At 41.6% G+C, this 143,415-nt stretch overlaps 8 protein-coding genes across 9 annotated transcripts; 3 read left to right on the plus strand and 5 right to left on the minus strand.

The window, feature by feature from the left end:
- Positions 1 to 2,967: 2,967 nt before the first annotated feature.
- Positions 2,968 to 15,331, minus strand: mettl25 (methyltransferase like 25). The gene is made up of 12 exons (XM_073480406.1): positions 15,115 to 15,331; positions 13,917 to 14,078; positions 13,732 to 13,838; positions 13,082 to 13,651; positions 12,652 to 12,799; positions 10,762 to 10,859; positions 10,588 to 10,617; positions 9,985 to 10,058; positions 8,212 to 8,305; positions 7,817 to 7,891; positions 7,072 to 7,143; positions 2,968 to 3,302 (listed from the first exon to the last, which is right to left on the minus strand). Exons 1-12 carry the CDS (start codon positions 15,329 to 15,331, stop codon positions 3,201 to 3,203), a joined length of 1,749 nt encoding a protein of 582 aa, XP_073336507.1. The 3' UTR covers positions 2,968 to 3,200.
- A 481-nt stretch (positions 15,332 to 15,812) lies between these two features.
- ccdc59 (coiled-coil domain containing 59) lies at positions 15,813 to 17,686 on the plus strand. Its single transcript, XM_073480841.1, has 4 exons — positions 15,813 to 16,045; positions 16,384 to 16,744; positions 17,064 to 17,172; positions 17,267 to 17,686. Exons 1-4 carry the CDS (start codon positions 15,898 to 15,900, stop codon positions 17,429 to 17,431), a joined length of 783 nt encoding a protein of 260 aa, XP_073336942.1. The 5' UTR covers positions 15,813 to 15,897; the 3' UTR covers positions 17,432 to 17,686.
- A 1,434-nt stretch (positions 17,687 to 19,120) lies between these two features.
- On the plus strand, positions 19,121 to 30,066 carry cracr2ab (calcium release activated channel regulator 2Ab). The gene is made up of 17 exons (XM_073480407.1): positions 19,121 to 19,273; positions 22,061 to 22,172; positions 22,626 to 22,815; positions 22,947 to 23,093; positions 24,122 to 24,212; positions 25,012 to 25,107; positions 25,223 to 25,410; positions 25,483 to 25,554; positions 25,749 to 25,797; positions 25,894 to 25,976; positions 26,343 to 26,910; positions 27,529 to 27,667; positions 28,131 to 28,212; positions 28,903 to 29,017; positions 29,202 to 29,303; positions 29,664 to 29,740; positions 29,910 to 30,066. Exons 1-17 carry the CDS (start codon positions 19,121 to 19,123, stop codon positions 29,995 to 29,997), a joined length of 2,352 nt encoding a protein of 783 aa, XP_073336508.1. The 3' UTR covers positions 29,998 to 30,066.
- A 357-nt stretch (positions 30,067 to 30,423) lies between these two features.
- Positions 30,424 to 43,245, minus strand: prmt8b (protein arginine methyltransferase 8b). Its single transcript, XM_073480260.1, has 10 exons — positions 42,306 to 43,245; positions 41,409 to 41,633; positions 39,306 to 39,461; positions 38,585 to 38,648; positions 37,054 to 37,196; positions 36,661 to 36,748; positions 35,213 to 35,328; positions 33,498 to 33,648; positions 32,500 to 32,621; positions 30,424 to 31,242 (listed from the first exon to the last, which is right to left on the minus strand). The coding sequence occupies exons 1-10, from the start codon at positions 42,372 to 42,374 to the stop codon at positions 31,159 to 31,161; spliced, it is 1,218 nt and encodes a 405-aa protein (XP_073336361.1). The 5' UTR covers positions 42,375 to 43,245; the 3' UTR covers positions 30,424 to 31,158.
- A 3,096-nt stretch (positions 43,246 to 46,341) lies between these two features.
- LOC141008227 (zinc finger protein RFP-like) lies at positions 46,342 to 48,674 on the minus strand. Its single transcript, XM_073480487.1, has 2 exons — positions 48,586 to 48,674; positions 46,342 to 48,455 (listed from the first exon to the last, which is right to left on the minus strand). The coding sequence occupies exon 2, from the start codon at positions 48,451 to 48,453 to the stop codon at positions 46,846 to 46,848; it is 1,608 nt and encodes a 535-aa protein (XP_073336588.1). The 5' UTR covers positions 48,454 to 48,455; positions 48,586 to 48,674; the 3' UTR covers positions 46,342 to 46,845.
- Positions 48,675 to 49,485: 811 nt separating this feature from the next.
- Positions 49,486 to 51,913, minus strand: LOC141008226 (zinc finger protein RFP-like). The gene is made up of 2 exons (XM_073480486.1): positions 51,808 to 51,913; positions 49,486 to 51,679 (listed from the first exon to the last, which is right to left on the minus strand). Exon 2 carries the CDS (start codon positions 51,675 to 51,677, stop codon positions 50,058 to 50,060), a length of 1,620 nt encoding a protein of 539 aa, XP_073336587.1. The 5' UTR covers positions 51,678 to 51,679; positions 51,808 to 51,913; the 3' UTR covers positions 49,486 to 50,057.
- Positions 51,914 to 52,636: 723 nt separating this feature from the next.
- Positions 52,637 to 55,062, minus strand: LOC141008225 (E3 ubiquitin-protein ligase TRIM39-like). The gene is made up of 2 exons (XM_073480485.1): positions 54,973 to 55,062; positions 52,637 to 54,842 (listed from the first exon to the last, which is right to left on the minus strand). Exon 2 carries the CDS (start codon positions 54,838 to 54,840, stop codon positions 53,218 to 53,220), a length of 1,623 nt encoding a protein of 540 aa, XP_073336586.1. The 5' UTR covers positions 54,841 to 54,842; positions 54,973 to 55,062; the 3' UTR covers positions 52,637 to 53,217.
- A 4,345-nt stretch (positions 55,063 to 59,407) lies between these two features.
- tspan11 (tetraspanin 11) lies at positions 59,408 to 79,252 on the plus strand. 2 transcript variants are annotated; one of them, XM_073480610.1, is made up of 9 exons: positions 59,408 to 59,538; positions 65,564 to 65,671; positions 67,503 to 67,694; positions 70,565 to 70,639; positions 72,662 to 72,766; positions 73,239 to 73,397; positions 74,062 to 74,148; positions 75,148 to 75,271; positions 77,802 to 79,252. In XM_073480610.1, exons 2-8 carry the CDS (start codon positions 65,585 to 65,587, stop codon positions 75,223 to 75,225), a joined length of 783 nt encoding a protein of 260 aa, XP_073336711.1. In that variant the 5' UTR covers positions 59,408 to 59,538; positions 65,564 to 65,584; the 3' UTR covers positions 75,226 to 75,271; positions 77,802 to 79,252. The 2 variants fall into 2 exon arrangements, with proteins under 2 accessions (XP_073336711.1, XP_073336712.1); XM_073480611.1 differs by lacking the exon at positions 75,148 to 75,271.
- Positions 79,253 to 143,415: the final 64,163 nt, after the last annotated feature.

Below are 143,415 nucleotides of genomic sequence, written 5' to 3' on the forward strand. Positions count from 1 at the left end.
GGCTCGACGTCCAGCCAAATCCCCTCTTTCTCACAAGCAGGGCATCTGGCAGGGAAATGTACAACGCTCCTCACTGGAGGGGCACGATGATGCCAGCCAGGACCTCTTCCTGGCACCCTTCTCTCTGATGGCGGTCTGCCCAGGCCAGAAAATGAAAAAAAAAAAAAACCCAGTTTGAGCTCGGGACAGTCAAAACAGGACAACATGATGATTATGCTCAGATGGAAGACATTATCATTGGGTGTGTTCTCACTCCCTTTCCTCGTTCTTAAGTTGTGTGGAGGCTTGATAAAAGCCTGCCGCTTCCCTTCCAACTTTCGCCCATTGGTGCGCGAGGGTTCATTAATTAAAAGCCAGTCTCCCCATTCACAAAAACACAACATTCACCAGCTGCGAACTAATTACGTAGAAGTTATTGGATGAAGTGTACAATCTGGAAATGTCCCTTTCCTGTCCGTGGAGCCGGAGGAGCCATGAGATGATTTTTCACATCAAGGAGCAGGAAATTGATTCATATCCCAGCACCACCGTGAGAAACTGCGATCACAGCCGAAGGGTTTAAGTGTTTGACGCACTCCCCTCTCTTCCTCATCACTTCCTCGCATTCCTACCTTGCAATGAAAAGTCAGCTCAAGGTGGAATTGCATGAAACTATTTCTGCCCCCTCGGCCTTCATCACATCCTTTTCCTCGCGTGTTTGTTTGTGTGCGCATCGCTGGAAGGAGACAAGTCTTTTATCATGTCATTTTCCTTGTCTTCCATGTGGGCACATGAAAGAAACTGTGCCAGGGTGTGTTTGTATATACATAGATGCGCGCAAAACATGCGTGCGAGCATCAAGGACGGGACAGGTCGACAGGACGTGACTCACGCGGACCACAACAAAAACCCATATCCCAAAACAAGCCTCGTTCACATCTTGAATTGCTTGCATTCGTGTCAGTCCGGTTTGGCCAGAGCGGGCTCGTTGGTGCTGGATCCAAACACGGTGCAGACGCAGCAGAGAGCCTCCCCCAGCTGTCTTTACCAAGGTTAAAAATAAAGGTTTCGACAGACATGAGGATGGACCGCAGATGTGCAGGGCCACTGCAGCTACAGTGACAAATAACTGAATCGGAGGAAGATAGATAGGAAGAGTACTGCGCAGTGGGAGACTACATCATACTGCCTTCATTTCATTTTTTATTTTATTATAGATATTCTCCATGATTTTGTAAAAGAGATGTTCTAACTCCCACAGGGTTTTAATCAACTCTGCTCACATGCACAGCTGCCGGGACTATTTCTGACTCAGTGGTGGGTATTGTGAGACAGAATCACATGAATATGATTGGATTAATGTTCATCATGAGATAGATAACTCAGGCCAGTGGCTTCCAGACTATTTTTGTCACTACTTGTCATGTTGTAGTCAAACTGATATTTTAATTGATTTCAAACTGGGTGTTTAACAATGGACGTTTCAACCTTCATCCACTACTTTTGGCCAACTATTTCAACCGCTTAGCTTATTTCATTACTTTTAGCTGACGATCTGGACAATTTTAAGCCATAGCTTTAAAGGTGCAATATTTAAGAATCGAAATTTAAAAACAAAAACAAAAATTAACTAAAATAAACAACAGAAGAAATAACAGTTTTTACATGCCAACATCCCTCGCTAGTCTGAAAACCTCCTTCTAGCAGTCCAAAGCTCCTACGCAACACTCGGACACTCTCCCTGTGCTAGACAAAGCTCCCTGTCCTTACCACTAGCTGCACCGCTAACTGAGCTAAGTAGCTAACTGCAGCTACAGGTAGCTAACTCTAAAGCTATTTGTTTGGAGTATGATTTCAAAAGGTTGTCAATTCTTATATATCGCACCTTTTAGCTAACAATTTAATCTGTTTATCCTAAACGTTTAGCTATCTAGCCTATTTCAACAATTTATCCATAGCTTTTAGCTAACTATTTAGCACTGAATTGTTTATCCATTGCTTTAGCTACCTATCTCATGTAGATGCTGGCTGATGCCGGACATTTCAACCATTTATTCATTGCTTTTAGCTAACTTTTTCAACCACTGATCCTTTAGCTAACCATTTCCCCAATTTACACATTAGCCATCATTAGCCATCCATTTATCCATTACTTTTCGCTAACTATATCTACTGTTAACGCTTTACTTTAAGCTAACTTTATAACTTGTTTATTGCTTCTAGCTAACTACTTTAACCATTTATCTGTTACTTTTTAGCTATTTCAACCATGGATCAGTTCACAATGGGTCAACTGCTGACTTAATATGTGGATATATTTTCTTAATCGAATCATAATTAAAATTTTTCCAACTTTGTTGATCTGGTTGGAAGTCACATCTCCTTATAGAAGACAACGACGAAAGAGTGACAAGAGTGAATTTCTAGTTTAAAAATGTGTCAAAGCATCTGAAAGTTAATTATAAAAACATGTCACATTTCAAATACAATATTTTAGGTTGTAAATTAAGTTAATAACAATCCCACTGTAAAATACTTTGTTGTTTTTGTTCCCCTTAGCTCTTGTGTCTGCTTTCTATCAACTTTAGTTCCCACAACCATAATTCATGTTTGTACTCAAGACTTTAACATTTGTTAGCAAACATGTAAGAAGAGCATGATTTATTAAATGACCAAGGACAGAGCAAAACAAAAGTAAAGATTAAAACAGTGTCAAGGGCGCCTCTTGCCCCTCTGTCTATTCCCTTACTTCCTGTGGTTTGGGAGCCTAGAAATGGGGTTTCCAGACCTGTCAACAGAGGAGATCCAAGCCTCTCGAAATCCCACAATGCCCCTGGCTCCCTGAACGGCCCTTAAAAACAAGTGTTTTCTCAAGAGTCGCTAAGCATAAAGACAAAAGGCCGAGACGGACACAATCTGGATCGATCAAACAGGCCTGACAGTTTTTCCAGGCGTTTTGAGCGTGAGTTTGTCAAGCCGAGCACAAGGTGGAGGCAAAAAATATTTATTTTCCATAAAAAAAAACAGTAAAATACATAAAACAAAACAAGATGTTACTTAAAGCGACTCAGAGGCTGCGAGAATAAATTACAAAATTTAGATTAAATCATACATATAATGAAAGCAAGCAGGAGAGAATACATACATAATACAATCACTCCTCTAGTATGATTGCTGCTATAATCACGACCGGCGTATTATAATCATGTGCATATGTATGATCATGTCCCGTCTTCATTACTCTTCAGTCCCACGACAGCGTAACATCTTGGTGACAGCAGGGGATCAAAGAGTTGCACGAGTGCTGAGAATGATAAATTTTCCTGCAGGACACACAAGACACACACCCAGAAAACAATAAGACACAAAAGAACTGAACAAAAAACACATGGACACAAAAAAATCTGAATTCTCCTCCCAGTTCGGCTGCGTGACCCCCTGGCATCTTCTGCCGTATGATGTAGATTTCTCTATTGAATCCCCAGGAGAAGAAACATCTGTATAAATATTGTGTCAGGTGGACTCTTCTTCATGTCTACAACAAGTTTGTCTTCTTTGACGGCTCGCTGTTTTGTTACAGGTCATTTTGAAAGATTGAGTCTTCAGCCACGCTAGCGGCTTTATAAGGCTGTACTTTTGCTGCGTCCAGACCACGTCGGCAGAACGGGAAGAACAGGAAACCCTCCCATAATTCTGACTTTGGACTGTTCAGAAATTAATCCATTATCTAACTGGAATAGCCTGTGAGCTACTTTTGCTGCATTACGTATTTGGACGAGTTCATTTACAAGTGAAACCAGATACAAACAGTGTGTAGCTGCTTGTGAATTAGCCGGATTGATTACATTTGAGTTAAATTTCAATTATTTTCAGATCTAACTGCATCTTTGCAGCCATATTGTCACCAGTTTGTGGGCACCTCTGTAGTTTCTTTCCACTCGACTCGAAAATACAATGCACAGGCTGCTGTGAGCGGTTTCTCCACCTCGTTTTCTCATAAATACCATCTGATCAACGTATTGCGAACGCGGCATTAGGACCCAGACACACCAAACCCGACATCAAGACATGGCTGTGACAAAGGCCGAATGCTGCGTCGCCACACCTCGTTTGTGTCCCCAAAGCCAAAAAACAGCACTTGAACACACCGCAGAGACTTTGGCCAATAGCCAACTAGCTTGTACATTATAACTCTCCTTACCATGAGGTAGTGGTGATCTGTATTTGTCATTCAAAAGTTATGATTAAGCAGAGTCGGTTTTCCCACCACTTTGGTAAACGTTGCCGCTTTTAATCAAGAAAAGGAAACTGTGCTAAATGGGTAAAATCAAGAGAGACTCAAGAGGCTCTCCCTTTCTTTTGTCTGTTTTTCTTCCCATGTACTGATTTGCTTCGCTGAACAGCCAATCAAAGTGATTTCTCTTATCAATGGGCTCCATCGCAGGCTCAACATGCTCAGTTGACTGAAAAGCCGCCAAGGCTTTTCAGTCAACTGAGCATGTTGAGCCGGCGACTGAAAAGTAGTTGACTGAAAAGCCGCCAACAAGGGCCGAGCACTGCCAACAAAAACTACACCCACGGACTTTCACCGACGGACATTCACTGTGTCAGGGCCCTTAGGGTGATGCTGGCATGCTAACATGCTAATGCTTACTGGCGATATAATATTTACCACGTATTATTTTGTTCAACAGGTTAGTTTAGCGTGTTAGCGCGCAATCATTTGCTAATCAGCACTGAAGTACGGCTGATGCTGACGGGAATGTTGTGAATTAGCATGCAGTCGGCCATGAACCAAACTAAACTTTCGACTTGATGATGGCGCTTAATGACGAGATGTTCCTCTGGGAACCATGAATGTCTGTACAAAATTTCATGATAAAGCTGACAGGAGTTCAAAAACAGAAATGTCAACCTCACGGTGGCACTAGACACAAAGTCAGGTGACCACAAAAGTCAGTTGGATTCATCCTCTGGGGACCGTGATCACTGTCAAAAATATCATAAGGCCTTTCAGGAGTTGTTGAGACATTATACTTGAAACCACAAATGTCCTCCTCTCGGTAGTTCTGGATGAAAAGTCACAAATGTCAACCGTATAGTGGCGCTAGATGAAAAGTCAGGGGATCGCAAGAGTCAGGAGGGTTCTTCCTCTGGGGACCATGCATGTCCGTGCAAAATTTCACTGCAATGCATCTAATAGTCGTCGAGATATTTCAGTATGCACATTGTGTTTCTTTGACCCTCCAGCTGACCTCACGTCCACACAGAGACATGGTGAATGTACACATTGCTTGATAAGTGCATCACTGTTTTGGCGATCAACCCTGACTCGAGGACCTGAAGTAAATCAACAGTATGTTCCCCGTAATCACAGCTCGTGCTCAGAATGAAACGACCTGATCTGGCGTGTTTAAATCGTCTTTAAGGGCTGAACTTCAGCACACTTATCATCATGTGGATCATATTCACATCCATCCATCACCTCCTCCTTCTCCTCCGCCGCTCCTCCTCCAGGGAGATCTCTCAGAGCTCACCAGCGCTCTCGACGTTACGTGGTTTGATTACACGACCCTATTAAGGAAGTCCATCTGACACATGCGATCAGGACTTCAAAGCTTTTCGTCTTGTACATATGTCATCGCTGTGACTCAGGCTACAGATTAGCATGTTGTGTTTGGCCGCAGAAGCATTACACGTTAAATTGCAGGGCTGGCTTTAATTTAGCCGACACCTATATTATTGTCAGTGGTCTGAATCCAAAGGTTTCCAGATTGTGCTTTCATCGTGTGGGGAAGCAAATTTCAAATCCCAATCAACGAGCTGTAGGAGCAAATTATGAGGACGAGTGGAGCTGAAGGAGGAGGAGAAGCGAAGCCTGTGTGTCGCACGGCTGCTGGTTTAAATCACTGCGAGTTAGGACGGCACTCGCTTCAACGTCAGGACAGTTTTCATGATTTACTTGTGTGTTTTTTATTTTCTAGTTTGTTAAATTTCGATTTATTTTTAGAGTTTGAGAGAATAAAACTTATAAAGTACAATACAAATCTTACATTTCTTTGATGTATTGCTACTGTTGGATTTTTTACTTAAATTAACTACAAGATGTTTTAAAATAAATAAACAACAAACAATTCTGAAAGTTTTTTTCAGCTTCAGAAATGTAAATATTTGCTGGTTTGCTGCAGTGATGTGTTTTTTTGGTTTGTTTTTAAGGTTTCAACCATTTGCAGACATTTTATAGACCAATTTAAATTTTAAAATTAACTGTAGATTAATTGACACTTATGACTAATCATTAGTTGCAGCTCCAAAATAGATTAACATCCACCAAATACACATAATACACAACATTTTTTATCAAATCAACAAATGTATTTTTATTAAGTTGTGGACAAGAAAATGTCATTTTCATTCAAGTTTTTAACAAAGTCCAGATTTAGACATTTTTCAAGCCAATTTAGGATCTCTTTTTTAAAGTCAGGGCTGGTTTGTTTTGGTTTAGGTCAAGGGTTCTCAAAGTGCGGTCCAAAGAGCAATGGCGCCCCTCAGAAACCTTTTGTCCGGCCCCTGAGTGTGAACAAACTTGAACAACAAGAGATTATAGGTCAAAGTTGCCCCATCAACTACAGTCAAGGACAACAAGGAGATGAAGAGGGAGAAAAAATTCCCAGACTCCCTTATAAAATCTCTCAATTTTGAAGGCTGTTAAGTTCAGAGAGACTTAATAAAGTTTGTGAAGCGCCGTTTCTGACAAATTCTTAATTATTTGGGCCTTCCTGTGAATTCGGCACACATTATAGCCTTGTTTCAGGGGGTGCTTCAGCCCCGTCAGCACCCCTAGTTCCTGCATCCATGCATCCATCCTACAAAACTGTGGAGCCCTGCAGAAGGTCTTGCTGGCGTAGATGTTGTTTTGAAGTCCATATGCTTTTCATCATATACAATCAAAACCTAACAACTACAGTGGGTGGTCAGCCTCTTCTCGGCTTTATGTCTATTTTGTATTATTACACTTACAAGAGCCACACCTCCAAGACGAATTCCCTTTACTTTTGCAATCATGATTGATGAGCGTGAAATGATTTTTACCTGTTCTTTCAGGTAGCAGAGGCGATCGAGGAGGATCAGACCTTCGATGCACGGAGCCAGGGCCACCTTCAACTACGCAAAGAAGACGACATGAGAGAGGAAACATCTATTTGAGATTATTGAGACTTCACTGCTGCACTAAAAAAACCCACTATGATGAGTGTATTCCCAGTAGCTGGTGGTCGATCCCCAAAAACCCATTTTACTGCTTTATGTCACGAAGCAAAACTTGTATGTCGGTTGACACATCGATTAGTGGCCTCAGCTGAAACCAGAGGCTGGTTTTCCTTCTCATTCCTGTCTTACTTCCCCGCAGAATACAATGATCTCACTTAATGGTCTGCAATTTATTGGCATTAGACGTCTCGTTTTACTGGAATGAAAATGTTTTGTACAAAGTTGAGTTTTAACAGGTTTGAAGTGGCTGGAAGTAGAGGATTAGGATTTATGGTTTCTTTTTCGATTGCGGACAAATCTACAAGTAAAAGTAAAATATATACATATTTACATGTAAGCACATACTGTATACTGTTGTACGAGTTGATATTCAGTATTTTTCTGCAATCAGAATCATTGTTTTTGTTATCCGACTGCAAATTTGTTCATTTAAAAAGAGCTTCTTTGGCTCTGTGGAGTAAAAAGTACAATATTTGCCTCCAAAATGTAGTACAGGAAGTATAAAGTAGCAGGAAATACTCAAGTAGCAGTACACCGGATGCTGTACAGGCTCGGAAGATGGACTCACCATATTAAAAGCATGCATCTCGTCCATTCGCAGCCTGTATGTGTCGTGGTAATCCTGGATGTCGCTGTCAGAAAGCTGAGGAGGAAGAGAGGAAGCTGTCATGTATGAAGGATCTGAATATGATTACAAGCGGCGAAAAGTAAGCGACATACATCATCTTTACATACACAGAGCTCAACATCCCGGTGCCTGGCAACATCCTAAACTAACGTGAGCGGCTATCTCAAGCACCTGTATGGTTTACTAGCCTGACACGGGGTGGAATATTTCAATAAACACCAACGAGGACACATTTTCCCTCCGGTCCTGCCAAAACATGAGCGTTTCTCCTACGCTGCTGTAAACTTTCCACAGTTTGTCCCTGGAAGGTGTTCTGCATTATTCTGGTTCCCGACCTGCGATTCATCCAGTTCCAGTCTGCGCAGGGCTCGGCGAACGTAGTCCACGAATGATTTAGCCTTGGAGTAGACGTTCCCAACTCGCTTTTCACTGCGGAGCAAACACACACACACACAGAACATCCATCATGTCTCTCTGCTCGACTGGAATATACGACGTTCACTCCTTCGGTCTCGTGTCGTGTCTCCCGATTTTTTTTGTTTTTGTTTCAAATCTCGCCTTAGCAACCAGAAGCAAACACTTCTAAAAAGGACTAAACGGTGATGAATAGGTGCTGCTGAGAGAGAAGTAATGGATGTTCGATCCTGATCTGATGTTAGTGATTACAACTGAAGGTCACGGAGCAGGAGGGGGACCAGGCAGTGATCAGTGACTTTGATCGTGTCTGCACCGAGCACATCTGATAAGGGCTGATTAAGACCTGCAGTGTTTCCCTTCTTATAAATCAGCTTATTCAGATAGAAACGAGTAAAAACCGTCGTCCTGTAAAGATCTGGAAATGCCTGAAAATTCCCAGTCATCAGGAATGCAAAATAACAGCCGCAAATGACCCCGCGAACCACCTACATTTTATGGGTGTAAACCAGCAGGTTTTGACTTTTAGCAGCCAGCGGTTACTCATGTTTGGAAAGTCAAGCACAACAAACTGAACCGAGGCCAAACTGAAGTCTGTTCTGCCTTTTCCTCATGTTCTGCACAGTGCTGTACGAGCAGACAAGGATCAAGTCCAGTATCGGCAGGAATCATGTCACATTTCTGCATTAAAATGTAGAAAGGAGTAGATCTGCGGCTGATATGTTGTTGGGTTGTGCACTCACATTATCCCAAATCTTTAGATGGATGTTCCCGGAGAAATCTGAAATTGTATTCATGTTAACATTGCGGCAATAATGGTTGTTTAACAATGAAGACGACAGCTCCCACGATCCCACTATTGTTTTGATTGTGAGACCCCTAGTGGCAGACGTTAGATACTGTGCATTTACTAACATTCTTGTTCATTATTTTTGGTTTATTTTAAGTGCCTATCTCTGTACATATTTATCATGCAAATGTCTTCACTTTTCATGCAACAGGTCCTGTTTTTTCATTGTATTATTATTATTATTATTATTATTATTATTATTATTATTAATATTCCTGGTCTACTGATTGCTTGTTTTGACTGGCTTAAAACCCCAAAGATCTCCTATTTAGAACCACATAAACACATTTTAGAAGCGAGAAACCAGCTAATTTTACAAAATATAACAAAAAAACAGCTCAATTATCAATATCGTTCCAGATCAACATTTTCTTTCGATCGACTATGGCTAAGCGATACAACAATCTTGATACAGGATTGTGGAAAAATGTATGGCTATAGACCAGTGTGCCCTAAAAGTGGGCCACGGCGTACTGTAGGTGGGCTGTGAGAGGTCATTTACAATAAACACATAATAAAAAAACAAGTTTTAATGTTTAATTCAGCAATCAATCACTATCAGGATGATCAAATTAGTGTACATACTGATAAATATTGATAATGAGTAATCGTCTTCAGTTCATGTGACGTTTGTTTGCCAGATTTGGTTCAGTCGTAACTGTAAGGAACCAGAAACAAAAACGCTTTCTGGTTCAGAGAAAATCGAACAGTGAGTGAGTTACTTTCTGTGGACGCAGTGAGACAACGCACAATCATAGGAACAAAACAACAGAAAATATTTAACCTGCCACACACATAACTTCTCACATCAAAGTGAAGCCAGATGTAAACTGCTGCGTGTTACCTTTTAAAGCAGCTGTAGTGATCCCTCAGAATAACGTGCAGGACCGCCCGGTAAAACAGAGACTCCATCTGAATCTGCAAGAGAAAAAGGTCAAACAGAACTTGATTCAACACGATGCAAAAAAACACTGTAAACGCAACATAAAAACTTTTGTTATTCCCTTGTGACTGCGAGCGGTCGAAGAATATTTCCGACACTTTCCAAGCACTGATGCAACACTAGCGAGCAATCAAGCCGGCCCCGGTTCCAACGAGCAATCAATCGTACCGTGATTGCATTAATATTTATAAACATTCCGTATTAATGGCTGCTGGTATTGTGTGTCAGCGTTGGCCCGGAGCCCGCCAGCTCTACATTTCGAATAAATACGCTGCAGTCAATCAGGGACTTACAACAATAGCAGAATTAATGGGCTGATTGTTTGAAGGCATGAGGAGAGATCTATGGAGAAGATAAAACAGACCTGAGTGATTGTGATTACGAATATTTGTGGAAATGTTTTGATAAAGGCTGTTTGGAGAAGACATTTAAATCCCATTCTCGTGCGATGACGACCGTACATTCACGGTATTGATTTACCATTAGTATGCATGCTTTACTCACCCCTTGGCCGAGCGAGACTCTCTCGAGTGCCTGCGTCATTCGAGAAGATAAAATTAAAGTTAATAGAAAATACAGTCGGTTCGTCACAGATGCTGCGAAGACGTCTGGTGACAACATGTTTGCGTAGGAAAGTGGCTGCTGTGCACATTTTTTCGTGGCCTCGTTCAGACTCACCAAGCACGCAGACATCCTGGCGTTTCTGCCACAGACCCAGGACTGGTCGCGGAGGTACTGACTCAGAGGGAAACCACACACGCCGCGCCGCACACACTCTGCGAGGGGAACACACAGGGATCATATGGGTAAGCTCGACAACTGCAATCAGTGGGTATGAATTTTAAAGCATTTGCCGGGGAGACTTCAAGGTAGCAGGAGTGGGAAAGATTTTAATTTTGATTTATGAAGACAGAGAGTCGTCTTCTTTTCTGTGTGACTGTCTTAGATCGTCTAAACTGGATTTAAATCAGTTACTAGCTTTTATGAGTGTTCAATATCTGCTTGAATGTTTGACATTTTGGGAAAAACACTTGCAATAAGCAGAGATTCACGCACACACACACACACACACACACACACACACACACACACACACACAGACTCCCAGTGGGAGGGCACTGAGTGTGACTACTTGACAGCCTGCCATCCTTTTCATGTCATTTCTACAAAGGGTCAGTGACTGAGGCCAAAGGCGCGGTGAATCCAGAGGGGATACGGTCGAAAGCAGCCGTAACAACATGCGCAGCTGCCGCCTCAAACGCTAACATGTTAGCAGTCGGGTTAGCTCTGTTCTGCCTGGCGCCCGGCCTGCTGACAGAGGTCCCTCGGAGGTTACTGACGCGGACAAGAGAGTTGTTTAGAGCCTCGTGACGGCCACAGAGTTCACATCTGAAGTGGCCACATACATTCAGGAAGACAAATATTTCTGATGGTACACTTGTTAATACTTGGTGAGGAGACGTGCTGTACAGAGCTGAGAGCAGATGTTGTTGTTGAAAGTAAACAACATGAGATGGGAGCCCTCGTTCCACACGAGGTACTAAAACGTGGATTTAAATGAGCAGATTACATAAATGCATAGCTGCCTTCTACAGTATAATAACGCTTTTCAGCTCTTCAGCTCCTTTTTGGGGTGAGGTAGGCCACCACAGGAGCTGGCCTGCATCCCAGACTGCACTGTAAGGCCAACAGAGGATGGAGAGTGTGTGTGTGTGTGTGTGTGTGTGTGTGTGCCTTTGTTCACTTCTTTAAAAGATCAAGTTGGAGAAACAAGGAGTGTTTTCAATCAGCTGTCGTGATATCATTTTCCGCTCTTGGCCGAAGCTCCGACTGGGCCCCGATGACGCAGGGGGGTCGAAGGTCGCGCTGTTAACAAGAGATGACGCGATTCTGTATCGACTGCAGCGAGGGCCCTCGACTTACGGATGCGCAGACAGCACAGGGACACATGTAGACGATTTCATACCTCGTAAAGCCGAGCAGTGAAAGGAGCATGAAACGAGGATGATATCAGCGTCTTCACCAGGGTTTTAGCACCTGAAGTAACCTCCATCGACGGCACAGAGATCTCTCACTTAATAACTAAATAACAGTCCGTTAACCAAGATTAAATACTGCACACTGGTTGCAAAATCAATCACTTCTAAATTGATTCCCGACTAAATTAAAAGGTCAGAAAAAAATCTCATTTTCAGCAGCCTTAAACAGCCATCCTAAATCCATAAATCCACTCTAATGGCTCCAGCAGCGGATTTCTGGGCTCAACTCAATCTCCAGAAGGGTGACTTGGCAGAGTTTTTCCAGACTCTCAGCGGAACATTTGACTTGTTTACTATAAAATCTGAATAAAAGTGTTTATGTGGGAAGACGGTGATGTGGGTTCAGAGTGATGGAGCGAGCCCTGCAGGTGTTTGAGGTGGGATTATGGGATGTGAGGGAAGGAAAGAGGCAGAAGTAGAGATAAAGAGTGAGACAGGAAACCATATGTTCCCAAAAAACGGGTGGCGTGTGTGTGTGTGTGTGTGTGTGTGTGTGTGTGTGTGTGTGTGTGTGTGTGTGTGAGGTTACCCTGTCCGGCAGGGTCAAACTCCTCAGACAGCAGGTGATAGCAGCAGCCCACGCTGCAGACAGCCGCCAGCTCCGCTTTAGCCACAAACATCCTCAGGGTGCTGGGAGCCAAGTCGCCACACGTGTGCAGGCCGACCACGATGGCGTCCTGGAATTTGGGAGAAAGCACGCAAGAGAAAGGAGAGAACAGAAGAAAAAGGACGGGAGGGGAAGAGGAGAGGGTGGAGATCGATGGTAAAATTTATTGATGATGACGCGCTGGCACCGCAGCAACATGCCGCGCTTGATGCAAACTCCAGCTGCTGTGACGGACTTGTAATTTTAGGAGCTGCTGTGGGAATTCGCTACTATGCTGTGGCGGCCTCCTATCAGCGCCGCCGAGCTCACAGTAAATCTATTTTCAACATTTTTCGACTTCAGGTTCTCTCACCTCCAGCTCGTTGATGAGCTCTCGCAGCTCCGTTTCCGCAGTAACGTAAGAGGTGAGGGGTGAGAACACGGCGCTGGCGCCTTCGGTTCTGTTCTGAGCTTTCCTCTCCAGGTTCTCCCTCTTCCTCCTCTCCCTCTCCTCGGCAGTCAGTTGGCTCGGGGGAACTCTGGGGGATGTAGTCTGTATCACATCCACAGAGAGGGCACTGAGGAAGAGTTCGTCTGTTTCTGGCTCCGAGTCTTTTTCCGCTGCGAGGTTGACATCTGACAAGCCGATTAACGCCTCCTCCTGCGACACACCCGCCCTACCACTGTATAAAACATCATCGTCTCCATTAATTCCGGGCTTTATTTCAGCTAACTCCTCCTGAGGTGAATGCATGGACTCCCCCTGTGCTCTCACTGCCTTGCTGTGTTTCTGGTACACCCTGGAGAACTTCTTCAGCTTCCTGTTTCTCTCCAGGGCGCCAAGGGTGTTGGTGCTGGACGAGTCTATGCCGTAGACCCGGAGGCCGTACTGCAGAGACAGGAAGGAGCTCAGGTAGCCCTTCCCTGAGCCCACATCGATCACCTGAGTGAGATAAGATTGTGGTAAAAATCTAATCCAAAATTAAGATAAAATTTAAGGTATTGACTGCAGCTTTACTCTACCTGCTTGACTCCACAGCCCTCGGCCAGACAGGCCACCACCACAGACATGGACTGGACCTCGTGAGATTTCTTAGAGTTCATAAACTCATCTGGCTCCAGCTCAGCATCTGTGTTAGAATAAAAAGAAATGAAAAGCTGGAGAATTCTTGACCGGTCTCAGCATGAAACCATCTATTCTTCCCTACCTGTGTCGTCCTTGTTCTCCCTGAGAGCCTGCAGTAGCTCCTCCCTGCTCATACAGACTCCAAGGCCAGGCAGAGAGTGGGCCTTGGCTGCCTGCAGCAGTTCACGGGTGTCGACCAGCCGGTTTGTGTCATTGCGAAACCCAAATGTGGTCTCGGATGGCCCTATTAGGGGAGACAGAGGCAGAAATAATAGTAGAGTTGCACAAAACACACTAAATTTCAGCCGATTTTAGAGATAGGAATGAAGAAACACACAAACAAATATCCAGATAGTTTGGTTTCCCGCTGCCAAACTGCCACGAAGGAGGGGAATGCAGTATTTTTTGTGGCGCATTCATTGAAAAATTTGATTTTAAAAATTCAACAGCGAGATGGATAACCCTTTTCATCGAGGCTACTTTCTATTAAAGGAATAGTCCTCGTGAAATCTGCGTGCTTCAGGTTCTTAAAAAACATATGAAAACAACTTATCTAACATGGCAAGTTTGCAAGATTTTGGTCTCTGTGTCCATTCAGTGACAAGTTTTTGAGCCATGCAGTTAAAAACAATGTCTGACTATGATAATAATGATAAAAACAATAATAATAACTTAAAATCAGTGTTTGCAAAGTGCTTTGACGGACAAGAAAAGGAAGAAAAGGAAGGCGGGAAACCCCGGACGACAATATTACAGAATGAACACTCAACAGTCAAGCCAAATAAGTGAGCCTAGTCTAAGGAGAAGTTAAAACAAGAAGGCAAAACACAAAATGTCACTATGAGTAAATACAAGTAAAATAAAAGAACACAATAAATAATAAGATGACATCATATCAGAGGAATTAAAAACAGATAAATAAGAAAATAAGAAAACTATGACAATAAGAAAATTAATTTGGTCTTTAATCTTCTGGCAGGTGTTTATGCTTTACATTTGGTTATAATGCAGTAATAAATGTTGGTAATGCATTTATAAATGCTTGTTAATATCTTGATCTAGATGCTCTGCAGCTTCTTTCCTGGAAGGCAAGTGCTCATGCCAACCTGGCAACCCAAAAGCTGTTCTAACTAACAGCTTTAACACATCTTCAAAAGCATTAGTGAGTTATTTATTAGCCAGGATAAAGCTGGCTGTTACAACTTCTCATGTCAATCCAGGATGCAATAGCAGAAAGTGGCACAAACACAAACTCTCATGTTTATCTCATGTGTGTTTACCTCTCTCTTTGTGTTCTGGCGCCCTCTGCTGGTCGCTGCAGGAGCTCACCGTTGACAGGACCTCCTGAGGCGACACGGCCATGAACCGCTTCCACACGTCGTGGGTGTAAAACTCCACCGTGTGAGCATTGGCGATGCTGAGAGTTACAGACAGAAACCGCTTGACTTCATCTATCCGTCGTTGTATTTCTGTGAGGCTGTATGAAGAGGACATCATGTTTAAAAGCTGTCTAAAGAGGACCTGAGTGAAGCATGTAAGAAGACGTACACTTGCTGCTGTACGCTTAAGGCATTAGCAATCGAGCAAACTGCTCGATGAGTTCACGATATATTCTGACTTTTTTAAAGATAAAATACACGTCAGCATATGATGAGTTGAAGGCATTTAGGGTGTACCAAAATAATACTTATTTGAACAAGCTGTGGGCCCATTATGAAGATTAATAAAACCGATATCCCTCCCTTGTTTGTCATTAACACGATTCCCCTCATAAAAACTATGTAAATGTATTTAATTCAAGTCGTTTGTTCAGTTATTAAGAGCCATGTTGGTGTGTACAGTTGTCCACAAAGGCATGACTGAAAAAAATGCCTACGTATCCAATGAACCGCCTCAGAAATTAAAATTAAATGTATATTTTCCGCGTTTGAATGCTCTGTGATCGATTGACATGGCTTGTATACGTCATCACGCCGCGTCCGTAAGGAGATGGCACGCAGGCTGGAGTGAATCCCACATGACTGTTGTAAACATTCCGCTTTTACCGATAAGATTTCGCACAAATGGCACCGACAGATCAAAAAATGAAGAATAAGAAGTTTACGGCGAAAGAAGGCAACTGGAAAAAATCTAAAAGTAACGTTCAGGGTGTCAATAAGAAGAGGAAATGGGTCCCCGAGCACAAAGTATTCGAAGGAAATCTTAAAGAAGGTAAGTTTTTGCTAAACACAACTCATAGCTTGGCTGTTCAAGTAGTAAAGGAGCCGTAGATAGGTACTTGATGCGATTTTGGTTAGTTCGTTCAGCTGTATTGAAATATAATGTTAATGTAGTAATATCATTTTCTCTCTAGATAAACATGCCAAACTCAATTAAGAAATCTTTCAATTTAAGATGTTATTTCTACGTGACGCCAATTGATTAAAGAGAAAAAAAGATTTCATGGATTTTACTAAATATCTGAGTCTTCTAATGAATTCGGCATACAGGTCCACCAAGTAGATGCCAACTATTTAATTTCATGCCATGTCTTTGTTTTCTCTCTTAAGGCCAAGGATTTGCTTTTAAGAGGAAGGAAAAAGTCAAACATGAGTACAACAAGCTGCTGCGGAAGGAGAGGAAGAAGAACCCAGTGTCCAAATCGCTCTACAAGGAGGAGTACCCAGAACACCTCAAGCATCTGTACATGGCCGAGGCAGAGAAGCTGAAGAACGAGGCCTGGACCCACAGAATGAACAGGAGTAAGCTGAGAATGAAAGGGAAGGAGAGGGGAGAAGAAGGAGGGGAAGATGATGCCGGTGCACACCAGAGTGAAGCTGCTGATCCAGAACCAGAGGTGACTGGTGGATCTGAGCTGACAGATTCTGTCACGGAGAACCCTGAAGTAACATCAGCCACAGAGAAAGAAAGGTGAGAAAAAGACTGGACTTCGGCAGCTTTAAAACACGATTCTCAAAACAAACACACAAAAAACTGTCCATCATGAGTCTGACAACAATAACTGATTAATTCATTTCTTTATTATACTATAGTTGTTTATTATTATGATATTTAAACTCATTCAGAAACCACTGATAAAGCATTTTAAGCTTGACTGAGTTTTTAAGGTTTCACTCTAAATGTCAGCAGCATAAAGATTGACTAAACTAGAGTGTGGTTAGGGTATCGAGTTTTTAAAGTTTGGGAAACACGTAATATGTAATAATGCCTTTATAATCGTCTCTTCCAGTCTTCCAATGAGCAACCGGATGAGGAAGAAACTGCTGAAGAAAACGTCATATCAGAGGACAAAAGAGGAATTTGAGACAATCAAAGAGAAACGGAGAAAAAAGAAAGAGGTGACTGTTTTTTATCTGTATTAACAGTTACACACGAGAAATTAAAAAAACATTGTGTTTATTTTAACTTCTTCTTTTTCGTGTTTAATCCCAGGAGTTCCTGAAGAGCAAGCAGCAGAGAGAAGAAGCCATTGAGAAGTACAAACAGAAAAAGGTGGAGACGTTTCAGATGCTCAGCAAAAAGACGAAGAAAGGACAGCCCAACCTGAACCTCCAGATGGAGTATTTGCTTCAGAAGATCCAAGGAACCGGGAAATGACACCCGAGTCAGAAAAGAGTGGACTTACTTGACTGTTTTTTAAAAAACACAGAGGACGATCAGGACTACAAAAGATACTCTTTTCTGTGGTGTCTTATATTTTATTCTTTTCCCCAGTATTTTGTCCATGAAAATCTAAAACTGCGCCCCATTTTAATCTCACACCACAAGATGGCATTGTAAGATACGAAGAGACTGAAAAACATGCTCATGTAAGACATTTTCTGATCAATAAATGTAAGAGTTTCCTTCAAAGTGCTGTTTCTTTCAAAGACCCAGTTACGACAGTTGCAGCCTAATTGCCCTGTAACAAGAGAGTCATTCATTAATCGCTAATTTGTCACTGGTGAAGTAGTTATGGTTTCATTAACCCTTCAGATAACCCAATATTTGTTTCAACTATCATAATACAGAGCAGCCATTTTAAAACCCCTGTCAGCAACAGATTAACATTCAAGATGTTAAGTGGTGGTCTTGTGGCCGCTGTCGTCACAGTAACAGGCAATGTAAACCTGTCGTATACATGTAGCCCGCATAAAGAGAGTTCACCCTGCCACCCTCTCTCTCTGTGTGTGTGTGTGAGCAGCGTGCTTGCAAAGCCTCAGGCCGCTTCCTCATGACATCACATGGTTGCAGAATGACTTCTCCAGCATTTCATCTGAGCGAGGCGAGACTTCCTAAACAGAGAGCGCGGTCACTGCTCTGTTGATACTTGGAGCGGAAAAAGGCTTCATTCAGTGTGTTGAGCCTGTCACTTGTGAGAAAGGTAAGAGAGTTCCTTCTGCTTCTTGTTTATGTAAAGGAGTGATTTGTAGTTCAACGCAAAGTACGTTAAAGCTGTGTTTTGCTTTAAAGAAAGGCCCAAAGCTTTTTTTACACTTTGGTATTTAGAAGTGTAACAGTTTTTGACAGTTATTTTAAACTGCTTGTGAGAGGCCTGTGGATAGAGGGAGTGTATTTAAGGATACTAAAAGCAGTGTCATGTATTTAATGTCCAGTTTTCAGTTTATTTAACATCTTTCTTAAAAAATAAAACAACTTCCCCATCCCACGAAGAGGCTACTCGCTGTATCTTGGCTTCAAAATCAAACCTCTTCCTCTCATGTTCCTTTTTTTTATCTACTTTCTGTCAAGACAAACGTCAGCCCAGCTCTTACAACGGAAAACAAAACGGTATTTCAAATCTTTATTTGGGTCATGAAGTTTTTCCTGAAAGCAAGAAAGGGGCTGCTGGAGCACAGAGGGGGACAGGTTACAAGCCCTGCAGTCTTGCAGGCATTACGCCGTCATGTGTTCTGTATGGCTGGGTATTAAGATAATCCTTTACAGTGTGTTTACATACCTTTGTGAGTTGGCTTAATAGGAAAGGGAAGTACTGTAACGTTGTAACAAGTGTGGCGCTGTTGCAATAAGCGCTGGTGAAACATTTTCTTAAAAAATAAAAATAAAAATCACACCCTATCGATGCTTTTTCACAGGAGCTTGCACTTAGTTTTGAGTGAAGTCAAGCCACAAAGTTATCAGCCATCTCATCATCTGATGCTGCTTCCTGTCTATGTCGTCATGGCGACTGCAAGTGCCCCAGAGCACTGGATACAAGGCCAGTGAGGAGGCCTGATGTCTGATTCCACCCCTGACTGCCGTTGAAGTACATGCTACAGACTGTGCTGCTTGAGAAGAGTCCTAGACATGGAGGAGCAGGGCAGGGTGAATGGCCTCCGACAGAGTGCAGGGCAGAGGGGCTCGGACTGGGGACGGATCACCCTGTTGGACAAGACCAAGGAGTTCTTCAGGACCTGCGACGTGGAGGGCAAAGGCTTCATCACCCGCACAGATATGAGGGTTAGAGAAGAAGGCTGTGTGTGTGTGTGTTGTTAAAATGTGTGTATTAGATTGAGGTGGGATGGAGTGGCTACGTCTAAGAGCACATTTGTACAGTCTGCACTCTATCAGAGCTGTAAACTGTCCAGTTTATCAGGAGAGATATTGATGCCGTGATTTAAAGCTGCAACTCAGGATTATTTTCTTAAAGAATAATCTATAAAATATTAAAAGATTTGTGGTAAATACCAATCACGAGCTCAAAGTAGTGTTTTAAAAATGCTTTTAATGTCGGAACAACAGTTCTAAACGCAAAGATATTCAGTTAACTATCATATAAGACCAGACAAAGTAGAAATATTCACCTTTAAGAGTCTGAAACCTACAATTTTTTCCCTAATTAGTTATCAAAATTGTTCCCAATTATTGGGAATGATCCTTTTTGCGTCACAATTTTCATTTTTGCAGAAAAAAACTATTGAAAATTTGTGATGATGTGACTTTTGTTGGTATATGTACAAAAACAAACATCTGGAGAACAACATTTGTAGGCCAGGGCGTCTCTGCAGACCTACAGTACTTCACTATAATGCTGTTTTGTCACACGTTTTACCTTTATCAAAAAATTGCAGCTTCTTTGCAGCTTCCACTTCCATACTGTTTGCTGGCTGATAAAGTCTCAATCCCCAAATTGATCTGAAAACATGTTATTTGCAGCCTATTGCAATCTTCATTGTAGCTGCTAAGCTAAAAGCATTAGGAGGATTGTGTTGCAGGGATATCTAGTTAGCATGCTAACCAGCTAGCCCTCTCCTGGTGGTCCAAAGCTCCTGTCCTCGCTGTGTAAACAACCACAGCACCTCCCTGGTGTTCCGAGCTCACAGTCCAGATTGCTAGCTGCATTGCTAAATGAGCTAACTTACTGACGTCAGCTACAGTTAGCTGCAGTAAATGGTTACCATGGTGATATACTACCCCCATTTGTTTGCAGGATGAATTTGACCGATTCTCACATATTGCACCTTTAACCATTTTAGAACAAGTCCCCATCTGCTTCAGTTGTTTAGGAGAACGCTGCAACACTGTTTAGCTGCGAAGCTCCAGAAATGTTTCGTGGACTACAAAACCTCACCCCTCTCTTCATCAGTACGGGGCTGGCTATATAATGACTGAATTTTTATTTTTAGCTGAACTTTTCCGTTAATGATTTTAAGAGAGGTTTGTTTGTCCTCCACAGTCTCATTATTCAGTGTTTCAGTCTGTCCTTTTAAATGCATGCACGCTCTGTGAATGCATTAAGCCTCCACTAGGAAGAAGAATGGGTGAAGAGGATACGCTTTTACCTGCGGTGTGATTCAGCATCATGCGGGGCTGCAACGGCAGTGAATGGCGAGCAGGAAATGCTTGCTTCTGATATATGTATTTATATATTTTTCCCGTGTGTTATATCACTGTTAAAGAAGCACTTCACCCACTCAACACGCTCAAACAGCCAGTGAAGTGGCAGAGTGGCACCATTGATGGAAATGCTAGAGTGTAATGCAGGTTCAGCTCACACACAAACACACACACACACACACACAAACACTCATTATTTCACTTGCTTTAATGAAGGACGAGGGCAGGAACAAAACACACGAGCCTCTTCAAAGCGCTAACATTGTCCGAGCTGTGTTGTCAGTTAATTAGGACAGGGCCCTTGTGAGCGCTGGGCCTTTTGTTGCTGTTGTTTGTGTTGAGGGTTTCCAAGAAAAGCTTTGTACAGTGACACATGGAGCAGCATCATTGTTCCAGTGTTTGCTCTGCACTTTAGGTACAACAACACAGAGCCTGATATGAAAGATTTAACAGAAATATATTTACATTTATTTAGAGCTTATGTGTTAATATTCTAGTTTATTATTCATGTCAAACGGTATTGCAGTGTGACAGTATTTTCAGCTTGTAATTACATATAACAGCGACATGAAGAAGCTTATGTTTGAAATTAGTTAGTATTGAAATATATATTTAATAATGTACTTTTAATGTACTGTTGTATATGTCAAATAATATATTCTGTATATGTTGACAAATGAATATACCAATTATTACCGTTTTAAAGAAAATATATTTTGTGGAAAAATACCATCGATTTTCTATAAATAGACATATTATCTAGTAACATATGCTCAATATATCCTTTATTAAATAATATATTATATAAAATAATATATTCTGTATATGTTGACTAATAACTATACCAATTTTTGCCAATTTTTTATATATTTTATTAAAAAAAACATTTTCTAAAAAATATACATATTATCGAATAATACATACAAAATATGTTATCAAACAATATATCATAAATAATAAAATAATATATTCTTCATATATTGACGAACCAATTATTGCTGTTTAAATACCATACATTTTCTGAAAATATACATATTATCTAGTAAATTATGCGACATATGTTTAAAATAATAGATTTGTAAATAATATCAGTATTTCATGTATTTAGCAAATATTATCTTGAAGCAAAATTACAATATCCAGTATGTTGTCATGTATCGTTAAATATATGTGAAATCTTTCCATATATTAAAATGTATTTTTAACTACATAACATTTTTCAGTATATGTTAATAAATGCTTGCTCTGTAAGGCTCCATGTGTTTAGTTGTAGCGTCACTAAATTGCTTGTAATCTAACTCTAACCACATCCATAGTAAAATGTGTACTATGTGTCTAATTGATGGTAATTCTTGTTCGGTTCAGTATAACCGCATTGAAATGTCCTGTGTGTTTATGTTTTCATGGCAGAGGCTCCACAGAGAGCTGCCTCTGTCTGCGGAGGAGCTGGAGGACGTGTTTGACTCTCTGGATACAGCCGGCAGTGGTTACCTCACACTGGAGGCATTCTCCTCTGGATTCAGTAGGTGTCCTGCTGTTAGTTTGGTTCATAAAGCCGCGTTTGATTTGTGTTTGAACATCTTTCTGTCAATCAAACGTCGAGTAAATGACGACAACGACAAGTAACGGTTGACTTGAACTCAGATAATCACTTACATGGATGCCATTTGTTTTGTGTTGTAGGCTTAAAGAGTAATTCTGGTATTTTTTACTTCTGACCCTCTTTTCACATATTTTGGGGTCTTTTTGCTTGATTTTGTCACTGACAGGCTCCGATTGGTTTTCAACATTATGGTATTTTATTTTGGCGAGTTAGTTCAGATCCACACCAACCCTTTAAAACACCAAAGTCACACAATAATACAGAAAAACTAATTGATCAAGGCAGCGGTACACTGGCATCTCCCAATTGAACACCAAGCTAAACTAACGATGCTTCTGAGGATCTCAAACATGCTATGTGGTTTCATCTCAGGTCAGTTCCTGCATGGCCGGAGGATCTCTGTGGTTGATGACCAAAATCAGGCTCCCGGTCCTGTGTTTAGAGCCAAGGAAGCTCTTTATCAGAGCCAATGGGAGGCCAAGCTGTCAGGAGTTGATGAGGAGGAGGAGAAGCACTTCTGTATGCTGCTGGACAGCCTGGGGGCCAGTAATGTGTTTGAGGAGTGAGTGTAATCACTGCAAATCCTTGTGTTTTATGTATTATTTGTGCTTTCTGCACATGAGAATCTGTTGTTTGACTGCCATAATCCATACTTGACATGTGGTTTAATGTTACTCATCTTCCTCTCTCCAGTGCAGGCGAGGTGCGCAGTCTCTGGGCCCAGCTCAGGCGAGATGAGCCTCACCTCTTGTCCAATTTTGAGGAGTTCCTGGCCAGGGTCACCTCCCAGATCAAGGAGGCCCACCAGGAGAAGAAGGAGATGGAGAGCGCCCTCCAGAGGTAGTGCACATACTCTCCTGGCTAAGGCTGTTTTCCCTCCAGTTGTGGGATTTTGTATTATTACATGCAAGAAACACCTTGTATTCACTGCTTTATGACGTATTTTAGTGGCATTTTATCCAGTGAAGCTCTTCTTTGCCTTGGCGGGCGATGAAATGAAAATAAAAACAAAGGGACAAGACGAAGCTGGAAGCGAGGGAATGAAGAGAGGAGGAATACATTAACATATGGTACGCAGGCTGGAGAATCAAACTGAAAGCGCAGGGATTAAAAGAAACGTGGTGCTGCAGCCGTGAGAGTGGATCCTGGGTTAAAAAGGCCACAATTCTCAATTGGTTCCCACACTTAAAGCGTTTAAGTACTTTCTGTACCACATGAAGCAAATGTTCTGCTGTCTAATTGGCTGCCTAAAGGGTTTATGTGCGTGTGTTTACATTACTGCGCCACGCCAGGCCCGCAGCCCGAGAGTGTTTGCATGGATTTACCTGTAAGTCTCTATAGAACAACCCCTTTATCCGTGTCAAATGACCACTAATCTGAAGTCTGCTGTTGTGAAAATCCATTAATATTCTGCATGATGGGGACATGAAAAGCAGTAAGTAATATATAGTATAATATGTGTTGGTTGGTATAGATTTACTCCCATGATACGCAGAGAAACATGTTTGAAGATGACGGCAAATTGCAGCTGAAATCAGTGTGATTTAGTGGGTATGGTAGTTTTCTCATGGCACTGCATGGTACTGTGCAACAGCTTGTTATTCCTCTAGACCTTACTAATTGGCTGTTGGGGTCTTAACAATTGTCAGAGGGAATGTAAATACCACTCAGTATTCTTTTGAAAGTGAAGTCAGCTGCTGTGTGTGTGTGTGTTTTGAGTATTTACATGTTATTGCAGATACAGAGGGAGCAATGCAATCTTAAGCTCAACCTAGACAACAATGCTGCTCTGTTCCTGGATCATCGATTCACCACGAGCCCTGAAAACTGTCGTATGTCTGATATCTAGTAACGTCCCTCTTTTGCAGGAAAGCTGCGACACACGACAGCGAGATCCGTAATTTATACGAAGAGATGGAGGCGCAGATCAATAACGAGAAAGACAGGCTGCTGCTGAAGGTACGGGAGCTCGACATGAACAAAGCCAAACAAAGCGGCACCTCTTTGAGCGACAGAATAACGTCAGAGAAGTCATTTCCTGTTCTTTACAAAATGTTGTCTGTGTTTTCTCCCCCTCCACTCAAAAACCTGCTTATTGTCACTTCAGTTGGATGTTTGAATTTCACTCTGCAGTGTAAAAGTAAATATATTGTGTTGAGATGTGACTATGGTAGAAGTGAAAGTCTTTAAGGAGACATGTTGTGCTCATTTTTAGGGTCATAATTCTATTTTAGGTTACTACTAGAATAGGTTTACATGCTTTAGTTCTCAAAAACACATCGGTTTTCTCGTACTGTCCAGTGCTGCAGCTCTGTATTCCCCCTCTGTTTTAGCTCCTGTCTCTTTAAGCCCCCCCCCCCCATACCCAGTCTCCTCTGATTGGTCAGCTCACACACGCCTGACCCGGCACCGCTAACAACAACAGAGCAGTCGTGCTAAATTGATTCTCACGTGCCAAACGAGCCGCGAGTGCCATTACGCAAATGTGTGACATGGTGATGTAGCATGGAGTCACAGAATTAAAGGCGGGACTACTGACGAGGCGTTTCATGAGCAGTGTTTTCTGTGGGAGAGAGGAGTTTCTGTTGGCGCAGACTTTTAACCTAAATAAAACGCTTAAGGAAAGGAAAAAACGAAAAAGCATAATAGGTCTCCTTTAAATTGTCTCATATTAAATGTACTTACATATCTTAAAACATGTGCGGAGGGGATCTTTGTTTCTGCTCGTCAACCCTCTGACCTTTAACCTTTTCCTCAGGACTCTGAGCGTCTTCAGCTGCGCAGCCATGACTTGGAGCACCAGCTGTCTTCGAAGGAGAAAGAGCTGGACCATCTTTTCCAGAAGCAGAAAAGAGTGAGTATAATGATGTAACACATCGACGTGAACCGAGATGGATAACATGCAGTTCATGCTGAGCCTTGTTTCCTCTATAAGTACACTCACCCAGCATCAGTGCATTTCTCTCCAGTTAGAGCTCCAGTGCCGCGAGCTGAACAGCGAGAAGCAGGAGAGCTACGTGGAGAACGTCAAGCTGAAGATGACCAACGACGAGCTGGCCCGGGCGCTGGAGAGCACCAGCCAGGAGCTGTCGCTGGCCCAGGACCAGCTGGCCATGCTGCAGGAGCAGGCCGCCCGGCTGCACCAGGAGAAAGAGATGTAGGCACCAATGAAGCAAGGAAGTTTTATACGACTACAAACGCACACGCTCACTTTGTTTTCTTGTTCTAGGGAAATGTACAGAGTGACTGAGGGACTGCAGAGAGAGAAGCAGAGTCTCATGAAGCAGCTTGATCTCCTCAGGTACGATAAGAACATCCCCTGAGAACAAATCAAACCAGGGTAGGAATGATTTTTTTTGGCTTCTGGTTCAGTCCTAATTGGCAAACCTCACAAATCTGGTTGCAGACTACGTGAGAGAGTCGGTGCTTCTCATGCTTCAGTGCCTCCTTTTCACCCATCTTTTTTTCGTTAATTCCCCTTTTCGATCTTTCCAGAGAGATGAACAAACATTTAAAAGACGAGCGCGACATATGCTGCGGTGTAGTGAGTATACGTTTGATCTAACTGCACTGCAGCTGCATCTGTCATTGATAAAATACCTCTCTAACACAAACATACATCCCCTTTTGTTTAAATAAGCCACGGACCTCGCTCAGGAAGAAGCAGAAGCAGAGAGCGGGCCTCGCCAACTTATTCGATGACACCAGCCAGCCGGCGAAAAGGTGATTCATTTATCTTCTCAGCTCTCTTTAACACAAATCATCTCTGTCAGAGTGTGACAAGGAATTTCAGCCTCGGCGTGATGTGAAAATCATGTTTCAGAGGAGGAAAAACAGAGGATATCTGATTCTATTCACTTACAAAAATCAACTGAATTAACACTTTAGTTTTTAGACCAAACTCAGAAACATTTGAGCGCTTTTGGCCTCCAGATTTTCATCTCAGTCAAGTGGATTGATCCAGTATATCCTCTGTTTCTCCTCTGTTTTTCAAAGAGCCCCACTGTTGGTGGACGGGTCCTACCAGTCTTTGGAGGCTTTGCCTATAGAGCACCTTCAAATCGTGTTTGTTGCTTCCTCCTCCTGCAGTGAGGATGACACCCCAACCGCCCCGTCCTCCTCAGCCACCACCGTCAGCGCCCCTGCATGTCAGCAACGCCCTGCAGCAAAGTATAACTTAGTAAACGGTTATGCAAGTCCTGCTCCACCCAAAGTTTACGATGTGAGAGCAAAGGCTAAAAGATCGCCCACCAAGACATCCGCCGCGAAAAGGGTGATGGGGAAAGACAGAGTGAGAGCGGAGAAAGCAGAGAAAGCGGAAATCGAGAAGAAGACGGGGGTGGAAGAGGAGGTCCTGGACGGCCCTCCAGACGGGTGGCCCCTCCGCCGAGTCATCTCCATCGAGGAGGACCACCTGCCCCACCTGCTCCTAGGAGGGCCGCAACTTCTGCTGCATCAGCTCAGCGAGGAGGAGGACGAGGTGGAAGAAGAGGAGGAAGAGGAAGTTCAGAGTGACAGCGAAACAAGTGTTGTCATGGCTGCCACGCCACCTTCTAGTCGGGCTGTAGTCCCTGTGTTGGGAGAAGCTTATATGGCGAGGAAATCCCGCTTTAGGATGTCTCCAAGAAGGCAGCCTGTCGGGAAGGAGACCCAGCAAGTATGTCCACAATACCTTTCGATCTTAAAGGGTAGCCACCAGTTTCACATATTAAAGGGGCACTATGTAGTTTTGAAGAAGTATAGTATTTACAATATTAATGAGATAATAAAACAAACTCAGAAATATTCATTTTTTCCATAACTGAATAAACAAGATGTTCTCAGAGGAAATAAGGTCCTCAGAACACTGGCTTTTGTTGCTCCAGAGGAAGCTGCATGTAATCTGATAGATTGACTGAAGTGATGTCATTCAGTTGCATCGTGGGTAATGTAGGCACCAGGTTTTGAGAAAAAACCCACAAATTATCAAAATCGATACAGCAAAACCGGAGCTACCGCCTTTTTATTCCAGGCATTCTTCTCCCTTTTCAAAACCTGTTGCCTACATTACCCACAGTGCAACAGAGTGACATCACTGGAGGAAATTTATCAGATTACATGCAGCTTCCTCTGGAGCCACAAAAAGGCTTTATACTACTTTTTCCATATATTCAATAGTACTCCCCAAGACCTGTAAACACACTCAAAGCTGTATAACTGGTGAAGTTATCCTTTAATAAAAACATGTTATAAAATGAGCCAGATAAATTAACTTTTTCCTGTTTTATCGTCTCAGGAGCCAAACGAAGGCGCACTGTTTGCCCCGGACCGTCTGTTTAAAGTGGTCCTGGTCGGCAACTCGAGCGTAGGCAAAACGTCCCTGCTCCGCTCCTTCTGTGAGGGCCGTTTCCACCCTTCCACAATCGCTACTGTGGGTGAGAAGAAAAACACTGTCATGATGTTATATTGTAATGTACAAAAGCCGATCCGAACCCGAGTGGCACGTGTGTGTGCATATGTGTGTTTGTGGATGCTAACACAGAAGATCGGCGGGGCGACTTAGCATCACATGAAAGGGCTTGTGAAGTCACACTGCCTGTCTGAGAGCCCTGGCACACATTGTACTGCAGATTATGTCACTTCTGATGAATTTTTCTCCTCGCTTTCATCTTTCCCCAACCCCTCACCAAAGCCTTGTTATCTCCACTTTGTTCCCCCCTTTTTACTCTTAAATGAGTTTGTATCACAACTCACTAGTGGTGCCCCCGACTGGCCATGTTTGGCTTTGTTGCTCTGTGAAAACACAGTGGATTTAAGCTTAATATGAGCAGTGCAGCCACATTCTCCTACTATGAAATTATTAATACGCCCTGATTATACTGTGTTGATTATGTTCAGGTATTGACTACAGTGTGAAGACACTAACCCTGGACAATATGCAGGTCGCAATGCAGCTCTGGGACACGGCAGGTCAAGAGAGGTGAGTTCTATTTATTTTATAGACAGAAAAAAACACACAAAAAAGGATATTCAACCTAAAACATAACTTGGATTTGCAAGTTTGCTGAGATAATAAAGTCATAATACACTTATATTCAATAGATGTAATATTGATATTTGTATAAATTGTTTACCACCATTCCTTAGTATGAAAAATGTAATATAACACAGCTCACTATGGATCGACTGATTATCCATCTAGTCGATTATAAGATCTGATTTTCAGCATTTTTCTGATATAAATCTGATTTAAAAATGCACTACTTTGGCTCTGATGCAACATGCAATCTGAAAAGTCACTAGTAACTGAAGTTATTAAATAAATGTAGTGAGAAGTACATTAAAAAACGTAGTAGTAATGTAGTAGAGTGGAAGTGTAAAGTAGCAGAAAATGTAAACGCTCAATTAAAGTACAAGTACCTTGAATTTGTACTTAAGTTATGTACTTAGTTACTTTTCATCAGTGTTTATATATTTCCAGTTTATATTAAGTTTTATGTGTTCAGGACATAATATTTTGTGACAATATAATAAAGCGTTCATCCAGAAAAAAGTTTTCTTTCCTTTAAGGGTTGTTATATCTGATAATAATAAAAACAATTGTGTCAGAACATAAATATCTCACCTTTGCAAACCCAGTGGTGACAGTCAAACTCTGTCGTTGCCGCAGGTTTCGCAGCATAACCAAGCAGTTCTTCCGTAAGGCAGACGGCGTGGTGCTGATGTACGACGTCACCGTGGAGGAGAGCTTCAGGGCTGTGATACCCTGGCTCACTAACGTCCAGGTCTGACCTTTGACCCAGGAAGTCCTCTGCGACTCTTTATTTCCTTCATGTGTAGACTTGCGACAACATAGCCTTTCATGTGTCAAACGTTTTAACTTGTTATTGGAGGAAAAGCACAGACTGTTCTGATCGATATCTTCTGTGAAAAAAGGCTGAACTAAATCATTGCACTACTGTTTTTCAGGAAGCAGCAGGAGAAGGGATCCCCATCCTCCTCTTGGGCAATAAAATGGACATGGATGATGAAAGACAGGTGTCATTCAAAGAGGCCGAGCAACTGGCTTATGTGAGTTTCATTCAAAGCTTGTTCATTTCATTTTATGTGCAATTATTTTGATAATCAATAATTGAGTCATTTTTAAAGAAAAAAAGCCACAATTCTCTGATTTCAGCTTCTTAAATGTGAATATCTTCTGGTTTCTTTACACCTCTATGACAATAAACTGAATGTGTTTTGGTTGAGCACAAAACAAGTCATTTGAGGGCCTCATGTTGAGCTTGAAAAAAACACTGATCCATATTTTTCAACATGTTTTGACATTTTATTGACCAAACAACTAATTAATAATCAACAGATTATCGACATTGAAAGTAATCAGAAGTCGCTGCTCTTCTTGTTGACTTCCTTTTTTAATATCCTGTGCAGGAAAACAAGGTGATGTTCTCTGAGGTCAGTGCCTACACTGCCAAGAATGTGACCGAGTCCCTGACACACCTGGCCAGGTAAGATCAAGGCTGTGAATCAAATAAGTGTGTCAAATATCTATGGTAATAATAAAGGGAATGCACACTGCCCACTCGTCATCGGATACAGAGCAGATGGCCTTTTTGTACTTACTTGAACTTTAAATTAATCTGATTGGCTCGTGCTCTGTTCTCTGTCTTCACTCAGGGTGCTAATGGAGCAGGAGGACACAGTGAGAGACACAACAGTCGTCCTCAGTGCTCAGCCTGTGAGGAGGAAAGCCTGCTGCAAGTGAAGTGTAAACTCAATTTACTGAGTTTTTCTTGGACGATGGATTTGTGTTTTTTAGACGACACTGAAATCATGATCATGGAAACTGTGTGGTTTTGCTAACCCTTGGTGCGCAAAATGTCGACATGGACATGAAACCTGCTGTCAAGCTTAAATGATGAGAAATAAACTGCATCATTTCCTGTAAATAATGTTACCTGATCACAGTAGCTTTAAAATAGAAACTGTATTCTAATAACTTTCACTCGAGATATAAATCAGACATATACTGTAGCTTTTTCATGACTGAATGTTAGCTTTCACGTCTTAATTGTCTGGGATAGTTTATGTTAATGTAGTTATATTTTATGTTGAGGCTATAACTGAAATAAATTATTTGGAATTCATTTAAATAGCCGTATAAATGAAAGTCACGTGAGAAAAATCAGACTTGATTCTTTGACATTTTATTCATCATCGTGTTCATCTTTTTACTTATTCTTCGTTTGTCTGATCTCCAAAAACAAAGTGGTACACGTCATATTGCATCTGTGTTTGTTACTTCTCTGAGGCATTGCTCTGTTTTTACTCTGGCACCAAAGTACAGTTCCTCTGGATTATCTTCAATTAAAGAAATTAATTAATTACAGTTCACATCTCTCTGAAATCAATGAAGCAACAAACTCCTACATGCAAATAATAAATAATGAAATCAAACACAATTGATTACTGTACCCTCTATACACAGTGCATAATAAATCTGAACAAATGAGTAAAGGAAAAACAGATGATGACTGTGCTGTAACCCTCCCGACATCAGCCAGATCAATACTTTTCAATTAGCTGCACCAACAATATAAAGACTCATAAATGCTTTTCATTTTATACTCAACTATACAACACTTCCAGAGAACAGTGAGAGAAAAAAAAAAAAAATCAAGTTCGTTTAGGATGTTACATTCAACGATGTGCCCGAGTGGATCAAGTTGGTGCAGTTGGTGGCACTATTGCTGATAGATACTTGCCTATTCTGATGACATCACTTTAGGTGCTGGCAATGACAACATCCGATCGGACGCGTCTGGTCGCCCTCGCCGGCCAACTGGAATGCCTGTTGGAGAGCCCGCCCCTCCTCTCCAAGTGGGTCCCGAAAGGGCTGAGGGTAGTCGGTTGGTTGTTGGTGGGTCTAACGCATTTTATAGTCGTGGGAAATGGCCGCCTCACATAGCTGTCCTTTGAAGTCTAGCTCCATGGTGAACTCCAGATCACGCTACAAAAGATAAAAACGATTTGTATGAAAGAAGCCAAACAAAAAATGTGCTATAAAAGGTATTGAAATGCAGTGGTGGTATTTAATTATGTACATTTACCTCCATTTTACACTGAAATACAAAATTGTAGTATTTCTACCCCACACATTGTACTTTATTCCTCACCTGTAAGTGCAAGTTACTTAAAAAATAAAGATGTTACTTAAAAGACATATGATAAGCTTATATATTAAACTATGAAGATGTAAAAAGATGTTAAAAATTAGCTCCCCTTCAACCTGTTATTAGGCTGTAAATGTATAGATTAATGCAGTAATAATACTGTATGTATACACTATAGTCTAATAGTAGATATAATACTCTCAAGTGACATTTGCACAAAGAGTACTTTTAATACTTTCAGTATGTTTAGCAGCAGTATTTCTAATAATACTGAAGTAATAATAATGTATATGTCTAATGTTTATAATCGTGGTAGCTATAATACTGTAAAGGGACATTTCCAGCAAAATTAGTACTTTTAAGTATATTTTCACTATTTCACTATAAGTATGATTTCTCTCGTGCCCGTAGCTAAATATGAAGCTATCGCTAGCAGCCAGTTAGCTAAACTTAGTCCAAAGCCTAGAAACAAGGGGAAACTGCTAGCCCAGCTTGTGTACGGCTAATACATTAGAGTGGAAAAATGGTCTTTAGCTGCATGCTCTGCTATGGTATTAGCTGCAATGCTAACAATGCTAGCAGCATTTTGCTACATTTCAGAGACTCAAACAGTGTTTATGTAACAAACCTGGTAGCTGTGTGCAGATATTTTAACCAGTTTGAGATGCAACTCTGGAAATGCAGAAACACGAGCAGGCTGATACGTTTTCAGCTCACTGTGCACAAAAGATGTTTGTCCACATTAGTGTGAATACGCTCTTACAACAAGTCTTTGCTGGTTGCATGGCAACTGATTGCAGCCAATAAACAGTCAGACACATAAACAAGATTTAACAGTATCTAATTGGTGAGGGTTAGAGTTTGTTTTTCGACAATTTTTCTATCTTTAGACAGCGCCAGCCTAATTACCCCGTTTCCTGTCATTGTGCTAAGCTGAGCTAATCGGCTGCTGGCTGTAACCATTGATTGACGGACAGATTTGAGATTGGTACGCCAGAAAGTTAATAAGCATATTTTTCCAAAATGTCAAACTTTTCCTGGGCTGTTAAAATCTAAAATAGTGAACTTTTGTGCCTCTTTCTTACGAGTCTTACCACGTTCTTCTCATTGGGCCTCACAGCAATACTGCCGAAGATCTCTTCTCCCTTCTTGACAGTTAAGTAGTCCTCTAAGTAAAACACTGTCTGCTTCCAGTGTGTGCTGGCAGCATCTGGAGCTGAAGAAAACGTGTGAAAAAGAAACATGATACAGAGTGAACAGAAGTAAGATAAGGTGTAAAATTATGAAAATTACAAAATCGGCACTCAGCTCTCTCAGGCGAATAAATTGAACAGCAAAGTGGCTGAAACTCACTCACCCAGAGAAATACAGAAGCTGATAGGAGAGAACTCCTTCAGTGATGCTGAGCCTCAGGCCCAACAGACTCGGCCAAACATAGAACCTCCTCTACACAACATTATGTAAGTGCTGGATGCATGAATGTATTAACATAAGCTTACATAACAGCTAAGCTACCCTCTCTATTATAGGCATCCTCGACGCCACGATATCAGAAGCGCTCGGTGATTCCAGCGGCTCGTGTAGCGCCAGCAGAGTGTAGCCAAGAGCAGAGATGCTGAAGTGCGAAATAGATTTCACTGCTCTGTACTCTGTATCTCAAAGAAATATGGGATACTTGCTGGGTTTTTCACTGTAGGGGAAGTGGAGTGTGAACACTTTTCTTAGTTCTTACATTTTAATGATGTCTTCTGTGGAAACCAAAGCTTAAAGATTTGGTTAACTCAAATTCTCATTCACCTCCAGTGTAAATGACCTAAATCAGCTGTTGTTTTTCACGTTTACTCGTTCAAGGGTGTTTTTTAAAAGTTTGCCGCTTTTATTTTGAAAGGCAGCAAAACAAAAAGAGAGTGAAAGTGTACAAGAGGTGATGTATTTACACAATATTATCCTATTATTTATGCAATATTGATATTTCAATTTTAATATCAAGCTTCCTTCACTTTCACTGTATTAGGGTGGAGGCGGAAATCTCAAAATGTAGGCCGAAAAAACTAATTGTGTGGCTGGAGACCACTAGGGGGACGTAACGCACCAGTGGAGAAGCCAGTCTTCTTGTGACACTTGGTGAACTCGATGTTGAAGTAGGTGACCAGGGCGTGGACGTAATCGTTGCGCTGGATCTGCAGACAGAAGGCTGAGGTGAAGGACAGGTCCTCTGGCTTCACAGTGTAGATGTCCACTTCCTGGAAAAAACAAATGAATATTTTCAAGAGATATCAGCGCCTCTCAATTCTTGAAATGTCCCGTGTGATGAAACACACCACATGTACAAGCACAGACACACACAACAAGGTGTCACCCCCACTTGCCACCTCTCACACACATGCGCTACATGTGTGTGTCAATCCGTCTTGATTATTCACCATGATGATTGTGCATGTGTGTATGTGTGTGTGTGTGTGTGTGTGTGTGTGTGTGAAAGCCCACAGGTTGAATCACGGCTGGCAAACGAAGCCTGCTCACAGTACACATGCTGTGTGGGTGTCCTCCCTCAAGTCTACAAGGGAGGGAGGCTATGTGTGTGTGTGTGTGTGTGTGCGTGTGTGTCTGTGTGTATGTGTGTGTGTGTGTTTCCTCGTGTCTATATCAAGCACCGCCTTTTGAATATGGCCACAAATTCAAGTATCACATTTTGTTACCTGGCAGGCATCGCTGTGGGTCTGAAAATAGGAGAGGAGCAGGTGTGTGTCTGCTTTGCATGTAGAAGACGTATTTAAGAGGATATGTGTGTGTCTGTGTGTGTGTTTGTGTGTTTGTGTGTGCGTGTGTGGGAGGAGGGGGGGATTTTACACTGCAACCTGTTCATCTTGCCCGGCCTATAGGGCTACGGATTGCTCGGCCATGTGGCGTCAGCATGACAGATTGTGATTTAACACCTCTGTCCTTTCCAGTGATACACGGCCGGTATCATATACAGCAAAGTGTGGGAGGGGAGAGAGAAAAAAGTCCCTGGGAGTGATTTTGTAATTTTAGCGTGTGAGGAATGAGTGACAGTTTGAATTAAGATGGGGGGGAAAGGGTGAATAAGCCCTGAATACATTCATGTGAAAGAGATACAGAAGGTGAGAATTAATCTTCAGACCAGCATGTCACTAACTACTAACCACCCTCCAACCTGACACATAAATCACTTTCTTGAGCACAAAAGGAGGGTTAGTGCAAGTGATGGGGAGCCGGTTGACTCAATGCCTTCTCTCGCGTGACATTTTACCATCGTGCGGAGGGAAAGACCTCCGTATTCGCTCAGACAAGTGAGGCCTGACATTGTCTAAATCAGAGAATGTGACAGAAGATGATGGGTAAGAAGAAGAAGCGAGAGGGGAAGGAGTGAGAATTGGGACTGCGAAATGATACGAGACAAAAAAGACGCAAGGGGAATGAAGATACTGGATGCTCAAAATAGAAAAAAAGCAGGGTAGGAAGGGGAGAGAAGGAACAGTGAAAGGGTAAAAGCGATGAAATGAAAGGTGGAGGTGAGGGGAACAAAGAGAGAAGCTATGCCTCCCTGAAAGCTCTTATCCTCTGTTCATTTGTGAGTTGAAAGACGAGCCTCTGTTGTTTCTTCAAGCATGAAAACTATTACAGGTATCCAGAAAATAGTCTGAGCCGACGATAGCTGTCTCTGACTTTATTTTAGGAATTCACATAGCAGACAACACACAGATTTTTTCAAAACAACAAGGCACGAAGGGCAAATGCTTAAGGTGTGTTCATACGCCTTCATCGCACCACATCACACACACTAACCTTTAGGAGGCAGGCGTTAGTCACCACCTGCTTGGGATCTACCACATCCACCAGAGGCTCTTTGATGGCCACATTGCGAATGCAGCTCATGTCGAAGCCGTACACGTTTTCCCACCCTGCGCACACACACACACACACACCATATAAATTTGAAGTGGAGCACCCACATGAAAACACGTGCATCACAGTATGTGTTTTGTGGATTTTTACTTTCTGAATGTTCATTCTCTGTTCTCTCTGCTCCTGCCAAGCTGTCAGCATGACCAAACACAAAAAAAACAGGTAGAAGAGAAAGTAAAACAAGCGCTTAACCCTGCCAGGAAAAGAGTCCCGTGCTCACGCTCTTTCTGTCTATCCAGCCCCTTATGTGGAGAAAGACAAGCCCTCCTGGAAATAGACTCCGGCCTCCTCCACCACCTCCGCCATGTCTGGCAGGCTTTTTTTTTATATTACAATTTGGACTGAAAACACACAGAGCAGGCTTTTCCTCCCCCATTCCCTCTGTCCCTCCACTCCACCTATCTTTGTCAGGGGGCCAAACACTAAGCCTGAACGATGAGAAGGTGGAATATGCCACCGACGCAACGAGAAACTAAAAATACGAGCGCGAGGGTTCGGGTTGACTGAGTTCCTTTGGGATTTATGTGAAAGTATGTATGTAATAGAACAGAGAGGCCCACCTGTGCAGTAAAAGGAAACTCGGTAGGAGTTATTAACCCAGATTCGGTGTCTAAGTACGAGTGTGAAAGGCACCTTTAATATAGCTGCTTTGATCTGGATCACAATGTTAAGCTCAGCACTCCTACTGTTATAGCTATTTGAACAGAACTAGAGGAGAGAGTGTGCTGTAGGATAAAGGCACCACACTGGTTTAAATACTTTTGGTTGCCTTCTACCTTCTACTAAGGCATATTTACACAGGGTTTCTATATTGGAACAAGCCATTGGTACTGATAGACTGGGTTGCCAGGTTGTAAAAAACTCTTGGTTGTCGTGTTGAAATGTCTTGATTCTAACACCTGGTATTAAAATGCCTGTGGAGGCAAAGGAAAACTAATTGTTCATACAAGGTGTAAATGCGTAATGTGATCACATCTGCCTGACCACATCTGGAGGTAGTCTTGTAGTCTCGCATTGTGATCTGATCTTAGGTCAACGCAAAGACCTTTTGCTGTCCCCAAGTGCTGAAATATGAATTAATGCAACTTTAATTAAAATATCCCTTAACGTTGATGAATCTTTTAGCTAAAGTTTTCATAAAGTGTGCCTTATTACAAAGTCGAACCACACTGTTTTAAACTTAACTTTAATTTAATTTTGCTTTATCTGCAAAGTGCCCATTAATTATGCACTGCACAGCTGAGAGGGAGACAGAGAGAGATAGATGAAAGCAATGACTTGGCATAAACGTGAGAGAAAAACTTAACAAATGTGCCATAATTACTCACAATGAATCTTGAAGTCCTTGTACTGCCTGTCTTCAATGGCCACCACATAGAGAGCTGCTCTGTCAGGGAACATCAGGCCTCCTGGTTTCTGAATGGAAGAGAAGCCTTAGGAATCATTGCACACACGCACAAAGGCCATCCATCACTTTTATTATTCGCACACCTGGCACGTAATATAAGATCTCATGTGCCGAGTCTGAAGCCTGCAGGCTGCTACTGAGGTGAGAAACCAAATCATTCACGTATGACCTCAACATTTGAGCAACAGCAGACACATGCAGCAAAAAGCGTACAGTAAATCCTCTACTTCATCACTGTCTGCTGTGTTTATGTGTCAAAGCCTTATTTGTACAGCCAGCAACACACACACACTCTCCAGCAGCTCCGTCATACCAGCCACTTGTCCCTGGCGAAGATGACGGTGTTGAGCATGGACTCGTAGAAGAGGCAATAGCCCATCCACTCTGAGATGATAATGTCCACCTTCTCCACAGGAAGCTCCACCTCCTCCACCTTGCCCTTGAAGATGGTAATGACTGCAGTGGGGAGAGAGCCACAAAAACAGCAGGCGACAAATTACTACACGGCATCTTCATCATCTTCATTAATGCAAATCGGGACAATGGCTCTATTCTCAGATGACATTGTTTTTTTTAATGCCTCGGTGTAAATTAGTCGAGCTTAATTACTGCGCTCATGGCACGCCGCTGTATTTTATGCATCAATTTGGGTCGTATTGTTTTCTGTTTTCTATTCTGGCCTCTTTGACCCATGATTCAGAGGTACAAGGAGGGAAATATACAGCAAAGTAATACAGATGTAATACAAGTGGGAGTTCAGAATTATCATGTCTGTTAATTAGATAATAATACTCAAAAATAAACAGTTTGTTTTTATCTGTAATTGCGTAAAAAAAATAAGTGTAAGTAATGCTTTTGTTTTGAAAACATGTTTTTGATGGTTTTTACATTCATTCTTTTTTAAAACTTGTCTTCAAGAGCGAGAACTGAGGCCTCTTAGCTTGTATTGACTTTGCCTGGTACGATGGAGTATTAGGGCCATACATAACATCATAATTTAGCAAGAGAAAAGTCAGAACATTATGAGAATAAAAGATATAAAATATCAAGAAAAGGAATCCTATGAAAATAAAGTCATAATTTAAAAGAAAAATACATTATATTATGAAAAAAGTCTAGGATAATAGGAAAATATATTACCAGCAACCTACAAAACAGGGGAGAGTGCAATGTCCAATAAAATATTTAGGGTAACTCCACCAATTTTACACATTAAAGTGTGTCTACAGCTCTGGAATAAGCTGCATATAATCTGATAAATTGCCTTTAATGAGGTCACTCACTGGCTAAGCTGCATTGTGGGTAATGTAGGCACCAGGTTTTGAACTAGCTTAAAAAAAGAAAAAATGTGTGATGTGCTCATAAGGTTTGTAGATGAAGTTGATGACATAAAACATTAAATATATTATCTTTGTAATGTTTTCAACTGAGTTTAGGTCAAGAAGGAACCACTACTGTTTTAATAACAGCCTACACATTTAAGTGTTACTTTAACACGTGGGTGTTAATTCTCGTATGCCTTACCATCAGTATCAAAAGCATGAAATGTAAATATAACCATATATGCCAGCCCTCCATCTTCAAAGTTCAGGGTGGCATTTTACAATCAGCACCACTGAGAGGAATTCTGATTGATGGCAGAGATTATGGTTATTTGACATCTGAGGCGAGCTGCCAGTTAACCATCAGAGCTGTGACTAATATCGCCGGGTGTGACGGTAATGATGGAAATATGCTGATTTTTCACGCTCCTTCTTATCCAGATGTCATCGCACAGTTCTGCACTCAGACAGATGGATATAAGATATATAGTAGTTAGGGAAAAGAAAAACACTTTGACTTACCGTTGTGTAGGTGATTCGACTTGATGATCTTCTCTGAATATTCGGAGATACTTGAACATTCAATCTGTTGACACAAGGACAAAAAAAATGACACTTCTTGAAACATTATCTTAATAATTCATAAAAACATATTTTATATATTCCTTAGCTAGAAAAAAACATTTCCTCCTTAGTGAAGTGCAGCGTTGTTAGCTACCATCATCCCTCCCCATGCACTGTAGGTTTACCTTTGGGGTGATATCGGAAGGACAAATTTAATCAAACCCCTGCTAATCCATCTAACAGAACAGCTCCTCTCAGACCTTGTGCAGCATAAAAACTAATAGATCATTTCGCCCTCCGATCCATACGCGTAATACAGTATATGAATCATACATAACTGCGGGAGACACTGCTGGTAATGTATAACCTGTGACTTACAGCTGTGCTCAAAGGGGACCAAAGTGCCTCTTATTTCCTCTGTGTGTAAGACTGTCTGAGAGAGAGATTACCAATTTCTTGACTGAACACAAGATGCTGCTTTTAGAGAGGCAGGCTACGTGCGTGCATGGATGAGAGATGATGTGCGGCGGAGCCAGATATGATATTAATTTGGACACTGAACGGGTGCGCTGCTTTTTCTCTCTCTCATGAAGATTTAAACAGAAGCAGAGGCTGCTGGACGATTATAATGAAGAATTTAAAGTGTGGAGTGGTCGAAGGGTGTATCTGTCTGACTCACCCCATACACGTGTTTGGCGCCGGCGTTGGCAGCGAACATCGAGAGGATCCCCGTGCCGCTCCCGACATCCAGGACAATTTTATCTTTGAACACGTGCTTGTTGTGGTACATGGCGTTCCGGTAGGTCAGCGTCCGCACCTCGTCTTTCAGCATCTCCTGTTCGATTTTGAGATAAAACTTGAGATATTTTTTTCTTGAATAACATCCAAACCACTATAGATCCTATACTGAACTGGTTTAGACGACCTGGAGAATAGTGTGAATTATAACAAAGCTCAAAGGAAAACATAATACACATAATGATACATAATGAACACACTAATGTGTATGCATTATGCTAAAAGCAGACAGTCCCACACTTCCTTCCGCCTGTGCATACCTCATTTTTTCATGTATAATGAGGTAGATGAGGCAGTATTTAGGCCAGGAGCCGTTGTGACAGTGGCGAAGCTTCTTGAAATAGACAGGAGTACAACACAAAGCCTTTGGGGACCACCTGATATCCATCTCCCTGAGCCCATTCACACATCCCACTTTCAAGAAAGAAAGACTTGCTTTTCACTCCTCTAATCAGGACACTCTCTTTGTCTGCAAGGCGACAAAAACCTGACCCACATGCTAAATATGGACATTTAAAAAGGTCTATACGTCCTCAAACTTTTTCCAACACAGATCGAGGTCATTAGCTGGGGTATAGCTCGGCGTTCTTGTTTAGTAGCTCACTGTAGATGACTGTAAAAGGCAGACACGGATTCTGTTCATTTATGGACTATTACCATGCGCCTGGTGTCTTTTGTGCCAGTTGGTAATGGAAAAGCCTGCTCTTTTGTCAGCTAGGAGACACTATCCACCAATGCTGATAAGTCAGTACCTTTCTCCACAAGATATCATTTTTTAACCCTAAAGATCCCCTCCACACATTTATTAAAGCACACAAAAAAAACTTTAATGTGTGTATGACATGTTTTTTGCAGAAAAAGTAGAATTAACACATTGAAATCTTTTAAATGGCACCTCCCTCATTAAAAATCCAGATTATATGAATCTGCAAATAGTACATTCACAGTTTATGTAAACTGGAGTCTTCAAGTTTCAATATAACAACAGTGTGTGCTCAACATTGGTGTCAAACTCTACACATGTCATAATTCAACACAGTGAAGCTCAAACATTTAAAATACTGGAGAAGAAAAACAGATTTTTTGACTGGAAGTTGAGTAGTTTGACAGTTGCCTCTGATGCTAATATTTGGAGTTGCTTTTAATTTTGCAGGAAGCACATGTTGAATTTTGACATTTGAGTAAAATGTGTTATTTTAAAGAGGTGCTAGAGGTCGCAGCTTTGAACTTTAAGCTCCTGAAATTGTTTTTTTAAAGGGATGTTATCATGTTTTTGATGGTTGGATGCTTTGTTAAAAGTGCAAGAGAACTGAGGACTCGTCTTGAGCTTGTATTGACTAACTGGCAAGAGTACAGTCTCATGGCAACCTTCTTGGCGACTACTAAAGAATTAATTTTCTCCATGTCTGTTCGGTTCATTCTTAGGTCCTGATACTTATGTTGCTGATGTGCCAAAAGGTTAAGTATTTCTTTATTTCTGAAACCTACACTGAACTTCACAAGGTTCTCTATGGTCCTCATCTTAACTGATCTTCTGATTTTACTCCTCTAACATCACACCTAGTCAACTTTATTCTCACAATATTGTGACATTTTTCTCGTAATATAAACAACTTTATTCTCGGAGTCTTTTCCCTCACTGTGGCCCTCGTACTCCGTTGTAGCCTGGACCTTTGTTTTGTTGTTTTTCATTGTTTGGGCTTAAACTTGGCGTCTGTACTGCTACAGCACAATTGATTTTCAGATTTGGAATCAAGTGTCTGCATGCAACAGTTTCTTAATTATGGATAAAATATCATCTATGCCAGAAAGAAAAGTTGGATCACGACCAAAACCGAAGCCTATCCGCCAATAACAATCTGTTGGTGTTAAATCAGTTTTTGACATATCCTGCTGACAGAAATTCAGACTAACAGGGTTGAAACTCCTTGGCGAGTTCAGGTGCATCGGGAAGCGTGTGGTGTCATTCTTTCACCCTACCTACCTCGTGGATGCCGAAGTGAGCATAAGAGTCAAAGTAGTAGTCCCGTGATGTCATTTCCTCCGGGCTGATGAACTTGGCAATCTTGCCTCGACCGGGACAGGTGGCCAGGGCCGCTACATGAGGCGTGTGGGGGATGCAGGGCACATGGTGGGTAGTAGGCACTGGTTTAGGCAGTGGGGAGGGCTGGGCCGACTGAGAGAGGGGGGACGTGACAGGCTGCTGCCGCTGTTGAGGAGGAAAGAGACAGAAGAGGGGGAGAGTTGTGTCAGGATTTGCAAATTGCAGACAACAATTAATCAAATGGGGTTTGAGGGATGGCAGTGACAGACTTGCAGGTGTCATTTTGAGCACTGGGACTGCAATATCACAGCTCAAGCACCAGATGTAGCCTATATAGTGTCTAGAGCGTATTACAACACCAGTGGACCTGCTGCATGAGCAAACCGAAGGGGGAAGAAAGCAGTTATAAAATATAAATATACAGTCTTTGTCATTACACGGAGAGGAGACTCAGAGAAGAGCCGGCAAAAAGATGCAGGTTCCGTTTCAGCACCAAGGACAGCGGACACAGCCGCGTTCAACATGCATCCACAGCGGATCATTTAACCTTAACTGCAAAATAATCTGCGTGCATTATCACCGTTATTGCAAAGTACAGCGGGTCTACCTATCAGCCTAACATCTGCAGGACACTGGGAGATACACTTCCCCTTTGCATGCACGCCATCGCAGTGCAACAGCGATCCCAAACGTGGCTGGAATGACGATAAGAGAATGAAAAATGTAGCCTAAATGTTAACGTGCAAGTCAAATGTGTTGTCACGGTTAAAATAAGCACAGTGAGAGTGTCCCTGTCCCGCTGCTATCGGGGGTGCAGGACATCACAAGGTCCCCTACCTCCGAGCTGTCCGCCTCCGCCATCTTCCGCCGTAGCAGCAAACAACGCGACGAATGCCTCAGTCCCATGAGAGCCGGCGAGATTTAGGCTACAACTCTTTGAAGTGTACCCGAGGATTGTGAAAGCTTCACAGAAACGTGTCAAAAATAACACAAAGCCACCGAATATATGGCTGGCACACATGTACAGATGAAAGTCATGAAAACAGACGTGTAGAGAGGCACCGTTTCGACCAATTTAAATCCATTCCCCGAGAAAAAGACACAGAAAAAAGTTGTTAAATGGATTTGCGCGAGGGAAAAAGCGTGCAGTAATCCATACTGTGAATGTGATACAGGTGTTTCAGAGGGGAGGGTTCGTGCTGCGGCTAAAAGGTTGCGGGTTTGATACCGACGGGAGTGTCCATCAACACCCGGGCGACCCGTCCAGGCGTCGCCGTGCGCGGCAACGAAGACACCTGCTCGCTCATTTTTTAAAAATCTCCATAAAAAAAAGGTGTCACCCAGGAAAAAGAGAAAAAAAAGGCACCAAGTTGAGAAGCAAAACTGAAAAAAAACCTTCCGCTCTTCTACCTTTACTCTCGTGCCTTCGTGTGCACCGCGGGAAAAGTCCTCCGCGTAATCCCGGAGAGAGAGAAAGTTAAAAGGGGGTTCAAACTGCGTGAACGTGCGCCGACGTTACACACCAGCCCCCGCCGGGTGACATGACACGAATCGTGACAACAAAATGTTGTAATAACAGCCACGGGAAAAAGGATATCTCTCAGATACCTCCTCACGCCAGACTTTACCACAGAGGCAGCAAACCAGCTCTCTGACAACCAAGCTCCTCAGCCGCCCGCTTATATAACATGTTTGACAGCCTGCTCCACGATAGTATCATTATTCATCTGATAATATACTTTCTTCAGTTATTAAAGTAGCCAACATGCTATGATATTTAAAGTTTAAAGTAGCCCATTTCCGGTGATACGTTCATATTTTAATTAAACGTAACCTCAGTCACAGGTGTGCGGTTTTAGCTCGATCCTAAGTGGCATGGAACTCAACTCAGCCAATCAGAAGACAGGATCAGCGTTCTAGAATTATCTGGACCACGTAAAGAACCAATGAGCGTCCAATAAAAAAATGTTTTATTCATGTTTTAGTTAAATTCTTAGTTTAAGGGAGTTTAGTAAGTTATTTTAATGGTAGGCTACAGTAACTCCTGACAATATGGAGTCCCCCAGTACAAATAATAATCACAAAGGAACAACAGAAAAGAATAAGGACAAGAAAACTAAACAATTCAACATTATCATTCTTAGTAAATCGTAAAATAAAAGGCATGTTAAATTAAATAAAATGCAGTTTTAGCTAGTTCTTAAGCGGCATGGAACTCAACTCAGCCAATCAGAAGAGAGGACTAGTGTTCTAGAATTATCTGGGCTGCGTAAAGAACCAATGAGCTTCAAATACGCATTTTTTTAAATTAATGTCATAGTTACATTGTTAGTTTAACAAGTTAATTTTATAGTTGCTACAGAAAGTTAGTTATGGTAGGCTACAGTAACTTGAAGCAGAGTTTTTTTTAACAATATATCATCTTTAGTAAATAGTCAAATAAAGAAAATAGGCATATGAAAAATTTAGAAAAAACAGAGGATGTGGTGTCAAAGAGTGCAGTTTTTAACACAAAAACAGATCAAAGTTCATGTAAGCCATGCATTAACTCAAGTACTGTAGTCAAGTACACTTCTGAGGTATGTGTGGCTCACTTTCCATTTTAGGCTACTTAATTCTCCTGTTATACTAAAATTCCACTGAAAATATTTTCTTTTCACTCCACTAAGCTTATGTATAAAAAGTATTTTATGGATCGTATAGATACCCAGCACCCCACTCCAGCTAACTACAACATTTAAAGCTGCTGTTAAAGCGTTGTTTTAGCTATTTCCTGTCCGTTTTGCAGTCAGCAATCCCCTCCCTCCTCCTCGCCACGTGAACTTGCAGCGGTAATTGCTGACCCTTAATTACTTTAAGTACTGCTTATATATTAATGCATAAAATGACAATGATCCAATGATTTAACACTCCACAATGAGGACTTTTATATTTAGTACATTTTGTTGCAAATGTATTTTTACTTAAGTAAAAATGTCAATGCATGACCTCTATTTGTGATTGATTATTCATGGTGTTATTGCCACTTGTTTGTTCCACCACTGAAGTTACACTTTACCTGTGAGTTGATTCCCATGCTCATGACCAAAAAAAATGAGTTTAATAAAATATTAAAATTATAAATAAAAATCACACACCCTCTGTAGAGTATTGAGAGCTTGTCTAAACTGTTTTACGCACTCCTCTCTCTGAGTTTGAACTTTCAAGCATGTTGCCTTCTTTCTTCATACCAATCAGTGAAGTCACAGCAGGGGCTTTCCATTGGCTGCTGAAGGCAAAACACCTACTGTGTGTTTCATTACTCATCGCGTTGTTTGCATTCTGAATCTACAGAAAGAGCCGTGATTGGCCATTTTAATACTTCTTCCAGGAGTCTTCTGATATTCGCTGCCCTCTCCTGGTTTTCTTTCAGGTCACAGATTCTCCCTTTTACTTCCATTCGTTCATATTTTGACATCAACCTCATAGGCCCGACTCTAAAATCCCTCTATTTCAATTTTCTACCTGTTTACACAGCTGACCCTCATCTGTCTGGTATCACTAGAGGGAAAATGGTATGCCTCAGACTTCAGACATGATGGATGACTTTTGTGTGATAGCATGAAAAGAATATACTCTTTCTAACTGCAATTTTAAATGTACACAGTATAATGTATAACAATATATCCATGCTGCACACTGCCTTCCTCGTGCAAAATATGTCAACATATCTCCTACTTCAGGATGTTTGACATCCATACCACTGTTGTAATATTAATCTTTCATCACTTCCTTCCTCACTAATTTCACTCTACATCAAATTCAGTTGTGACCTGCTTTGAAAAATATATCAAGATATCTGTCACTAAAGCAAAATGGGCTTGTGTCCCATTAATGAAATCCAAGTACAATGAAACACACCAGGTTTTAGTCACAGTTGCGGATGAGCTCCATCAGTGGTGCTTAAGAACAGTGGCCCACGCATCACACTCGGGGATAATGTGTGCATCCACTCTATCACACGCACACACGCACACACACACACACACACACACACACACACACACACACACACACAGTCAGTGTGGGGGAAGGAGCACATAGACAGGAGTCAGGAGTGAAAACAGTGGGCAGACTGCTATTGATTGACTTACAAGCCTCTCAAAGCAGGTAACATGACAGAGGTATAAGTTGTTGACTTCCTGAATTCGCCTTGGTAAAAGTAAGCATATTCTTTTCTCGAGTAGAAGTACATATACTGTTGTGTCCGTCTCCCTTGTTCATATCTTATAACCTTTAAAAATAAATCCTCCACCATTACCTGGAGCATACTTATTAATACTATTCAGACTTCTTGGACTGAACCTCATCCTCTCTATTTATATTGCTTCCTCTCAGATTTGGCCAAATTGAACTCTCATGACTACATTAATTATTATTTACAAAGTTAAATACACTCACCAGTTTATAATGGCCACATATCACCCCAAATGTTATTTTAGCATACACCTAATTTGTGCATATCTGACAATGTATAGTCTTTATATATTGATTTTTGACATGTAGAGATGTTTTACCCATAGGGAGGCATTTAATTTCAACTGTAATTTTATTGCATAAGATAAGACTAAAGCTATGCTAGCAGCTCTGAGGCTATGTAGGAGAATAGTGGTGATTTAAGCTAAAATGCTAACCCCAGCATGCTAACATGCACAGAGTGACATGGCTAATATTGTGATTTGTTAGCAGGTCAAATCATTTTCACCACCTTATTAACCATCTGCTATATTTTTATGAATTATACACACAGACTGAAGAGATGTTCAAATGCTTTACAGCTATGAGTTTAATATTGTGGCAGAGCTTCGAGTATGAAATCAGTCTACACGTGTAGTTTGTTGTCAAATGTACCAAACATCTTTATTTCAGGACATTGTGAATTACAAAAGAAAAACAGCAAATTAAGAACTCATTCTCACTTGTCTTTTCTTCTCAGTACAGTCACTTTCTGTAAATCTCTATCTGATAGATCATAGTCAGTGTTGTGGAAGGATATACAAGAACGTCACTCTTTAGTGCATATAACCTATTTAAACAATCAAAGTGTATATGAGAAAGCAACAGAATATCTAAACATAGTAATGGTATACTATGATGAATGACAATATTACTGTGCAACATTAGTGTCATCAGTTTACATCTACATATAAAACAAAGCACACTGTAGAGAAAAGAACAGAATAACACTGCAGGTACAGTTTTATACTACTTAAGATTAAGTTTGATTATAACATTTTGAAGTTGCAGTCAATAATTCTAAGTGAATTTCTTAAATGTGTTACTAGAAATTAAAGTAGTTTCTTTCTGTGGTCTAAAAAAAGACCAACAAGGATCAAACTCAGTGTGTTTGAGCTACAGGTGTAATGATGAAAGGGGCGGAGTCGCCCTCAAGACCAAAGTATGGATACAGTTTCTCTGTAAACTCGTAGCCAATGTGAGAATAGATGTGTGATCTAGAATCTGCATTATAGAAAGACACCAATCCCTTGTCACAGTCTACAAAGACGCCCACCTTCTGAAGCTCTTCTTTCAGTTTGATCATAACAAGTGGTGTCGTATATGCTTTAAATACACCCTTAGGATCGAGCCCAACAGTCCAGAACCCATGTTCAACTGACAGAGGTATGTTTTTCTTTCTATCAACAGACTCTCTGACCACTCCAATGATCCACCTAATCTTTCCTGTCACTTGCACTTCATAGTAAAACTTCCCTGTTGTGAACCCCTCTTTTGCCAAAACCTCTGTACACATTTCAAATCTCTTTGGATTGTTGGGAACTTTCTGTTTTGTGACTCCATCCTTCACTTGTTTTCCATCCTGGCTTATGACAAGTGAGCAATATGCTGTGTCAGGGTCAAAAGTCAAGTCCACCGCATGTTCTCTCATTCTTTTCATTTTGATCTCAGGAAGCTCTTCCATTATTTCATCAACTGTCTGTTTGAGACGAGTCACGGCACCTCTCACCGCCTCAAAACACAGGTCACTGTGAACACCAGTGTTGCTCCAGTCCTTGTTTAAAGGAGAGCACAAGGTTGGGAAGCTCTGGAGAAAATGCAGGTGATCGTCAGACTGTGACAGCTGCTCCAGCTGGTTTCTTCTGCTTTCAAGTTCAGCCATTTCTGTCTTCAGCTCTGTGAGAAAACCTTCAGCCTTTTGTTTTGTTGCTCTGTACCTCTCCTCGATCGCCTCAACAAGCTCGGCCTGGCTTCTCTGAATGGAGTGGATCAAGTCAGTGAAGACCTGCACACTGGCGTCTTTCTCTTTTTTAGCTTCATCAACTGAGGTTTCGATTTCAACTATCTTCTCGGACCGTGATTGTATCATCTTCTGGATATTTGTCATTGCTGCATCTTTTTTTGCCATCACAGCTTCATATTCTTCCTCAAGTGAGACAACATTGTGACCCTTGTGATCAGTTTTAAAACACAAGGCACAAACACAGACCTGGTCAGTCCGACAGTACAGTTCTGTTATCTTGTTGTGCGTCTTGCACATCCTGTCATCCAGATTCTTCACAGGGTCTAATAATGTGTGGCTCTTGAGACCTGCAACTCTCTGATGTGGCTCAAGGTGCACCTCACAGAAAGACATTAGACACATCAGGCAAGATTTAACAGCCTTCTCCTTTATCTCAGAGCAGAAATCACAGAGAACATCTGCTGTTTCAGGAAGTTGTGGCTCTGGAGTTGAAGCTTTGATTTGAACTTGAGTCTTAAACTCAGCTACTAACTCGGACACAAAAGTGTTGACATGGAGTTCAGGTCTGGGAGAAAATGTTCTCTTGCAAAATGGACACTGGCAAATGTCACTGCTGTCCCAATACTTATGGATACATGGCCTGCAGAAGTTGTGTCCACATGGCGTTGAGACCGGCTCAGTGAACACGTCCAGACACACAGAGCACAGGAACTTCTCCTCTGACAGCAGACTGCTGGCAGTCGCCATGTCTGGACAAGAATCAAGAAACAAAAACACAATTACAACAACTCACACAACTCAACTACTACTGCTGAGACAGTGGGCTATATTTTAGCTTTATTTTATCACATGTGCAACAAGAACACATAAATTTCTTACCTGTGAAGGAGCAAGTTTTGAAAGCAGCTGCGCAGAAAACTCAAAGCAAACTTCACTTTGCGTTGGAGAGCTCGTCTTTTATCAGTCTGTGCCTTAAGTTTCATTTCAGCATGTTGACATCAGTCAGGGCTCCTCCCTGCTCTGTCATACACTTCCTGGTCATATTTAACTCTTTCAGCTCCATTTACAAGACTGGAGACATTTAGAAAGCTAAAGATATAGGTTACTCATCAGTTTATGTATTTCTGCCAAGTATCACCCACAAATGTTAGCTAATGTCTGCATATCTTACAAATCATTGTCTTTATTTATTGATTTTTGAGGAGATTTAAAGATGTAGGCCCTAATTTATCCACAGGGAAACATTTCATATCATCTTTCATCTTATTTTTCAATGAGAAGGGAAGAAACTGTGATGGAAGTTATGCCAGCAGCTCTGTGAGGCTATTTAATCACAGTGGTGCTTCAAGCTAAATGCTAACATGTAGCGGTGGAAGAAGAAGAAGTCTACTCAGGTCCTTAACTTGAGTAAAAGTAGCAATAACAATAAAAGGCTACATCATAATATATCAGTGGATTTATATTTTGTATTAATAATATGTATTTGAAAAGTAACTAGTAACTATTGTTGGAAAATAAATGTAGTGCAGCAGAAGTATAAGTTACCTAAAATAGAAATACTCAAGTAAGTTCCTCAGAATTGTACTCAAGTGTAGTACTTTAATAAATGGACTTACTTTTCCACCACTGCTAACATGCTTACAATGACAGAGCTAACATGTTGATGTTTAGCTGGTATAATATTTATCATGTCCACCATCTCAGTAACCATCTGATACATTTTCATGACTCACACACACATTACCTGTACACTCAAGTGATGTTCAAATGATTTACAGCTTTGACTTTAATAGTAGTAGTTTATTTACACCCACTTGTCAAACGCACAAAGTCTCGTCATTTCAAGAAACCAGCAATATGAAGAATTTACACAAACTGCTCTTCTCTTCCCAGTACAGTCACTTCTGTAATCCATCTGACACATCATAGTCAGGGATAGTGGCTGTATATACAGGAATGTTACACTTTACTGCATATCACCTATTTCAACAATCAAAGTATGCATGAACAGAATATCTTAACAAAGTAATAGTGCATTATATAATGATAAATGACACTGATAACCTCATCCAGCATAACACAACAGCTTCTGACAACATTACTCTGCAACATTAGTATCAACAGTTTACATTTATATACAGTTAAGAACACCACAGAGAAGAGAACAGAGTCCCACTGATGATGCAGCGTCAGACTTCCATGTGTGCAGGAAACATTTCAGATATTAAAGATGATCAGAATATCTGATTACCAACAAAACACTGAGAAGTGGCTCTTAATACTTGAAGCAGATTTGTTGAAAGTATTTATAGAGGCCATGTTAGTTTTTTGTGGTCTGTAGAGGATCAAACTCAGTGTGTTTGAGGTACAGGTGTAATGATGAAAGGGGCGGAGTCGCCTTCAAGACCAAAGTATGGATACAGTTTCTCTGTAAACTTGTAGCCAGTGTAAGAATAGATGTGTGATTTAGAATCTGCGTTATAGAAAGAAACCAATCCCTTGTCATAGTCTACAAAGATGCCCACCTTCTGAAGCTCTTCTTTCAGTGCGATTATGACATTAGGTGTCGTATATGCTTTAAATATACCCTTAAGATCAGGCCCAATAGCCCAGAACCCATTTTCAGCTGACAGAGGTATGTTCTTCTTTCTGTCAACAGAATCTCTGACCACTCCAATGATCCAGCTATTCTTTCCTGTCACTTGCACTTCATAGTAAAACTTCCCTGTTGTGAACCCCTCTTTTGCCAAAACCTCTGCACATTCTTCAAATCTCTTTGGATTGTTGGGAACTTCCTGTTTTGTGACTCCATCCTTCACTTGTTTTCCATCCTGGCTTATGACTAGTGAACGATATGCTGTGTCAGGGTCAAAAGTCAAGTCCACCGCATGTTCTCTCATCCTTTTCATTTTGATCTCAGGAAGCTCTGCCATTATTTCATCAACTCTCTGTTTGAGACGAGTCACGGCACCTCTTACCGCCTCAAAACACAGGTCACTGTGAACACCAGTGTTGCTCCAGTCCTTGTTTGAAGGAGAGCACAAGGTTGGGAAGCTCTGGAGAAAATGCAGGTGATCGTCAGACTGTGACAGCTGCTCCAGCTGGTTTCTTCTGCTTTCAAGTTCAGCCATTTCTGTCTTCAGCTCTGTGAGAAAACCTTCAGCCTTTTGTTTTGTTGCTCTGTACCTCTCCTCGATCGCCTCAACGAGCTCGGCCTGGCTTCTCTGAATGGAGTGGATCAAGTCAGTGAAGACCTGCACACTGGCGTCTTTCTCTCTCTCAGCTTCTTTCTGCCCGACATCAACTGAGGTTTCGATTTCAACTATCTTCTCGGACCGTGATTGTATCATCTTCTGGATATTTGCTATTGTCTCATCTTTTTTTGCCATCACAGCTTCATATTCTTCCTCAAGTGGGACAACATTGTGACCCTTGTGATCAGTTTTCATACACAAGACACAAACACAGACCTGGTCAGTCCGACAGTACAGTTCTGTTATCTTGTTGTGCGTCTTGCACATCCTGTCATCCAGATTCTTCACAGGGTCTAATAATGTGTGGCTCTTGAGACCTGCAACTCTCTGATGTGGCTCAAGGTGCACCTCACAGAAAGATGATAAACACATCAGACAAGATTTAACAGCCTTCTCTTTTATCTCAGAGCAGAAATCACAGAGAACATCTGCTGTTTCAGGAAGTTGTTGCTCTGGAGTCGAGGCTTTGACTTGAACTTGAGTCTTAAACTCAGCTACTAACTCAGACACAAAAGTGTTGACATGGAGTTCAGGTCTGGGAGAAAATGTTCTCTTGCAAAATGGACACTGGCAAATGTCACTGCTGTCCCAATACTTATGGATACATGGCCTGCAGAAGTTGTGTCCACATGGCGTTGTGACCGGCTCAGTGAACACGTCCAGACACACAGAGCACAGGAACTTCTCCTCTGACAGCAGACTGCTGGCAGTCGCCATGTCTGGACAAGAATCACGAAGCAAAGACACAATTACAACAACTCACACAACTCAACTACTACTGCTGAGACAGTGGGCTACATTTTAGCTTTATTTTATCACATGTGCAACAAGAACACAAACTTCTTACCTGTGAAGGAGCAAGTTTTGAAAGCAGCTGCGCAGAAAACTCAAAGCAAACTTCACTTTGCGTTGGAGAGCTCGTCTTTCCTCAGTCTGTGCCTTAAGTTTCATTTCAGCATGTTGACATCAGTCAGGGCTCCTCCCTGCTCTGTCATACACTTCCTGGTCATATTTAACTCTTTCAGCTCCATTTACAAGACTGGAGACATTTAGAAAGCTAAAGATATAGGTTACTCATCAGTTTATGTATTACTGCCAAGTATCACCCACAAATGTTAGCTAATGTCTGCTTATCTTACAAATCATTGTCTTTATTTATTGATTTTTGAGGAGATTTAAAGATGTAGGCCCTAATTTATCCACAGGGAAACATTTCATATCATCTTTCATCTTATTTTACAATGAGAAGGGAAGAAACTGTGATGGAAGTTATGCTAGCAGCTCTGTGAGGCTATTTAATCACAGTGGTGCTTCAAGCTAAATGCTAACATGTAGCGGTGGAAGAAGAAGAAGAAGTCTACTCAGGTCCTTAACTTGAGTAAAAGTAGCAATAACAATAAAAGGCTACATCATAATATATTAGTGGATTTATATTTTGTATTAATAATATGTATTTGAAAAGTAACTAGTAACTATTGTTGGAAAATAAATGTAGTACAGCAGAAGTATAAGTTACCTAAAATGGAATTACTCAAGTAAGTAACTCACAATTGTACTCAATAGTACTTTAATAAATGTACTTAGTTACTTTTCCATCTCAGTAACCATCTGATACATTTTCATGACTCACGCACACATTACCTGTACACTCAAGTGATGTTCAAATGATTTACAGCTTTGACTTTAATAGTAGTAGTTTATTTACACCCACTTGTCAAACGCACAAAGTCTCGTCATTTCAAGAAACCAGCAATATGAAGAATTTACACAAACTGCTCTTCTCTTCCCAGTACAGTCACTTCTGTAATCCATCTGACACATCATAGTCAGGGATAGTGGCTGTATATACAGGAATGTTACACTTTACTGCATATCACCTATTTCAACAATCAAAGTATGCATGAACAGAATATCTTAACAAAGTAATAGTGCATTATATAATGATAAATGACACTGATAACCTCATCCAGCATAACACAACAGCTTCTGACAATATTACTCTGCAACATTAGTATCAACAGTTTACATTTATATACAGTTAAGAGCACCACAGAGAAGAGAACAGAGTCCCACTGATGATGCAGCGTCAGACTTCCATGTGTGCAGGAAACATTTCAGATATTAAAGATGATCAGAATATCTGATTACCAACAAAACATTGAGAAGTGGCTCTTAATACTTGAAGCAGATTTGTTGAAAGTATTAATAGAGGCCATGTTAGTTTTTTGTGGTCTGTAGAGGAACAAACTCAGTGTGTTTAAGGTAAAGGTGATATGATGAGAGGGGCAGAGTTTGTTCCATTCATGTTGCCTTGAAGACCAAAGTATGGATACAGTTTCTCTGTAAACTTGTAGCCAGTGTAAGAATAGATGTGTGATTTAGAATCTGCATTATAGAAAGAAACCAATCCCTTGTCATAGTCTACAAAGATGCCCACCTTCTGAAGCTCTTCTTTCAGTGTGAGTTTAACATTTGGTGTTGTACATGCACTATATATACCCTCATCATCCCGAAGGGCCCAGTAACCATCTTCAACTGACAGAGGTATGTTCTCCTTTCTATCAACAGACTCTCTGACCACTCCGATGATCCACTTAATCTTTCCTGTCACTTGCACTTCATAGTAAAACTTCCCTGTTGTGAACCCCTCCTTTGCCAAAACATCTCCACAAACTTCAAATCTCTTTGGATTGTTGGGAACTTCCTGGTCTGTCTCTCCAACCTTCACTTGTTTTCCATCCTGGCTTATGACAAGTAAGCAATGTGCTGTGTCAGGGTCAAAAGTCAAGTCCACCACGTGTTCTCTCATCCTTTTCATTTTGATCTCAGGAAGCTCTTCCATTATTTCATCAACTCTCTGTTTGAGACAAGTCACGGCATCTCTCACCACCTCAAAACACAGGTCACTGTGAACACCAGTGTTGCTCCAGTCCTTGTTTGAAGGAGAGCACAAGGTTGGGAAGCTCTGGAGAAAATGCAGGTGATCGTCAGACTGTGACAGCTGCTCCAGCTGGTTTCTTCTGCTTTCAAGTTCAGCTATTTCTGTCTTCAGCTCTGTGAGAAAACCTTCAGCCTTTTGTTTTGTTGCTCTGTACCTCTCCTCAATCACCTCAACGAGCTCAGCCTGGCTTCTCTGAATGGAGCGGATCAAGTCAGTGAAGACCTGCACACTGGCGTCTTTCTCTTTCTCAGCTTCTTTCTGCCCGACATCAACTGAGGTTTCAATTTCAACTATCTTCTCGGACCGTGATTGTATCATCTTCTGGATATTTGCTATTGTCTCATCTTTTTTTGCCATCACAGCTTCATATTCTTCCTCAAGTGGGACAACATTGTGACCCTTGTGATCAATTTTCAAACACAACGCACAAACACAGACCTGGTCAGTCCGACAGTACAGTTCTGTTATCTTGTTGTGCGTCTTGCACATCCTGTCATCCAGATTCTTCACAGGGTCTAATAATGTGTGGCTCTTGAGAATAGCAACTCTCTGGTGCGGCTCAAGATGCACCTCACAGAAAGACACTAGACACATCAGGCAAGATTTAACAGCCTTCTCCTTTATCTCAGAGCAGAAATCACAGAGAACATCTGCTGTTTCAGGAAGTTGTGGCTCTGGAGTCGAGGCTTTGACTTGAACTTGAGTCTTAAACTCAGCTACTAACTCAGACACAAAAGTGTTGACATGGAGTTCAGGTCTGGGAGAAAATGTTGTTTTGCAAACTGGACACTGGCAAATGTCACTGCTGTCCCAATACTTATGGATACATGGCCTGCAGAAGTTGTGTCCACATGGCGTTGTGACCGGCTCAGTGAACACATCCAGACACACAGAGCACAGGAACTTCTCCTCTGACAGCAGACTGCTGGCAGTCGCCATGTCTGGACAAGAATCAAGAAGCAAAAACACAATTACAACAACTCACACAACTCAACTACTACTGCTGAGACAGTGGGCTATATTTTAGCTTTATTTTATCACATGTGCAACAAGAACACATAAACTTCTTACCTGTGAAGTAGCACGTTTTGAAAGCAGCTGCGCAGAAAACTCAAAGCAAACTTCACCTTGCGTTGGAGAGCTCGTCTTTTCTCAGTCTGTGCCTTAAGTTTCATTTCAGCATGTTGACATCAGTCAGGGCTCCTCCCTGCTCTGTCATACACTTCCTGGTCATATTTAACTCTTTCAGCTTTATTTACAAGACTGGAGACATTTATTTTTGAGGAGATTTAAAGATGCAGGGTAATTTATCCACAGGGAACGATTTCATCTCCACTTTCATCTTATTTCATGACGAGAACGGGAGAAAATGCGATGGCAGGTCTTGCAGCTCTGTGATTCTATTTTATAGCACAGTTCTGCTTTAAGCTAAATGCTAAAATCCGCATGCTAACATGCATATCCTTTTGTAAAATAATAGTGATAAAAAAAAGATGCTCTGTTACATATAAAGTCTTTCACAATTTTACTAAAGTAAAAGTATCAACAACAAAATGTACAGGGGGGGATGACCCAATGGTAGAGTGGTGTAGAAATGAGTTCTAAAACCTGGAAACCAGTTAACATTTTTGAACTTCTGGTTCCCTTTTCTCAGTCTTTGGTTTCCACAGGCTTAAGATATTTACACATGTTGTCCTGTGACATAAAATACATCATTATATGTCCCACAATTGAATTATAAAGCGCTTTCTCAGGTGGTTAAATAAGACTACAGAAGCTGTCAGGGACATTAAACATCATCACGGAGACTCATCTACTCACTAGTCCGTTTTTATAGGTGGACTAGTTACAAACTATTTTAACTCTAATTTTACAAGTCATGTGACCACATTGCATCGTCTGTTTATAGCAAAGCTAACATTAGCTTTTTACTTCTAGCAATTTCATTTACGCTTCGACAGTCACAAAAGTGGTGTTCTGAACAAAATGTGTCACTATCATAAACTTGCGTTGGCCATATAATAGAGCTTATTTTTTGGAAATAATCCAAAATCCAATTCAAAGTTGTTGTTTTTTTGAGGGGCCCAGGGTGACGCTAACTTCCAGGTTAGCCCACAAAAACATGTCAACCCTACACCGCTCTACAGAGACTGTTGTGCCCTCATCTTTACAGAGACAGACCTGGTTCCATCACAACATCCCAGATCAAGCTATTGCACTCGGACAGAGCACAAGACTCTGGACTCTGCATTTACGTCAATGATGCTCGGTTTAAAAGGGGGAATGCAATTTTGGTAATTTTGCTAACGAGGGGGGTGGCATCCATCCAAATGTGGAGCTAATTGTAACTACTTTCAGTACGGTTGGGTAGCTTAATCGATGAGAATACTTTATAATTTATGAGTTGATTTATATTTTGTATCAATAATCTGTATTTGGAAAGTAACTAGTGACAGATGAACAGAATTCCCAGGTTAAAATCACCACTGGTATTTCTCTCTGTCTTTTCATGTATGGTTATGCTTTGAGATAGGATGACCTGCCCTGAGCTTTCACTGTGGCAATTCCCTGCTTCACCTGTAAACCTGGCTGTTGGTTAATGTCCAAAAGATTGTTATGACTCCTGCAAACAAAAGCAGGAAAGCACCGTCTGATACTCTTTATGTGTTGATAAGATTCTTGTCGTCTGCTATCTCTTTTAAGGTTTCGCATCCGTAGATACCACGGCCTTTGTTGTCTCTCCACGGCGCGCTTAACCACAACTGTGCTCTCTTTGAAGAGGCCAGCCTGTCATGTGGCTTCCAGGTGAGTGTGACCACAAGAGGTCAGGCACGACAAGCAGGAGTGGCTCAGACTTTGCTCCGTTGCACTTTTACAAGGCCCTGCTTGAAGTTGGAGCTCTGGTCTATACAAAGCTAAACAAAATGACTGATTTAACTGTGCCAACAAAACATAGAAAAAGCTTTAAAACAGAGTCAAATATCCATGTAGTTTAATATAATTCTGTTTAGTTTTTAAAAATCGTCCAAGAAAGACATTTTTTCATCATTTTATTACATTTTTTACCCATTACTTTCACACATCCTAACTAATTCTCATTTTCTCTGCGCACAATTTCATCACGGGACAAACACCCAGCTGTCAACCCAAGTAGACAGGCACACATCCAAACAAACAGATGCCAAGACTTGGCAAAAATGTGAAATTTAAATGAACGGAGGCACAACACAGCAGTAGCAAGTGTTCTGCAATTATTCAGTCTCTTATTTTTGTTTTTTCATGCCTCTTTTCTTTTTGTCACTCATACAATCGCACATGCACACACCGATGCACATCATGTTTGCTTTCCCCCTTAACTAGTTTGTGTTTGACATGCATGCTCAGTCATGCCCTCCTCCCACTCTCCCTGTGGGAGAAAGCATTAGATGGCTTAGCGGGCTACAAAGCGTGAGAGGTGATAAACTAACTGCAGCAGAATGAGACTGGACACAGACGCACTGGCTAGGCATAGAAATGAGCTGGCTTTTAGGGGGAAAACGCATTTCTGTTTGTTCTACCATGTGTCACCTAGGTAAATATGAGCAAATGGAAAACAGGCACACTCCAAATTCCTACCCAGGGAATGATGATGTCCTGCGGTTTCTTCATGCTCTGGTTGGATGATGTTAATTGGGGAAAACCCGACCTGATGGATGACATCGCCTGCTAAGTAATGTTGTTTTGGTAGACTGATTGTCGCCGGTCCAGGTGACCATTGCTGAGTCCCCCACCCCTGCAGCCATCATCTACTCCTAATAGCTCGCAAGCTTATTGAATTACTGAGGTGCAAACAGAGCGAATAGTCTGTTTTGGTCAGAGAGGAAGTCTTGCTGTGATGAAAAAAAAAATCACTGAGCACATGTTAAGTGTTGTGAAACAGCAACCAGGTCTGTCAGCTACTTTATTTAGAAGACGTTATTGGCTTTTATGCTATGAAAATAAATATACGCATTTCGACATAGCGAGGTAAAGCTCCTATAGTAGATAAAACATGATAAAGTGCCCTTCCAGTGGTGAAGTGGCCTCTCTTCACTAGAAATATGTCACCCCCCCCCCGGACATGTTGTGCCCTATTTTATTTTCTGGAACATCCTGAGTCCACCACTGTCCCTCCATGTCTTTCTTTTCTTTCACAAATCTTTTCTCGTATACAAGTCTTTTCATTTCTTTGGTGAGGAAATCACTCCATCCAACCAAGTCTAGACAGTCAAATCAACGTTGATTATCTCACAGGTGAAAAATACAATTACCGTCTTTCCCTTTTGGATCACAGCGGTGCTCTGTTCAGTCATTACATAGCTTTCTTTACATAATGAAGAGCAATTTGAAAAAAATATTGTTAATCTTACTGGACTGGAATTCAAAATGTCTTGCATACAAGTCAGCCGTAAAGGCTTCTATCGTACATTTATTAATAGATGTTCATTCACAGGCCTTGGCAAAAAACCCTCCACACATAAGTTTGAGGCTTTGTTCTCAGCAGTCAGTGCTTTCTTCCTCTTTATCTTTGTTTATTCATGTATACCTCATTGTGAAATTCTTCAGGGGCTGTGTGGTTACATTGTAACCAGGGTTATGTGTTAATGGCACGGTGTTATTCAGCCTATCTTGTGTTGAAGTGTAGCAGCAACATTTCCTTCTCTGTCAGCTGTGACCCTTTCCTCAAGTTCGCACCGCGCTGCCTTCAAGGACCGTCAGAAATATAAAAACTATCCAAATAAAAGCGATCAAACAATTGTATTATGTTTTCAGCGTTTTATGTAGCCTTAAAACCTTCTCACAAATTGAATATATTTACAATTAAAGTAGCCAATTAGTAAAAAACAATTATTTCAACATTAATTTGGCACTTAAAATATTGTATTTGCGTTAACTACCTGCCAATGGACTACAGATGGGAGGTAGGTACCCAAATCTGATATAAAGGTGTAGGTGTGTCACAATGATGGCTACCCATATTAAGATAAAAAAAATATTCATATCATGTTAATAATACACATTTGATAGTATCCTGTGTGAATAATCCAGTGCAGAGGTTAATGCCTTGTGGATCTTTTGTTTATCAGTTCATCTGGTTGCCTTTTCACTATTCATTAAGCATAATGGTTCTTTTTGTATGCTTTTATTTATTTTATTTATCTTTATGTTTAAAGACTCTTTGCACCTTCCTAAAATTGTGTTTTGATTGTGATTTATTTGTCAAAAAAGAGTCCTTATTTTAGAGTCCCAGTCCTTATTTTAAAACAAAGCACTTCCTGTCTTTGAATGAGACAAATGTATACATGGTTCTTGACAAATACATTTAAGAGCAAAAGTATATACCACTGGCACATTTGAAGAAAAAAAACAGTCTGCTTGGTAATCTTTGGTTCCTTTCTATTATTTCTAAGCATTTGAGTGTAAAGGTCCCATGATGTATATCAACCTGGAAAAAACGAGCTGCACTCAAAGGCAGCATCCTCTCAAACCTGCTGTCGGACACCCTGAGAGCAACAAGCTTGACTGGACGAAACGCTCCCTGCTGCAGTGCTGTACACGCTGATTTTGACGGGAACTGCATCAAAAGGAGGTTGTTTATCCACGCTTAACGTCAGCCTGGTGAGTATGTTCTCGGTTATGGGACGAAAATGTTAGTTTGTCGTTGTAACGACCAGGTAATTTGGTTAAACTTTGCCCTGCGCATCAACGACGCAGGTGTTTTTTTTTTCCAGGATGCTCGAGCCTACACCCCATCCTGAAAAACGGAGGCAAAAAAGTTTTCCTTTAACCGTAAAGGACGTGTATTTGCTAGATTTATGGCCTGCTTGTGACGCTAAAATGACACCTGCAGTGGTCAAAGTCCGAAATCTCCGAGGTAGGGCATGTCATCCTGAGCAGAAACCATTTTAGCAGGACACCGACGCTGCCAGTCAACGCATCCTGGACGAGTTTGAAGCCACCGCTAGCTTAACTTAGCTAGCAGCTAAAACTCAGTGACCAGAGGTGACTGTGTTTAAAGATGCACTATGTGGATTTAGGGGGAGTACATTTTAATCAGAAGAGAAAGATTTTCATTTAACATTTTCTTTTTTCTTTTTTATGCCTGGAAAAAAACTAAATCTCTTCGTTTTCATGACTGAATAAACTTAATTAAACAAACTGACCTTAAAGGACAACAACAACAATTTCACACTGATTTACTTTGTTTACATGTGGCGGACCCTGCCACCTTTCCAGCATAGTGAATGAAGAAAGACAAGTACTGTTTTGATCCCGTTTGAATTGCACCATGTATGATGTTTGTCAGTTTAAAAGTTATAGTCGCAGTTTGTCATAAAACTAATGAAATAGAAGTCTGTGAAAATAAGTTATTACAAAGACCAAACAGCCAACGTGACATCGTCTTGTCCAAAGGTCACCAAAACCCATAACTTAAACCTTGTAGAGCAGCTCACAGACTGGACGAACTACCCTTTCACATCACTGCAGATGTCAATGTGGCCAGTTTAATTGTGATTTTCACCTTTTTTTAGGACCTTTACCGTGCTGAGATTGCGCCCATATTGGTGTTGGTGACGTGTGTTGAGTGAGGCGATGATATTTTCCTAAATGAACGACAAGCGGTGACTTTCTTGACTTGGAAACTCATCTTTTAAATTGACAAACGTCATGTGTGTAATTCATGGCACAATTCAAGCGGGATCAAAAAAAACAAAAAGATTTGTTTTTCCGAAATAAGGTCTCACGAGGGAAACCGGAAGGGGCCTGACTTCAGCTCTCCATACTGTCTATATGTCACCTCAAGCATGTATCAGTGTGAAGTCCTGTGTAACATTTTTCATGCATTATTTTTTCCAGTTCTTCCATAATGTTCACTTAAAGGGGCATTATGTAGTGTTGGAGAAGAAATTCAAACTCAGAATTTTAACATTTACAATATGACAAACTCAGAAATATTTATTTTTTCCATAACTGAATAAACAAGCTGCTCTCAGACAGAGATAAGGTCCCCAGAGCACTGTATGAAGCTAGAAAGGTGGCAGGGTCTGACAAATATAGTAGGTAAAACGGTATGAAATTGTGTTGTCCTTTAAGGTCAGTTTGTTAATTCACTTTATTCAGTCATGAAAATAAAGACAGTGTGTTTATTTAGTTTGTTTAGGCATAAAATTCAGCCAATTAAGCTTTTTCTCTTCTGGTTAAAATTTCTACATCATGCACCTTTAAGTGAAATGTTATAAAATAAGGCAGTGTCGAGTTGATATTACAGTAACTTTACATTTTCTATATTGATATATCAGCCAATATACACATGTTTTTTGCAATGATTCCTTCAATTATTAATTAACCCAAGTATTGGAGCATATCGAGAAACATCTACGCTAATACAGATATATCTTTCAGAGGCAGATGTGGACTCAAGTATTATAGTACAAATTCATTTCATTGTTATTCTTTTTGAACAGGTAAGATCAATTGGCCAATAATTGCATTATTAGACAGCTTCTCATACCTTGTTTTTTCTCTTTATAAAGACAAGATACTGCAGGTAATAGTGCAGTATCTTCGACGGGGGGAAAAATTGACTTGACCTGCCTTAACTGAAGGCTGGACTTGACATGGACCAAATATCTTGAGTCACATGTCTGGACAAAGGCCAATATTGGTCGATAATATCAGCGAACTGATATACTGGTCGGGCTGTAATAGCATTGACATTTACATTTAAAAAATCCATAGCAATGCCTTTCCCGAAATACACTAAACAAGATGAAGAAGAAAAAGAATCGTTATTTATTGCATAAAATCATACTCAATACAACATGGTGAAGCTTGTTATCTGCATTAAACCAGTCCCTGAGTAGCAGTGTGCAGCCGCCCAGATAAAGTTGGAGGTCCGAATTTCGTTGTTCAAATTTCGAACTTCAGGCCTCCAAGTGTTCCAGGTGCAAGACGCCAACGTGAACAAAAAACTTGGCCTACCGCAACAAAATGACATCTCTTTGACAAGCATACACAGATATGAACCCTCAGCAGTGCAACCTTGTTGCATTATACATGAAATAGAGGAGGAAAATGACACAAGTTAACAGACGGTGTCATACATTTTATTTTCCTACACTTTCATACTTGGAAACGTCCCAACATTTCATTCACTAGCCTTATAGAAATACTGTGGTCTACAAATACACCATATCCCCTCCACATGGGTGCTTTCATTGTTGTGTGATGTCAGACAACTGCTCCCTTCGTAAAGTTGGGGTAGATGAATCTGCAACCGGAAAAACTTTTTCTTGAAGAAATAATCCATGTAGAAATGGTTCACGCTGAGGCAATGGGAAAACTTTATGGAAAGAGATGACGCAGATTTTTATGTGAACACACTAGATGCAACTCTATTTACTTCCATTGTACCGGGGTGAAGGCTGATACAGTATCTCAAACCCTGGGCAAATAAAACCAAAATTGTCTGTGTGGCTCGGTGCCACAAGAGTGGAAAACATTTTCTTTAGTAATGTGGATGAACTAACCCTTCTTCACAAGGCACATAGGTTACGTACAATACTGGAGGTTAGGCCTGGTTAAGTATTCTGAATAATCCAACACTTTCCTCCCTGACAAACACAACCACTGTTGTATACTGTTATGCAACATATGTAGGTGTATGACTCCCTGGTCAACAAACACAAACCCCGCACTATTTCCCATTGGTGCTATCCACTGACTGAAGGACAATATGGATCAATTTTATGGTCTAAGTGCTTCCCACCCCTTGGCCTTTTATTTACAGCACTGAAGCTGTGCTCAACTCAATTGATGATTCAGAGGTTTATGGTCTGTTCTGAGCTATGAATAATTTAAGGATGTGGTTTGTGGATATAACAAGAGGATGTTCAAACTGTGAACATGTATAATAACTAGGAAGATTATCTTATCTTTTTATAATAAAATTGTAGCAGAAGGAGTTTCAGATAGAAAAAAGTAAAAATGAAAAGTTTGGGGTTTTTTGACAGCAATGTGACTTTTGCTTGTTAGTACGATTCAAGTTTTCTCAGTCGTACTCAAAGGGCCCTTGAGATTGTTCCTGTGTGATCAGCTGTGAGAACAAGACTTGTTATTTTATTTGTAGCTTACTTGACTTGGTGACGCTCGCAAAGTGTACATGCTGAAAAGGGGACTTGACATTGCTGCTGAGATGTTGCTTTTGTTGTGACATTTGATAGGCAGCTGTATCCCTTTGGCGAACACAATCACTGTGATTACTCTCACTCGCTGTGGCACACATTTCAAGCAGAGCTGTCTCATGACAATAAGCTGAGCCTTGACATGTGTAGGTTTGTTTTGCCTGACTAATTTGGACCCGCTTCAGTTACCTGTCAGTGTCAGTATGTGTGTTAGCGGCATTATCCTTTCATTTTCCTTTCCCTCTGATTATAGAATACGGCTTCTTGGTTGTAGAAGCAAAACCGAGACAATATTTTTCTTCTCTGTGATTTAGTTCAAATTTAAGTTTCGATGTTGTGAAAACTTTTTGAGTCCGAAAAGTATTGCTGGGTCAATGACGTGATGCAATCTTTTTTCGTGTTCTTATGGTTCAGTTGAATTTAAAAAGGTTAAAATTTGAAAATAAACGTACAAAGTACTTGCATACATTCTCTTTTTGAAGACCTCATCTAAAATATCTGGATTTAATCAATTCTCAGAGAATATTCAGGGGATAATGGCAAAATTGTCAATGAGGTGTAACCCTAAAAACTTCGTACTAAATAGTTTAACTTGTTCAAAAAAGGTGAAATTCTCAGTAAAACACCCTATCAACTAGTTTAGCATAATCTTAAATTTGTGTTGTTTAATAATGAATAAATAAATGGAACACCATTGTTCTGAATATTATAATTAAATTGGGGAATTGTGTCTGTCAAGTCAACTTCCTAAAGTGTCAAGGTAGTGTAACCAACATTCAAGGAGCCATTTTGTTAATTTGTGCAAGAAGACCATGTGACAGGAAATTATATCACAGAGAAGGACCCCTGATTAGCCTAACTGCTGCATGACGAGGTTAGTAACTCTCTTTGAAATCTTGATAATTTGACATTTTTAGGGTATGGTCAGGTGTGCTTAGGGTTACATGCCAAATGGTATGACCCCAGGAAAACATTTATCATTCATAATAATTGTAAAAATAAGTATTTATTTTAAAAAATGTGTTTGAAATTTTCACACCAAGGCCAAGGATGGTGGAGATTCACCTGCCCTCAGATGAAATTGTGGGAAACAATGGTCTCTGCCCTGGGACCAGATGAGACTAAAAAGCCATGAGGAAAATCCTACAAAACAACTTCTGCCCTGAGACCAGAGGAGACAGTTGACTCCCTTTTGTCCAACTACGTTGCCTTAAAACAGAAAAATACGACTTCTGCCCTGAGACCAGGAGAGATTCACCTGCCCTCAGACAACTTCTGCCCTGAGACCAGGAGAGATTCACCTGCCCTCAGACAACTTCTGCCCTGAGACCAGAGTAGACAGTTGACTCCCTTTTGTCCAACTACGTTGCCTTAAAGCAGGAAAATGCGACTTCTGCCCTGAGACCAGGAGAGATTCACCTGCCCTCAGACAAAATTGTGGGAAACAATGGTCTCTGCCCTGGGACCAGATGAGACTAAAAAGCCATGAGGAAAATCCTACAAAACAACTTCTGCCCTGAGACCAGAGGAGACAGTTGACTCCCTTTTGTCCAACTACGTTGCCTTAAAACAGAAAAATACGACTTCTGCCCTGAGACCAGGAGAGATTCACCTGCCCTCAGACAACTTCTGCCCTGAGACCAGAGGAGACAGTTGACTCCCTTTTGTCCAACTACGTTGCCTTAAAACAGAAAAACACGAATTCTGCCCTGAGACCAGTTTTTTCTTCATTGAAAATAATAAAAAAAAAGTTCAGTTGACCTTGTTCACTGTCATGCTTGATTTTTAGTGCCAGTTTCTTCAACGAACAATGGCCTTTGACTGTAGAAGCAACATAGTAAGGTGGTGTAACTGGTTTGTGTCAATTGGTGTAACCAGTATTTTTCACAAAAATATCATAATGTAGAGGAAAATTCATGTGGAATAAGATGTAATCCTCTATTGCAATGTATTAACATATTTTTTTAACAGTTTATACATAATTTCTCAAATATTATTTAGAAAACACAAAGTGTTTTCAGCATTTGTCCTGCTCCATATTACAAAAATGCATACAATTTTAATTTAAAATAATCCTAATAAAATCTATTTTCATGTGATATTTTAAAATTAAGTAATATCATAAGTACTCATAATCATAAAAACACTTGCATACACTCTAGGGGGAAAGAAATATTTAATATTTCTCCTTTTGTTGTGGTTACACCACTTGACATTTTCAGGGGCAATCAGTCTTACCTTTCGTAAAAAATAGTTCAAATGCTATTTCAAATTACATGAAACCAACATAAATGCAAAATATACATTTTAGCAAACCTGATGCAAGCTTTTAAAACAAATTTTTTAAAACATTTTTAAATTGCTCATAATGCAAACCCTTATTTGTCACTGACCCTGCTATCAAATTTTATGTTTTCCATTTTCCTGTTACTGAATTGAGAAAAAATCTGCACTTTCAGAATTGAACTGAAGAAAGAAAGATGTCGGCGGTTTATAAAGATGACCAGGAGGATTGGCTGACCGTGTGTCTCAAATACCTGCTCTTTGTTTTCAACTTTCTCTTCTGGGTAAGCTACTACACTCACAACACTTCACATTAAAAAAACAACATACTTGTAATTACTTGCAATGTGGTGCTCAACCTGAGTTGGTAAAGCTTAAGATTCAACCTTTTAGGCAGCCAGTTCAGTCAGATCTCACAATGACTATGTACAAACAGGATTTTTTTTAAGTTAAGAGTAATTCAACCTAATTTTCATTGCATATGTTTAGTGAACAGGAAAGTGCCAGGCCCACACGAAATCTGTGGCCGCAGATTTTAAACCATTAGAGTTGCTGCTTGTAAAACCCCGAACACATCTCTACCCCCTTGTGCATGTGTGGGACAGTCTTGTGTCATTTTCGATTGGCGTTTAGATCAAAGTTTGTATTACAGTTGAAAATATGTCAAAAATTGTATCTACTGCTGAGGAACTAAGTACACAATATTTATTTCAACCTGCTTGAGGTAATTTTAGGCTATTTTAATGTATTATTCTGGATTACCGCAGAAAACTATTACAAAATCTGCAGATTCCGTTTGGGTCTGGAAATCACTATAAGGCAAAGTAAAAGTGCTTTAATGTTCTTGTGAAAACTGCAGACAGAGATACGTCAAGGGGAAGGAGTCTTGCAGGAACAGAGAGAGGATTAAGGAGAGTTCTGATTCTGAAATGGCTCAACTATGGACTCGGCCCAAAGTGAGTCATAGATTATTTAGGGCTTGTCAGTGTATGGAGGGGAACAGTGTGTCAGACTGCGGCTCTCTGGCATCACACTTTATGATACTGCAATTGCTGCTAAAAGAGTAAGCTCTTACAGCTACTGTGCAGAATCACTGGGGTCACTTTGAAACATTTTCGACAGTATTGTGTGTGGGAGAGGTTTAAGAGATTCGGGTTAATGCTCAGTCACCACCTTAAAAACTCCTCTCTTGAGGAAACACATTGTCCTCCTCTTTAAACTACAGGCATATTTTCCCTCATTTTCCTTTTTTAGTCTGTTTTTTTTGTCTACCACTGCACCATTACAACATGTAACAGCCTTCAGGGCAGTACATCTTTTTCGAACAAGGACACATCATTCTATGAGGAATTTGTATCCTGTAAATGGTTTTGATACTGTATTTGTATCAACACGAATTAAATAAAAGTCCTAAATATGCTATAGTTCGGGAAGAGTCATCTCCCTCTGGGCTCTGTGTGTTTCCAAGTGGTGCCTCCTTGGTTGGGCATGTGTTGTTGTGAGTTTGTGGATCTTGCTTTTGACGGAAATGGAATGGGAGGATGAAGGGGAGAGACTTTCTGAGGCATTTCCTCTCCGTGCGCCTTTGAAACTAATGAGAGGAACAGATCTGGACGCCACCCTGCGTCTGTTATCCAGGGTTGTTTATGAGGGAAGAGCTCATTATGCCCTGACGTGATCTCTGAAGTTCCACTGCTTCTGTGTCTGTTATATATGTTTAAGCTTGGCCACTTCTCCCGGTTTCTCTTTTTTTATTACCTTTCTTTTCTTTATGCCCTATTTTATGCCCCTGTGCACCTCCACCCACTTTTTATGACTCAGTTCATAGCACTGTACTCACTTCCTATGTGTCACTTCCTGCCCTGTGAACTGTTGTGCTTTATTGTTTTTTATTTGTCTTCCTGTAAGATTGAATTGACATGACATACTCTGTTTCTCTGTTCAAGTCATCCATGTCTCCTCTTTCTCCATTTTTGGAATCAATATTTTTCAACCTGCTTTTTAAATCTTGTTTTCTTCACCCATATCAGTCTTACAATATCTCTTCATTTACCTTTATACACTAATAATCCCTTTGTACCACCTCCTCTCTCTCCCTCTCCCCTTCTCTTCCAGGTTGGTGGAGCAGCAGTTTTGGGTGTAGGAGTTTGGACGCTGCTGGAGAAGAGTGACTACTTGAGTCTGCTGGCCTCCAGCACTTTTGCTGTCTCGACTTATATCCTCGTCCTGGCCGGCAGCCTGGTGGTGGTTACAGGCTTCTTGGGCTGCTGTGCTGTCATCCGGGAGCAGAAGAGCTGTCTTTCCACGGTGAGATGGGGAGACCCATGCCTTCGTGTTTGTAGATGTTAAAATGTGGGGTAGATGGTACAAATTAACAGATTAAAATAGTTTTCATTTTCATTCAGTCATTTTGTTTGCACACAGATGTGTTTTAAGGTCTGTCATTACAAATACAAAAGGAGGGTGGGTTTCTCTGAGAAGGCAGCTGTGCAGGTAACGGTTACTTCTAAAATGCCTTTGAGTAGCTGTACTGTAACTGAACAATGGCCAGCAACAGAAGACTGCAGTTTTACTTGGAAGCCAAGCTATAGAGTGTGTGTGTTTGAGTACAATTAAATCAACCCAAAATCTAATCTTGGTTGAGGACTGATTCATTATATCACCCTGTCCTCTAATGATATGACTTGAAATTAATATCACATTTACCTCTAATGATGATTGAAACGATGATTGCGTTCTCTAATAAGCTGGGCACACAGTGTGCGATTTTAATTGATCTTGGACATTGTGTGAGCTCAGACTGCACGTGTTCTACACTTCTATGCTCACAACGTACACATAAGCTGACTGTCCACATCATGGGTGCCCACACTGAACGTAAGCACAGAAATCCAGTGTTTGTTTTGTCCATTTTCAATTCCATTAAAGTTTATTCAAACAAGATGGGAAATAGAGAAAGTCATCAGTACTTTGGCAATTCCACTATGAATGGGAAATTAGAAAAAAAAATATGGAGCATCAGATGGCTGAAAAACATGGAGAATATGGTGCCTGTTCTGTAGCAAATATCAGTTTAATATCACAGCAGTCTCAAGACTTCCTTTTTAGCCACAACATGGTAATTACGACTCCAATAGTGTTAAAATAAGCTCCCTGTGGTATATTACAGGTCTTTTGACAACAGCCATGGAGGATATCGGTCTGTGGAAATGCTCAAAGACAGGAAACCAAAATGTCTGACATCACATGCCAGAAATCTGTTAGATTGTCCCAGAGCCAGATTGTTGTTTGGGCTATTAATCAAACATCTTGACCCCCCCAAACTGCACATAATGACAACCAGGGGCAACCAGTGTTTATTAGGCAAAATGAAATACTTCTATTCACTTTCTCTATGTATGTTTCAATTTCATAGTAATTATGAATGCTGTATGCACGATGAGTGTGCTGCTCCTGTCTTTTGTGCTTCTTCAGAAGGAAGCTACCTTTTCCTTATTGAAGTACATACAAAAATTAATGTACTTTACGTTTTTTTGTAATAACAAGAATTGATACAGGATGCATACTAGATAAAAATAAGTTGTATTTACAGTAGTATGTAAGTAGGATACAGGATAATGGTAAACAACTTGCCGCTCGTGGCCTGAAGGAGTCCCCACTGCTAGAAGCTTTTTATCAAACATTTCTGACGTAGGTTGGTTATTCCTCATGTTGCACGTTTGAAACATGATCTCAGTTATGTAATATGAATGATCATGTGGGCAACAACGCTGATGGTCCTTGTAAGTGGTCCTAGATTGTCATTGCTCGGTGCTCGCCCACGTGTACACAAAGGTTTGCACTCTCTGCACAACTACATGCAACAACGCAACACGGACCTTCTCTGGTCGAAGGTTCTATCACTGCATGTTGACAAATGGCTCTGACAGGACCCTTACTGTCCTCATTATTTTACAGAGACAGGGCCCAGTGGGAGAGAAGCAGGCGGGAGGTGAACGTTCACTGCCGCAGGACTATTTATAGGTCTATCTATCTACTGTTGATGGATGGAGCAATAGGAAAGAGAAACGGGCTTGCAGGAGTGAAGAAATAAATGCGTAGAAGATTCGGAGTCTGTGTGGTGCATTTTGGTTGAATATTATCTGTATTGATGAGCTATTTATAGATTAGTTTGGGGAGATTAATGAGTGATGCCAGCATGTATGTGTGTGTATGTGTGTAAAGAAAGTTGGCATTTTGTGTGGGCAGCAGGCACACAGACTGGACTGTTGTTTTTTTTTTTTTTTTTTTTTAAATCTCGTAACCAAGAGTTACAGAGCAGGCTGGCGTTTCTGCATGATGTAATTACTGTGACAGCAGCAAAACAGAAGAAAATGTTTGCCTAAGTGTCATATGTTCATTCAGTGAGATCATCGCTCTCCTGTGGCTGTTTGTTTGACCAGTTTGCTGTCATTTTGTTTCCCGCGTCATGCAGGATGGGTAGTAGCATCTGTCTCTCCATAATGATCTCGAGTAAAGCAGCGCTGTTGCTGCTGTCAAACTGTTGTGTCCCACTCCGAGACAGGTGGGCCTAATTAGTTGTATGTGTGTGTTTGCATTACATTGCATGGCCCGTGTGTGTTTGTGTGTGGGTGTGTGTGGTATATGAACCATTTTACAAAGAATTAAAGTTCGTGCTTGCGTTATTTTACTGCTGCCTGAGCACCCTACATGTGTGGGCGATGTGTTCACTACAGTTTACATAAGCTCTGCATTTCAACACGTACAATAGTGCTCATCATGGATGAAGCCTATAATTAGAGCCATCAGTGTTTATTTTTCGTAGATGTTTTTGTTCATGTTTACGTTGCGATGATTGATATTTAAAGCACTTTATTTAGTTTTTGCCAGGATGGTGTTTTGAAGTTAATTATGACACATATTAGAGCTGTTCTCAAGCAGCATGGAGAGCTCTTTAAAGATGCCCGAGAGAAATGGGATTCCACAGACTGTCAAATAGATTTTTGGTCGTCTCATTTTGCGCAGCAGTGCCATCTGTGTTAGAAGTGACAGATGCAGCATGATGACAGTTGATGGAAGTTTTTATTATTGAGCCGTCACGAGTGTGAGCAACTTTCTGAAATGAGTTACCACAGTCCTCAGCATACCTCTCTTAATTTCCTCTTTCTCATCCACAGTACTTCTTCTTCCTGCTGGTGATCTTCTTGATTGAACTGGTGGCTGGAGTACTGGCTTATGTCTATTACCAGAGGGTAAGTGATCACTACTTAATGAAGTTAAAAGTGCTACATAGTTATTTAGTTGTAGTTTAGGGTGGTGACGGATGATCTCTGCATTTAACTGTACGCCACAGCGGTCACTTGAAGACTAACTCACGTTTATTTGGTTTACTTGCTGCCTGTAGGCCCTCTTCTGTGCTCACGCTGCACTAGAAGAAAGAGTTAAAAACCTCAATATTTCTGTCCAGATAACCATCATGAGACCAATTGGTCCTGATGAGTCTTATACTAAAATATTTTGATGTTTATTTAGCGGATAGAAAGTAGGGTGCAGACAGGGATTCAGTAAGTGAGGCTGTTGTGCTCAGAGAAGTTTTGAATTACTCTTTATGTGTTACAGATTGTGTTTGGCCTCTGGGTTTGTGTTAAAGAGCAGCGCTTTTCTACAAAATAGCTCGTTAAAGCTCTGCAGTGAAGACACTTCTGAGAATTGCAGCAGGGCAAGAAAAAACTGAATTATCCTTGACAGTATTGTAGGTATTTGTGAAAAGTTCCCGCAAAGCAATAATTTGACTGTGTGTAGTATCCAGTGGTGGCTTTCACTGAATGTGTGGCATCTTAATTTTCTGACTCATCTTGATTTTGATGCATTTGCATAATGCACACTCAGCCGGAGGGCTAACTACAATTCTAAATATCCACTGTGCCACCGTTGTGTCTAACTGCAGTTAGCTTTTACCTCTCAGGGCATCATGCGATTATGGTGAGAAGGTACTGTAGACCCTGTTCAAGCTCTTTATAGTGTCATAAGTGTTTCTCCTCAAGCTTCGGGGGTATTTTCACTTCCTGTTGAATTCTCTACCTAAGTATCACCTGTGTCGGATCTTGGCAAAGGCCTTTTTATTAAAACATGAACAATGTTAGATTAAACGTGGGAGGAGAAGTATTTCAGTGGTTTCATCTCATTAAGCATCTGTAAAGTAAATATCCAAGTCTGACTAAGTTAAGACATGAAATGCATATAAATTTAATGTATTGAGCTGAGACATTTCCTACAAAAACATGACTATCGTGAATGAATACAGAAATATAAATAGATACTCTAAAATATATACCTAACTAAATAAATGAGCTTATGATAATCACGTAGCAGTTAATTATCACTGTACACCTCCTTTCCTGCTATAATAGCAGAGGTGCCTAAAAGCAGAGGAAAAACCTTAAACGGTGTTTAAAAATGCTTCTACGAGTTTTCTTCTTCATTCAGGTTTTAACTTACCCCTTGATTACCATACAGCCTATCTGTGATTTTTGATGACTGAGTTCAGGACATCATTGAGGATGCTTCTCGTGGTCTTTGTTCCGTCTCAAAGGACATGAAAGACGATGATGAGCCACTGGAGAATCTACAGTCGATCTTTGAGCTTTGCTTTTTTTTTCTTTCTTCCTTTTTCTGTTTGAATGTGGGTTGTCACTGTTTGCCACCTGCACTGAGCATTATGCTCAACCTCTGGAGTCTTATCTAACACACAGCTCTTAGGATCTTGTTATCTCACAAACATCCACCTGTCAGTCAGCTAAGACTGCAAAGAACACCGTGCTATCTGCGGGCAAGCTCAGAGATTTATTATAATGGAAAAGGGTTCAGAACAGGATAGAATCACTTTAAAGATAAGGGCTCTCATCTTCTCTCTGTTTCTCTTGCCTCTCCTGAGTGTGTGTGTGTGTGCTCACAAACATATACACACATCGCAGACTATGTTTAAAGTCTTATTTTTGCAATGTCTTTTCAATCACAGCACTCACAGATGCGTGGGAGTAGCTATCTGTCTCTCTTGCCCTAATCCTCCCATTCTTTCCCTTTTGTCAAGAGTATCACTCTGAAACTTTCTCACCTTACAGTATTTGCTCCTGTACATTTTTGTGTCCCATTGTGTGATCAAAGAAGCCGCTCGTGGTTACAAAATAAAGTTTGTTCTTTCCCATAAATACCCCCCCATCGTCTCACGCACACTGTTTCTCATTGTGTGCCTGCTGTCTCTGTCTTCGTTCCAGCTGAGTGAGGAGCTGAAGCAGCATCTCAATCAGACAATGACGGAGAACTACGCCCAGCCAGGGAAGGAGGCCATCACATTAGCCGTGGACAGACTACAACAGGACGTACGGGCTATATTTGCTAAAGCCTCTGAGGTTTTGTTTGGTTTATGTAAGATTATATGCTGCACTTTTCTCCAGCTAGCATGGTAAAGTATAGTTGCACTTGTTATAAGTTGATTCTCCATGACTCAGTCTGCAGCTAGCAAATGTGAAGTAGTTTTAAATTATGCTGAAATTCAGTAGAAGTTGCTCTTAGTTTGCTGAAGGATTGTTCCAAAAAGGAGCCGAGAAACAGCCAGGGCTAAATTAATTTTGTCCACGTCCCTGAGAGGAAAAGGAGCCTCTCCCTTCAGCTGTGAGTATTGTCAAAGTTTACAGAAGGCTGATTTGAGGAAGTGGTTTGAGCCAAATTAATTAATCTGAGTTAAACCTCACAAAACTGGCTCAGTTATTACAAAAGGAGGAGGGACTTGTGCTTTTCCATCAATGTTACATCAAACCAAACCCCTTTTCTTTCCTCTTTCTGCCTCTCCAGTTCAAGTGCTGTGGCAGCAACAACTCCCACGATTGGACGATGAGTGTGTACATTTCGTCGAAGCCGGCAGACGGCAGGGTGGTGCCCGACAGCTGCTGTAAAACCATCACCCCTCACTGTGGCAAGAGAGACCACCCCTCCAACATCTACAAAGTGGAGGTGAGATGATTTCTAAATGACAGCCGCCATATTAAGTCTAACTCGATGTTAATATCACAGATACAGAAATGTTCCTGCGACTATGAGACAATATCAACAGAGTAGTTTTGAGATTTTCGCATGTAATTTCCCTTCTGGAACTAAAATAGTGACGGAAACAGAGAAAACACATTGAAACTGTTCTCTGGTAAAATGAACTCTCTGGAAATTAATAAAAGATGAGGGTTTGAGTGCTTATCTGTGTTGCTTAGGTGAAGTTTTTCCACCTTCTTGTGTCAAACCCTTAAATTCACCCTCTTATCACTCACTGTAAGCTGCCTGCATCATGTGCTTTGGCGTAAACAAGAACATATACCCTAAAACATTATAGCATGTGACATGGATGATGAATACATCTATTTAATGCATTTTTAAACAACACTATTTGCCTGTTTTATGTTGTATGTTTATTTATTTTTCCTGAAAGTAATGAAACTGTTAGGGAGGATAAAGTAGTTGTCTGAAAATGTACTCAAGATAAATAGACTGGACTTTACCAGCTTTAATAAACCCACATGTTCATGAAATTAGTCATTGAGAGTGTGAGCCTAATGTCTATGTGTACAATGGTATGTATTATGTATTATATGATTTTATTTTTAACATTGAGCCTTTGTCTCTACAGGGTGGCTGCATCACTAAGCTGGAGCAGTTTCTGGCTGACCACCTGTTGGTCATTGGTGCTGTGGGAATAGGAGTGGCTTGTCTGCAGGTAGGTAAAATATGACATGTAGCTCAGACAGCTATTGAAGAAGCAGAATACTGTTCCGCTGTTCTTTATATAAGCCCAATTATTATTTTAGCAATAATGACACCGCTTTTACCTCTCTGAATGAAGTGCCGCCCTTTGTTGAATAACGCCCAACAGATGGATTGTAATGTTTCCATTACTGAAAATGTACCCTCGCAGGTCAACAACCCCTAAATGGACTCTTCTTTTCATCTCACCCTAGTCTCTGTGTTATCATTATCTGATTTATTCAATCCTGTGATTTGATTTGTCCCAGTCTGAGATGGACTAAAGCTTTTAAGCCTTACAGAGGGGTGCGTTTTTTACAATTCTGTGCTGGCTGACAGTCCTCTTGTAGCTCTGCACCACCTCTTTGTAAATTAACTTGAGGGAAACTTGAGAGCAAAGAAACCTGTGCTGATTCTTCCCAGTGGTATTCATAAACCTGATGCAGCATTTAATGGGCAACATTTTACATGTTGGAGCTGAGAATAAGTTCAGACGTCCTGCTGACATGAGACCAGAAGTTCTCTGCCGTAATTATCGAGGCTTGCAACAGCGGAAGATGAGCGATCACTAGACTGTAATCTCCTTTAGGCAGGTAACAGTTTTTTTAATCCCCAAATCTGAGGGGATTATGCTTAACATATAGATGAGATGTTGAATATATGGAACATACCTGGAGAAATGGATGTAAAATCCAAAGTGCCACGTGAGCCTGTTAATTCTGATTTAACACCTTCCAATTCAAGCATGTTCGCTTTCCTTTTGTACTGTATGTCTTATGACTGTATGTCTTGTCTTTGTCCACTGTTTAAGTATACGTTTCTCTCTCTAGAAACTGTCAGACTCACTGAAATCAAATTTATATTAATTTAGACGAGCTGTGGTTTTCATCTGTAATTAATGTGTTTCACACTAACCCATATATGGTGAATTGTACTGTGTGTCTTTGTCCCTGTGTGTGTGGTGTTGCTGTAGCTTGCCGGGGCTGTCTTGACAGCCTGCTTTATCTATCTGCTCTATAAAGAAGAGGAGGAGGACTTCGGTACATTGTGATTTAGCTCTAGAGCAGCTTTGCGGTTTAATCAACTGGAGAGACAAGGTTGGAGGGCATTGTGAAAATTTGATATCTGACTGCATGTTTGTCCCTGTGTGACTGTCGGCTCTGTGGTAAACGTGAAATCTATGGGCTACACGTACTAAATGAACATATTTATGTTCTTTTCACGGGACCCTTTGCCTGTCTGCCTGCCTGGCTTTGGCTTTATTTTGCAGATCGTTGCTCTGCATGCATGTTGTGATGATGGGCTGTTGTGGCTGAGAAGGATGTGATAAAGGTCAAACACGTCATGAGAATGGCTTGATTAATCAAAACTTAACTGCTTCTGCACAATGATGTTGTTAGCAAGAACCCAGCTCTTTATCTTTATACAGTAACAGTGGCGCCTTATTCTAAGTACCTGTGCTGACAAGAAAACAACTATGGTGTGTTTTACATTGTATACCAAGGTTTTACTATATATTCCTAATGGCAGTTTCCTTTAAAGGGTAACTCCATCAATTTTCCACATTAAATTGTGTTTACAGGTCTTAGGTAGTTCTACTTCGTGAATGTGGAAAAAAAGTAGTATAAAGCCTTTTTGTGGCTCCAGAGGAAGCTGCATGTAATCTGATAAATTGCCTCCAGTGATGTCACTCATTGGCCAAGTTGCATTGTGGGTAATGTAGGCACTAGGTTTTAAAAAGGAAGAAGAGCGGGTGGAATAAAAATGGCGATATCTTTGTTTTGTTGTATTGGTTTTGATCATTTGTTTTTAAACTGTCTGTAATGAATCCAACAGTGTTTTAGGAGTGCAATGCTAGACCCATGGTGCCTACATTACCCATAATGCAACCTAGCTACTGAGCGGAGGCAATTTATCAGATTACACGCAGCTTCCTCTGGAGCCACAAAAAGTTTCATACTGCTTTTTCACATATGCAGTAGTACTCCCCAAACCTGTAAACACACTTTAATGTGTAAAATTGGTGGAGTTACCCTTTAAGTTCAAACCTTAACATCAGGCTTCTCTTAATTTTGTGTAGTAAGACGGTAACTATTAGTGGGGATGGATTTGGTATGCAATTTCAATATAATTCTATTGTACTCTGACATTTACAAAAGTTGGTTGCAGGAGAAATTACCTAACTTTGATTGATTTATTATTTCAAATGACTGAAATTGAAGGAAAGGTAATACCAGGACACTTTTTCACACATTTTTTTTTTTCAGCCACCTCCTAGTACATTAGTATTCAGGAAAAGCATTAGTGTTGTTGCTATAGTTACTTGCAATCAAAATAAATTAGGCTATCATGAAAATTGAGTTTCTTGAACAGTAATTCAAGGAATAATGACTGACTGGAACTCTGTTTGGATGCCCAGTTGTGCAATCTTAACAGACATCCGCCATCCAACTGGGAATAAGTATTTTCTTTCTGTCTGTTTTTTTTTCTCACTGTTACATCATTGCTTTTTTCCCCTCTCAGTTCTCCTGTCTTCTGAAATTAGGCTTCCAGAAAACAGAAAAACAGAGAGGCTGTTTTTCTCACCTCTCCTCTCATTGAGCCAATTTTTTTTTTGCTTCTGTATCTCCATCACCGGTTGTGATGGAGATGGAAAAAAAAACACTTGCCCGCAGAGAGATTGTGATGAGCCAATACACAATGCTGACTTGCTCGATAAGGCTTTCTCAGAGGGCTTTTAGAGACTCAAAGATTGAATCTTGGCACTTGCCTGTTTATCCATCAAGCCTGGCAGGCCCAGTGGCGTAGGTCAATATCTGTTCCTGCTGTTCTTCCTTTATTTTTGACCTTTTCTATAGTAGTGTACAGCAAAGTGCTTCTGTAAAGCATGTCTCATGGAATTTATAAGGTTCTGTATACGTCTATGAGCTTGGTGCCAAGAGATTACAGTGTCAGATCATGTGTCCTTATAAATGTAGAAACCTCCAGATGAATTTAAATAGCAGTATCAGCTTATAGACAGTGTTTTGTTTAATTGGACTTCATATTGGAATACAATTTGAATGTTAAAAAGTATTTTTTTTTCTTCTTTAAAATGTTCCTTTACATTTCCCTTCTTACATTAACGGCTGAATCATGCAGTTACATAGTTGGAAACTTGAAAATAAAGCTCTTCCAGGTTAAAACCATGTTTGTGAGGGACATTGCAACTTTTCTTGAAAAAGGTAAAGTTAAGTTGATATTGATAAAAGTAGTTTGTGGGAAATTGGTACCATTACCATTAAGGCCAAAGCGAAGGACGAATTCGGATTCATTCCTTTTTTATAGATGTAGTTGTGATTTTTGTCAGCAGAATTATTTTTTTTTCACTGTGAAGAAAATGGATAACAAACATCAATTTGTGCCGCCCTCAGCGCCTCATTGTGCATCTGCTTGTGCAAGCCTGTGCACACACGTGCTGCTGCAATAACGGCTGCTTGACTCCTGACATCCCCATAGCAACCAGCTCCATTCTAACCCCATCACCTTTAACCCCTCTCTATCCTCACAGTCAATAGCATTCGAGCTTCCTGCAGTCCTCCATGGTGACTGAGCAGCGCTTTTTGACCTAACACTTCCTGTTTTCAGATCTGTGGGATGGTGTTCACCAGCTGCTTGTACAGAAGGATCAAGACGGAGCCTTACTGAGCAGGACGGGCCCTCAACACACCACCTTCGACAGACAGATGAAACAATGACCTGCTGATATCTAACTTTCAACCTCTGAATCTTGAACTCTGACCGGGTGATCTAAACCGAGTGCACAGACACATTTCAGGTCTAAAGCGATCAGAAACAAATTATGACACTGACCAACCAGGCTGATTTTTGGTTCTTCTTGTACAGCATTGCACTTATTTTACAGTGTACCTCTTTCCAGGCTCATACATCTCTGATACCTGACCTTGATCTTCTGGAACAACATGTCTGCTTGCATCATTGCCTTGGCTTAGATGCATGCTTAAGTTTGAGCAGGACAAAAGAAAAGGGACAAATGTACTCAATGAATGATGATACAGACAGATTTATCATGTTTTCACTGTGCAAAGATTAATCTTGTCTTTTTGGCCATTCCAGTACTTGAGTAAGCTTAGCAAAGGACACAGTGTCCACTGAAAGGTAATTTATGGTTGTATCTTTGGAGAACACATTGTGCCTCTTTCACGTTTCTGCTGGTAACTGATTTGCATTCATTCTGTGCCTGAAATCTTTAAAAAGGGAGCTGACAATGCACTGTGACAGACGGCAGCAAAATAAGTCTAGTTTACTATCGTAATATATATTTTTAGTTATGTCTATATTCATGATAATAGCAGCACTGAATGTTGAACTGTATTTAAAGAAACTGAACACACGTATGCCTACAAACATTAAGACGTTCCCCCTGAAGTATGGGGGAAAGTCATTTTCTCCAGTGGTTGCCAGATCCCTTAATTTATAACTCCATCTAGTGGTTGGCACAAGTTACATTCAATGCTGTGTGCTATTACTACCATGCTGCAGTAAAGGCACTAAAAAATACATGTCAGATGGTAGATTGAAACATTAACACACATTACCTTCTGTGAATTTTAGGCTTATTTTCATTCTTTCCTCGACACACTACGGTTTAATTCTCTACAGTGAAGAAGCTGACATCTTTGAGAGCCAAAGAAAACTGTTGAAAGTGTTGTTTTACTGCCTAATCCATCACTTGCCTTCCCTTTTCTAACATATATTACATAAGGAACACTGTAGAGGTGATTAGTCTTGGCTTGGCTGTTGTGAAATTTAAAAAGTGAAATATCCATTTGACCTTTTTCATTGAAATCCTTGCAACAATACAACACCATTGCCAAGACTCAGTACTCTGTGGAGGGACCTCCTGGAAATTGTTTTCCCCACTGATGAACTCACAAATGACGGGTGCTAATGTATGTAAATGGTTGTTGATGAGATAATTATGTAACATTGGCCTGTGCTCCAACTACTGACTGTGTTATTCAAAATATTGATATGAAACTCATAAATAAATGTTTAAATATTGTTGCAATAAGAAATTGCTGTGTGGTAATGTGAGACAAATATTTAATAGTTGTTCTGGACCTGATGACATGATTGGTGTTTGGCAGTACTCTAGTTGATGAGATTGTGATCACAGGAGCATTATGTCTAGTTAAATCAGTTCATTTATCGAGGCCAGAATCACAAGTTTGTCCCGGAGGGCTTTACAGATTGTACATCATTTGTCATGTGTACATGGACCTACTGTATGTGTGTCAGCTGGAGAAGTAAACCACTAGAGGGAGCCAAAGACTTTCCATTTGCAGTGGTACAGCCGTAAGTGGCTTGAGAGCAGAGGATACTCTAATCTGAGTACCTGTTAGTGTTATGTTTGTAAAGATTCACTTTTGACACGTCTGATCTGTTTAGGGCTCATAAAAACTGTGTTATGTATAATCTGCATGTGTCTCTAATGTAGGAGGCTCAAATAAATTGAAATAATCCTGTAGAAATATATTAAAAAGTGGGTCTTTCAGCTGTGAAGCTGTGAAGCAACAACTATTTAAAGGGTAACTCCACCAATTGTACACATTAACATGTGTTTACAGGTCTTAGGGAGTACTACTGCCCATGTGATAAAGTAGGATAAAGCCATTTGTAGCTCCAGAGGAAGCTGCATGCAATCTGATAAATTGCCTCCCAGTTGTCACTCAGTGGCTCAGTTGCATTGTGTGTAATGTAGGCACCAAACTTCATAGCTTAAAGGTAATATGCAATATGTAAGAATTTTAGTTTAAAACGTGAAAAGACTATAATCATCAACACAATGTGAAGAAATAACAAATTTGCTGTTATGTCAAAAACATCTATGTACTGTGTTGCAGAGATATCTACTGAAGTTAGCATGCTAACCAGCTAGCCCTGGGCCTGAAAACCTTTTTCTCCTGGCGGTCCAAAGCTCCTGCGCTATTGGTGTAGACATCGAGACTCCCCCAGTAGTCTGGCTAGCTGAACGACTAACTGAACTAACAAGGTAACGACAGCTACAGTCAGCTGCAACTACAGTGCCCTACATGTTTCGAGTATAAAATAAACATATTGACAATTCTTACACGCTGTAGGAATGTGCATTGCAGGTTATAGCATGAATTTGTTCGAGAAAGTCTGTGACATGAACCGGGACATGTTTTGAATTTTGGGTGCGTTGGCATGACAATCTGCAGCAAAGCTGAACTGATTCATCCATAAAATGATTCATTTGTCTATTTGTCATAAACAGTGCCTACTGATTACACACACACATCAGATCCTGTTTTGAAATGGTCCTAACTATTCTCGCCGTGTGTTTACCGCCTCAGTTTCATGTAAATCTTTTTCTCTTTTAAAATCTGTCTCTTTGTGTTTACTCGATACACAACAAGCAGTGTTGCAGCCTTGCTAGATAATGTAAGCTGCAGTGAGATCTCAGGGTGAAATCGGCCACATTATCATGGAGTGTGTGGGCTTCAGTTGGAGACCGTTGTGAAAACACTTGTTACGTGTGGGGTCTCCCACAACTCCACATCGGAAAATCTTGTAGGGTCCCCAGTTCAAACCACATTTATTCATGATGCAGCGCTGGTGCAGTTTTGTGTGGTTTTAAAGCCTTGTTGAGGCAACGTCTCCATATATCAAACACTATGCCATGCACATACATTGTGCATTATTGTTGTGCTATATTGTTGCCATATGACCTAACTATTTGTCTTTGAAGCACGACTTCGTTTCTTCGTCTTTGTTTCCCCACAGCTCCAGATTCCTTATAAGACTCTGTATCGGTTCCGAGCGATCTATCATTGTCACCCATTTAGGGAAAAAGGGCAGAAAGTTTTAAAAGAGTTTGGATGTTCTCCAACATTTTGGCTTCAGCGAGCATATAGAATCTGTCAGTCCCTTTGTCTTCATCAGCTATAGGAGGATGGCTCTCATTTCCTGCAGATGTCACACACACTACGATGAAGAAAAAGGGCACACTGACGAGACACACACACACACACACACACACACACACACACACACACACAACTCGGAGGTTGCGCACATTAGCATGCGGTTAACACCCTTTGCCAAAATAAAAACCCATGAGGCAGAATTAGGAGCAGCTGGAGATTCAGCACTCCCATGTGTTGAGGCCTCTCTGCAACACACACACACACACACTACTTACACCCTCCATCCTCTTCACATTGTAGCCACAGGGGCGATATTTCAATGGGACTGGCGCGAGAAGTTACCAAAGAACATGTGTTGCAATATCATTTATCTGCCGACTGTGAGCGTGTGTTTGCATGTGCAGAGATAAAGTCTAATACGCATAAATACCTGCAGATTTAAAGTATTACGCAAATGTAGTGAAGTCATCTCTAAATTCTAAAAGAATGTATTTACTGTTTTCTGTATATGTCCCCTTGCATGTCAGCCTGCTATCAGACACTTGAATTATGGGTTTTCTGTGTCTATAAGACATTTGTTGAGCTCTAATAAAACAGATTCTGGCATAACACGGGCTATTGTCTCAGTAAGTGCACCTGTGTTTAATATGTGCAGAAAATACTTAAAGCCTCAGTTGCGGTGATTGAATAGCAAGGCGCCTTAAGCGTAATAGATGTGTGGGAAAGGACTTCTATAACACATCTTGTGCTGAATGCAACAAGCCTGAAGGTGCACAAGTGCGGTGAAGAATTCATCATGTTCGCATGGCTCTCGTAAAACCGCCTCCGTCTACATATCTGCGTTAAGATCGGGGAGACAATGAGTGTGTTGTCTTGCCGAACTAAAACTAGGATTACGTCAGTGTCCGGGATTGAGTGTTTGTCTGATCAGCCACTTTAGCTGACTAGACCTTCCTGTTTGCAAACACTTGGCGGAGAAGTGCTTTGAAGCTACGTCCATCGCAATTGCAGAATTCTGCTACAAAGGTGGATCCGATTAGTTTGAACGTCAGTTAGCATTTGTCAGCTATTAAACGGGTCTGGAAATGGACTCAAAGCAGCGTGACAATCAACAGAGTTTTGTACACAAACCGCAGATGCATTCACCAAAATAAAACTGCAGAATTACACAATTGTTGAATATAAATAAACACTCTGACAGAGAGTCCAGTGTCCAGTGTTGCCAGTGTGTGATCGCTCGCCATTGAGTAGCACCAACAAAGTAGCTAAATTTTTGACTTAAAGAGGTACTATGTAGTTTGGAGAAGAAATTTTAATATTTACAATATTAATGAGGTCAATATACAAACTCTAAATAACAAACTGAATAAACAAGCTGTTCTCAGAGGAAAATAAAGTCGCCAGGACACTGTTTGAAGCTAGAAATATGGCAGGGTCCGCTAAATATAAACAAAGTAAAACAGTATGAAATTGTGTTGTCCTTTAAGGTCAGTTTGTTTATTCAGTTTATTAAGTCATGGAAACAAAGAGAGTTTGTTTATTTAGTTTGTTTAGGCATAAAAATCAGTCAATGAAGATCTTACTCCTCTGATTAAAAGATCTGCCTCAAAACTACACCTTTAGTTAATTCTGTTTTATTATAAAATATTAATTCAAGTCCAAAACACAACCAGTTTTTTCATCAGATCAGATCTAGTTTCATAAGCGTACGTTTACCTTCATCCTCTGACTCACCTCTCGACAAACTCGCGTCTGGCCTGCAACACATTAGCTCTGGCCATAAATGTGTTTGACAGATTTCTACAGGGATCAAAGGGGAGGAGATGGCGTGTGTGTAGATAACTTCAGCGCTGGCCGTCGAGGCTTATAGGAGGCTGAAGAGCAGCACGGCAACATAAATCGAAACCTAATATCTGTCCCGATAGAGTAAAAATACTTTTATTTGGCATTTGGAAATGAATGTAGGCAGCAACATGGACGCACAGTATGCCTCTTTCAGGCATGTGTTTTACTCCATATTTTAAACTAGAGTGTCTTTATGTTATTCATGAGCAGCACAATTTCCTTTTGGGATTAGATAGTATAAAAGTACAAAAAGCGCTCATGATGCCTTAAATCAATGGGAAATCCCTCAATTTCTCCCTTACATACAAAGTCAACACTTCTTTTTCATAACAAGTTAGGATGATGGTAGTTAATTTCTACCTGTCTATGTCTCGCTGTGGATTCCATCAAACATTAAAGCAGAGGTTTTTAACCTGGGGCTTTGGACCTAAGAGGTTGCAAGATAAATATGAGGTGTTAAACAGGTTAGGGAAAACAGAAACAAGAAATCTGCCCCACAAAACTATGTTTAGTTAGTTGTTTTATATTGCACTTGTTGATTGTGAATTACTGGATACTTTTTTGTGGAGGGTCTGTCACATCGAGTGTCATTCCAAACCAGTTGGCCTTAAGAAGGAGTGGGTTATAAAGCCCTCCAACACCGAGCCACCAACACCGACTCTTCTCAAGCACAGCATCTCTTTGTGTCTGCGATAGATGAAACGCCGCATTCCTAGTTCCATGCGATTATTTCCTAAGAATAATTAATAACTCATCTTACCTTAAACAGACATTTTTTGTGCACACATGACAGAAGAGGGTATATTGTATTTTGGAAAAGAACATGCCATTCAGAGTACGTTACAAGACATGAAAAAAACAAGGACCTTATCAGATTAGGATGGGGAATGAAAAAGAAAAACAAACGGAAAAACAAATGCAACCAAAGTTTTTAATTAATAATTTCTAATTCACAAGCTAACTATGAAATTAGAATCAGAAATAGGCGACTTTATTGATCCAAGGGGAGAAATTGGGTCCTGATACAGTACTGGAATTAAAATAAAAATAATGGCATAGAGATATTATGAGAAAAATATATATATACAGAAAATACCATAAGATGAATAAAATACAAGAAATAAAAACAGAATCAAGAGAATAAAATAGAATACAATACCGATCCATGGAGTGGGCTATATTGTACAGGGGTCGCAAGCAGTCAAAGCTTCATTTTAAAGGATTGCACGCCAAAAAGGCTGAAAACTAATGTCTTAAAGCAGACCATGTCATTACAATACAATTGTTCATCTCAACTCAGCTGTACCCAGGCTCCACCATGTTACCCAAACTTGGATTTGTTTGATTTCCCACTTTGATCCAGACTGAAACATCTCAGCAGCTATTGGATGGACTGACATTATTTTTATGTTCCTCTCAGGATGGAAAGCCATCCTTATCAGCAAGTAGTAGCGTGCTAACACAACATGCTAAATTAAGATACAAGACTTTAAACACAGCTATAACATGTCACTTAGTGATCTGAAATGAGGGCTGAGTGCATACCCCATACCCTTACATGTTTCTCACTCTCTTCCCAGTACCCCCACAGTTGAGAAAGCTGTGGTTTCTGAGGTATGTGTGTATGTGTTTCCCAGTGTGTGTGGGAGGGTCTTTGTCCATGGGAGAATGAGTTTAGATGGAAACAAACTTCAGAAAGTGTTTCAAGACAGCGTTTCAAAAGCCTGCTGTCTGATAATGATGATGAGCGTCGTGTTGATGAGGGTGTTGATTGATACCAAACAGATGGCGGGGAGCTCGCGATAAAGCAGATAAAGCAGGTGATAAAGCAGTACGGAAAAGGAAATGTGAGACTGATAACCACTGTCCTCTGACTGACACGTCATGTGAAAAATAAAGCCAAGAGTGATGCCCTGTTGTGTACTTGACCAACATCAACCACTTTGATAAATACTGACAGTTAAATGAGCATGCTTACATAATCTAGCTTTGTGTATCAGTGTGTTTGTGTAGCACTCAGTTTTTGTGCTGAATAGATTGTGATTTGTGGTATGTGATCAGATTTGCTTACATTACGGTCGTGCTTGTTCCCCAGCGTGAGTCAAAGAGAAGTGTCTGCTGGGTCAAAAGAATGTGTTTCCAAGTGATGAATGTGGCGTTGCTTATATGTGGTAAAGCGGGCCAACAAGGCTATGGAGTTTCATGCTTGAAGTATGTCAGCAGCGCCGGACTTTAACATGGCTTCCTCGGCATTCACTGATGGTGTCGTTACACTGTAATTTATACGGGCCGAGTGGTGTTTCTGTTTAAAGCAGACGGTTGGAGTCTGTAAACTTTTACAAGCTGGCTGCAGTCTGTCTCTACACCCTATGTATTGCTCTGTCAGTTTGTTAGCGTGCGCAAAGAAAAACTACATACTCTGCTTTGTTGTGTTTCCTGTATGAAAAAACCTCTTGACCTGTTTTCATTCCTGGACATTTATGAAAAGTTATCCTGAAACGCCTATCACACTCTAGCCCAATGTAAATTCAAAGCTGTTGTTGAACGTTTGGGAGTATGGCATGGTTTTTGGGCCCTTTTGAAAAATTATAATCAGATTTTTTCCCCCAACCTGTCATGAGCTCTGTAAGGGCTTCTGACATTAATCCATAGGCGTTAAAATACACTGAATTATTCATTTATTTTATTTTTTATGCAAAAATAAGCCTGCAGATTACCTGTAACTGCCCCTATTAGCTGGGAAATGTAGTGGGTCGACATCAAAATACCCCTTCCTGAGAGTAACAGGGGCATGAAGTCATTATAGCTCTTTATTTCCTTATGTACACTAACTATATGCATATAAAATAGTCAAAACAACTGTTAGGTGAGAAAACTGCTTTTTCAAAGAGCAAAATGCTTACACTACGTACATTTCCAAGTTTATGGTTTTAAAAACTGTAATAAACTATATATTAGTGGATCAGAAATCTCACTGGCTACATGATACATAAATCATCTGGAGTCTCAGGAGAGAGGAGAAAGAAAAGAGAGGGGGTCTCTTGTCTACACGATCACTCATTGGCTGTTTTAGGTTCTAGGGCGGGCATAGACGCTCCCAATCTGCTCAAATGAGATGTCAGTCCAACGGCAACTGCAGTTTCTTAGCTTGTTTGTTTGTTGATTGAACCGAAATGGTTGGCATGATGAGAATCAGGAGAATCTAAGCTTTCTAATGATATATGGCATGACTATACACTTAAATTGTTTGCCTTTTTGCTTGGCTGTGTTTGCAAAGTTTGGCGAACTAGCTGGACGCTGACTTTTAACAGGTTAAAAATGGAAAAGCTGCAACAAGGCAGAATAAACTGCAACCACCTGTGTGCAAAAATAGTTTGATTACAAAAAACTTTTTGTGTTTGGCGTTGGAGTTATGTGTACAAGTGACACACATATGTGGTTTTGTGTTTGCTTGTGAGAACTCCACATGATATCAATATCTACCTTTCTGGCAAATGAAAAACATGACATGACAGTTTTTCCCAAATGAAGAGCAGCGGCAGTGGTTTAAACCCCGAGCTCCAGGCTGGAAAGGATGAGACTTTTGTATGAAAACAGATTATTCTGTCAACCTGTGTTTGTTTATGCTGCGAGATGAATAGAAGAGGAAGTAGCGGATATGATATTTGGAGGGAAAGTGTATTTATCATACGCAGAAAACAAGGGGGTGGGGGGTGGTGGTGGAAGAAAAATAGCGTGAGAGGAAGTTTTGCTTCTCCATATGAGATTGATGGCATGGAGGGGAGCATGGGAGCGACCTTGACTTGGTCATGAGAGTGGCGTGAGCTCGGAGAAAGAAAGGGAGAGGGAGAGTCAGTAATCAGTAAACAGGCTCTGGAGTGCCCTTTGGGAAGTAAACACTTAAACAATGAGGCGCTGTGCTATTAAAGCGAATGGCCTTGAGAGGTAAGATAGAGGCAATGAAGACAGATGGCAAATTGGTTGGAAAGGGAGAAAAAGGATGTTTGGACTTCGAAATGTGCAAAATTCAGTAGAGAATTTAGACTAAATGAGCACAGGCATCACACTGTGAGGAACGTTCTTTGTTTCAGAAATGAGACTCATCTGCTGAATGGTGTTTTAGCATAACTGTAGACAGCTTGTGAAACAATTTCCTAAAATATAGTATGCAGCTCTTTACTAAAACTTTCTTACTGAGACAGGACTTTTTTGGTTTGGTCTCACATCATCAAAACATCATATTAACCCTGCAGTCACGCGCTCCTTGGATGGTCCCATTTTCCGAATTTGGAATTAATTCTTTACCCCTTTTCAAGTGTTCAGGTGCTGATTCAGGGCCAGTGCCTACTCTGGAACCTGGTCTTTGCGTTTCGACATCCAAAGACCTGGCTCTTGGCCCGGATAACTGGTTCCAGAGTGGCACCGACACTTTGCTGGTCAAGAACAAAGATCTGCTTATGTCTGGGAGGTTATTGTGACCAAGGACCAACTAAAATCGTTTATCAGAGGCAATCTTAAAAACCAGAGCTAGTATAGAACGTTCTGACTCAGCCACGAGAGAATAAACAAAAGATTTTCAGTATAGACGCCAATTTGAAGCAACAGTAGTCTGAGGACGTCCATGTTTGGATGCCAGCGTCGGCATGTACAGCCAGCAACGCTTGTAAAAAGTCGATGTAGTCCTCAGTAGTTGAACACAGTGACTGAATGATTTGACACTATGGTGGCTGTCATGCCCCGTGGAAAAACTAACCGATTGTTAAATGGTTTGCAGGCAAACATTTTCTATTGTCCACCATGTTTCTGTGTATTTGACGCCAAAGACCACAAGTTATGAAATTTCTGGATTAAAATGTATTCTGTCGACATCACAAAATCATGTCATTTAATTTTAATCTCTTTAGTTTCAAATTGTAGCCTCTTACCAACCCGAATGCAGATGTGCATTTCAGCAATGCTGAGTGTTGTAACACCCAACATTTTTTCTTCTTCTTCTCCTCCAACATCTGTCATCGCTCATATCAGTCAATACTGCCTGAATTATCCTGTAGTCTTTAGCTCTGAATACCACTGATCCAGTCAGAAGAATGTAAACCAAGCACATGGATCTCCTCATCCCGTGGCTCGCCAGGAAATTACCTGTTTACAAAAACTAATGTTCTAATTGACAGTTTCACGGCAGCAGAGCACTTCAGGTATTTATCTTTATATACCAGTATAATTTTGACATTTGCGAAAGCTGTAATGCAGGTTTGGAAACATAAACAGTTTCTGGCGTTTCGTGGGAGTGTGATAGTGTTTATGCGGCTCTTGAAGCGTCAACCTTCATTTGGTTCTCTGCGGACAGGAAGGTGTGTGTCGGGCCTTAAGGTGTGCAGCTGTGGGAGCTTTACAGGCTTTACATCTGGATATCCTTTTCAACACCGGGAAGGATGAAACGTGTCTCAGTAAATCAGCGTTTATCCAGCGAACATGATTTTAAGTGTTGTAGTCGTCGGTCCTCACGGCTGTTGCGTCCCATCTGTGAAACACATCTCCAAATATAATGATTACAAGTTGATGTCGTTTATAAACAAAGATGGCTTCACGTTCCGGTGTTTTCATGTAACATGTGCCTGTATGAAGAAAAAAAAGTACTGTATACCTTTGTGAGTGTTGAGTTTACCCACCTGATGGTTTGACCAGAACAAAATACGTGGGCTGACCTTGAATTGCACGCACCATTAATTCCTGCAAATGGGAGTGAAATCTGTGCTGCCAACACTCAATAAGTGATCCTAAAACAACATCATTTGTCATTTCAGTATTTCAGTGTGGGACTGAATAAAGACTGTTGGTTCTTTGTTCATAAATTTCCCTAAAGCTGTTTTGGTCATTTAGAGGGGCACTGTAACTGTTTTTCGACCTATATTCTTGAACTGTAGCACCTCTCGACGGACAGTTGGCTCTTTTTTGATCTCACCCCGCCAAAACTCAAATACAAATGTAACCATGAGAATTTCAAGGACATCTAGAAACTCATGTTTGGAAGGTTTAAGACTTGATCTGTAAACTCCTCACATTACCAGATAATCTGGGCCAAACGATTGTTCCAGCTGAGGTCCCAGAACAAACTTGTAGAGAACAAACTCCTGTAGTCTGAGCCCGGCCTTAGTTCTTGCAAACTGCTATTCCTTGTATCAAGAGCTCTGTCTCTGTTTTTTTTATATGCTTGTGCATAGTGCACCTTTAAAAACTACCCAGTTAAAGGTCCAGTGTGTAGAATTTAGCGGGGTCTGTCGGCAGAAATTTAATATAGTATTCATAGTATGTTTTCATTAGTGTATAATTACCTGAAACTAAGAACTGTTTAAATAAGCTTATTAAAGGTTGTTGTAGTAAAAGTAGATGCATTGATAACTCCTCTAACAACACCCTTTTTTTTAATATTTCCTGTGGCCACCGTCGTGCTCCTCTGGCCTTGGTTGCAATCTGTAACATCACTGCTAGATGCTAATAAATCTTACACACCGGACCTTTTAAAGTTCCTGTTCTTTACCCACTTTATGAAAGTTTAGGATGAACAAATTGCAGACCAAATAAACTGGCAGAGAAAAGGGCTTTCTTATCTTCCCTATGCATATTTATGGTCTAATTCAAACTGTAAAAAGGGGCCCACAACATAAAATGTGCTAGAATTTATCACTTCCCGGTCTCTGCTGTGCCGATTTTGTTGCGTGTTTGTCAGCAGTGAGGATGTCAGAGCCTGTAGACACCAAAAATTAAACTGTTGTGTAATATGTAAATATAATCTGAGTTTTTATGCCTTAATACAGCTAATCTCTGAAAGCAGAGAACTCTTCCTTTTGGTTTTGCTCTCAGGTGACTTGAAATTTAAGCTACATGGGCAGAAGATTTATTGGTGACAGTCTGAACTCTGCGTGTGGTTTGGTGTCCAGACAGTTCAGCAGACATTGGTAAGTTGTTTCTTCTGTGTGGCAGGGAAACATCCACCAATACTGTGACCACAAGAGTGTGTGTGTCTGTGTGTGTGTGAAGGAAACTCTGGATGACTCCAAACCATCACGCAGACACTTAAACTCATAGACACACACTTCTTCTCCTCTGCCAGGATAGGATACTGCGCTACACGTAACACAGAGTTAGGAGACTGTCTCTGACGCACATGCCTCGCATTACTCCTGGCGTCTTCCTCGCTTTTTCGGAGTGAGCTGCGGAGGTTTTCGTGTGTGTTTCCAGGCTTATCTATTGAGAGATGTTCCCTTCTGAGAATCCAATTTACTTACTTCCACTAAAGTGCTGGCTGGAGTCGGCATTAAACATTAAAATAACAGGATTAGGATGACTGAAGAACCCAACGTTACAGACGTGCGATTCTCCTCTCGTCCACCAGATGGACTCGGTGCTCTAAACGGCCACTTTGGCTCTGAGCAGGCAGGACTCCCTCCTTGTTAGAAGTGTAAACCTTCAACTTGGACGCATCAACGGCGAACATGTGAATTGTGTCTTCAGCGATCGTCAATAAAACAAGAACAGGCTTTCACAAAACAAAGAAATTAGGCACTGTTTGTTCCCTCTCCTTCTTCTTTCCTGTGGTTTTTATGGTGCCCAGAGAATGCTGTAGAAAATGAAAATAATCATGTGGTCATGAATAAGTAATTGTGTTTTATTTCTTCTCCTTTTACACGACGAACAAACCGAGAAACAGATGCAGGGGGCAAGTTCACATGGGCACTAAAACAATCACCATGGAGACCAGGATTTAAGTGCGTGTGTGCGCGCTTTGTGCGGTAAGCACATGCAGGCTCATGTGTGATGTTTCACAAAAGCTGACCCGACGTCTATTACAGAAGTGTCTCTCTCTGCGTAAGGACGAACATGCCTCCATTTGGCGAGCTAAATCGACCGTGTCCGTCTCTGGCCAACTGGTGCTGTGTGATGATAGAGGAACACTCTGGGGTAGGTGTTAGCGATCATCACGCAAGCATCGAGATCCGAAGGCAGAATAGTCTTTATGAATAGAAAACAAGCTCCTTTGAATGAATTCCTTAATCTTGCTAAATAAACTGATTCTACAAAGCGATCGTTCTGTAACTAAGACACAATCTGGGTAAATGATGGCTTCTCCCAGACACTTATTGACACGCTTCCATTTTAATTCAATAAAACGACAGTGTGCCTCTTGAGACAAAGAGTGTCACAGCCTGCTGCAGATTTCTGCCAGTGCTCATTATGCAATCCTAAGCTTTGATAATTCCACCAGTGCACCGTTTAATTAGAAACACATGGCCCTGAGATCGCAGAGGAGTACAGAGCTCCTAATGTCTATGCAGCCCGCACCATGAGTAATTGTTTCTCCCTCGCTAGTGCCGAGCCATTTTTTAACCTGCTGACAGCCAGCAAGCTAGGAGGAGGAGGAGGAGGAAGGAGAGAGAAGATATGAGATTAATGAATCCATATCTTGAGTTTTTTATTGTTATTATTTGTTGAAAATGCAGGGTTAGTAAAGTATGTGAGAAGCTTCAGATGAGGAGGCCAGTTCTTTGCTCCTTTTTCTTCCTTTTTTGTCCTCCCAGCCAGGAGTTGTTAAGAGTGAGGGAGGTCCCAGGTGAGCTGGAGACCGATGCAGGCTGACATCATGACAGGACACTTCATCAAAGCCTGCAGAGGCTGTTTGGATACCTGCCCGGGCTAAGGAAGAACTGTTATAGCTTCTCCTATATACTGCCAGGCGGAGCAGGAACTCTCTCCACTTCACCGGATATCGAGATTGTGATAGGTCATGTAATATGAGTGTGTGTGTGTGTGTGTGTGTGTGTGTGTGTGTGTGTGAGAGAGAGACAAAGTACAGCCATTCTTTTTTTACTCAGACCAATTGAGGGTAACTTGTAGACATTTAATCTTTTTCCATTACCTGTCACCCCTTTCGCTCTTCGTCTGAGATAATTGATTTGTTGCCATGGATGTGATATTACTTTTTGCCCCCTCTTACTTTTGGAGTGTGTGTTTTTCTCTAAAAAGCTCCTCGAGTCACAAGCACACCATATGCACACACACGCACAAACACACACGCTCACACACATGGCAACGCTCTAACAGGAGGAATGATTATACAGGAAAGGACTGATTTAGTGAAAGTATTTAGTCTCTTCTTCTACAACTCGAGGTGAAAAAAGACTTTTCCTCATGAAAGATGAACAAAAGAAATGAAATGGAGAAATGACACTGTATTGAATAAGTCTTAAAGGTGCAATATGTAAGAACAGAATGCAAAGAAATAAATAATTAATTAAATAAATAACTATTGAGGTTGGCATGCTAACCAGCTAGCCTGTAGCCACGTCGCAGGGTGACAGTCTGATCAACAAAAACACCAACACCCACCCAGTGCTCTGAGCTCCCAGACCGGGCAGAGTCAAGTAAAACAACTGCTAGCTGCATAGTTAACTGTGCTTACAAACTAACTGCAGCTAAAGTTAGCAGCAGTTAGCGGTTACCCTGGTGATATGCTGCCCCCTAAGCAAAAAAGCCAAATATTTACTGATTTCAGTTTCTTAAATGTGAGAATCTGCTGCTTTTCTCTCTTTGTATGAATGTAAATTGAATATCTTTGGGGTTTTGACTGTTTTCTACGCAAGGAAGCTATTTAAAGACACATCAGTTACCATTTTTCATTGTTTATGCCTCCACGCCAGCGATAGCTGTTGCTAGAGGCCTTATGTTTTCATCTGTCTTGTTCTCGTAAATGCGATATCTCAGGAATACGAATCAGCAAATTTCTTCAAATTTGGCACAAACGTCTACTTGGATTCTAAGACAAACTGATGACAGTTTGGTGGTTTTCTTCTTCCTTTATTGAAACGGTACTTCTCCTTACTTGAGTATATTTTTGAGACACTTTTTACTTGGCAACATTTACTATATAAACCTTCGTTATAACAAGTCTGTTTTGAAAGCAGGGATTGAGTGAAAACGGGGGAGAACATGCGAGGACCACCTCGACCACAGAGGCTGAACTGCCAGCTGAACAGAACAATCGCAGCTTCCAGCAACAATCTCCGGCCACATCTGGCCACACTTTTTATGCCAAATTCTAAAAAACACAACAGTTACATAATGAAAGGTTTGTTGTGCCTCATGAAAAACACTTTAAAAAACTTCTAACTCTCTGCAAGAACATTTTAACATTAATTTTTCATGTATAACCTTATGATAATGACTTTGTCGTATCTTGTAGGTAGTTTAAAATATTAAAATGCAAACCAGATACTTTTAACTCTTACTTGATTAGGTTTCTCAAATAGTAATTTCACTTTGGATTGAGTAAGTTTTCTGTGAATAATTGTTCTTTTACTCGAGGATGGATTTTCAGCACTCCACCCTCCACTGATGACTGAACACATTTCCTTCGAGGCGTCAATGGGCAACACCGAGGGCACAAGGTTTTTATTCTTTGTGAGTGGATTTCTACTCGTCATTCATCCTCGTGTTGAACTTTGCCACCCCGTGTTCCACGCCTATCTCCTCTTTGTCAGATGTCAGTCACTCCCGGCCAGCGGCTGCCACCCCGCTGGGTGGTGTGTAAGCCGAACTCTAATACCCACAGCTGTTCACAGATGGAAAGATGGAGGGAGAGGGAGGAGAGCGGAACTTGATCGGCTTCTCAAAAGTCTCAGCAAACTCTCCCTCCGTGTCTCTCTCTGTGCTCCGTCCAGAATAACCATTAGCTTGCTGTGGTTGGAGTCCCAGCTCACATGACTCAAGTCCTCCTCTGTGGGAGCTAACTGTTTGGCACCTCGCACTTGTGGGTTGGTGATGTCACAGATCCCTGCGGCCCCTGGTTGTCATCGGGAGCCGGACTCCGGGGCTGATGTCACAAAACTGGCGTTGTCGGCAGCTCGAGACGCTGACGGACAGCTTGGTGTGTTTGTATGGCACAGATGGTTGGGGACGGGAGAGGGGGGAGGCGGACGGGGGACATGGGTGCCAGCATGGAAGGTGGCAAAGACGCGTCTTATCAAGTGGTGCCACATGCGGGCTCTGATGCGCCATTGTGACAGGACGTTTTTCTTCCTTTCATCTAATTTAGTCTCCTATTGTCTATTTTTTCCCTATTGTACCTCCTCTCTATAAAGTCATTAATTAATTTCTTTTTGGCCTGTGCCTTTTTTTTGCTCACTCTTGCTTGTTCTTTGTCTCTCTCTCTTTGTCTTCCTCGTTGTCTTTTCTCTATCTCTTTCAATTTGCTGGCGTGTTTGTGGTGGTTTATCTAAGTCTCTCATCGGTGCTCTCTGTAGCTCTTGCGACTGTCTCCCCCATTTCTAATTTGAATGCTTTTTAATCCCTCCCTTTGTCCTTCTCTCAGCTCCTTGTGTGTTGTTTCCCTCTCTCTCTCTCTTCTCCTCTCTCCTTCCATCCATCCCTCCCGTTATTCTTTGTCTGGGATTGTGTCTTTTTCCCCTTTGTGTGCTCTGACAGGCCTCTTCCTCTCATTGATAGTGATGGCAGGCTCAACCCCACTCCATAATGCTGCTGATATTTTTCCCACTGGAGACCCCACTGTTGCTGCTGCGGCACTCCCCTGCATCCGTTAAAAAAAAAAAAAAAAAAAAAAAGGACAGAGACACCCCTCCTCCCCCCCTCCAGATCCATACTTCTCTGTTTCCTGTGGCTCTGCCAAGCTTCTACTGTTCAGCAGGGGAGCAGTTCAACAAGACTGGTTTGTTTTGGAGAGTCACTGGGCCCCGGCCTCATAGAGATTAATCGTCAGAAGGACTGGGATGACATTTATGAGGCATGGACTGGAGGATAGAAGAAAGGGGAAATAGTACGGGTAGTGGTGTTGGATCAAATGTGACCCTTTTCTAACACACACAGCCACTTCAGAAAGAAACCTTTTGAGAGACAGAATGAGGACTAAAGTGTGTTTGTGGGTCGGAGAAAGAGGCCACATCTATGCGTAAAATGAAGTCACCATCCTCGCATTTGCGAGTGGTCATTCTGATTGATGGCGACGAACTCCGAGCCAGCCGAGTGTTAAAGTAACTCAATCAAATAATTCATTTCTCGGCTATTTGCCCAGAGTAACCATTAATACACGTATCGACACGGCCTTCAGTTAGAAATCATAACTGCATGCACACACAGCAGCCGTGAATGCATCCATAAATGTCTCCAATTATATCCGCCTTCCGCAGAATGATGAATACCGCTCAATGGCCACTAAAGCATGTTTACTCTATTCTGCACTGTAACATGCATAACGCTTTGCTACAAAAGGCTTCTAGGGAGAAGTTATCAATATAGAGCCAAATGAGAATGGATCTGAGAAGAGTTAGAACATGCACACGGCTCTCTCGCCGCGCCGAGCTCCATCACTCTTCACGGCCGCGTGATCAATGGGGGCCGAGGCGGTATAGCCGAGCTGCTATCCATTCTCATTACTGACACCGCTGTCCGCTGCTGCTTTCTCCCCGTTGTCCGCCAGAGGCTGAGAGGGAGAGAGGCTGTCAGAGGCGCTGTCGAGTGGATTTGCAGTAGTGTTGAAGGAAGGCTTTAAGTTGCCATGTTCTTCGCAGTGGAATTAGCGCCTTCACTGTGCGGCCTTTGGCTGAACTTGGATGTGTCTTCTGCGAGTAGTGAGGAACCTGCACAGTTGTGTTTGCAGGAGCATCACTGAGGATAAAACTTCTCTCTCATACGGTACCTTTTCTAGGACACATTCCCAATGTACGTACATTTCAAAATATGGTATGCACAAAGATTTAACCTCCAGTTCTGTGGAGGGACACGCCACTCAAACATGATTCTGTCTCTTTACACTCTATTAGCAATGTAAGGGAAAACGAAGCAAAATATATGTGTTTATTGCCTGGAAATAGGGGGGGAAAAATGGGGTAGAGGCCTTCATATGTTTTGAGGGGAGTATTGTTTCTGTCCCCCCCTCCCCCAGATAAAAAGGGCACCACATGTATGCAGGGGGCATCAGTGCACAGAAAGTCATGCTGTATTTATCGTGAAGAGAGGACACTGTCCACTGGAAAGGCACGCTAGACACCCTAAACACCCTAGATGTTTTATGTACCAGAGGGGCATCCAAGAGGGCACTTGACTTAGCGTCGAGGTTAAACCCTGGTAATGATCGTCCTTTGTTTGACTTTGAGCTTTAAATCTGGATTTTTATGTGGCTGGCCTTCGTTGAGAAAACAGTCCGAAGTAAAATGGTTAGCACACACTAGTCGATTACTGTGGGTCTTCGCCTCCTCGAATGGTGGGAGTGGATGATGAAGACGCTGACACATGAAGACAGATGACAGGTGTTTGTGTCACCTAAGTCAGCATTTGCGAGGAAAACAGCAGTTACTGGATGTAACTCCAGTGCTATGAGTACGTGTTTAGCCCTTTAGCTGAATGTTATCGCAGCCACAGTGAAGCACGTCATTTTTAATATGCTGAAAAATTTTGAAAAATCCATGTCGTGGCTGAATGTGACACCTGTGACTGTGATGAAACCGCCCACCTGTAGTGTCTGTATGTGTTTATAGTCCTCAATATCTAGGTTAGTGTTTGTGTATTTGTTGTACAGTATCTTCAACACTGAAAACTAGAGCGAGCATGAAGGACAGGGCATGCAATGAGCACAAATGGTATGACTTATGTGGCCTTTTGTGCTTGTCCAGTGAAGTCCTGTGGAGTTCAGATTATCATCAGCCCCTCTGTAACAAACATTCCTTCTTCTTCTTTGAAGTTGTCTGAAGTAAGCAGAGTCCCACTGGTTCAATTCTGTTCTCCACAGACTCCATGAAGTCATCTGTGTCACATCGGGAGTAATTGCATACGATGCACACATGTATGCAGAGTCACATACACACATATGTTTGTGTATATACAGGAACGGGGGGCGTATGGATATACATTCACAACACAAAGGGCTTCGTACAATGAGCCTATATGTACATCTACTATAGCCCGCAGATGTTCAGCTGCAGACAAGACACAAGCGTTGCGTAGCCTGGTCTGTTGATTCTCAATAACTGGAGCTTCTGTAAGGGAACATGCCGGCACCGAAGATACATCTTGTCATGTCTTAATTGAATTATTGTGGAATCCTAAACATCCATGCTTGTTTGTCTTGGTTGAGTTACATATTCATCACAATTATGTCATCTACAGTCCCGACACAGCTCTCTACAAACAGCCCCATTGTGGATTGGAAGCCTTTTGGGGGCAGGAGGGATCAGGGTAATTAGATTGAAAGGGTAAATATTTTTTTTTAAACACATCACAGTGCTGTTGTCATGTATGAAGCTAATTGTTCTGGGAGCAAGAGACGTACTACTTTGGGTACAAGAAGCCTTTTGTTTTACTGTGTTGTCTGGTGAAGTCAAACACGGAGCTGTTTAAACTGCCAGAGACATTTGATTTGAGTTTAAAAGTACTAGTATGACATATGGCTTGATCCTCAGGGCTTTGTGGGTAATTCAGACATGCCAGAAGCTATGGGAATTGCCAATCAGGAATGTTCAACACTGACACATCTCCTCTCTGTAGAACTTTTTCCCAGTTGTGGTAGCATACTGTGGTGCAGCAGACAGACATATATACAGTATTTTAGAGTGACCTTTGAAGCACCACTTGTGAGGTGATTCATATCTTATCCGTTGTTGCACCTGTGTATAAGGCCAATATCGTTACTCACCCAAGAGAAAAAGGAAGTAATGAAATCTTGCATCTGGACAATTCTAGCAAAACAAAGTGCCGAACCTGCTGCACATACATAATATCACATTGTGTTGTCATGTAAATATTTTCAAGTGATCCAACAGTATTCCTCTTTTATTAATCCCAAATGAATTGTTATGACTGAGAACCGGGCCACAGAGGCAACTCCGCGCATGAAAGGTGATATCGATTTTGATGAATGCCAAATGCGCGCCGCTGGAAATGGGAGCAATTTCACAAGAGCCGAGGGCTGCATTAAAGCACGGTGTGTCTCTGGTTTCAACCAGTGTTCATTTGGGAAGTGCTGCATTCGATTCATTTGTCCCTATGTGTCGTTTCATAGACAGGGCAGGTTACTGATGGTTGTAGCGCCGGAGCCGTTCTCCATCACGGCTGACGGGTGTGACAGTAATGCAGACTGTAGCTGCTAATGGGACCGCCGGGACTTTCCGCTGTGTGTGACATCAATCAGGGTCCTCAGCATGCTCACTCAAATGGCCCTCCTCACTCACTCAACACATAGCAGATGTCCCAGTCTGATCCTCCAGCACACGGCATAAATAATGCCAAATGCATGCTAATGATGTTGGTCTGTTGCTTTGACAAAACAAATCCCCATTATGGCTACAAATGGCTGCAAGGTGTTGGGCGTGGTCCTGCATTCCTTCCAACGCTGTTAAAGGAGAATCCAGAGTTTCCTCTGCAGTTTTTGTATTTGTCTGTTTGACATGAAACCCCAGAGGACTGTGAGCCATATTAGCTGTTGACAGATTGAGTGGTTTATTTTAATAAGTAGGAGTTCAGAACAGTGGTGTTTGTTTTTCTGTTAAGTTTAATTATTAAGTCTTGTTGAGAGTGTTGAGCATGTGTTCGCTTTGGGATAAAATGTGTTTGGTAGGGCGACCTGCATCTCGCTATATAATGAGTAACCATTGTCAGAGCCTGTGATATTGGCACAATGGTAATTCACAGAGGGCGGGCCATAGCACGACATGCTGAATACCTAGTAATCAAGGTGGCAATCATGAACTGCAACGTCCGCCTCTGGCATCGTGGACCTTTGTTATGTGTCATTCTCCATCTCAGTGCTTTGTCACCTCTACACTATCTGCACCATTAACGCAGAAGCTGTCTAATGAGGCCTTTCCATGGCACTTTTGGCCGTGCCGAGTGAAACTGCGCTGTGCCGATTTGCTTTTCTGCTACCGCGCCGAATTAAGCCGAGCCATGCCTGCGATAGACTGTTTCAAGAGTGCGACCAAAGTGCATCTGCCCCATCGTCTTGCATTAGACATCTGCTGTATTTTACTGTTTCATTCAACTTCAAGCTGTTTTGGGGAGTCAAGTTAAAGCTCCTGTTTGTAAGATAGTGACACTGATGCTTTGGGTTTCACAGCTTTAGCAGTCTATCCGAAACCGTATTTGATGAGTTGGAAATGAGACTTAAAAATCAATTATCTTACAAATAGGAGCTACAAGTTACTGTTGGTGAAAACTCAACATTTCCTGATGTTGCTAATTCAAAGTAAAAGCATTTAAATAACTAAATTACTGAGGACTTTGCCGAGTATTTGCGGCCACTCCGGTGACCACTATTCAAGACAAGTGTGTCATTTGTTAAAGACACACCTTCAAGTCAAACTGAGTCAAGCCGGGCCAGCACATGTGTGTGGAAAGCCCCGTTAGGCCTCATCTGTTGCTGTTTCTTAATAAAAGCATTACAGTGGTTTCCCTGTGAACGGCTTTTAATATAAGCAAAAGCAGGAGGCGTTTCTGTCCTTGAGGTCAAACAAACTCATTGAATGCCTTTCCTTCCTCATAAAACATTTGCAAAACAGATTTTTCAGTTCGAAACCTGCAGTTTTTACATCCCTGTTTACCAGCTTTCTGTTTTCTTTTTCCCTGCTGTTGTTGGCACATTGCTGTATTTCATGGCGCGTTACCACCACCTGTAGATCATTGGAATTGTGTACCAATGTGCTACTACTACTTTTGAAAAACCGCACTAGGCACCTTTAACAGCAGTGGCACTATTATTGCTCTTATGGCAGATAAAAGCATGCCAATCATGTTATCTAATTGTTGGTGGGTAGGTGGCAAGTATGCAAACGTAATGAGTATAATGTATGTTTAATAGCTTACAATAAAGAACAATTAAAACCATCATAAATGGTAGATTCATGCACTTACAAGCTTGGATGCAGTTGTCTCTGCGATGGAGCACATATCACACTTCGGCTCACCTTACTGCATTGCTCCACCAGAGGACAGCGGCCAGTTTGTGGGGGTCCCGAGGGTCCCTGTACGCACTAAAATGACTCACCTTCACAAAGGAGGCCACAAGTTCTACGGAGTTAGCCGAGATGTCACTTTATTCTTTCCCTTCTACTTTGTCCCTCTGGCCAGGTGCTGAATCGACACACCGGTGTCTGTTGGAGCGGAGCATCGATCCCTCCCCCAGTCAGCACGTCCTCGGGGGGGAAGGAGAGAGGGAAGAGAGCGATATGCTTAGAGCAGCATAGCCCCTCTTGTACTAAAAATGCTGAGACAGAGAGGAGATGCGCTGATCTGTGTAAGATACACTCCTGAACACCGCATGATGGACACGATAGACTGTAACCTTTTGGCAAAGTTTCAAGGTGTTGGGTACATCAGCGCGAACAGCTTTCCATCTTGTTGTGGCTGTTGTTGCGGTTGTAATCTCTGTGTGGAGGGCACAAAGCCTTTATTCTGACAATCCAAACAGCTTGCATCCTGCTGCCCTGTTTACTCCCTGAAGGATTGTGTGGTTTATTTTAACACTACCTGTCCTCCATGGTGCGTCACAGCATCTTTTTTTACTGTCACCTCAACCCTTTTGTCTCAGTGTACCTGCTCATTTCCTTCATTTCCACAGTGACACCAGATTAAAGGCCCACGATTTCACCACAATCATTCCCACCCCTCTTCACCCAGAGAGGGAGGGCTTTTTGTAGTCAGTCCCCTCCCCCTATAGGCTGTAATCACCCTGAGAATGGGGTAATTAGGGCCACTGTAGGGTAATTACCAGAGCTTGAGTTGTTTAATTACGGCCTTGTCTGGAGCTGTCTGATGCCAGTGACAGTAGAGGCTCCACTCACTGATGGAGTGATTTTCATCCTCTTGACTGCAGCAGCATGCGAGGGACATGTGAGAGAGGCGACTCGGTGATAGAACGAGTGGGCGTGAGTGGGAGGGATCGCAGGAGGTAAATTGAGAGGGAGAGTGAGAGGTGTGAGCAAAAAGCAAAAGATCCAGGGTTGATAAATGTACATGTCAACAATAGAGAGGGGAGGCGATGTATAACAAAGCAAAGCAGAGTTCATTTCTGAACAGCAGTGTACGGTTGTGTGATGTATTTCAGCCGGGTTGTTTTCTGCTGGTATTTGTTCTTGTTCTTATTATTCCTCACATGATTTATTAGAGCCCCTCATTACTTCCAATCGTCAAAAAAATATGGTAGAGCAGCTGAGATGATGCACGGTTTACTTGCATATAACACAAACAGAAAAACTAGAGTTATCGTCTCGTGGTTGTATGTTGTTCCTGAGCTGTGTTGTTGAATAAAGGCCAGAACATTGTTTTGCAGGACAATATGATGTTACAGTGAAGTTCACCTTTTACCTTTTGGATATACATTTTTCAAAATGTTGTCGTAATTATCATATAAACTGTCAAGTTATTGTTACGGTGACACGAAAAGGAATCCAAACGCAAGATACAAAGAGACAGGCAGGTAAACGAACAAAAGATAACAAAGCTGAAGTCCAAACACAAAATCCAAAAATCAAAAGCATAAAAGGATGTCAACAAAAGGAAACAAAAACTGAGGAAGAAGGCAAATCCAAGAATAAATAAGTAAAACAATTAAAAAAAACTAAAAAATTAAGGTATTTGGCCCTAGGTTGTTAAATTTTAAATGTATAAACGTGTCATTCATTATGGTGGCCATTAGTGGGCAACATGGCAAACAGGTGTCCCATTGGCAGCGCGACAGGTTACTACTCAAAGACTCACACATGAACGTGACTGAGAAAACCAGGGCCTCCCTGTCGTCTCTTCCAATGGGCCATGACGTCTAAGGACGGCCTTTTGGACTCCAACAGTAAAGAACCTGTGGACCTGAAGATTTGTGGGGCAAAGGGCAAGGGGTCACTACCCAAACTAGGGGAGAGGAATTCACATTCCCCCCAAATGGAAAGACGACTCTGTCTGCAAAGTGTCTCGGACCAATCCCAAAATAGTGCGTGGTCAGACGTTTCCCGCCACCTACAATTCTCACCAGTTATGCACATGATTAAAAAGCCATGTTCTAATGTTTTGACCACACACACAAGGTCACCGACCAGAAGGCAGCGTAGCAGTTTTTGATTTAGTTCACACTCATCCAGCATTTAAGCCCGGTGTGGTCCGCAATTGAAAGGATCTGCTGGACATATTTGCATTTGTGTTTACTAAACACCAACCTCTCCAAATGTATGATCTTTTACAACTGGTGATTGAGAGCGTCTTTGATGGCGTGATGGCCGATTAAATCTTTGTTCGGATTCCAACGAGTTGCATGTGCGCCGTGTTTGTATTTCCACTGTACCGGAGACCCTCGTAACTCAAAACACCAGATGGAGATGTAAAGGCCAGAAAATATTTCCTGACAGATGTGTCGATTGACAGTGGCCCTTTGACCTTTTGAACCTCGACCTCGTCCTCTCATATCACTGGGTTTAGTGGCGTTGACCCTCTTTTTAGTGCCCCGTTGGTATTTTCGTGTTGGTTGCAGGAAGCGTTCGGTGAAGCAACATTTTAGCTCAACTGCCGCACTTCTGAGGTTTGAATGACAGGCATGTGTTTCATATCCTGATCTTCAAACAGAAGAGTTACAGTTACACATGTGACATGCCATCATTCTTTAGGATATTTGGCATGATGCTCGGCAGATGTTACAGCATGACAGTGGAAGTCCATCGGGACAGGATGGTGATAAATGAACAGGCTGCTGATGAACCACAGTCACGCGGGGAATCACCCCGGACAAGGATGACTGACTGTGGCACCTCTATGGTAAAAACCACAGGACCTTAAACCCATGACCCGCTCAATAGCTCACTGAGCTTTTATTTGTTTTCAGTGAGTGTATATTAACACTCGTCAGGTGGATCCGTCGGTCATATGAGTGTAAAAAGAGGAGACACCAAAGGCTCGTTGGGAAGCGCTATTTCCAGATGGCCTCGCCCTCCTTGGCGGTTACGACGCTGGGTCGGATGGACAACCTCAAACATCTTTGACACTCTGCACTCACTATCTCTGTCACCAAGTCTGCTAATGTTTCTTCTAGGATGTGGAGACGTTACAATTTGGCCCAGGTACACTCGGGAGTAATTTTTAGACTTTGTTCGCACGGTGTTCAGGTTTATTTCAGAGTGAGGATACAGGAACAACAAGCACTTTTTCTGCAGGGGCCTGTCCGTGTGTTCTGGATTACCTCTGATGTGTTTTCCATGTGTGAAAATGTTTCTGTTGAATTTGACTTTGAAATCGCTTGAATTTGATTGAACTCCCTTTCTTGTGTGAAAAGCATTGTAAGCAGAGGAGTTGTAAAGCTGTTTGTTTACTTTGATTGGCTGAGGATTGATCGCTCAACATATAATTAGTCGCTTCCAGCATAATTACTCTTTCAGTGTCGAAGTTCCCATACAGAAATAACTCGACTCTATTTAGAACAGATCTCTTTTGCCAACATGTTTGCTGCTTACGTATGGTCACCTGGCAGATCTCTTCCAAGTTCAATAGCGCCTTGCTTTCTCATGGGATTTATTTTTAAACAAAACACTCGTCTTTTGAAGCAATTTCAAAGCATTTGAAAGAGGAAGAGGAACTTCATATCAGTGACCTTCCTCAGTTCCAGCTATCTCCTGCATCCGCCTGTGAGTCTTCTCTCCAATTAGCGAGAGAAAAACAACCTAACTCAGAGGACTGAGACAAATTCAATCGCGGAGTGGAAAAAAGCAGCCTCGGTGTTTGATCTCTGCAGGCAACAGTATAAAGAAACCTTCGCTGAAATGTGTTATCTTTAGAATAGACTGCAGCCTCACCTCCTCCACCTCAGTGACCTTGTCATTTGGCTCTCCAGCTTATCAGAGGAGGGAATGATGTCAGCACTCATCCCTTCTTCACCATAACAAGGGGTGAAACCAGACTCTCCTGCAGCCAGTCGGTTAGAAATAATTAAAGTGGAGGCTTGGTGATTTAACAGGAGACCACCGATCGATAACGGCCTGCAGACTGAAAATGCTGGGTAGGTTTTTTTTTTGCAGAAAATAAAAATAAAATAAGAGCCCTCTCCATGGATTCTGATGTGTTTCCAGCGTCACATAAGGGTCGGTCTAATGCAGTTTGCTGCCAAAGTCTAGTTTTTAATTGGCTCCCTTGTGTTGATCATTGGACTGTTCTCTCCTGGACTCCTGAAGCAGCAGTACAGTGCTGCTGCCTTGCTGCCTATTAGAACTGACAGTTTGGCATCCATCACTTATTGTCCACAATTTTTCGGAGACTCTGAGACGTTTCTACTCTCTCTGGCGATTTCTGCTCCGTTGTCCCTTTGTTTAGGGTGTATGGACGTATGCAGAATAGCATTAACCCCGTCCTCTAGTGTCTGTCAATCAACACAGTGCCTGTCCTTTGTGCATCACGTCACTTTTGCCGAGCGCCTTTAGCGGAGATGAAAAAGCCATCTGACCCCTTTTAAAGTGGAGCTCCGCTTGCAGTCCTGTGATCGCTCTACCATTTGTGCCCTTCCCCATGGTTTGGGTTTGCCCCCACATTTCACGGCTTCAGACACTCTCACTGAGATCAAACTCCCAAAGTGGAGACCCCTCGCTGGGACTCCCTCTGAAAGTGCTAATGACCCTGTTTGTCTGAAGAGAAACCTGCTCTTCCTTCCCCCCCTCCCAACTCCTTACTTTATAGTGATTACTTTGCCACTTGTGGCCCACTTGTACGACCTTAACTGCCTTAAAGGGCGGAGGATGGTTGAACTTTCACTGTAGGTCAGTGTCTACGGTGGGAGAATAGTGCTGGTCTTGTTTTGTAGGGAACAGACGGGGCAAACACCTGCTGACTCGATGACACAGGTGCTGACATGTCAGCGAGCACGTCACATAGCGTAGATTTCTATATTAATACTTGTTAGGCCTACAGCTTTGCATGTAGAAACTTTTTACTGTGTCAGTTTGATAAACCCGCAAGGACAAAATACTGTCAGTAGGAGAGCAATTAAATGTTAATGTTGCTGCTGGCTGACTGTTCACAGCCTGAAAATAAATCAAAAAATTCTGTGTAAATCCATCCTAAATCGCAACATGACAAAAGACCAGCTGTATCACTTCCATCTGGCCTTGTTTCAATAACACAAACTATGTCAGGAATCTGATATGAGAGCCGTGGCTGTGTATCCGGTGTTTTGCAGTGATGCGTCTTTCCTCTATGTCAGCGGTTAGGATCGCAGAGAGATCATCTGAACTCCGATGATGCTTTCCTGGGCTCAGACCAACTCTGCATTATCCATGAGACTTGAATTTGCCGCTCCCCGCCCCCTCTGCTTGAGGCCTCACATTACCATGAGCCCACAAAGTAATTTGTAGACAGATAATTTCAATGACCTCTGACAGCAACTACACATTGTTGGCTGTCGTCCTTGTTTGGCAGAATTACTGTCGAGGGTTCAGCTCGTTGCTAGTTTTTGGGAAGCTGGCAAGAGTGACTGTGGTAGCTCAATTAGTGGTTTTGTTCTAATGGGGCAGGGAATCAGTGTTAGTTAGTGGAGCACAATAATGCACTTTATGCTTCAAGATAACCATTAAATTCTAAAAGTACAGTACTTTACGAAGAGACGCAGTTTGTCCAGCAGGCTCAGTGCGGCTGGAAGCCATGAAAATGTCCAGCTCAAATAGCAGAAACAGAGAAGCCGGAATCAACTTGAGAGCTCAGCCTGAGTTCATGCATCAATCACTTGTGCAGATGCGGTTTATGTTTTTGTCGTAATCTTTGATGCAGGGTTTTGTCAGTGGACTTCCTCAGCCTTTTAAAAAACACGTGGACTCCTTAAAGATATAATATGTAACATTTCCACTAAAATGTCTTAAAGCGACCAGACGTTGTTACATATGTGTTGAGTTTGTACTGACATGATTCCAAATGTTTCCAATGATGTTTGAACACAGCAAAATCCTTTATTTTATTCAAGGTAACCATGCATTTCATTTGGTTGCATTTCACTGAGGCAATAGATGATGATGCAAACAAAACTTTAATACATTGTCTCATCCATGAACTTTTCTGTCTGAGTCGCATCAGATTTTTATCAGCAATGGTCTCTTCATTGTTAAACAAATGAAGTGAAATGAAACGACTCCTATAATCCCACGCTACTGCATGACGTATGATCGTCATACTGCAACCTTTTATCTCATAGTTTTGATTGAGAGAAGCCCAAGAGCAAAAAAATACTTACTTTTCATTTAAAGGGCAACTTATTAACTCTCACCTAGAGTTTAAAATGCAAAGGTTAGTAGGATGACACTGGATGACAGCAGTTCCACATTTAAAAATAAGTGAGTGGAACATGTGCCTGGCAAGTATTTCTGTAATATTAAAGGTGCTATTACTCAACACTCTAAACAAACTGTTGCTGCTGTTAGCTGATTAGCTCGATTAGCTGTGCATCTAGTGGTACAGACTGGAGCTCGAAGCACCAGGAAGGTGTGGAAGTGTTGGTGTTCACACCCCTAGCACAGGAGTGTTGGACCAGAAATAGTGAAATGATAAAAATGCAAATAACAAACAGCATGTGCAAAATCTGCATCCCTGAACCTCTTTTGGGGAAAGTTTGGAGAGGATTGGATGAATGTGAATACATTAATAAGGATTGGGTGAATTATTTAAGCAGAAATCTGATATATAAAGTGCTTTATTTGTATTTAATTGACTGGATTAACATAGACTCAAGTTGTGTTGAGTCTAAAATTAATGTCTAATTAGCCGGGGCTGATTTTCAACAATGCTAAGTTAATTAAATGTTTCCACCGTCCAGAGTTTATTACACTATTTGGACACAGTGAGTGTTAACTATGGGTCTCTGTCGAAAGTATTGAAACAAAAAAATCTGTCAGCCTGATGCTTCTTTTTCTGGCCTCAGTAAAACATTTCTTCCCTAAAACACATAAACCGAAACAATAAAAGAAGTCGCCGCAGGTCTGATTGCATGCTCATTGTTTGCCATCATAAGCGTATCTGTTTGTTAACTTTTATGACCATCTTAAGATGCAATATCAGAGATGAAAAGATTTAATTTATTGTCTGGCTGTTATTTCTTGTTATTGTGATATCCCAGTGTGATATCATAATAACCTCATAACATTTTTGTGGATGTTTTTATATGTGGGCAGAGCTGCCCTTGAAAAAGCCAGGCATTTCTCTTTTTAACACTCTCGCAGCAGTCATATAGTGGTCAGTCTAAACTTGCAACACATCCACAATTAGAAAAAAAAAAAGCTTCATTTCCAGCTCAGAACGGTATGGGAAAAATCAGAGAGCCAGCGACTGGAATACTTCTTGGCAGATGGCTTGATTTTATAGCAAAGGGTGACTTGTGAATGAGTCAAATCCACTTTGGGGGTTCACTGCCCCTCTGGTACCTGTGAGAAAACCACTCACTGTACTCCAAGCCTGATTAGTCAAGGGTTTGGGTTAAGCACTCTGAATACTTGTGGTTTTCAATTTAGAGCCTTGAAAAGCATCCAAATAATCTTGTGGCAGGCCCAGAATAACTTCTCCACTTGGCGAAATCTGGAATGTGGAAGCAGAGACGTCCAGTGGTTGATTTCATGCCCCTCGTGTGATTAACCAATCACAGTCAGTGATGAGCCATGGGAAAAGTAAACACTTTCTTTCTGTGCAACAAGGTAACTTCTGAGAGCCAAAAACTTGAGATAGTTTCCTCCTGTCAGGTTGTGTTTAATCTAACTCCAAGCAAAAACAGTTTTGACATTGTGATTAATTCACGTTAGGTGGAAAGTTATCCTCAGGTTGTTACTATTTTTAAACTGGGAAAGCTTTCTTTGCAACATGAAATATTGGAAATATTGGATTGCTGAAATATTTTTCGCCCCTGGCCCCCCAAACATCCACAGTCCACCACTGGTTGGATGATACCCCTTAAGGCCCTGACATACAAAACTGACATCGAACAACTAGCAGCTAGAACGACTCCTGTGTCATAGCCAAAAAGCTGCACTTGAACACACCACAAAGACTACAGCGAACAAGCTTATACATTCTGCAGATATACACACTGTTGTTATGATTTAGCAGCATTGTTTTTTACACCACTCTGCTAATAAAGTTGCTTAGAATCGAGCTTATGTCTGATTCTACATGGTCAATTGGCCAAAGAGTAGCCAACAAGCGCCGTCTGCCCTTCAATGTCGAATGGCCGACTGTTGGCGTGGTATGTCAGGGCCTTTAGGTGGGATTAAAACCTCATAAATATAAATATAAACGCCTAAAATGAAGCCAAAGAACACATCTTCATAATACAGTGCGATGAACAGTTTTGTTCTTGCGTCTCCCCCAGTCAGCCCCCGTCTGCGTCCTCTATGAACATCTGCAAAGCTTCAAACAGTAAAAGAATGTATAAAATTGTCTGTTATTTAGATAAAGATGTGAAGATTAACATGCGTGTTATTACTTATTACCAAGGAGGTTTGTTTTTGTTGGTTTGTCAGCAGGATTACACAAAAACCACTGAACAGATTTCCACGAAATGTGGATAGAGGATGGATCCCAGCACAGAATAGACCCCATTAAGTTTTGATGTGGATCTGGATCAAGGGACAGATCCAGGAATTGTTTCTTACTTTCTTTAACATTGCGAGATGTAGGTGTTTATCTACAGCACATTGTACATTTCTCAGGGAATGATGCACGGATCTTGATGAAAAAAATCAGGCGTCATGTTTCATGCAGATCCAAATAAAAACCAGGTTTAATGGATTCAAATATGTTTGACTTTTTATTGGATTAGGCTTGAATTGAATTTTTGGGCCTTGGCGGAGGTATGCACTCTACTGTGCCATTCTAGTTTAACATATAATATACTGTGGAAATTAAATCACTCAATTAAGAGATAACTAAAAGAAAACCTCTCGTCTGTGGTGTCAATTCCACTTTCCAAATGTTTTTTTGCAATCTCAACAATAACAAAAATTTACCAGCCTTCAATTCATGCAAAATAAATCATCACATATCACTAAAAGCATTTAGCAAACAGAAAACAGAATGAAAACACTAATTGTGCAGAACTTCTCCTCCTGCTCTGGTCCCCTCCTTTTGCCTCCTGAAAAGTAAATAAATTACCAAAAATAGACACATAAAAGCATCAAAGCCAGTTTACTGGTCAATGAGGATTCTGTTAATCAAATATAGAAACACACTGCCTTCTTCTGCTGGCTCTTGGTTTTCTCTGAGCAGTGGAGAGCCCCCATCACAGCTGGAATCGATACACTTTTCCTGGGAATGTGATGCATGAATAGATAATTATAGTCAGTATGGCACAGGGAGAAGGCCAATGAGTTGCAAACGTTCCGTAATTACTCTTCAGCATGTGAAAATAAGTGCCTGCAGTGCTGATTCCAGTGCTGCGAGTGTTGGTGTTAAAAGGAGCTGATAATGCCTGCAGAGTCACCGCTAGCTGTGAAACAAAAGTAGGTTACAGACTTAAAAATGTGAGGAAGAGCTGCTGAGGTGACGATACTGTATTCTAACACATTATGGAGTGAAAGCAACACTGAGACGACTTTTTAATCTTACTAATTAATCTTCCTGCTCCGATTTATTCTTAAGTTATCTTCCACACATCCTGATGTAAAATGCAAGAGTATGGTTTGATTTATCTGTTTTTTTTTTTCGCTCTTTCCTTGAATACAACAATCGGCGCATCCTTGACCACACCCTCCATCCTCCAGAAGGGGTGATTCAGGGGTGAGGGATGAGGTAGGACTGAACAATGTGCCATTACTCACTAAAAATCCCCCATGTGTAACCATGGGTGGTATTAGAAATTGCAGTTATTGGCTTTTGTGATCAGTGGTCGATGCCGCAGATCTGCTTTGTTTTACACATGACGGAACGAGAGGACGTCAGCTAAACACACACATGAGCGTTTTCATGATGCAACCTGTCAACTTGAGCATGACGGCCAAGTGCAGCCACAGGAACCCATTACAGAGAAGGAGAGGCTGATTTTAAACATGGCTCTGCGACGCATTGATGAAAAATAACCTTTTAGAAGCCATGCATGTTATCCTCTGGGACTAACCCGATGTCGCCATTGTATGTGAGCTGGATATTGTTAGGAAAAAGAATCAAAACTCAATTTTGTGCTTGAATTGTTTTTCTCCAGCGGAGCCAGAGTCTTTCCTGTAGGTATATGGGTTCACTCTGCAGCAATTGAGGCCCTTGTTGTGGTGTAGTGGCTGTGTTAAAGGTGTACAGCAATAGAGCCGATCTCCTGTGGGACACTGATTGAGTTTGAAATAGGGCAGGTTAGCCCTGAGGTATCTGAACAGGTTTAATGGACCTGCAGGAGCCCCCTGAGGACGACGCCGGCTAGTGAGGGTCACAGCAGGGTCATGTTTATTCAGTGAATCTTGGAGTGTGCCTAAAACCACGTGGTTCCACCTTGTCCCCTTTAGCTCTTTCCCCCGAAGCTGCGTCTCCAGCCCGGACTGACCGTGAGCCAGGCTCAGGCCACATCTGGATGCAATTCCCTGTTAAGCTGACGCTGAAAAATCCTACTGAAACTCTTCAGCCTGAGGGAAAGCAGGGGGATTTTAATATAACCAAAATGGAAGGAGGATGAAATAGTAAAATGGAACTGCTGTTTTATTTTCTTTATTTATTTATATTTCAGTGGACCATGGTGTCTGTCAGCCTTAAACGATTGCTTGTACTGTGGGCTGTCAAATCTGTGGATTTAGACAAATGTGACATATTTATATGGATATTCGTAGCCTTGTGGGATTAGGTGGAGGGAGCACAGTCTCATATTTGAGGCCTGTGTAAAATGAGCAGTCACATTTCATTAAATCCAACCAGATTTTGGAGTACCTGCCAATAGTTAACTACTCTTTTCTGTGAGTGATGCAATGGGGAAACAGACCATGCATGTGACAAGCAGAATATGGCACCGAATATATGTTGGACTAGTTTTCTATGCAGCGTTCTGGACCGTGGCTTAACTACAATAAGGGCAGTGTAAGATCCTCAGCGAAGGCTTGGCACTCGTCTGCAATACAAGCCCAACCACGACCTATTAGGCTGTTAGCTTCACATTTTATCAATAGTTGGAAGAGAAGTGGTCCCAAAAATGGGAAATGTGTTCACCATTAAGAATCTGAAACATTCCATTCACTGTGAGGTTAGTGGCAATTTGTCCTATGGTCTATAGTTTCTCATTAAATTTTATATTTTGCACCAGTTTGTGTCAGTAACAAAAATATTATTCACTGAACTCGGTATGAGGTATGAATGAAAATAGACATATAAAAGTTTAGAGAGAGTGTAGTGCTATTAGTTTGCTTGTAATGTCACATATTTCACTTGTAAAAACAGATGAGAGGGACATAAATTTCAATAAACCAACACATAATATAAAAGCTTCACTCAGTAAAGGTCTTACTGTTTTAGTTTTGCTCTGCTTACATCTTTCCAAAACCAAGTGCAAACCCACCATGACATCACCCGCTGGTTTGTCGACTCAAGTTTGGCACTGTGGCTGTCGCCATCTTGGTTTCTAGTGAACATACTTGGACGGGAGCTGAAGAGGATATCCTGATTGGATCTGACGGAAAACCCAAGAACACATTTTGGTAGAAAGACTTGAAACTAGTGATTGAGACCATCAACTTATTAGAAAACTGTATAATGAGGTAATGAATCAAGTGAAGTTGGGATATTTTCTCATAAGCTTCCATACTATCACCATTTGGTCAGTGAACTTAAGTTTGGCATTATGGCCATCGCCACCTTGGTTTTTAGTGACCATATTTGGACAAGAGGGTGAAGCTGGAGAGGATATCCTGATCCAAGAAATGCTTTGGTAGAAACTTGTCAATTACAAGGTAGTGTTAGCCTAATACCCTGCTTTATTGTCTATTTTACACTAAATAGAACCATATTGTAAATAAATGAACACCATGCTGTATTAAAGAAGACTTTAAACTGGCGATTGAAACCATCACCTCATTAGGAAACTGTTTCCTGAGGTAATAAATCAAGTGAGAGGAAGGGTAATTTTCTCATAAGCTTACATAGAACCAGACTTCTATTTGCAACCAGGGGAGAAAAGAAAGCAGGTTTACAGCACTTCTGCATTGGCAGCACTTTTCAGGCCTGGAAGCTCCAAATATACGTAGCTCTAGTCCTTAATTTCACATCTGTAGCTTATTTTGTTGGCCAGACTTCTTGTAAAACAGAAATGTTATTACACATTTATTTGGAATTATCTGATTAACTGGTTATTCTGTTCTCCCAATAGATCAGACTGATACTGTTGCCAAGTTCTCACAGGAGCCTATAGCTACTCAGTAGCTGAGCTAGATTGCTTGTGAAAGCTGTTCATTTGCATTGATGGGCTGTGAACTTCCCCTCACCCCTTTGACCGGAGAGCTAAAGAATGTATCTGCCATTTACTTCAAATAGAGGTATTGAGTTAAGGTGAAAATCCCTTTTATATATGCTGACACCTGTCATGTCCTGTAACACCGAGTACTGAGCAACGAAAGTATATAAAGTATAGGGTGTTGATCTGCGATTGTTCTTCAGGCACTTTAGTTTTTGTGAGTCTACGAAGACATATGCACACCATTAGTGTCACAAAGGTGTTGGCCATGAATGCGTGTGTTTGTGCGTATATCGGTGCACTCATGCAAGTGTGTAATTCAGGGACATCAGTGGTCAAACCCCAGCGGTCTACTGGGATTTGCGAGGTATCATGTTCAGGTTTTTTGATCCGGTGTAAGACGCTGACTGACCCGCTAAGACAGCAGAAAAATCAAAACCAGCTGGGAGATGTCACTCACTGTTTACTGATATTTATCTGCGCCTCACACTGATTACGCGAACGCGAGCAAGGATTCGCGAGCCGGCGAATGGAACGAGTCAGTGAGGGAAAAAGTACCCGACAGGAAGGATTTGGTGAAATAAACGGTGAGTGAAAAGGAAATGGGGGAACAGAGAGCTGGCAGAGGGATCAGTGCGAGAGATGATGGAGGTGATACGGTCAGTTCACCCAAATTACCCGTGTAGTTTTTGTTTTATCTGCTGATATTTTGAGATATTCCTCGTTGATGTTTGTGCCACAACCCAATGGAATGGAGTCAATCAGCATTTTGTCAGGATTTAAAGGTCTTCCAATGAAATTGTTGACAGGGTGGTCTGTGGATTTTCTAGAATAACCAGTATATTTCCTCTGGAAAGACAAGTTGTTATTAAAATCATAAATATAAATATATAGAAAAAACTGTTCTCTGCTTTGAGCAACATTCCTTTCACCTCAGTTGCATTGGCCAAGCAGCAGACAGACAGGAAGCCAAAAGTATCTTTGTGGTAATCTTCAGACCGCCCTCTTAATCCGTAAGAATATAATCAAGGAGCCTTTATCAACACCCACATGAACAACGGGTTTCACTCAGTGCTTCTTCAGGCTCAGGAAAATGTGCAATGGGCCAAAGGCTCAAATACTGAAGCGTAATGTACAAAAATAGATAAATACCATTCTTAAAAGGAATAAACCAACAACGTGATATTACCTTGATCCATAAAAATTAAGCATTTTGAGATATCTTATTAAAACATCCTGGTAGGGCATTTTGGTGGCATGGTTTGGGTCCCTTTGTCCACTTGCGATTTCGGACCAAAATGTCTAAGAGCGTTTCCCACCACCATCATCCAAACGGCAAATGAGGGAATGTCTTCCATCCCTATGGTTAAGTTCCAGAGGAACGTTGTGGAATCAACGCCAAGGCACATTTAAGCTAATTCTGGCAGCATGTGGTGGCCCAACACCTTATTAAGACAAACTTCAAATAGCACAGGCAATCCAGGCGCTCCAAACAAGAAAAAGTACCAAAACGAGGAAGCAAATATTGAAAAAAACCTTTATTATAGTGGCTAAATCATTAAAAAAGCCAACATGTTTCGACATTAAGTTTATCGGGACTCCAAACAACAAGAAACGATGTGACGTGGCCCGAAGAAAGGAGGCATTCACATGACCTAGATAAGGATATAGCAGGTGAAACAATTCCAAAATAATGAAATAATGAAATGACAAGCGATAGGATGACACGGTTAATTAAGATTCATTCACGATCGTGATAATGTTTTCAAGAAGATAAATACTTTTATTCTGCACCTTTCTACGAGCTCTGAGGATGTATTATTTCTAAAACATGATTTGTCTACATAAAAATGTTATCAATATGATGTGAATATCAATGGGCAATAAAAGTGATAATAAAATAAAATAACCAAATCAAATAAGAAGACAAAAAATACTGTTTGTCTGTTTGAGTTGACACTTTAATTATTCAGCTACCACATCTTCTGTTGCTCGTATTAAAGCTCGTAGGCTCGAGGATACAACAGCAAACCTTTGATAGGATGCAACAAAGAGCTGAGGTTGCATGCTGGGATGCCTTCTCCACACGCCTCCTCAGCCTCCTCTTCTCATCAGATCATGGCCCGACGAGGTCACGGGTTCCTGGATCAGAAACCACCCCCCTCCTCCTCCTTCCTTCTCCCTGGTCCTGTCCAGACCTCAGCGTTATCAGCTCTGTCAGATTCACAGACAGCGGAGGTCTGGGACCCTCTTCCTGACCTGCCCATCATCTCCCAGAGGAATTCCACTAATGAGGCACTATGGGGAACAGATGCGGAGAGGGCAGCCTGGGCAAAAACAACCTGCCACAGTCACTTAATGATCACACACACGGTTATGTCACAGGGGGCTTTCAGGGCGGATTGTTTGTGTGTGTTTGTATACATGTTATCTTCATGCCATGTGTGCGACTCATTCTACAAACATCCACGGTGTGAGTTCTCTTTGATGACTCATCCGATTCATTTATTTTTTTCTCCTCGTACATACATTGCAAGCTAACGTTTGATTCGGCCTTGTGTCAAACCTTTTTGTATGTGGAGGAGTGAAGGGAGTACATTCATTACTGGCCTTCGTTTCTGTACATATCAGGCGGGAGAGATGCCCTCAGCATCTGGTATGTAATTTCAGGAAGGGCTGAGCCGTCCAGAACACTCTATCCCTCCTTTTCCGAAGATATGAAGCGGTTTATTATTACAGTACGGAAGTAATATCAGATGCGATGTGTCCACACGCCAAGAATAATGCCCCGAACATGCCTCGAATCACACATGGTCACTGCTCAGCCCTGCACACATGCATCCTGCCTGCCCTTGGGAAATGGGCTCACTCTGACTCTCCAAGGTTTCAAGGCCTCCACTTCAATCATTGCTGTAAATGTTAGGACATGTTTGTGTTTGTGCAATTGCCTGGTGTGTACTCCAATGCCCCGTGTTGTTTGCATCAATTGTGGTCGGATAGGATTAAAGGGCCAGTTCGTAAAAACAAGGGGAGGCTGCCAAGAGCAAACAAGGGAATGAAAGGAGGGGGAATCTGTGCCAAGTGCTCACAGACTGCAAGGAGTCTTTGGAGAAGTTAAACTCTTATGTGATTAACATAGTTAAGCTATATTTCGGTCCTCCTGGTCAGTGTTTTTCTTGATCAATATTTATCGAAATGAAGTATGACGGCACTGATATCAAATGTGTTTTCTTGTTTTAATAGGATCACAGTGCCAGAAGGGAATGAGGAGGAGGGAGGAGCTGGTTTCATAATGGGAGGGAGGCGGTATATCTGCTCCAGATGTGTGTTGACACACTGTCAAGTTGTTTGATCAGGTACCACAAGGCCCGGGAATCTCTTTCTGTCTCACACTCTTTCTCCGTCTTACTTTCTTATCATGCCACCTTTTCCTGTCTCACCTTCAGTCTTCCCGTCTTCTCCCAGTGAGAAAACTGTACATGGCCACCTCACGAGCCTCCATTTTTTTTCTGCCTGTCCAAAAGAGAAAGATGATCCAGACAATGGAAATGAGCACATACCAGCTGTTGGTAGCGATCAGCTCACGCTTACCTCAGTCCCAGATCGGACCACAGATTAAATACAAAACAGAGACTCATGCGTACTGCATCTGGATGCTTGATTCCTTTTCATGAGAGTCCGAATCGCTTTTGGCACGGCATCAGCGGGAGGCCTCGCTTTCATGTACGTATTGAGATTTATGAACTTCCAGCACATGATAAAAGTTGATCTATAGACTTCAGCAGGTACAGATTGTGAAATACAAATTACTTCAGAAATATCATAGGTAACACTTCACAATAACGGACACAAAAATGTGAGTAGTTACTGAGGAGCGAGTATGGAATGAGTCAGGAACAGTTAATGAGTCGGTAATGAGTAATTCCTCATAACTGTGATTTCAGGACTGTATAGTAGAGAATGGTGAGTTACTGACTGGGAGATACGACATTGATGATTCATTAGGTAAGGTTAGTTCATAAATATCTGTGAATCGACATACTGACCACTTTCATCATGAGTCGTTCCTGATAAACTATGAACAAGCCGCTCAGTGTCATATATTACTTATTACTTAATCATTAGTTACTTTTAGTGTACCTTAAAGTAAAGTGAAACATAATACTGAGTCGTTACCAGTAGACTCATTAAAGACTTTACTTTTACTTGGAGGTGCACAAAAAGAGTAACTAATGATCCAGTAATAGTAATTACTCATTAACGAATCATTAAGTATTAAGTCTTTCCTGATTCATTCGTTACTCGCTCCTCAGTAACTACTCACATTTTAGTGTACCTTAATGTAAAGTGGTACCATGACATCATTTTCACTATCCTCAAATCTATTTATGATTAGATTACAAGATACATATGCTTGATACTATAGCTTCCTAATATATATCAGGTTTAAATTTACTCTCTGACTGTTTCCACAACTTTTCTGTTTCCCCCTTAACAGCACTGTTTATGTGTCTAGACACAATCATAATGGTTTGCAGTACCTTCCATTTACAACTAGCATTAGCTCTTTCCTGGCAGGAAACAGGAGCTGAAATGCCAACCCAACAGCGTGGCACAATGAAATCTGCCCAAAACAACTGGGCCCACCCAAATCTAAACAGTTTAACAATGTGAAAATAAGGATGTAACACAGAAGGTGCTCCGTAGGTTCAGCGTTGCTTAGTGCTAAAGGTCTTTAAATGTCCCACGGGAAAACACGAGTGCACAAACATTGAGGAGTCAGGCTTGGCTTGGTAGGAGCTCAATAAGACACATTTTGTGATTGTGGTTAACTTGCACAAACATGACAAGTTCCCCCTAATTAGCCTCCTGCAAAATCCCTGGGATGTGAGGGAGCCCTCGATGACTGACAACCTTCTCAAGCTGCCCGATCAGCACAAAATCTGCTGGGACTTGGCAAGTCTTAACAGATTTTTAACAGCCCTGTAATCATATCGATCGGCCTCCAGGTCTGAGGGTCTACATTGATTAAGTCATAAATAAGAGGCATGTCTTAGCGTGAGGGGTTATACAACAAACAGCTTCTGAATTTGAGCATTTGAAGCGGGCGGGTGAAATAGCCATGAACTTTGTGGGAGATTGACCCGAGGGCTGGAGTCGACTGACTTTAAAACTATAATCTCCGTACCAAGGTGCTGTTGGGGTCGGCTTCCTGATTGAATAATCGAAGATGCACCGGGAGGAAATGAGGGAATCAGTTTCGAGGGATTGGGTTATCTAAGTAGAAAATTACACTATTGATTTTCATTAAAGCGCCTGGCCTCTTGTGAAAGTGAATTCATTAAGGGGAATTCTTGAGGTCGGCCTGTCTGCACTTTGTTCTCTATTCACACCGTCTTTTTCTCTGCGTATTTGTTGTTCTGTGTCTTTATTCATGGGTTATAGTTTGATAGTAGTGTGGAAGCAAATTGATTTTGTAAGACTTGAATCTACTGGTGGAATGTAACTAAGTACACTGCATCAAAGTGTACCAGCCATCTAAGTAAGCCTGATATTGTCATCTAGATTCATGCATTATTCCCTGAGAACGAAAATGGCGATATATCGCAATGTTAAAGAAAGTGACAAAAAACTCCTGGATCCGTCCCTTCTTCCAGATCCGCACCAAAAGCCAACGGGGTCTATTCTGGGCCGAGACCCATCCCCCATTCAAGTTTCGTGTAAATCCTTTCAGTAGTTTTTGTGTAATCCTGCTGACAAACCAACCGACCAACAAACGGACACGGTTGAAAACATAACCTCCTTGAGCGAGGTAAAAATACTCTTTGTTTAGCTGGAAAACACAAAGTCACAAAGCTGAGAACAGGCGGTTTCTGTGTTGTTGTGGGTTGTTAGTTTAGGTTAGCGGATCCATTTCCAAACTGAAGTTAGCTACTCTTGCTCTCTGTTAGGAGAGCGGAGACAAGGCACTGAGAACGTACACGAAGTCAATCCTTTGGACTGTAGCAGAAAATCCAACCCGAGTCCAGCAGCATCAAACAACTTAAACAAATCGTCCAAAGGCTTGTATAGACGACTGAGATAGACGTGTAAGATCTCATGTTGCACATCACATTTCAATCTGCTCTCATATGAAAAAAAAAATCAAGTTGCTCAAATTGTTGTGGTGAAGTTCAGACCCCTAAATTTAAGTTCAGAAACTTCACTTCACCAAATAAATTCAGATTGATGGTATTGTTTCAGTGCTATGATTTGTTTTGCTTATGAAAATAAAATTTAAATGTATACAGCCTTCCCTCACAGCTCTCCTCAAGTGCTCTCCATTCGAGCCGCACAGCTAAATACAGTCTGCTTGTCTAAAAGACAAAAAGTACACAAGGAATGTCAGAACCTTTCTTTGTAAAACTCTCCTGTCAGACAGCGTTATCAGACTGCCTGCTTCGGTTTCTAATCTTCAAAGGCTTGGCTTGCATTCCTTTTGTGTTTTTCGAGAATATTTTCTGTCTGCAAGCGTTCCCACCTCTGCGTCCGGTTTCATGTTTCCCTCCATTATGAAACCTCCCTCGTAGCTGAGCCTGAATGACGGGACAGTGCGAATGCGAGAGGTTGCTCATACTGAAGCCGGATCGAATCTCACCTTGTCATAGACGGCGCGCATCAGAGTCTTGAAATGTCTTCATTGTACGATTGGACATATTATTATCAAAGACGTGCTCATAAGATAAAGAGCTATTACAAAATACAATGTGGCCTCTGTATGTTGGCCTGCCTGGAGAGCTCTCCTGTAAAGCCAATATCAGTTTCACAGCAGGTTCACTTTGCGTGATTTTGATCCAACTGCAGCTGAAGGTTATGAGGAGTTTTTTTGGTGAAATTGATATTTCAGCAACCAAGATGTCCCCCTGGATAGGATGTTTTGGACCTAAGAATCAAAAAAAGGTTTTTATGTTCTTTACCTGTAACCTCTCTAACCTTTCCCGAAGTGTTTCCACTCAGGGCTTCAAATACCAATAACTGAACTGAAGCCAAGTGATAGACCTCTTAAGCAGAATGATGAAACAGCACCTTCTGACCTATGGGATTGTTCAAGCCCCTCTCTGTTTTACCAGTGCAGCAGGGTGTAAGTCATAATGTCAGCCTCCCCTAAGCTGGGGGTCCATGCATCTTCCGCTACACATGAACCGTCCCCTCTCAAACCCGTTGACCTCCGCACTAATACAGGTAACACCGTGGTAATACCAGTATTGAGGCAGCTTTGGTTGTAGTATTGAGAGGAGAAGCGAGGCAAACAGAAAAGTGCTTGGCTGGGGCATGGGAATCAATGGCTAGGTTGGACAGAAGGCCAATGCAATCAGGGAGCCGAATGAAGCGGACTCGAAGCCTGCTGAGCCAGCACCAATGCACACACACACAGAGTCATTTGGAACTGGGTGCCTTCTACTTGTCCTCTGGGCAGCAAACACAACAAAGCTACAAGCAGCGCTACAAGCCTTTCACTTTCTCCCACAGTTAATCTCCTCCATGCACATGCACCCTACTCTTCTCTCTTCAAAACCACAGCACTGCCTGCATTTATTAATAAGAGCCTCCGAGACAGAGATGGATGAACTCCATTTTGATTTCAATGCAGTTTTTTATTTGAGAGGAAAAATGGCTGCAGCAGGAAAAGAATAATTTTTTTTCATTCTTATTAGAAGTGCTGTTAGAGTAGAAAAACATGGAGGCATTTGCAGGTTGAGGTCACTTGGACTGTTGTGCATTGTCGTCATTTCTGTCCCTCTCAGCGTGTGTGTTTGTTTGCACGCTGCTGCTGTGCATGTTTATGTGTTTGCATGTGCGCAGCGTTCTGCAGAGGCTTGTTAAAAGCGGTGACAGAGCTCCGCTGGATTTCCAGGTTCACTCATAAACATCAGCACATGGATGTTCCGCAGCTGGACGTGCAAAAACAGCGTTTCAATATGGGAAAGCTCAACATAGGCGCCCGACAAGGAGATTTGTTTCATATAAGGGTTCAAACTCCGACACTTACATTTTTTCTGGGAGCTTTCACTTAAGGGTGGTCTGGTTGAATGCAGTGAGGTCGCTGCTTTCATTCATCTCCAATGAAAGCATGTCTGTTGTGGTTATTGTAGACCACAGACAGTAGTAGTTACTGTAAAATCAGTCAAAGACTAAACAGGTCTCGCTGTTGAACAGGCAGAATGGCCAATACAGGCTCCTCTGGTTGGAATAATACAGGACTGTTTTCTTTGTGAGATCTCCACTGGCTGGCCAACGTGCTGGCACGCTGTTTTCCTGTTAAATCTCAGTTGAGGTCTCTGTCCTCCAGCTCCATTGTATACTCAGCCTCATCTGCGAGCACAGTGGGAGTTTTTTCATAAGCCGTGTGTACTCTGCAGAGATTTCTGTGTGTGCACAAGTATGTGACCTTAAAGATTTGCATGCGCAGGGAGAATTGTATATATGCGTGTGTTGTAGGCCAAAGCCTGACCCCTGTGCAGGAAGAGCCATTGTTGTTCTGACATTTTCTCAGGAAATTGGGATTTATGAGAAAAAGCTACAAGCGAGATAACCTATAGTGATACTAAGAATAAGACTCTAATTTTAACCTGAATGACATTTCTGTCACACTTCGACAAAAAAATCAGCAGTTTCTTTTTTTTCATTCAACTTTTTTACTGTTGACTAGCGAAAGAGGTTTCCACTGGAAGAAGTCCAAGACCCTCTGACCAATATGTTGTTTTCAAATTAACCACCTGCTTCTGATATTTAGATGACACTGTTTGTGTTCAGTGACAGTGTATTTACCATGAAGAGATATTTCCTTGGAGCATAGTAGTGTCAAATTGTGATGAAATATAACTCTTGGCATTCATGATCCATGCTGGAGGTTTCACGGGGTGGATGGTGGGTGTACAAAGTCCAGGACCAGAATCCGGTCTGTGTTTAGGTTCAGGCAACATAAGCACTTTGGTACTTTTGGTTTATACTCAGTCACAAAATGTAATTTATAAGACTGATTTTGATTCGGGTGAGAGAAAGACTGAGGTCCAATAGGCAGAACATAACCTTTGTATTTCTAACATCTCTTATTTAGTTGAAAAATATTTCTGAGAATTTAAGGATTTAAGCAGTTATTGCAGAATTACTTTTTCTGCCATTGATGCCTGAACATTTTTATTTTTTACTTGTTTAAAGGTGCAGTTTGTAAGAATTGGCCACGTATCGAATTCTTCCTCCAAACCAATAGGGGGCAGCATATCACCAGAGTCAACACTGCTAACTGGAGCTGCCATTAGCTAGCTAGTTCAGTTAGCCATGTAGCGAGGGGTCTGGACGGGGAGCTCGTAGCGTCAAGGAAGTGTTGGTGTTTAGTTCAGTAGTTTTGGACTGTGACAGGCTGGGGCTAGCTCGTTAGCATGACATCTTTATTAAATATCTTTGCGACAATACAGGGACGTCCCAACATAAAAACCCATTGCACATTTGAGAGCAAAAAGAAACATTTAAAAAATGATTACTTTATTTAAAGGTGCTCTATGTATTTTTAGGGAAGACATTTTAATCAGAAGAGAAAGTCTTCATTTACTGATGTTTTTTTTAATGCCTAAACAAAATAAACTGAATAAACAAACTGACATTAAAGGACAACACGGTTTCATACTGTTTTACTTTGTTTATATGTGGCGGACCCTGCCACCTGTCTAGCTTCAAACAGTGTTCTTGGCTCCTTATTGTCCTCTGAGAACAGCTTGTTTATTCAGTTATGGAAAAAAAGAATATTTGACTGAGTTTGCATTATTATCTCATAAATATTGTACATTTTCAAATTCTGAGTTTGAATTTATTCTTTAAAACTACATCATGCCTCTTTCATAATTCATGCTTGAAAAGGTTAAACTTGTGTCATGAAAGTGTCACAAAATAATTAACAATACATGCCCATGTACACTTAACCTATAGATTCACTATTTCACACTGCATGTAAACATGTTACCATTTAGAAAATACAAATGTGCCCGTGTCCTTGTAAATCTCTGTCCTGAATTGTTGATATGGCTAATTGGAACAATTAAGTACTGACTATTGGATTATGTCTCAGTAGAGGTTTTAGTAACAGATGCTTTAAGTGTCAGCTGTGCGTGTGAGTGTGTGTTTGAGAGAGCGTGTGTGTGCATGCAGGGTTTAGATGACCGACTGGGCAGCGTGAAAGCACATTGTGGTGACTCCACTCAGGTCAAACTCTCTCCGGGGACTGGAAGTGGAAAGTGAATACTGCCAGTTTGGACATCGGGCTATGACAACTGCTCTCAGCAGCATCTCATCTGACAGACCTATTAGTACTGACGCCAACACACATGCACAGAAACGGCGGACGGACACACAAGAGCACAAACATAGAGTAACAGTTGGGAGAAGCCGTGCTACTGGCAAAAACTTTGACGTCTGTCCTCTCCACATTACCCTCACATACACACATCACCGGTGGGCAGCGAAGGGGCACATTTCACATGCTACCTCCTTAAACACATCACAAATCTTTGACCACAGGGTGAGAGACATTTGTGTTTCATTTCCGCTCATAAACGATTTGCCAACGGCCGCGTCTTCCCCACAAAGAGGAAATTGAACCGTCCAACCCCTGCGATTATCCGGAATATAATTATTTTCAATTGATGTACAACATCGAGAGTGGTCACTCTTGGTTGAGGTGCAATTGGGTTTCATGAAGACAGCATAAATTAAGAAATATCAGGTTGCACGATCCAAAATAGCTGGCAACTGAGGGCAGTTGGCTAAAATTACCCGTGGCACTTTGAAATCTTGGTTTTACCCAACACACTTCTTTTTCACATGGAGGGAGAAGTGCTTGGCGGCGAGAATTAGACGAGTTTCCAGCATTTCCTCTCCCCTTGTATGATTGTTTTCAACGGGCGCCCCTTTAATGACTTCAAATATTGTGCGGCCAAAGCGAGAAAGAAACCCAGTGCCCCATTTTAATCAAGTGGCTGAGAGACCGCCACTTGGAACCTCACACATAGATTAAATGATGCAAGCAGTTTGTAGGTTTGATTTTGTTTGTGCTAAAGCCTCTTCTAATGCCGCCGTGTGTGTTGCGTACAGTCGCGTTTGTTAATGTGAAGTCCTTTGTGAATTAGAGCTCGGATCCTGGTTATTTATGCAGACTTCCATTGGTTTATTGAATGTTTATTACAGTTTTTGATTAATGTGTGTATTTTTCTGTGATTCATATTTTGTTTGTGTATTTTGAAGGCATGTTTCGGGTTTCGTTCCAGCCGTTTCTGAGCATTTTCATAGGTCTGGACCGTGTGATCAGAGGTCTTGAGTTGTGCCGCCTCGCTCTCAATCATCTACCCTGGCTTTGATTCGTCTGGCCGATGTTGTTGCTCAGACATCCAGGTGTTTCTCATCAGTTCCGTAGGAGGGAGTTTACTACTCACCTAAACCTTTCCATACGTAGAGGTGCCCTTTTTCCTCTGCTCGGGTTTCAGCTTACCGGGCACTGATGAACCTCGGACAGAAAGCTCCGCTCTTTTACACTTGGAGTTTGTTAGGGCTTCAGAGAGAAATGAAACACAGAAGAAGGAGCTGTTTGGAGTTAGTAATGAGTCCTGTCCTGCTCCACTCACTCACTCACTTCTCTGTCGTCTCTCACCAGTGGTGTACTCAAGTACTCAAAGTCATTCTTGAGTAAGAGTAAGGATAGCGTGTTAAAATATTACTTTGGTATAAGTGAAAGTCACCCATTCGAATATAACTTGAGTAAAAGTCTTAAAATATCTGATATTAAATGTAATTAAGTAAAAAAAGTACAAGTAAAAGTAAATTATAATATAGTCGGCTCTAATGCAGCATTTAATCTGCGAAGTAACTAGTAACTAAAGTTATCAAATGAATGTAGTCGAGTAAAAAGTGCAATATATGCCTCCAGAATGTAGTGGAGAAATTAAAAAGTAGCAGAAAATTGAAATACTCAAGTAAAGTACATCATTTACTTGAGTAAATGTACTTAGTTACATTCCATCACTGTCTCTCACACAGCAGAGCCTACTCCATGGATTACATGACACAGTTAGTTACTTTAAATACCTCTCGTATATCAGACGTGGTTCTTGCCAAACCGAGAGCTGGAATCTGTTAATAACTCTGAAACCAAACATAAAAAGACCTGTTTTGTCTCTCTGCACCATCTTCTCCTTCAGGAACAATGTCCCCATTAAAACATTAAATGTCCCGTCGCTACACCGTACCAGCACCCAATTGTCCCCATAAAATCAAGGGCATAATCAAAGCTGGTAGCAGGCTTCTCATTCTTAGATTTAGCGCCAGATGGATTATTAGAGAGAGAGAGAAAAAAAAATGCTGTCTGTTTTCTAAAACAGTAAGTGAGGTTTGAATCTTTCTGCTAATGACAACAGAGCAGCTGTTAATCAAATAGTATGTGTCAAACTAGCCCCTAGGCATAAATTATGCAAAAGTGCGACATGGTGACATAGGTGTGATGTCGCAAAGTCACGCAATTAAAGGCAGGACTACTGACGAGGCGTTTCAGGAGCAGGGTTTTCTGTGGGAGAGACGAGCTTCTGTTGGTCTGGACTTTGACCTTCATAACTTTCAAGACCTTTTTCATGCACGAGAACTTATATACAGTATATAACTTCTAATACATATACTGAATTTCACTTTTATATTAAGTTTCATGTGTATAATATTTTGTGAAATTATAGGACAGTGTTTATTAAACCAAAAAAAAAAAAAAGAAAAGAAAAAATAACTGTGTAACACCGTATACCATGAAACCGATATTTTCTGAGATGGTTATCTGACTGTGAAAATATATTTCTCAAATGTTATGTTAACACCCTTTTTCATTTTTTTGTCAGGCTACCACAGTTAGTTTTTCTCTGAGTTATATTCGCTGATTTCTCAGGATTTTGCTGTGGTAGACATGATATGATCTGTCTCTTTTGATATTATCATTCTTTATTGGGTTACCATCGTTCTCTTTCCAGCCAGATATCACAACATTGAATGAATGAACATTGTCTTTATAATAATACATTCCGGGCCATGTATCTTATTTCTGTCACGTTACTGACTGAATTAATCTGCCATGTGTTATAATGGTTAGCAGACACCTGTCAGTATAACACCACTCTGTATTGTGAGAGAGGGCACTCAACCTTTACAGGGGCCACTGGCCACTACTTCAAGCCATTACAAAGCCTGGCTGAATTCACGCCTCTCCGTTTAACAGCCCTTGGCCCCACTTTCAGGGAAACCGGGCCCGTCCTTTTCATTGGTGCACCTGGAACAATTTTATTTGGCGCGGCTGGAAATATTCAAGGTGCAAGGAGAGAGGACATTTGTGGAGCCGTGGTGGAATGAGTCTCTTGGCTTAAATTGTTTCGAGCAATGCCAGAGCACTTTTGTTTCATTACTCCCCTAAACAGAAATTATTTTCAGTTGCTAACAGGGTGACTAGCTCTGAATAGACTGGACATTGTTTAGCTGCTGTGGGAGAGTTGTCTTTTTTTTGGACGGCTGTTTCGTGCAGGTCATCCCTGGGTGAGATTTTGTACCCATCCTTTGTTGCAGTGATGTGAATCCAGGATGTCATATTCTCTTTCTCCATTGTGAAATGTTTCGCTGAGTCAAGAGAGCATTTTTAGATATATTCTGCTCAAGTCATCCTCCTGGCTTTCCCTTTTTCCTCAGGCAGTTTCTTACCCTACCGTGTTACTCATTTTATTCTTTCCTTTAATTGTACCAAACATACTTCTTCAAAACCACAAACTCTTAAAAAAAAAAGTCACAGGCCAAGAAACGGCATGGCCGGCAGTCTTGAAACAAGCGCTGCCTTTGCGCATGCACACACACAGACGCACTCACGCACACATCTGGTTTCAGTTTCAAATGCCTTTCCTTATATATTTCTCCCCGTCCATCCTCGCACACACAATAGTCTTTTTATCCGTTCTAAATCTGGCCATGCTCGACCACAGTCACCGCGTCCAAATAGGCCAATGAATCGCAACATGTCATCAGCATAATTAAGCCATTTAGAACAGAGAGCTGAATGTGTCATGCGTTTCGTACGGTGCCGACCATTTCCCCATATAGATCAGGTGAAGTATTTTAGTCGCTCTTTATGAAAGGCAGGGAGGAAAATAAAGAGTGGCGGTGGCATTTCACAGAAGGCAATTACCATCAATCATGTTGAATTCTGTGTCAAGGTGGCCTGGAGTTGATTCCTGTACCGCGGGGACAACGTTCTGACAATGACATAGGATCTTCTATCGGCTACAAGCAGGAACGTAGAAGATGAAAGATCCTATTGGACCTAATGGGGGCCATGGTCTGAAATGTAATGCACGGCCATTGACTATCATTATGCCCTTGAGAAGCCAATAAACTGCTGTAGGACACAGACCATTATATGTCATTAGAACCCAGCTCATACCCTTCATCTAAACACATTAAATTATACTGTACCTCTTCAGCATGCACACACTCTTTGAGAACAAAAGGCTGCTTCCTTGTAAAATAAGGTTAAAGTTAGCAAATGACATCACATATGTACAAAAGCTTTAACTTTAATTGGTGATGTTTGCACCAAATTTCCCGTCAACGCAACCACAACCGCCTCCTCTTTCTCGTCCATCATTCTCTACTTGACACGTAGTGCCACTGCTGTGTGGTACACATGACTGTACACACGCAATAATCAGCTGTTTTTAAGTGTTTATAGCTCCAGTGAAGGGAACTGACAGATCCCACTTCACTTTTTCCCGCCCTCGTCCGCAGAGCATTCCACAGCTCTACAGAGGTGTTGGCTAATTAGTCACCTGACCTCTGAGGTCAAAGGTTGCCGGTGCTCCGAGCCTCAGGGGGACCCAGTGATGTTTTAGGGAGTTTTGATTGTAGATACTTAAAACAGAAGAAATACCCTCAAGGCTCCACGGGCCGCCTTAAGTGCATTACCTGGGTCACACAATGACAGGTGATGGGTATCTAGATGGAGCGGTTGCGTTTTTTTGACCCGTGCTGCTCTGCTCCTCCAAAGCTCTCAGGTGGAAAGGGACTGTAGTTGATGATGCAAGGGGGAAAGGGCCAGTCCTTCAAAAGATGAGCTGAAATAGTTGCTTCTGGTTGGACTGAGAGGCCCAGGAGATGAAGGGGATAATGGCTTACCACAGAACCTATAGCCTTCCTCTTCCTGTAATGGACTTAGAGAGAGTTAACAGTTTACTCCAACATATAACAATGTGGATATTAGATGATTCTACAAAACCCCAGATAATGCGTATGGTTAAGGTTCAGGAAACAGTTATGGCAAATTAAATATGGTGAAGGTATGGCTCCTGGTAACTTAAATATCATGGCTAATTAAAAATTGGAACGATAATGCAGGTCTCTGACAGGATTCAAACCCCAGTGTCCTTCATGAAAGCTGTATTCACTACATGCCGGTCAACCAATGCAACCTCCACAACCATCTTATGTGCCTCACTACATGTACACAATTTCCCACATGCAGAATCTTGTTATTCCTGGGACACTACACTGTAAAAATGATGAACATTGAGTCAGGTCAGTTTTATTTGTATAGTCAAAATCAGAAGTCTTTGAAGACTTTACAATGTGTATAACATATTTCCATAAATTGCTGAACCTGTACCTCTTATTTACTGTTGCTACGCCTGTCGCATGGCACATATGAAGTTTTCGGTGACAACGGTGGCAGATTTAAAACTCGAAACTCATAGTAATGGCTGAAACAGAGGGTTCTTCATTCCAGACAGCAAGAGGAGACAAAACCAAGCTTCTCACTTCTAGCATGCAGATGTCCATTTTACCAGCTGAAATGTCATTTGCAGATTTTAGCAGCTGTTGCTAGCTAGCTAACAGTTGTGTAGTCTACGTGATACCTAGGTATACGCGGTATACCCACGAAGAACGCTCCAGAATTTCTGCATGACCACTTAAAAATGCCCAAGGATATGTAAGAGTGTAGTTTTCTAACGTTCAGCAGCGTTATCCATCAGATTATGAAAATATATTTACATTTTTATTGGGTGCTGCTGTATTTGCTTTATTTTCGCTACAATCCAGAGGAGTGATCTCTCTTTCTCTCATGCCTGTCATCAGTGCACTATGTGAGGGGCGGGGCAGCTCTCTCAGCCTGCATAAAGACACAGACATAGACGATTCCCTGGTGCCAATGCATATCGATGCCTAATTAGTATGCTAAAGGTCGCAATGCGATTGGTTCAACACACGGTAGCTTTGCATTTCTGTTTCCTCTGATAATCCAGGGATATTTAAGAATGGTGGGAAAGAGAAAGAAATCATGTTCACAATATTATAGCTGATGTACAAATTTTTACCTAAACCTAACCAACTGTTTTTGTGCCTTATGTACCTACAGTAAGCTACTTTCTTAGCATGGTGACAGGTGTAGAATTACAGTAGAAAGTGAATAAAGTACCTAATGTGTGATATTAAGGAAAAAAATAGGTGTAATAACTTAAAGACTTTTGGAAGGAAGTATAAAGAACATTGTAAGATAACTGCTGGTGAACTCCTGGGGTCCTAGGGTTCATAGAAACATCTCACCTCTCAAGACCCAAGCAAACATAGACACTGATGCAGAAAACAGGTGTGATGAGGTGGAAAAAAAGAACCCACAAACATGGAAACCTCATTTACAAGCCCTGGCCTCTTCATTATAGATCACAGCCTGTATATCTTCCCCTTTTTTTGACAGGTGATACCTGACATGCATAAATCCATAACATTCCTTCCCACTGATCTCCCACTGTATCTTTACTACTCGCCACCCAGGTGGAATATGTAGCTGTACGTATTGGAGGTCTTTGAGCGAGGGCTCTCACTCTCCTTTGCCCCGAGGGTGTTTCAACATAGTGCAGATGACCTGCCACGCCATTAAACTCACCAAGCCTTCAAAAGCCACGTTCAGGTGCACTGTGTCAAAGAGCACGCTGTGATTTACTCCAACCTGCCCTGATGCATTTGGCTTTTGGGGTGTTAACTGTGTCATTCAAATAAATTAGTTATTTTCCAAGACTCAACCTTTTGGCTCACTTGCGAAATACTCGCAAAGATTGATGCGTCTCTGTCGAGCAGAAACCAGAGGCTGATTTGTCTCACTGCACTGTAGCTTTGATGTAACAGTTCATGGTGTGCTGAGACCACAGTTTTGGTGCTGGTAGTGGTGGGTGGGATGTCAGAGTACAAAAAAGAAGTCCCAGTTGCCTTTGCAGTGCTGCCGCATCCTTGATGTCCTTGTGTTGTCGCTGCAGCCTTTCTGTGGTGGCCGCAGTGCAGCACATTGTTTTGTTTTCCTTTGGTTGCAGATTGTGTTGTGGCCATTGTCCTCCCAGTTAATTAATCCAACATAAAAACAGAAAGAGAACAAAGTCGCTTAAAGCAGAGATAAAAGGCTCTTCATGTAATTCATTATTATTTACATTATTAATGACTATAAATATTAAATGTGACTCTGAGAACTGCTTTTTGAGTGCAATTTGTCACCACTGACGATTATCGTTAGTGATCCATATATATATATGTTTTACCCCCGCTCTGTTTTACCCCAGGGTTCGCCTCCCGCTGTTTCTTAACCCATGTTTGAAGCAGTGGTGTTATTGCACAGTGAGCAGGAGCAGCAGGAGGTTTAAAGAGTGTGTAAAGCATTAGGAGGCCACACAGACAGTAATAAGTCTGCTCCATTCTGACTGATAGGTCCACTTTATTACAACAGCCGGAGAGTGCTGAAGTCCCCTCGAGGGACACATACCTATCTGCGTGATGGATGGAGATTTAAGTCGCAACAGAAACCCCCCGGAAAAGTTTCTGACCTTTTATTGAGGTGCGTTTTTGAAAAGCACTATGTGAACAATTAAAGCGGGAAGTCAGGAGTTCAAACTGATAAGATGTTGAGGATTTGGTGGGCAGACAGGGTTTTCTGCAGGGTTATTTGTCTCCTCTCCGTCCACCAAGGATTCGAGTGAATGAGCTCCACTGTGCGCAGAGGCCGAGCAGTTAGGAAGTTTGGAAAGTGTGAAAGTAAGTTGAAGGTGCTAAGTTGTCAAGCAGGCATCAGGCAGAGGGATGGATGTAATGAGCTCAGTGTGTACATGGATGTGTATATGTGTGTGTGTGTGTGTGTGTGTGTGTGTGTGTTTGAGAGCGAGACAGGAGTGTTTTTGACTATTTTTCTTTTCCCCCTTCCCTCCCCTTGTCACACAGGTACAAAGAGTACAAAATAGCTTACCAAACACCGCAGATTTATCAAGCTTGACTCCGTTACAGGGGCTTTGTTAGCTCACTAATCCCTGCAAATACAGGATCAATGAACGCTATCACAAGTCATGCTAAACTTCATTTCCTGCTTGTTTACAGCGGCATCAATACCAGTCCGCTTCAAGGCCATCTTTCCATAGAGGTCGGTCTTTGTTATGATTGTTTTTTTGAGGTCCTTGAACGGAGGTCACTGCTGGTGCTGGAGTGCAGCTTTTGCATATCGACTCCGCCGAATGTTTGAAAACATGACTTATTGATTCATATTAGGTCGTTAGGTTTATAAGTCCAGCACTGATGGATGGTGGTGCTTGACTCAAAAACATGTCAGGCTGCCTGATGGATGTTTGGCCTGGGTAGCATGTCAGTATTGATAGGCATGGATGGAGGGATTCTGCGCTAAAACATGCGTGCGTATTGATTGGTGGATGCAGATGAACCCTTCGCGAGGGTCAGAGCGGGCCCTCGGGGGGCCGTGGATGTGTCGGTGTGAATGTCAACCAAGGTTGGATCCAGTCATTTCGCAACACGTGTGTTTAGGAAGGGCTCGGGGCTGTGTGTCAGTGTAGCAGTGCAGGGTTTGGCTGTGAGCTCAAAAACTGTCTAATTTCTTCAACTGTTTTTCTGCCACATCTTCTTGGTCGGTGCCAAACTTGTGCAGTAAACACAGGCAATAAATGTCATTGCATGGCTATCAGTCCTGTGGCATACAGCCATAGCGAGACAGATTTGCGAGAGAGATTGTTTGAGATTGTTTGATTGTATTTACTGTACTTCAAATGAGATTTAAATTGAGCCCTTAAAATCCAGTCAAAGTTGCATCATTCTCACAGTTTATAGATTGTCAGTGAAGTGGTAAGCCTCACAGTTTTCAAACCAATGTTTCTTACTTTGCTTATGTTGCCAAAAAATACACAAACAATAGGTGGAATTGAAAATAATAGATGCTGTCAGAGAAACTAAATAAGAGAGGGGGAAAAACAAGACCAGAGGGGAATTCTCATTTAAGTGCTGTAGAGAGTGAAGGCATTTCTCCTTGACTTCTGCAGACAGCCCGGATTGTTCCCTGATTCATGAGCACTTCAAGTTGAAATGGGCATGCCTTCTGTCAGTAGGAAGGTTGACACTTTCATTTGGTAAAATAAATAGTCAAATGTTTAGCTCGGGAAAAACGTCTTCTGTTGCTACAGGGCATGTCAAACTCAGCTCAGTAAAACTCACTGAGATATGTGACCAGTTCAACATTGAACTTAACCTAAATTCTGGCCTCAAGATAAGCAAATAAAAAACAAGATTTACAAATGTGTGTGAGGATCTGAGAGTAATTTGTGGTCTTGGAAATCATTCTCCAATCCGCAACAACAAATACCAACCAGTTTGATAAACTGCAGCCTGTAAATTTTGAAGTTGCCAAAATGAAAGCCATATGACAAGCTGTTGTATGTTTTTATAAAAATGCCTTTTTCCACTTTGAAATTCCCCATAAATGTGCTGAAAATGTGGACGTCCAAGTTTCCCACCAGCACTCAAATAAATCACGCTTCTGTGGATCTGAGGCTGAGAAAAGAGAGGTTGGTTGGCTGGCTGGTTGGTTGGTTGGTTGGTTGGTTGGTTGGTTGGTTTGTTAGCTAGTAGTTGGTTGGCTGGTTGGTTGGTTGGTTGGTTGGTTGGTTGGTTGGTTGATTTGTTAGCTAGTGGTTGGTTGGCTGGTTGGTAGGCTGGTTGGATGGTTGGTTGGTTGGTTGGTTGATTTGTTAGCTAGTGGTTGGTTGGCTGGTTGGTAGGCTGGTTGGATGGTTGGTTGGTTGGTTGGTTGGTTGGTTGATTTGTTAGCTAGTGGTTGGTTGGCTGGTTGGTAGGCTGGTTGGATGGTTGGTTGGTTGGTTGGTTGGTTTGTTAGCTAGTGGTTGGTTGGCTTTTTGCGAATTTCTAAGTGAATAATGCATGGATCTTAATGAGATAAATCAGCCGTATTTAGGTGGCTTGTATTTACGAGTGAGTATGAATGGGGACCTTGGTGGAGGTATGCGCTCTATGAGTGCCAGTCTAGTTTGAAAAAGTGTTGAAATTTGTTGAAACTTGTTGTAGGTTAGTGAATTGAAGTGCATGTATACCCCATAAATTACTCACAAATTGCTTTTTTCTGTGAAACATGTGAAATGTCATGTGATTTCCTAAAGCTAATGGCTCTCTGAACATTTTATGGCCGTGGAGGAGGGAACACCTGTCTCACCCGTCCATCACTATCACGGTCTGCGAATCTCGAGCGTGGTGTAGATTTCCTCAGATATTTGTTCAGTAATTGCTAACAGGGTAATCCCAGTTACTAATGTTACGGTTATCGTGTTAGTTTTGTCACTATATGGCAATTAATCTTATCTGGACAATCCTCCAGACACGACGCTCTGTCAGATATCGTCATTTGATCCTGGTGATCTCACAGTCCGTCCCGTCATCGCCCCGATAGCAAAGGTTAATACTCTTTCCAATGAGTACAGTTCCTGTTTGGATTGAGTGTACAACAGACCCCGGTGGTTTGAATAATATTGTGACAGTCTGTGTTGGTGAAAAATGTTCAGACTGAACTGGAGCTGTGTTGATTATTTTCTCTTCAAGCTCACTTTTGTCTTGAAAAACTTTAAATACCTTTGAGCTCCCCACCGTGTGTGTATCTGACCTACAAACATAGACCGTGTCATATTTAATGCATCTGGTTGCCACGGTGAGTTAACCCTTCGACCCGGTGCCTTTGCGTACTAGTTCATTCTCCGAAGACAGAGAGCGAGGGGGCGGAGAATGGGCAGCGTGGTATACCTCTCTCATCCTCACACCTGCACCCACTGTGGGGACGAAAAGGAGGGAGGGAGTAGAGAAAAGCAGCGGTGGATCACATGTCTTCATGGCTGTCCAACAGTAAATTAAAACGAGGAGCAATTTCCTGAGGCCCAATTAGCAGAAAATTGGTCCTGTCTGTTGGAGTGACTCCCATGGGAGGAGGGAGAGGCGGTGGGGGCCGTTGCTGAGAGAAACAGAGACGGAGAGAGAAGGTAAACTCAGTTGTGCACAGATTGTCACATTACAGTGTGTGAACTAGAAACAGTGTGAGACGGTCGACCATGTTGAATTAAAAAGGCAAAAATAGATCGCAGTGATGATAGAATGAGCGAGGTTAAACAGACCTAAACATGTGTGATATGTGTGAGAAATGTGGGAAGATCTCTCAGAAAATGGTTGAATCTTTTCTTGTCAGAAAATAACCCAAATAAATAACGAAAATAGCGATTAACGAATAACGATGTTGAGATGTCTGCCTTCTCTCAGATATGATGGATCTAGATGGCCCTGCTCATGATTTTGTAGAAAGAGACACAGTGTATACGTTTTTCACATGTATTTTTTTGGCGCCGTGAGCCCCAAAAATATGTATTTTTCATTTAAAAAGTAGTCTTCACTGAGAGTTAGGAAGTTTTACAATAGCTTTACGAGCACACGGCACCCTGTTGTGTCAGAGAGGGCGTATGTCATTGTTTTTTCCCTTTCTGTTTTCCTCATTCGGACTAAAATGCAAAGCGAATGTTTCCAGATGTTTTTCTGAAAAACTGCCCGACCATTTCAGTCAAAATATCCAGAAAAAGTTGCATTTTTTTCAGGTTAAGACATCCAAATGCGAACGTAATCTGAATGTTTAGGGACATACATTTATATGCAGTTCATTCAGTGGCAATATTTTTTGTAATGAAGTTAACGCACCAGTCTTGTACTATGCAGAAGTTGTAAGTGGTGGATGAAGTACTTAGACCCTTTACTTCAACGCACAACATGTAACTTGGGTCGCTAGGAGTCTTTCAATCAAAACAGAGATGTAGTTTGATGATGACACGAATCATTGTGGGATGTGAGTCATGGGACGTGCTGTCCTTGTGAAACAACCCATGTTGCTGACAAAAATCAGATGTGACTCAGAAGAAAAGAGATACTGTTTTATTCACATTGCATTAAGTGGTGTTTGCCGACATCCTTCTTAACTCTCTGACTGTCTCCTAGAAGTTATAGCGCACTTTTACCTTGAACCTTTTTTTACATAATTGGGAACATTTGGGAGTATGTAAGTACACAACTTAACAAAATATATGATAAAAGTCCAGTTGTTTTCAAACATTTCAATGCAGAAATGTTACGTATTGTAGCTTTAAGAAAAAGTAACAATACCATAGTGTTAAAATACTGTTAAAGCTAAAAACTCTGCATTCTACTTGATCGAAAATACATACGTTTAACCTGCAAAAATGCACTTAAAGTATCACAAGTAATTGATTATATTTTTTTATTTTATGCACACAAGAATATAATTGGTACACAGATGTTATTATTGTGTGCAACACGATACAAAATAATAATTTCAGGACTTGAGAGGCTCTCCAGTTTTCGCACCACTCCGACCTGAGCCAGTCTAATCAACAAAACAACTGATCTTTAATGCGGCAAACAGTACATGAGAAAAATGTAGTTACTTTGTATCACTAAGAGTCATACAGAGGTGGTCAGGGTGAATGGTGGCTGTTCAAAGAGCGTGTAGTCATGTTAAGGCAACAAAAACATCAAAAAATGGCAGTTTATGGTTAAACATGTCTTGTTTTGTGCTCATTTTAAAGAAAAAAACACTAAGTGCTGTGAGTGCTTGATGACATTACCATAAAAAAGTTTTATTATGTCTTAGTTGTTGAGTGTGTACTGTGTCGCAAGAACGGATATTGGATATTGTGGGAAAGACTAAATATGTTGTCAGGAAACAGTTTGCAGATATGCTCCGTATGAACACTCTGAGATGTTCAGATGCTGCATTACCTTTTCTGTAAATCACTAGTATATAAACATAGATCCTAAGCGACGGGGTCGGTCAGGCCTGTAAGCAAACAGAAAGCGGTGACAGAGGTGAAAGAATGCAGGAAATTGACGCTCTGAGAACAATCAGAGCCGCTGAGGAGCTGGATTTACTTTAACCCACGAAGCAACAAACACTTCCACTTCACTTTTATGGCAGACAAATTCTACAATGTTATCGCTCAAATTAAAGAACAACCGCACAGCTAATGAGGCGAAATGTTTGGATCTGCTGAGCTTTAATTTAACCATAATGGAGAATTGATAGCAGAGGCAGCACGGTGATGGATGTGGCTTTTTGGACGAGGACCAGTGCCTCCACAAGTAATACTCTGCATGTGCTCTCCACAATCAATTCACTCACATTTTGCCCCTGAGGGCTTTGGCTATTGATGGCAGCGATGATGGACTTGGGCAGACGCAGAGCTCATACAGGGTAGGGAACTGGGTCAATGTCATCCCGGTTCGGGATCGACCCGACTCGGGTGCCCGTCACTCAGTGTTAATGAAAGTCCCAGATCGATCCTTTGTGCACAATCCTGCCACTACAACAGAACTCATCAGCTCAGCTAAAGTCATCGACCATTGATGGCGTTATTGTTCCCGCTCTAGTAATTAAGTAAACATTTATTTGAGCTTTACTCTTCAGGTCCCAGGATGAAAATCTGGGCCTCAGTACTCATCATAAATCTTGCTCTCCAGCTTTTTTCCGTGGCGGTTTTTCCGCTCGGAGGCTGAAAAACATTTTTTACAGTTTCATATAATTATGTATGACCTAATCGAGGCAAAGAGATAAATTACTAAAACTGGTGACAGACTAACAACAACAGTGCTGCTTGGAATCTCGCCTGTGTATAGCAATATTTCTGTCAAAACAGTATGAAATAGCATTTTTCATCAACGATTGCGTGTTGCATGACGAAGATTTATGAATTTTAAATCGCTTGTTTCAGCGTCACCGCTTGAAATCTGTATTCCATTATTTTCATTTGACTAAGACGGAGGTTAAAAAGATATTATCGTACAGTTAATCGAATGTGACAAGTGTTTACTGTTTTTACCGAGTTTTGGCCTCGTTAGTATTCGTCAAAATGAGCTGCTCTTCTTCAGTTATCGAGACAAGAATAGCTTCCCCTGAAATCAGCCTCTTGGTTCATTCATCCCCTTACTTGAAATTAAATAAATGATGGCCTGTCCCTGTTAATACATTTCATCCAATCAAAAAATCATCCCGATCCTCTCTGGACTGAATTATCATGTTGTCGTTGATGCTTAAACGCTTAAATAATTAAGTTTACATTAAGATAGACAGTTAAAACAACATTCCTTTAGTAGCGTGCAGAGTAGATTGAGGAAACGTCTACAACTCGGCTAACGACGATTCGACCGAGACACATTAAAGGTATTTGTTTTGCCGCCTTTTCCCTCATCAGATTCGCTAAACTGTTTTGTCACACTGTGAATGAATGTGGGACAAAACTTCTAATGAGCATGTGCCTCTGTGGGCCCAACAAAGAGACTAGGACATGCCGATCCAGTATCGTCTGCTCCCCTGTTGTTCCTCGCTGATAACATTCAGCTCCGTCTGCTCATCCATCTAATTATCTGTCTACCTGCCTGCCTCTGTCCATCGCCACCCTCCCCTATTGTTATTCACTCCAGGCAGGACAAACATGACTCGCTGACCTCTGGCCATTAGAGACCTTTCAAGCGAAAAAAAGGAAACCGTGACCCCTTTTTACCTGTGGCGCTCGGGGTCATTGAACGCCACTGTTTCAATGCAACATGCCAGTATATGATTTGAGAAGAGGATAATGGCCTCGACCCGACTTCCAGGAAGACAAAAGCGAGATAACCCCAGCTGAATTCAGAACTTTAAACATCTCTGAACATAAGGACAGAGCTTCTCCTGCACTTGGGGGTTAATATATAATCACACACTCAAGAGTTTCTCGCAAGATCTCTAAGACACAGAGGGGGCTTGACCTGGATTTCTGTAAAGCTCTAACTCCAGGCAACAGTCATACTATTCAGGGATATCAAGTCTTATCATCATCTCTTTTTTTCCCCGTTTAAGTAGGATCGCTTACTTTTCGTAAAAGCTCCGGCTTGTAACAATAGGCCTTATTCTCTTGGTGATTGAGGTGCGGCTTTGCGCTACTGCCCTTGATGCATAGGAAGGTAATTTCATGGCTCCTTCCTGCAGACACGAATCAGACACAGCGCGCTATTATCAAGCCCTGGATATTAGGCTCCTAGGTAGGGGACGGAGGTGGAGGGGGATATTAAGCCTCAGAATGTGTGCATGTGTAAATGTGGTCTTCATGAAGAGTGGTGGTGGTGGTCGGGTGGGGGGGGGGATTCCTGTGCATGATGTATCACGTTGCGACTGTGTGGCTGCTGCCGTCACATCAAAGAACAAAGGGGTGTTTATGTCAAGCCTGACTGATTTAGTTTTTATTAATGTCTTACCTCCCTTTTCTCCCCCACCGCCATCGGCTTCAACACATCACTCCCCCTTCCCCCATTATATTAACTCCAGAAACCACACTGATTTCTTTTGCATTTGTCTCAACACACACACACACACACTGTGCAGAGTTCTTGCCCGACTGAGCCGGGGCCTCCCTGAAACGTGCCATGTATTCTCCCCGAGTGGATGAAGCGCACAGGCAGACATTCATTCCCACTCGAGTTCCTCTTCCCCCCTTTCCCGGAGCCATTTACACAGTGGAAAAGGTTAATTGCTTGAAACACCAGCGGTGTTATTTCAGCTGAATCCAGAAGCATTGCATTTGATATTAAACAGACAAGAGATTACTGTGATGATAACAAACCGTGCGCCAACAGATTATTTGCACATGCGAATGGGATTCGCTCTAATTCTTGGGATACGTTACGGAGATATTCGTTTTTTTTTTTTTTTTTTAAATGTGACAGACGTAGCACAATAAAACCACATACTCCGACAGCGGGAAAGAGAATTCAAGGCATCTCTGAAGTTGTTAAATCATTTTCAGTTGAATCTGCCTCTACTCTCAGCTGTCCTCGCCCGTGAGTGATGGCTCCATGTGCAGAGAGCCCCGCTAATCCCTTATGACCACATTGTGCGCAGTATCGTCACCCCATGAGGACCATTAGCATCATAGCTGTGGGTGATCGGTTTCTACAGCTCAGGGTCAGCGCCGGGCTTACTTTGAGGTAGCCCCGGAAGAAAGAAAGATGTGGATCAAAGTGAGGATTTTCAGAGCAGACAGACAGACAGAGACAGAGGGGGATTAACTGAAAGATACATTTGATTTGACAAAGCGGAAAAATTGTTGTTGTGAAAGAAAGACCCAACCTAGGAAGCGTTGACAGGTTATTTACTAATTTGCCAATTAGTTTCTTCTCTCTGATTTAAGATGAGCTGATCACCTAAATCTCCTACTGTATGCTACATCCTAGTTCATCACTACTGCAAGAATACTTTTACCATAAAAATCTTAACTGATGTTAAGAGTGCACGACTTTAGCGGTAAATGAAGGAGGGAGTGCTCCAATTCTCGTATTTCTTAAGCCAAACAAACCCTTTACAAAGTCATTGAATCATCTGATAAATGCACTGCCACACAGCTGAAAACATGGCTGCTTTTGTTAACTCATGAAAAGTTGACATTTTGGAAGATAAGTGGTTTTGACAGGTTTTAAAAGGCTTTATGGTTCCAATTATACAATATCATTTCTGAACTATCAAAACTAAAACATTGAACTGAACCTACAGCATGCCAAACAACCATTGTAAATTTGAAAGAAAGTACTGCACAAGTTGAAATCTAACCAAAGACAGATTAAAAACAAAAAAAAATCAGATTGTGATTATTTTAGACTGATATTACAACACAGTGTCACAGCAGTTCTTGAGACTGTAACTAAATATAATCTAAAGGATACATACCCGGGAAGTCAAGCTTTTTCGGCTTCAAAATGCCACTGAGCAGCTTTCAGAAGAATTGATGGTCCAGATTTAATATATCGTCCTTGGGTCACCATCTTAGTTTAGCTGTGTTATGCAAACCTTTGTTAATTAGCACTAAACGCAAAGTGCTGCTAAGGATAATGGGAATGTCAAATGTGATTCCCATGGTGATACGAGAGGAAACGTCCAAGGATCACCAAAGTTGGGAATGTTCATCGTCTGGGAATCATGAATGTCTGTACAGAATTTCATAGCAATCCATTCAGTGGTTGTTGAGATGTTTCATTCTGGACCAAAGTGGTGGACAAGCCGATAGACCGTCACTCTCATGCGTAGAGCCATTCTGCTAGCAAGCCTGTAAATTAAAGAAAAATCTAATATTATATTCAGCCTCATAGATGCATTAAATTCAAAATGTCCATTAAATGTTAATTATTTATTTGAAATGTATTTCTTTCTATTCAATGCTTTTAAGTATTCACATCTTATCATAATGTTTAATTAAACCCCAGATTGTAATTGGTGGCTGCTGCCTCGCCTCATGAATCGAGGTATGAAATGAGTTATTTTCTCTGCATTCGGCTTAATCAGTTGTGCGCTCAAAGTAAAAACAATTTATGCATCTGAGTGTGTGTGTGTGTGTGTGTGTGCGCGAGTGCGATTCTGTGAATGCTCAAACGCATTAGTGTAAGTGGCGTCGGAGAGGCTAGCATCGTCAAACAAATGACAGAAAAAGAGAGGCGGCCTGCACTCTCCAACAGTGATTGAGCTCGAGAGTTAGAGTGTGGCATTCTTTAAACACACCGCGTTCGGGAAGAAGTGGCGTATTCAAACACATGGATAAGAGAGATGGGGGTCGCGTAGCAAAATGCATTACGGAGTCGGAGAGGTTGAGGGAGTGCAACATTTCTAAACACATTACGCCGGAGCGGCGATGGCATGCTTACACAGAGTGTTGATGGAGGGCGGAGAGAGAGAGGGGGTCAAGAGAGTTTCTGTTTTATTTCGGCAAGGTGTGTGTGCTTTGTCTGCCCGGTGAGTGCTGACTGAGTTTTGACATCGGCTCAGCCTGGGTACACAAACTTACCAGAGTGATTCGTTTCACGTAAAGCGCACTTGAGGGTTTATTGGCACACACATGAACTGACAAACACACACATACACGTGGATGCAGACATGGATGCATATGTGAAAAAAGTTCTTTCTTGTTTCCCCCCCAAACTTGAGGCATCCAATAAAACCAGCATGTAGAATCACTTCCAGAACTACCCTCCTGACCCAGCCGATAAAGCCCGTCAGGGAAGATTAAGCTCAGATGCAGGAAAACACTTCAAGACATGTTCCCCCATACTTTATCTTGGCACTGTGTCCAGCCCAATTAACCTTACAAGCAGGCCCTTTTTCACATTGCCAACTCTGAAGCAGCAGGGGCACCTCATCCCTGGCATCTTTCTTCGCCTGGCAACAGAACACCTTGAAGAATGCAGGAAAAAAAACGTAAAAAATGCTCTCATCCACTCGTCTGCTCCTGTGGCAGGTCGAATCTTTTCAATTAGCCAGGTTGACTTTGCAAGGCTAATTAAGTCCTCATCCTTGATGAGCTGTCTGACTTCTCCTCCAAGCCTCTTACTAGGGGCTTACAGCCCCACAGGGGCCACCGGCCAGACGGATTGTTGTCCAGCTGGAATGGGATTAGCAGCCCGCCAGGGGCCTGAGGCCCACAGCCCCTGAGCTTTTGTTTGAATCTGAAGTGTCGAGTTGGAAGGGGTGAAGCAGAGAGAGAGGATTGAGGTAATCCCCTCCTCGTCAGGACTGCTCCCCAGAGGAGCGAATCCTCGGTAAACCACTGAACACTGTAGACCACCAACCACCATCAGAACCACTGTTTACCCATCACACCCCAGCAGGTAGAAGGCCAAAGGAGACTCCCCCCCCCTGCCCTGACAGGAATTAATGTATGTTTCCAAGGGTCATGTTCAGTGGCTGTTATCAAAACATGTTGTTCCCTGGCCAAGCGTAAAATATAGGAGTTGTCTGGCGGGATTAGAGGCTTCACACTGTGGATCAGCAGGTTGTGAAACCCACCTTGTCCTATAGGATTTGGTTTGGCGTGCCCAGGACAACCAGATTATTAATATGATCAACCAACTGCTAATAACAAAAATATTGACAAGAAAACATTAGTTAGCACACACAAACAAAGACTTGAACTTCACAAAAATAGTCAATTTACGGAGCTTTTTAGACTTAATTTGCACAAGAATGTCTGTTTCATACGTATCAAATGATCCCCATCAATAAATGGGTGAATGTAGGAGAAGACTACATGATGCTGACTCTCAGAAGCCTTCAAACACACCTGTGGTGTTGCTTGACATGTTCTTGCTGTACAGTATGATGAGACATGTTTCAAAGGGCATGTCTTGTTTTGCGATGTAGCTTTTGCACCACATTTTTCCCCTGACAACTGTTGTCGTAAGGTAATCCTGCATATAGAAAACGAAGACATGTTAATCACAAATAGCTTATCTGCGTAGGCTAAACTTGTCAGCTTGGCAAAATCCTACAACAAAGAACACAGTGAGTGGTTTGCTTTAAAAACCTTCAGCTTTTTTAAAGGATTAAGGGAAGAAGAAAAAGCCGAATTCTGTAAATTGTCAGATTAGTCAGTGCAATATCAGGTTTTACAAGTTCAAACCAGTATGTATTTACTGGCTGAGGCTGCGTGAGGCGTCCCTATTAGTCAGCTAATTTGTGTGATTTGTTTTGAGAATGTTCCTTGGATGAGCAGCATATTATTTTGTGTTGTTTTGCATTTGGGCTGATTATTACCGAGGATGTAAAAATGCACTGTCAGGCTCAGCTAGTAGTGTGACCTCTTCCTCTGTCGTGGTGCACCTGTGCCTGTGAGTCAGCCTCAGCGTTGAGCCAATACCAACAGGCTGTCTTTCATCGCAGTGTGACAGAAGCCCATGAGATTAGAGCAGAATCCACCCAAAACAACCACACTGAGCTGTGGGATAATCCAGAGCCCAAACATCAGAGGGAAACAGGAGGACACTGCTTCGTCTATCATCCAACAAGAATCCGCCCCGAAGGAAAACACAGGGACGAGATGCGCCGCTATTGTCCAACCTGGCTGGCACAGGAAAAACAGGATGTGCGATGAGTATCTATGCCTGAGGTGACTGGTGAACCGCTGTGCCACCGGCCCAGAAGCAAACAGTGGCTGCATTTATTCATGTTCATACAAAAAATCTCTTCCTTTGAGGCAGACAAGTGCATAAAAAGTTGGCAGCTTCACCTTTGAGATGAGCGCTGGAATGGAGCTCTGTAGACTTCAGGCTCCGGGGCATTTTTCAGCACGGCTGAAGAAAAACTGTGCTAATTTGAACAGTGCACCATTGTGCACCATTCACTGCTCAGGTGACTGATGTGGTTTCTTACACTGTCAGTGCTCTACATCTTATTTTACAATCATCACAAAGGCTTCAGTTCAAAGGCCTGGTTCAACGCCAGAACACATGCAGTACAGCTGTTTGAAACACATAATACATCGGTATCATCTTTATCTCGTCTCTTTATCATCAACCTTCACCCCCCACTCATGTACAGTATCTCGCTGGCTCTCCCTGTCTCCCTCTCCCATTAAAATGCAAGATGGCTATAGTGACTCCGATGTGATTGTGTGTGTGTGTGTGTGTGTGTGTTCAAGAATGCACGTTGCGAGCTCTGCCCAGTTCTCACCAGCAGGACCAGAAGCTGTTTTCATAGCTGCATTTCTTGCGTCAGTTCTCGGAGACGTCAGGACTGACGGGTCAGAGAAAAGAAGCCTTCGACTGG

Source organism: Pagrus major, chromosome 14, assembly GCF_040436345.1.
Source record: "Pagrus major chromosome 14, Pma_NU_1.0".
NCBI classification, from domain to species: domain Eukaryota; kingdom Metazoa; phylum Chordata; class Actinopteri; order Spariformes; family Sparidae; genus Pagrus; species Pagrus major.

What these genes read in the sequence shown, in the direction of transcription:
- mettl25 (XM_073480406.1), bottom strand. Translation starts at nt 15,331, where the DNA reads ATGATGTCCTCTTCATACAGCCTCACAGAAATACAACGACGGATAGAT. An exon ending in GCCAGAACACAAAGAGAGAG is followed by an intron (nt 14,079 to 15,114) that starts GTAAACACACAT and finishes CTCCCCTAATAG; the next exon opens with GGCCATCCGAGACCACATTT. An exon ending in AGATGCATGCTTTTAATATG is followed by an intron (nt 7,144 to 7,816) that starts GTGAGTCCATCT and finishes TTCTTTGCGTAG; the next exon opens with TTGAAGGTGGCCCTGGCTCC.
- ccdc59 (XM_073480841.1), top strand. Translation starts at nt 15,898, where the DNA reads ATGGCACCGACAGATCAAAAAATGAAGAATAAGAAGTTTACGGCGAAA. An exon ending in CGAAGGAAATCTTAAAGAAG is followed by an intron (nt 16,046 to 16,383) that starts GTAAGTTTTTGC and finishes TTCTCTCTTAAG; the next exon opens with GCCAAGGATTTGCTTTTAAG. An exon ending in AACGGAGAAAAAAGAAAGAG is followed by an intron (nt 17,173 to 17,266) that starts GTGACTGTTTTT and finishes GTTTAATCCCAG; the next exon opens with GAGTTCCTGAAGAGCAAGCA.
- cracr2ab (XM_073480407.1), top strand. Translation starts at nt 19,121, where the DNA reads ATGGAGGAGCAGGGCAGGGTGAATGGCCTCCGACAGAGTGCAGGGCAG. An exon ending in AAGACAGGCTGCTGCTGAAG is followed by an intron (nt 24,213 to 25,011) that starts GTACGGGAGCTC and finishes CCTTTTCCTCAG; the next exon opens with GACTCTGAGCGTCTTCAGCT. An exon ending in TCCCTGACACACCTGGCCAG is followed by an intron (nt 29,741 to 29,909) that starts GTAAGATCAAGG and finishes GTCTTCACTCAG; the next exon opens with GGTGCTAATGGAGCAGGAGG.
- prmt8b (XM_073480260.1), bottom strand. Translation starts at nt 42,374, where the DNA reads ATGGGACTGAGGCATTCGTCGCGTTGTTTGCTGCTACGGCGGAAGATG. An exon ending in CGGAGGCGGACAGCTCGGAG is followed by an intron (nt 41,634 to 42,305) that starts GTAGGGGACCTT and finishes CCTCCTCAACAG; the next exon opens with CGGCAGCAGCCTGTCACGTC. An exon ending in GTCGAATCACCTACACAACG is followed by an intron (nt 37,197 to 38,584) that starts GTAAGTCAAAGT and finishes TCCCCACTGCAG; the next exon opens with TCATTACCATCTTCAAGGGC.
- LOC141008227 (XM_073480487.1), bottom strand. Translation starts at nt 48,453, where the DNA reads ATGGCGACTGCCAGCAGTCTGCTGTCAGAGGAGAAGTTCCTGTGCTCT.
- LOC141008226 (XM_073480486.1), bottom strand. Translation starts at nt 51,677, where the DNA reads ATGGCGACTGCCAGCAGTCTGCTGTCAGAGGAGAAGTTCCTGTGCTCT.
- LOC141008225 (XM_073480485.1), bottom strand. Translation starts at nt 54,840, where the DNA reads ATGGCGACTGCCAGCAGTCTGCTGTCAGAGGAGAAGTTCCTGTGCTCT.
- tspan11 (XM_073480610.1), top strand. Translation starts at nt 65,585, where the DNA reads ATGTCGGCGGTTTATAAAGATGACCAGGAGGATTGGCTGACCGTGTGT. An exon ending in TGGACAGACTACAACAGGAC is followed by an intron (nt 72,767 to 73,238) that starts GTACGGGCTATA and finishes CTGCCTCTCCAG; the next exon opens with TTCAAGTGCTGTGGCAGCAA. An exon ending in TAGGAGTGGCTTGTCTGCAG is followed by an intron (nt 74,149 to 75,147) that starts GTAGGTAAAATA and finishes GTGTTGCTGTAG; the next exon opens with CTTGCCGGGGCTGTCTTGAC.